A 143,852-nucleotide genomic window follows, 5' to 3' on the forward strand; every position below is an offset into this window, starting at 1 on the left:
AGCCTGCCTTGATCTCAGGCTTGAAATGCAGACCAACCCCTATGGGGCTGGGTATCATCATCCCCCACACAGTGTAGCTTAGGTGCCCTGGCTGCCCAAGGCACCGAGGAAAGTTAAAAACACTAGTGAGAGTTGACACCCTTTTTTCCCCTCAATTTCTTTCTTTTAAAAATAATTTTATGTATTTTTATTTTTGGCTGTGCTGGGTCTTTGTTGCTGCATGGACTTTTCTCTAGTTGTGGTGAGTGGGGGCTTCTTTCTAGTTGCAGTGCATGGGCTACTCATTGTGGTGGCTTCTCTTGTTTCAGAGCACAGCTCTAAGGCATGCTGACTTCAGTAGTTACAGCTGCATGAGCTCAGTAGTTGCAGACCCTGGGCTCTAGAGCACAGGCTTAACAGTTATGGTGCACAGGCTTAGTTGCTCTTTTGCATGTGGGATCTTCCTGGCCCAGGGTTTGAACCTGTGTCTCCTGCATTGGCAGGCAGATTCTTTACTACTGAGCCACCAGGGAAGCGCCTGTTTCTATTTATTTATTTTTGGCTGCGCTGGCTATTGCTTTGTGCGTGGACTTTTTCTAATTGCGGTGAGCAGGGGCTGGCTACTCTTCATTGCGGTGCACAGGCTTCTCGTTGCAGTGTCTTCTCTTGTTGCGAAGCACAGGCTCTAGGCATATGGGCTTCAGTAGTTGCAACACACGGGCTCAGTAGTTGTGGTATTCAGGCTTAGTTGCTCGACAGCATGTGGAATGTTCCCGGACCAGGGATCAAACCCGTATCCCCTGCATTAATTGGGAGATTCTTAACCAGTGTACCACCAGGGAGGTCCAAGAGTTGGCACTCTGTGAGCACTTCCTACCCCTGACACTTAGCATCAAGTCATCAAGTACCCATCCCAGGCCAAAGAAATAGGAAGGCCCTCTGATTATCTCCATTTTTAAGATGAAGCAAAAGAAGCACAAAACGGTGATGTGATTGCCCAAGGTCACACACTGGTGGGTAGAAGACCCCTGTAACCACGTCTGGGGTTAGTGAGTTAGGTGAAGACAGCATGGCTTGGGGAAGGAGGGGGTCCCTGCAGCCCTGGACTCTATCACGGTGACCTGCAGACTACACTCTGCCCAGTGCTCTGGGCTCAGGCCTGGGGTGTGTGTGTTGGGGCCAGGGGATGACACTGGAGAAACGATGCTGAGGGGCAGGGCAAAGAGTCTGAGGCTTCCCCACAGGCAAAGGGAACCCCTCAAGGAGTGTGGGAATCTGGCCCATGTTGCAGAAAGGTAAAGGGATGGCATTGTGGGGGCCCAACTGAAGAAGCAGAAGATAGGAGGCCAGAGGCTCGGTGCAGACAGGAGGTGAGGGATGGACTGGGGCAGAGAGTGGGGCTGAGCAGACAGACCACATCTGAAAGAAAGAGCAGAGGTGCACTTAATAGAACGTGGCTACTGGTCCAGTGTTTGAAATGGTTCCTCTTCTGGGCTGGGCTTCTAGCCCAGAATGGGCAGTTCTCTGTCTGTCTCGTCTCTCTGTGAACGTGGGAGTCAGTATGACAGGGCTGAATTAGGTCGGGTTTGTGTTTAGGTTCCTGGAGTGTGCCCAGGGGTCTCCACCCCAGCCAGGGTGGCACAGCTTTTCCCAAAAGCCTACTGCGGTGGTGAGTGACTGATGGCTCCCATTGGCTTTGGTGACCTTTTCACCCCCACCTTCCCACTCCTCCCAGCTCTCCCCTCCCCACTACCATGTGGCTGAGCCACCACCCCTTCATGGACTGACACAGACATGCACCGGGGCTGCTGAATGGGCTGCTGCCCGGGAGGGCGTCAGGAGGCTGTGGCTGGCGGAGGTGACTTCACCTCTCAGGACTCTCTCAAGAGCCCCAGGGGAAGGATGGAAGGTTTGGATATGGGAGAGTTGGCAAACAAATGCACTTGTAGGAAAAAGCAAATTTCTTGAATTACTAATCCATCCGTTCTGTGCTAATACCTCCTGAAAGGAAACTCTCAACTTGGATAACACTGCCTTTTCTTGCTTGGAATCAATCATACCTGTAATTAGGAAACTGTGCCCCAGTGAAGCCATGGCCCTGGGTTACAGAGCTGACTTGACCAGGGTGTAGCTTTGCGCCCTTTTCCTTGGGCAGTCCCGTTTCCCTGGGCTGCATGACTCCTTCTTTGTACCTCCTGGCATTTACTTGGTTCTCATAGATGCCTGTCAAGGTTTATTCTTTAATTCCTAGCACTGTTAACTGTGCCAGTCTCCCAGAGTCTGTTCTTCAAGGCTTTGTGGTAGACATAGCTTGGGCCCCTTGTCACCAGGTGGCATGTTTCTACTTTGAAACACAACTCTCAGCGCTGAGAAGACATTTTGACCACATCATCCTCCTTTCCTCAAGATAGAGGCTGTTTCCTCCAGGGAAAAGTCACCTTCAGCCTTCCCTAGCCCCCTACTCCAGGACATCCCTCAGGATCCTCCTCAGGGAGAGAAGCAGGACTGAGCACATTCACTGAGAAAACTCGGGGAGAGCTGCTCAAGCCCCCACCATGCACATGGTTGGTGCATTGACATAGCTGAGGTTTTGACGAGCACCTTTATATGGGCCTGCGAGTAGGTGGTGGTCTGGGTTTCAAAGAAAGTGAGCTTATTGCTGACCTAAGCACCCACCAGAATCTCCTGAGCAGCCGCAGAAAAGGGAAACTGTTCAGTCATGTCTGACCCTTTGCTACCCAATGGACTGTAGCCCGCCAGGCTCCTCTGTCCATGGGCTTCTCCAGGAAAAAATACTGGAGTGGATAGCCATTCACTTCTCCAGTGGATCTTCCCGATCCCGGGATTCAACCCAGGTCTTTCGCATTGCACACAGAGTCTTTACCATCTGAGCCACCAGGTTAAGATGAAATTCCCCACAGGGACCCCGCTCTGATCTCATTGGTTATCATGTCTTTACACCCTAGTGTGAATGAGTCTGCTGCTTTCTGAGGAGTAGAGTGTAAACCTCTCTTACGGTACGTACTGTATCACTTCAGTCGTGTTCAACTCTTTGTGACCCTATGGACCGTAACCCTCCAGGTTCCTCTATCCATCAGATTTTCCAGGCAAGAATACTGAAGTGGGTTGCCATACCCTCCTCCAGGGGATCTTCCTGACCCAGGGATTGAACCCATATCTCTCGTGTCTCCTGCATTGGCAGGCAGGTTCTTTATCATTAGCGCCACCTGGGAAGATGGTTGGCTTTGCTTTCTCTTCAAGAGGTTTCAGGCATCTGTGAGAGGATCCTTGTCTAGCTGTCTTTCCTGATGTTGTGATAAAAAGGCAGTCCCTGAATTTAAGTACATAAAAGGTTAGTAAGGGATAGACCCAGGGTTGAGTCTATCCCTTAGGGTCTAGCCTGGGATTTCTTTGGAAGGATTGATACTAAAGCTGAAGTTCCAGTACTTTGGCCACCTCATGCAAAGAGTTGACTCATTGGAAAAGACTCTGATGCTGGGAGGGATTGGGGGCAGGAGGAGAAGGGGACGACTGAGGATGAGATGGCTGGATGGCATCACTGACTTGATGGACGTGAGTCTGAGTGAACTCCGGGAGACGGTGATGGACAGGGAGACCTGGCGTGCTGCGATTCATGGGGTAACAAAGAGTCAGACACGACTGAGTGACTGAACTGAACTGAACTGAAAGGATAGACCCATGGGTCTGAAACCTTAAGTTACAAGTGTGGGATCTGGGTTGTGGGAAACTCCAGACTAGGGGGAGTGGCCCTTGTGACCATTTACCCCAAGCTCCTGCCAGCATAACAGCCCCTCAGTAGCAGTGTTGCCCAGCCTATTTAGCTATTCTCCCCAACTGCCTCCTATGAAATTTGAGTATCACAGATACATCATAAATCTGTTTGTGTACTATGACCTTTTGGAGGGCCACAGCCATTACAATAGCTAAGACTTCTTGTTCCCCAAGAACCAACTTTGTTCTGTTGGTGAGTATCCCTCTCACTGAGAAAGCTTGTTCTCTATCCTGTCCCTGAGCAGTAAACATGCAAATTCTGCTTGGATGTCACAAGCATCAGGCAGCTCACTACCTGCCTCCTGCTCAGGGTAGCCTTGGAATACTACTTGGTAAGAGAGAACTCTTGATACACACAAGTTGAATGACTCTCTGGAGAATTATGCCAGGTGAAAAAAGCCAGTCCCAAAAGGTTACATACTGTATGATATCATTTACATTATGTTTTGGAAATGATAAAATGTTAAAAATGGAAACCAGACTAGTAGCTGCTAAGGGTGAGGTGTGATTATAAAAGTGCAAAGAGAGGGATGCTGTGGCTTTGGGACTGTACAGAACCTACATATATAATAAAACTGTATTGAGCTGAACACACACACACAAAAGTACAAGTTAAACTAGGGAAAATCTGATGACAATCAGTAGATTGTATGATTGTTGGTATCCTGGTTGTGATTCTTTTAAATTTTTATTGGAGTATAGTTGTTTCACAATGTTGTGTTAGTTTCTGCTACTTAGCAAAGTGAATCAGCCACACATATACACATGTCCCCTCTTTTCTGGTTCTGATATTGTGCTATAGTTTATGAGATGTTAGCACTGAGGGAAATAGGATGAAGGCACAGAGAATCCCTCTGTATTTCTTAAAAATTGCATGTAAATTTACAATCGTTTCAAAATACAATGTTTGATTTAAAAAATAATTAACTTGGAAAATAGAAATGAAACAAATTAAAGAGCCTATGTTTTCATTTTATAATTCTAGGATTTATTTTTCTCCTTGGAATTTTCTCAGAGCCCACATCAACTGTCAAAGTCAGTCTGATGGACTTAAAAGACGTGTAAATGAGCCCACATGTAAGTGAGCCACTCATGTCCCAGAGGCAGCAGAAGTGTGCATCCCAGTGCTCTGGGGGTGGGGGTGTTCGCTGGTGGATTGCGGGAGCTATTCAGGCATGTAGGAGAAGCAGGGAGAATGAAAACCTGGCTTCCCTCCCTGCCCATGAAGCCCCAAGGGGAGAGATGCAGAGAGGTGATGGGGGACAGGAAAGGGTGCTCCCATGTCCCCCAGGAATTGACCTTCAAAGGAGCAACAGGAGAAGGAGGGGAAGGCGTTCAAGCTGCTACACGTAGGATGAGCCAGGCAGAAGTTGGGAGCCCTCAGAACTTTCAGTCCGGGAACTGCCTGGACCTGCTCAGGAATGTGGGAGGGGGTTGGGCAGCCTGGAACTATTTCTGTGGCTTGCACCCACCCTTCCCCTCCCCCCCTCACAAAGCCAGGACTTGCACCATTTCTGCAGCAACTTGGAGCTCAGGGGTGAAGAGGCTCTGTCTAGCCCAAAGCAGAGGGGGCTGCGGCCCATCCAGAAAGGAACCAAATTCTAAAGGGGCTCATAGATCTGTTGGATCAACAGTCCCCTCCTCCCCAAATCATTTGTTTTGAAAACTGCATGTAATCCATTTCATTCTTAAAGCTGGCTGAGCTTGCAAAATGCAGTAGCCCAAAGTCACTGCAGCCCCTGTTTATTTTAGCAGCTGAGCTCCTTGATATGAGGTGGGGTCTTTCCCCAGGATCCCCACCCCAGGTGGATCCAGGTGACTCAGACTCATTTCTCAGGGCCAGAATGGACTGAAGTGGACAGCTGCCTGGACCCATGCACGGAAGGGGTTAGCATTGCCCACGTGCCCTTCTGTTGCCAGGACACAGCCGAGTTGCTTTTTAAGCATCTGAAAGCCTTGGTTGATGTGGAATCACTGCCCAGGCCCTCTGTGGAAGGAGGATATGGATTTGGTGATGGGGTCCAGGCCCTGTGCTGAGTACCTCACAGACACACACACACACACACACACACACACACACACACACACACACAGCCCCACTCAGATGTGGGTCCTCTGCTCCCCTTCAGATGAGGCTCACAGAGATGAAAGAGCTTGCCCGGGGTCCCAGCACTGGCCGTGCTCACCCTGAAACCCAGGTGTGCCCAATTACAGAGCCAAGCTTTACACCACCTGGCTGTCTAATTTCTGTCTACAGGTCACACTCTCCACAGCCTCTTCATGTCCCACTCTGTACCCCAGTGAGGCAAGGAAGGTGGGGATTATATCCCCTTAGTAGAGAGGAGCCCAGATCCCAGAGGGGTGGCATGTGCTAAGAACCCCAGAGTTGGCTGCAGAACTGTCCCTGATGCCGACTTCACTGTCCTTCCATCTAAACCATGAGGCTCCTCCTGTGACCCGAGAGACTTATGTGACTGTCACTTATACACATTTACAAAACAGGAAGGCGGCTCTAATGGGAATCAATGTTCTGTGACTCCAGTATTTCCTGTTGCTGGTACTTAGTGATAGTAGGTTCCTCAGATGGTTTGATGCCCAGAGAAAGTTTCATAACACCTTTGGTACAGGTGTCCATCTGCCCTTGCACAGCCCAGCTTCGGCACTACCTTGGTGGATCCAGCTCACCTGATTGCCCCACAATTCATTGCACAGAGATGCCAGGGTGGGGCAAGAAGGGAAACGAGGAAAACAGCCCTAGGAATCATTAGACTCATGCCAACAAAAGTGGGGGGTGGAAGGAATTCCCTGGTGGTCCAGTGCTTAGCAATCTGCATGCCAATGCAGGGGACATGGGTTTGATCCCTGGTCTGGAAAGATTCCACATGCCTCAGAGCAACTCAGCTGGTGAGGTGCAGCTTCTGAAGCCCATGTGCCCAGAGCCTGTGCTCCGCAGCGAGAGAAGCCACCGCAATGCAGAGCCTGCACACCACAATGAAGAGTGGCCTCCACTTGCTGCAACGAGAGAAAGCCTGCAAAAAAGCAACAAAGACAGCACAGCCAAAAACAAATTAATTAATAAATAAAGTTGTTGTTTTTTTAAATGGGGAGTGGAGCAGGGGGTGTAGTTATGGAAAAGGCTGCTTTGTTCTCCTGGAGGTGGGAGAAGTGGACGCCTCCAGCTGGAGTCAGGAGGCCTGGGTTCTGGCTCCACCTCTGACCCTGACCCACATCCTCTTCACATTCTTGAGCATATTGGGGTGCAAGTGCCACCCTGATGAAGGGGTGCTCTTAGGAGCAGGTAGCAGAGGGGGACCTGGCCAGAGGGCTCTGAGCTCCAGTTCCCATTTCAGCCAGCTCTGTCTGATTCAATCCACCTCTGTCTGATTATACAAGGGGCCCCACCTGAGATTATTCTCCAGAGGATTCCACAACTAAAGCTGGTTGAAAGTTCCTGGCTAGATGGTCTGAGCACTGCACAATAGGAGCAGACCTCTGCTCTCCAAAATCAAGTGTAAGAGCCAGGAGAAATAAGAAGTAGGGACAGTTCCTGCAGGAGGAGGAAAGTCGTCAAGGGAGTGTGGGTCAGAGAAAGGGAGAGGAGGTGGAAAAGAACTGTGTGTCCACAGAGGCTGCTGACAGCTTTGCTCACTGACTGGACTGATGCCAAAGCTCTGGGATGATTACTTGGACTCAACCCAAACAAGATGTAGTTGTGATGCCCTGGAATTCCTCTCCGATTATCATGATAAGATGTGCTCTGGTGATGGCATGTTGCTGAAAACCAGAAAGGACCAGCAGGGAGGGCCTGCAGCCCAGGTGTGTGGGGCTTCTCCCAGCCTGGGCAGAGTTCAGTCTTCATCCTACAGGTTCCAGGTACCATGCTGGAGGGAAGTGGTTCTGTGTGGTTTTGCCTTGGTTGTGAACAAGTTCAGAAGACCTAGAGCGGAGCAAAAGTTGAAAATCAATTCTCCTCTCTTCTGAATCTCTGTGTGAGCATGTTAATTGAGCAGGCAGGGGTCAGGAGTCTGTATTTCTCTTTTAAATTTCTAACATTTTTCACTCATGTTTGCTCGACTTGAAGACAGCACTGTGTTGGGCTGTCTGGGTCTGTCCGTTGGCCCAGCCACCTGAAGTTCCATGCTGCCTGTCCCCAAGCTTCTCACGCTGTGAGTAGCAGTTGGTACCTTCTGGACAGTTTGACCTTGTAAACCAGCTGTCTGAGGGATCCATCAGTGGTGTGTGAGCCCCAAGGGAATTTTATTTCCTTCCTCTTTCCGGGCACTGGGTTGCTCCTCCACATCATTCATTACAGCAGGCAATCAGGAACATGGCGTGGATTTGCATCACCGTGTTATTTACAAGGACGTGGCCTTGGACCTCGGGCGAGTTACTTGTTTCTTCAGAGACTCAGTTCTGTCCCCTGGAGAGATACATTGCAGTTTATGGACTCTGCCTGGGAGAGGCCACAGGAGCCCAGAGCCTGAGCCCCATCATGGCTCAGCTGAGGGCAAGGCTGGCATTCCAGGGCACCTTGCAAGATCCCCGACTGTCAGGACAATGATGGGGGCTCACTGCTGTTGTCCAAGTGTGAGTGATTTTTACAGGTCCTGCGTCTCTCCACCCTGGCTGCCCACTCCACAGGGGTCACCCCAGACAGGGCCTGATGTCTTAAGTGCCCCCTTTGCTCACTACACAACATCTGCTTTTCTTCCAAGAAGCCTGCATGGCTGGGTATCTTCTGGCTGATGAAGCAGCCAGCCCTTGTGGGCTCTACCTGAGGGTTCAGAGTTTCTTGATTCACAGGCTCCTTGAAGACATCTGTTGTCATGGTCTGGCTTCCCCCAAACTTTCCCTTTGCCCTATGTTTCTTTACCCATTGTGCCAAAAGGTTTGATGACAAAGCCCAGCAATGCTTTTTCACTGGCCAGTCAATTGGCTATGCTTTCAGCTACTGTAAGTTTGCAAAAATCCCTCTTCAATAGGTCCTGTTGGGTCTGGAGCCATTTCGACTGGTAGCAAAAGGGAAAGACGTAGTATCAGAGAAAGAAGAGAATGGATGAGGGGGACAGCTCTAGGGAGTGCCAGGGGCCCTTGAGCAACACCCATTCCCTTATGATCCTCCCCTCTGCTTTTTTTACTTAAAAAATGGCACAAACCACAATATAACAACCATAACAAAAATGTTGCTTTAATCACTCCTAATCCCATCAGTCAAGCAAATCAACTGTTTTTAATTTTCGCTTCCAGAGTTTATCTGTAAGCAGACGTTCTTCTAAACAGATGTAATTGGAACACAGTTTTGCATTCTGTGCTCCCCCTTCTCTGCTAAGCCTGGCCTCACATTGCTACAGTCTTCCTAGGTATCATTTTTAATGGTGCACTTCATTGTGGCCTCTGGAATTCACTTACTAGCTATCACATCATTACTTATAAGAGCTAAAATTAGCTGGGAAACAAGTATCTGGGTTATTCTATAATTTCTCAGTGTTACTGACTTCTAGAAGTATCTGGCCTTAACATGCTTCTTTGGGAAGGCACGTCACTGTTCCAAGCCTGGAGCTGTTCTCCATACCTCCTGTGTAAATAAATACACTTTATATTTTCAAAGGAGGCTCCAGCCCGACCCCTTTGTCTGTCAAGAGCACAACCAGAGGTTGTGACTTTTTTGAGTATGAATTTACCTTCTTCACCATCTCCTCCTCCATCATCAGCAGCAGCACCACCATACTAAGAGCTGCCATTTGTTGAGAATAACCCTGTGCCAGGCACTGTATTTGTCACAGATGAGCACAATGAAGCTCAGGACGCTGAAGTGGCTTGTCTGAAGTCTAGTAGCTCTCGAGAGTGAGAGGCCTCGTCCAGCTCCCAAAACCCCACCCTGGGAGGCATCCCTCTAAGGTGCCTGAACCTTTGCACCATCTAGCTCCTCACACAAGGGCCTCTGGTCCAGGGCAGAGTTTGTTAAGGGCTCCCAAGGTGGGCTTCTGGGCACAGGGAGCCTACTGTCTTAGTCCTTCTGGCTACTGTAACAGAATACCACAGACTTGTAGCTTCTAAACAACAGAAACTTATTTCTCACAGTTATGGAGGCTGGGAGGTCCATGATCACAGCACTGGCAGATTCAGGGTCTGGGGAGGGCCTACTTTGCTGTAAACCTCACATAGCAGGAAGGCAAGGGAACTGTCTGGGTCCCATTATAAGGGCACTAACTCCATCCTGAGAGCTCCACCCTCATGACCTCATCACCTCCCCACCTCCTAGTATTGCTTTGGGCATTAAGTTTTGACATATGAATTTTAGGGCCACAGACATTCAATCCATAGAGTGCACTTACTACAGTGAACCTTTTCTCTTGAGGGAAAAGCAGAACTTTTCCCACCCCACAGGAACCCTGGGCAGAACAGAGAGCCTATTGAAGATGGGAGTCCAGCAGCCATGTTTCCTTTATAGAAATCAAGGCCCAGAGATGCCAAGAGATGGGAAGTGCCTGGCCCAAAGTTGTGGGGTGGGTCTTTGGCACAACAGCCACCCCACAGGAGCTGGGTCTCCTGACCCTGTTCTCCTCACTGGGAAGTGATTTCAACGCACCCCATCTAAACCTGAAGAAGAGGCCTTGGAATACTGTAACATCTCTGTTCTTAGAGCATGCCGACGCTATCACATAGACCATGCAGGACAGGAACAGGAGAGAAGGCAGTCACCGAACCCAGCCTGCTGGCAAACAGCATCGACTCAGAGACTTCAGAAAAGCAGCCCTGACTTGGCTTGTCAGACCCTGACAAAACTTCCTACCAAAGGGATTGCCGAAAAGATGGGGCTCTTTGCTCTTTTGAGTTTCCTGTAGGCAGCCAAACCCCTGAGAGGAGCCTTTACTGTGACCACAGCTTTTCCTGGGTAGAATTAAAGCTGCTCTAGGAAGACACAGCTTCAATCACTGATTCTTTCACCAAGTCTTTATGGAGACTTTCTGTGCCAGGTAATGGAATAATGGGGGAATAAGACCAGCTTCCTGTTCTTATGGAGCATCCTCTTTGGTGGGGATAACAAACTAGTACACAAGATACTTCCTGAAGATCAGTGCTTAGAGGGAGGAGGGAGGCGTGATGAGGGCAGGGGGTGGAGGTGGGGCAGGAAACCAACTTGGAGGGCGCGGTCTGGGATGGACGGCCCTTCTGGGGAAGAGTGTGCTGAGACCCAGGAGAAGCGGCTCAGAACTGGGGGCAGAGCACTCAAGCCTTAAGGTGGGAACAGAAAGAAGAGCAACACAACAGGATGAGATGCTATCTTAGGTTCAGCGTTAGTGCTGTTTTGAGCAAAGAGAGAGAGCCTCTGGGGTTGCTGGCCCGCCTCACCTTCTTTGCTCACCCACCGGGGCTGTACTCCTCCTTGGCCTCTGTGCATCACTCGTGTCGTCACCTGTGTGCACGCTCCAGGGAGCAGCGTGTGCCAGATGCTAGTGCCTGCAGACAGCAGCCCTTCAAGATACAGTGCTCCCTTCAGATTCTCCGTTCCCTCAGTCTGATGGCTCGTGTGCATCTCAAGTCATGTTATGTTTACCTTTTGGTTCCTAAGTGGAGTGCTAGGGTTTGCAGAAAGACCGCCTGTGGTTATTTAATTGCAGAAAGCTGCTCTTATTAAGGACTTGTAGCTCAACAGCCATTAGTTCTGAGACAGCCCTGACCAGGCCCTGCCTACCCATTTGTTGGTTCCTGATGGATGTCAACTGACTCCTAGATCTCAGTGCCTGTGGGCAGGGCCCATCCAGGTGTGCACTGCACTGAGGCTGTGCTGCCGAGGTCTGGGCCTGGCTCAGCACTGACTGAGGAGAGGCCCTGCCAGCCCATCTCCTCCCGTCCTGAGAATGCAGACAGGGCAGGGGGTTGATAGGGGATCCTCCTCCTTCCCATGGCCCTGACTCTGGCTGCCACTTCGACAAGGAGGCACTCCTGGGTATAGACAACACACTCGATCTGTGTCCCCTGCAGGATGCAAGGCCTTTAATGAAGACCACAGTACACGGGCCCATGTCTGCCGATTTTCTGGGAACAGCCTCATCTACTTCTTATTCTAATTAAACCTTTTATTTCAGGATCATTGTAGATGTACATGCAGTTGTGAGCAATAGTATAGAGAGATCCTGCATACTGTTTATTCAGCTTCCTCCTTTGTAATGTCTTGCAAATAACGGTGTTAAACACCTTTCATGTGTGTTTTGGCCATCTGCATATCCTTTTTGGTGAAATATCTTTCCTTGTCTTTTGTCCATTTTCTGATTGGATTGTTTGGGGTTTTTTTACTGGTCCATTTTGTAATTTGTTTACCTGCAGGGATAATAGTCCTTTGTCAGATAGGCAGTTTGCAAATATTTTCTCCCACTCTATAGCTTTTCCTCCATTCTCTTAGCAAGGTGTTTTTCAGAGCAAGAGTTCTTCATTTTGATGAAGTCCAATGTATCAATTTATGGGACAATTTTTATCATTACACCTATGAAATCTTACTTGGCCTTGAAGACTTGTTTTGTTCTAAAAGTTTTATAGTTTTAAATTCATGTTTGTGATACACTTTGAGTTAGTTTTCAAAATAAAATGTGAGACTTAGGTTGAAGTTAGTTCATTTTTGTAACCTGCAGATGTCCAATTGTTCCATCATCATTTGTTGAAAAGGCTGTCCCCTCTAATGATTTGCTTTTGCACTTTTGTCAGAAATCAGCTGGGCATGTATGTGCTGTGCTTAGTCGCTCAGTCTTGTATGACTCTGGAACCCCATGGGCATAGACATGTGGGCCTATTTCTGGGTTCTTTTCTGCTTCATTGATCTATGTGTGTCTCCACCAATACCACACTATCTTAGTTGTTGTAGTATTCAGTTCAGTCACTCAGTCGTGTCCGACTCTTTGCGACCCCATGAATCGCAGCACGCCAGGCCTCCTTGTCCATCACCAACTCCTGGAGTTCACTCAAACTCACGTGCATCGAGTCCGTGATGCCATCCAGCCATCTCATCCTCTGTCGTCCCCTTCTCTTCCTGCCCCCAATCCCTCCCAGCATCAGAGTGTTTTCCAATGAGTCAACTCTTCGCATGAGGTGGCCAAAGTCCTGGAGTTTCAGCTTTAGCATCATTCCTTCCAAAGAACACCCAGGGCTGATCTCCTTCAGAATGGACTGGTTGGATCTCCTTGCAGTCCAAGGGACTCTCAAGAGCCTTCTCCAACACCACAGTTCAAAAGCATCAATTCTTTGGCACTCAGCTTTCTTCACAGTCCAACTCTCACATCCATATGTGACTACTGGGAAAACCATAGCCTTGACTAGACGGAACTTTGTTGGCAAAGTAATGTCTCTGCTTTTGAATATGCTATCTAGGTTGGTCATAACTTTCCTTCCAAGGAGTAAGCGTCTTTTAATTTCATGGCTGCAATCACCATCTGCAGTGATTTTGGAGCTCCAGAAAATAAAGTCTGACACTGCTTCCACTGTTTCCCCCATCTATTTCCCATGAAGTGATGGGACCAGATGCCATGATCTTCGTTTTCTGAATGTTGAGCTTTAAGCCAACTTTTTCACTCTCCTCTTTCACTTTCATCAAGAGGCTTTTTAGTTCCTCTTCACTTTCTGCCATAAAGGGGGTGTCATCTGCATATCTGAGGTTATTGATATTTCTCCCAGCAATCTTGATTCCAGCTTGTGCTTCTCCCAGCCCAGCGTTTCTCATGATGTACTCTGCATAAAAGTTAAATAAGCAGGGTGACAATATACAGCCTTGATGTACTCCTTTTCCTATTTGGAACCAGTCTGTTGTTCCATGTCCAGGTCTAACTGTTGCTTCCTGACCTGCATATAGGTTTCTCAAGAGGCAGGTCAGGTGGTCTGGTATTCTCATCTCTTTCAGAATTTTCCACAGTTTATTGTGATCCACACAGTCAAAGGCTTTGGCATAGTCAATAAAGCAGAAATAGATGTTTTTCTGGAACTCTCTTGCTTTTTCGAGATCCAACAGATGTTGGCAATTTGATCTCTGGTTCCCCTGCCTTTTCTAAAACCAGCTTGAACATCTGGAAGTTCTAAATCTTAAAATCAGGTAGAGTGATTCTTCTCATTTTATTCTTTTTCAAAAATTATTTTAGCTATTCTAGTTCCTTTGTCTTTCCATATAAATTTTTGAATAATCTTGCCTGTATCTTTAAATAATCTTGCTGGAGTTTTGATAGACATTTTGAGTTGTCTTTTTATAAATAACTTTTGTGTAGCTAGCACATATTTTGTATATTATTTTTAGTAGGACTAAAATTTTTAAATTAGCAAAAAAGAGAAATGATAACATATACAAGTACACCAAAACATACGCATTCTGCATAATCTATTTCATAACCAAGCTGTCTTTCAGTTAATATATTATGACTCTTTTTCCATAGCAATGAACACATTTCTATGTTATAATTTTAAACTAATTTATAATATTTACATGTGTGGATATAATATCCTTTATCTGACCAATCTCCCACTGTTTAGGTAAAATATTTGGTCAAATTTTTAGGGACTTTCTTTTTTAATTTTATTTTTCATAGAACTTATTCTGTTATAAACAACACTGTGATAAGTACCTTAAAGCCATATCTCGGAAAATATCGTCCAATTATTTTCTTAGGGAAAACTTTTTTGAGTAAATAGCTGTTATCTTCTAGACTCATGTTTTCCTGAACTTAGATGGAGATCCAGTTCCCAGAACTGAAGATAATGTTTGTTTATTTGCTTGAAAGAGGGTTGAGCATCAACCATTTTTACCTCTGGCTTCCCTTCCATCCCCGTTTATCCTCTTGGAATGCCCTCCCACCCTCCACCCCCCCCACCTCAGGCTTGAATTGGAGGGGGGAACAGATGAGAGATCCAAGTTCTCCACAACTCTCTGCTCTTAGTATCTTCTCCGAGGCTCTTGCTATAGTTCAGAGCTCTGTGTCCTATTTCTAATCCCAGATGTAAACCAGATGGGAAACAGATCCTATGCCTTCCTCTTAGATTTCCCCCACACCCCTGCATTTGCCCAGTGAGTCTCTAAAGGTGGTTCTGCCTTTCTGGAAAAAGGTGCCCAGGGACTCATGGGCCCCCCTTCCACCTCTATTGTCACTTATAAGCCTCTCCCGCCAGCCCAGAGTAGCCTGTGACTGTTTTCTTTATGGGCTTCAAAGAGTAATAGGATAGTTTTCTGGGATGCTTGTTAAAATTCTTGAATGTATTTAAGGGATTTACATTTTCAAAGAGAGAATGTTTTCTGTTTGATGTTGAGAAGTTTCTTTCTTTTTTTTTTTTCCTTTCCTGTGAATTTAAATAATTTGTTTGACTTTCTAGTGAAAAGACCACAGAGTTCTTACATTCTGGATGTGGCATTTGTTAGACTCTAATGATTGCGGGCAGTGTGTATGTGTGTAAATGATTTTGAAATATGTTTTCAAACCAGTGGCCATCTGTAAGTTGTCAGCTTAAAAAAAAAAAAGATGTCTTGCATGAATAGAAGTTCATTTCTTTGAAAGAAATAGTCACACACAAAAAAAATCAGAAATAATAGTTTAAAATGATCTTTAATGATGACCCAAAATGTGCCTTCCAGAAGAAATGGAATCAGTCTTCCCCCTTGTGGATAACAAGGAAAGTACCTATTTTCCCCACTGAAAGTTACATGAAAGAGTTCTGAGGGAACTGTGCGGCATATGATTTTTCTTCTTTCTCATTTAAAAGTAATAGTCAGTATATTTAAGTAAAATTTGTGTTGAAGTAATAGAATATCTCCATAATAGCTGATTGGCTTAATGACTGGTATTTTAAAATACACAAAATAAGTACAAAGGTTAATGTCAGATTATATGTATAATTTATACAATATTCCTTCCTATCTATATGTTGCAGAAGGCAATGGCACCCCACTCCAGTACTCTTGCCTGGAAAATCCCATGGATGGAGGAGCCTGGTGGACTGCAGTCCATTGGGTCACAAAGAGTCAGACACGACTGAGCGACTTCACTTTCACTTTTCAGTTTATGCATTGGAGAAGGAAATGGCAACCCACTCCAGTGTTCTTGCCTGGAGAATCCCAGGGATGGAGGAGCCTGGAGGGCTGCGGTCTATGGGGTCGCACAGATCTATCACTTTAGAGATTCCTGACCGGTGTCCTCGGAGCCCTGGCAGCCCTGTGGGAGAGGTCACTCTTCATGTCCCCATCTAGGTCTTGTGAGCTGAGAGGTTTGGGGTACTCTGAGAAGTTGTGGACAAGGAGCCTGGGGACCCGTGGGAGAGGTAACAGTAATAATTACTGTCACCTGGTAGGGAGGTCACTATGTTCCAGGCACTATCATTTACGACTGTTCTCTACATTAATTCTTATCACTAGCTTAGGCTGCTATTATCCCCACTTCACAGATGAGGACTCTGAGACTCAGAGAGGGCTAGTGGCAAAGTCCCTGCAGAGGACAGGGGAGCACAGGAGTGGCTCTGGGGATCCAGGGAGGCAGGAGGAGGCCATTCTATCTGTGCACAGTCTGAGAAAGGGGCACAGAAGAAGAATGAGCACCTGTTACGAGCCCAGTTGTATCCCCCCAAATTCCCATGTTACAGCCTAACATCTAGTACCTTCAAATGTAATTTGGAGGTAAGTTCTTTTTTTTTTCATTTAAATTTATTTATTTTTAATTGGAAGATAATTGCTTTACAATATTGTGTTGGTTTTTGCCATATATCAATATGAATCCGTCAGAGTCTTTAAAGAGACAGTGAAGGCAAAACGAGGTCATCAGGAGGGGCCCTAATCCAATACAGTTGATGTCCTTATGTGTGTGCGTGCCGTCACGTCTGACTCTTTGTGACCCCATGGACTGTAGCCCACCAGGCTCCTCTGTCCATGGAATTCTCCAGGCAAGAATACTGGAGTGGGGAGCTATTTCCTTCTCCAGGGGATCTTCCCAACCCAGGGGTCAAACCCATGTCTCTTGAACTGGCAGATTCTTTACCACTGGGAAGCCCATAGAGGCATATGACGGTGTCCTTACAAGAAGAGGAGACTAGGACATGGACATGCACATGGGACGACACCGTGAGGAGGGACCCGTCTATAAGGGAAGGAGCAAGGCCTCAAAAGAAATCAACCCTGCCTGTACCTCGACCTCAGACTTCTAGCCTCCAGGACTGTGAGAAGATAAATTCGAGTGTTTACATCACCTAGTCTGTGGGGTGGTATTATGGCAGCCCTAGCAGGTTAATACAGCCTCTGGGGTCACCTAGGAAGTTTCTTGGAGGAAGGCTGCTGGCTTGCTCAGGTGGGAGTAGAGCCGCCATGTGAGAGCGACGCAGGGGGCGGCGTGCCAGGGCTGGTAGTAGTGTATATAGTGTTAAGTCTTGACCTAAGCCCTGAGCTACACGTGAGTGGGACAGACCCAAATCAGCACCGCCAAGCTTTGGGACCAAACTCAGGTTTAAACCACGTACATAAAAGCTTTTTAAAATGAGTTTTATGCTCTCAGGGACCCATCTTTTTAGCCTATTCACTAAATAATGTAAGCACAGGACAGACCCAAACCACCACTGCAACACAACTAAGGCTTAGAAAACTGAACTAAGATTTGAACCACTGCATACAGAAGGCAAGACAGAACTTGCAGCTTGAACCTGGATTGCCTTCTAAAACAAAAGCATCAACTGTCTCCAGAGGATTCTATACAGGACCCAAATCTACAACATAATATTCATAACGTCCAGGACATTTCAAAATTACCTAGCATATAAAGAACCAGAAAAATGTGGCCAGTTCTCAAGGGAAAATAGATGCCAGTTCCAAGGTATCCCAGGTGGCACTAGTGGTAAAGAACCCGCCCGCCACTGCAGGAGACATGAGAGACTTGGGTTCAATCCCTGGGTCAGGAAGATCCCCTGGAGAAGGGCATGCCAACCCACTCCAGTATTCTTGCCTGAAGAATCCCATGGACAGAGGAGCCTGGCGGGCTTCAGTCGATAGGGTCGCAGAGTTGGACATGACTGAAGCAACTTACGAAGCAAGGTAACCCATGTGCTGGAATTATCAAAGACTTCAAAAGAAGATGTGATAACTGTGTTCCATCAGGTTAAAAAAATATTGGAAATGATTAAAAGGATAGAAGTTCTCAACAGAGAAATAAAACTATAAAAAAGAACCAGATGGAAATGTTAGAACTGAAAAATTCAAAATCTGAAACTAAAAAGTTCACTGGATGATTTCAGTAGCAGATTGGTGATAACCAGAGGAAAAACCTGTAAACTTGAAGAAATCAATAGAAATTAAACAATCTGAGGAACAGAGAAAAAAAGAAAATCAGTAAAATGAACAGAGCTCCAGGGATCTGTGGGAAAATGTATTTTTAAAAAATAACATGTGTGTTATTGGAGTCCCAGAAGGAGAGGAAAAGCAAGCTGGGAAGAAAATATTTGACAAATATTTGGCCTAGAGCTCCCCAAATTTGGTGAAAGAAAGAAATTGACATATGCAAGAGGCTCTACCAATTCCCAAAAGGATAAAATATGAAAAATAATCTATCGTGACAGAGAGCAAGTCAGTTGCCTGGGGATGGACCTGAGGGAGGGACAGAACAGAAGTGCAGGAGGAAATTTGGGGGGATGATAAAAGTATCTGTTAACCTGATTGTGGTGATGGTTCCTCAAGTGTGGATATAAGTGAAAATGTATCGAAGTGTACACTTTGAATAGATGCAGTTTACATTAATTTTTTTTTTTTTAATTGCCATGCTGAACTTGTGGGATCTTGGTTTCCTGACCAGGGATCAAATCCGGGTCCTTGGCACTGAAAGCCCATGTCCTAACCACTGGACTGCCAGGGAAGTCCCACCAGGACTTTAACAATTACAATAGAGTTGTTAAGAGTTGGCAAAAGATTTGGACAGAAATGAAGATAACATAAATTGACAACATGCACGTGTTTGTTGTTCAGTCACCAGGTCGTGTCCGACTCTGCAATCCTATGGACTGCAGCACACCAGACCTCCCTGTCCCTTGCCATCACCTGGAGTTTGCCCAAGTTTATGTCCATTGAATCAGTGATGCCATCCAACCATTTCATCCTCTCTCACCCTCTTCTCCTGCCTTCAATCTTTCCCACATTAGGAAAAGACCATGCACGTGAAAAGATGCTAAATATCATTAGTAATTTATGCAAATTAAAGCCATAAAGATATACCACTACATACTCACTGCTGCTAAGTCACTTCAGTCATGTCCAACTCTATGCAACCCCATAGACGGCAGCCCGCCAGGCTCCCCCGTCCCTGGGATTCTCCAGGCAAGAACACTGGAGTGGGTTGCCATTTCCTTCTCCAGTGCGTGAAAGTGAAAAGTGAAAGTGAAGTCGCTCCATCGTGTCCGACTCTTAGCAACCCCATGGACTGCAGCCCACCAGGCTCCTCCATCCATGGGATTTTTCAGGCAAGAGTACTGGAGTGGGGTGACATACCCACTAGAATGGCAAAATTTTTAAATGATGGTGAGAACGTGTGATGGGCTTCCCTGGTGGCTCAGGCGGTGAAGAATCTGCCTGCAGTTCAGGAGCCTTGGGTTTGATCTCTGGGTCGGGAAGATACCCTTGAGATGGGAATAGCAACCCACTCCAGTACTCTTGCCTGGAGAATTCCATGGACAGGGGAGCCTGGCAGGCTACTGTTATAGTCCATGGGTTCTCAGAGTCGAACACGACTGAACGACTAACACACACACAACACACAAGAATGTGAAGCTACTAGAACCTTCATACATTGCTGTCTGGAGTGTAAAAATGGTATAACCACTTTGGAAACAGTTTGGCAGTTTCTTATTTAAATATGCACTTACTATGTGATCAAGTTTTTTTTTTTCATTGTTTTTATTTATTTATTTTTGGCTGTCTGGGTCTTCACTGCTGTGCAGGCTTTTTTTCTGGTAGCAAGCAGGGGCTACTCTTTAGCTGTGGTGCGCAGGCTTCTTTTGTGGCGGAGCACAGGCCCTAGGGCTCAAGGGCTTCAGGTGGTTGCGGTTCCTGGGGTCTAGAGCACAGGCTGAATAGTTGTGTCACTGTTGAGCTTAGTTGCTTTGCAGCATGTGGAATCTTTCCAGACCAGGGATTGAACCTGTGTTTCCTGCATTAGCAGGCAGATTCTTTAGCACTGAGCCACCAGGGAAGCCTGTGATCAAGCTGTTTGAATTCAGAATATTTACCAAGTATTTACATGTTAAGTCCTGTATATAACTATTCAGAGCAGCTTTTTATTTATAAAGGAAACAACGGAAATGCCTCTACGCAGATGAATGGATAAACACATTGTCATGCCATACAATGTTATACTGCTCACTGATAAAAAGGAGCAAACTGTGCCACAGTAGGAATGAGTCTTAAAATGTGGAACAAAAAGTCACATATTAAAGAATATATATTGTATGGTTCCATTTATTCTAGAATGTATCTTTACCATCAAAAAGCAAATCAGTGGTTGCTTGGAGTTGGGAAGCAGAGAGAGGATTACCTAAAAAGAGGTATTTCTGTATATTAATTTTGGGGTTGTCATATGGGTGTATAGATTTGTTATTATTGTTCAGTCATGTCTGACTCTTTGCAACCCCATGGACTGCAGCATGCCAGGCTTCCCTGTCCTTCACAGTCTCCTGGAGCTTGCTCAAACTCATGTCCATTGTATTGGTGATGCCATCCCACCATCTCAACCTCTGTCTCCCCCTTCTCCTGTCCTCAATCTTTCCCAGCATCAGGGTCTTTTCCAATGAGTTGGCTTTTTGCATCAGTGGCCAAAGTGTTGGAGCTTCAGCTTCAGCATCAGCCCTTCCAATGAGTATTCAGGGTTGATTTTCTTTAGGATTGACGGGTTTGATCTCCTTGCTGTCCAAGGGACTCTCAAGAATCTTCTCCAGCATCAGAATTTGAAAGCATCAATTCTTTAGCGCTCAGCCTTCTTTATGGTCCAACTCTCACATCCATACATGACTACTCAAAAAACCATAACTCTGACTATGTGGGCCTTTGTCAGCAAAGTAATGTCTCTGCTTTTTAATACGCTGTTTAGGTTTGTCATAGCCTTTTTTCCAAAGGGACTTCCCTGGTGTCTCAGACCCAAAGAGCAAGTGTCTTTTAATTTCATGGCTGAAGTCACCATCTGCAGTGATTTTGGAGACCCCACAAATAAAGTCTTTCCATTGTTTCCCCACCTATCTGCCATGAAGTGATGGGACAAGCTGCCATGATCTTAGATTTTTGGTGGACCATGTACTTTACAGTGTATATAAATTAGACCTTGATAACACTGATTTTTTTAAAGATGATTATATAACATGAATTAAAATTATTATCAAACTAAAGAGATCAAAATAATACGGCATTGGCACCAAGCGAGTCAAAGAGAGGGACAAAACAATAATTTCAAGAAACTGACTTCAGTTTGAAACAGTAAAGAATTTAGAATGTGGGTTATGCTTTGGTATTTTAAATCAGGTTGTGAGAGAAATGATGTATCCATAAATGATGTTGAGTCAACTGACTAACCATTCAACATATAAAAATTAGAGCCTTATCTGTTACCACTTATAAAAAATAAATTCCATATGCATTCAGGAATTGAATCTATTAAAAGAGAAAAGCTGACAGAGAGATGGGGGAGCCCTGCCTGGGCCTAGGGGTCCACTGAGTCACACTTTGCTTGGAATCTCCCACTGGGTAAACCTGTGGTCCTGGAGACGCCCAGGCCTTGTGCCCGTCACCTCCACTCCATGGTGGGCTGGGGACCTCCTGTCTTGAGCCCTTAGGCTAAAGACTAACTCTGAAGTCTGCTTCTCCTAGTACTTTGGCTCAAGTCTCCAATCTGTACAGTGGCCTCATAGTGATGCGCTTTGCAGCTTGGAAGTCTGTAGAGAGGACTGTGTGGGAATCATTCAGTGGGGTAAGACACTAGGCAAGTGGTGACAAATGCTTGTCTCTTCACTCTGAGCAGGAGCACCAGGCCTGGGAGAGAAGCTGGGGCTGCTGGCTCCCTGGGAGAAGGTAGACGTTTGGCACAATCAGTCCTTGTGTGGCCGTCTCACTTCGTGCTCACTGGTGACCAGGGAAGAACAACAGAGGAGGGGCCGCAGAGATGGAGACCAGAGATCCGGGCTTCGGCTGCATTCCCAAGGAGCCTGAGGCGTCCAGGTATGGAGAGGTCCAGATGGTCCCAGGCAGCAGAATAGATGCTTGAGACCCCTCCTCACCTTCTGCTGGAGGCCCTGGGGGACTCTGTCAGTCTCCAGGCACAAGTCTCCCAGTGAGTTCACTGGCCCCGTCGTGGAGAACTGATCTGATTTCCGGAAGATGCCTGCCTGCCCTTTGTCCCCCTGAGCCTCTGGGAAGGTTCTAGATTCAGCTGAATTAAGAGGCAGGTGATGATCACAGGTGTTGGGTGCTTGGGCAGGAGTCTCCATGGTAACGGAGCCATCTGGCTTTTTTGCCTGGCACCAGGCCTTGTGACTTCATGATGGAATCTTCTCTGCCAGGCGCAGAGGTTTCCCAGGGGGAGGAGGAGGCCAGGAGGAAGGGACCTGCTGAGGAGGCTTTGTCTTTTCACCCAGAGTTTGAAGATGAAGCTTGATCTTGTCATGACTCAGGGCTGCTGCTGACTCCCCAACGGCCGCTGGAGGTAGCATCTGGGGGGAGATAGTGTAAACAGCATTGTGCACTGGCCACCTTTGGCTGAGCCCCTTGGAGAGTTAATGAAGGCAACTCTGACTTCCTTCAGTCCAGACTGGCTGGTGGAGTGGAGCCAGGACCCAGGTGGGAAAGCCTGAGGTCTGGGAGAGCTGTTGGCCCACCACTGGGAGGCCCACACTGGGCCAGCACCACCGCATGACAGGAAGGGTAAGGCCTAGGTGAGCCCAGCCCACAGAGGGGCCCGTGGTCATGACGATGGGCCTCTCCCCACAAGCTGCTCTCCAGAAGAGCCCTGCCAGTCTTCATCCTTGTGTCAGAACCCTTCATCCACACAACCAGCCATCCAACCAACCACACTACCCATGTGAGGTGGAGTCCTAGGGCCACTGAAATAAGTCACTGCAAACTGGGTGGTTCACACAGTGCAAACGGATTCTGTCCCAGTTCGGAAGGTCAGGAGCCAAAATCAAGGTGTGGGCTGGGTCCTTCTTCAGGGCTCAGAGAGAATCTGTTCCCTGCGCCTCTCCGAGCTTCCGGTGGTTGCTGGCGGTCCTTGGCATTTCTTGGCTCATCTCAGCATTGCTCTAATCTCTGCCTCCATTGTCACATGGCATTCTCCCCGTGTCTGTGTCCAAATGCTCTTCATCTTATAAGGACACCAATCATTGGATCTGGAGTCCACTCTAATCTAGGATGACATCTTAACTGGATTCCATTTGCAAAGAGCCCGTTTCTAAGTAAGGTCTCATTCACAACTTCCAGGGGTTAGGACCTCCTATCTTACAGGGGACACGTTTCAACTCTCGATACCATGTAAGTCACAGTGAAAAGGCTTCAGAGCAGGGCAGACTCAGGCTCAAACCCCGGCACCACTGCTAGTCTGTCCTGTTCTCTTGACCCAGCAAAGCTGGAAAGGCTTTGTCCTCATGTGCCTCTAAGGACTCCCAGAGAAAGAGGACACTCTGGGAGTGCCCATGGGGTGTCTGGTGAGTGGCAGAAACTCAGCAAAAGTGGCTTGAGTGGAGCATGTGGGGCTCAGAGGAGGGCCTGGTCCCCTGTCTCCAGGAGCTCACAGTCAGCAGGGTAGCAGGCACTGACCAAAGGTTAAGACTTGGGATGGGGACCTTGTGCTCAAACTTTACACAGGAGTTGGGGCAAGCATGGACCATGTGGCCTGTGGCAGAAGGTGGCACTCCAGGCCCAGCGGCCCCATCAAGGATCAAGAAGGCAAGGGTCAGAAAAGAGTAGGCCCCTCCTGTGTGACCCAGAAGCCATGTGTGCAACCCACAGACCCCACGATATACCCATGGTCCTGACAAACAAAGGTGGAACATGGGCTGGCTTTTCACTGACAGGTGCTCTGGGTACCTCTGTCCCCTCAGGTCCGTAATTCCTCATTCTCCACCCCACCCTACCCTAAGACATGGCTTCTCCCTCCTGGTGACATTGAGTCTGGTAAGGACTTTTTTCCTGGCCAAGCCCAGTTCAGCATTCTTTTTCTTCCTCTTTCTTTCACTTCAACCTTCCTTTTGTTCTTTCATTATTTGGTATCTACTGCCTGTCAGGGCTCCACTCCAGTACTCTTGCCTGGAAAATCCCAAGGACGGAGGAGCCTGATAGGCTGCAGTCCATGGGGTCGCTAAGAGTTGGACACGACTGAGCGACTTCCCTTTCACTTCTCACTTTCATGCATTGGAGAAGGAAATGGCAACCCACTCCAGTGCTCTTCCCTGGAGAATCCCAGGGACGGGGGAGCCTGGTGGGCTGCCGTCTGTGGGGTCGCACAGAGTCGGACATGACTGAGCAACTTCCCTTTCGCTTCTCACTTTCATGCATTGGAGAAGGAAATGGCAACCCACTCCAGTGCTCTTCCCTGGAGAATCCCAGGGACGGGGGAGCCTGGTGGGCTGCCGTCTATGGGGTCGCACAGAGTCGGACACGACTGAGCGACTTCCCTTTCGCTTCTCACTTTCATGCATTGGAGAAGGAAATGGCAACCCACTCCAGTGCTCTTCCCTGGAGAAGCCCAGGGACGGGGGAGCCTGGTGGGCTGCCGTCTATGGGGTCACGCAGAGTCGGACACGACGAAGCGACTTAGCAGCAGCAGTGTGTCAGGGCTGTTGTAGACTCCAAGGATATAGAGGACAGATGGGCCTTGCCTGCTGCTGCCTCTGCCTAGGGGGAATTTATAAACAGTGAGATGAAAGGCATTAATCAAGTAATCATGCAGATGAATGTTTCACCGCAGAGGAATGGATGCTCTGAATGAGAAGTCCCAGGGTGGTGGGAGTCAATGGTAGAGTGAAACAACCAAGCCAGGAGTTAGGGAAGAGACCCTAAGCCAGGAGCTGGAGAAGTCGTCAACTAGGAGAAAGGAGAGGGGAGAGAGTCCAGACGGGAGCGTTAGCACATGCAGAGGCCCTGTGGCAAGAGGATAGCTGGCAAGTAAGAAGGACCTAGAGGAGGTCTGCGTGGCTGGGGTGGACAGCACGTAGGGCGTGTGCATGTGCGCTAAGTCTCTTCAGTCAAGTCCAGCCCTTTGCGACCCCACGGACAGTAGCCTGCCAGGCCCCTCTGTCCATGGAGCTTCTCCAGGCAAGAATACTGGAGTGGGTTGCCATGCCCTCCTTCAGGGGATCTTCCCAACTCAGGGATCAACCCCACTCGTGTCTCCTGTGGCTCCTGCATTGCAGGCAGATTTTTTTTTTTTTTTTTTTTTGTTTTACCACTGAGCCATTGGGAAGCCGGTAGGGCATTCTAGATGCACTGAAAGTCAGCAAGTTAGACCCATCACTTGTTGGAAAAGTATCAGTTGAGTGAGAAAAGACTGCTCACACATGGAGCAGGCAGACTTCTGATCAAAAAAACTGTTTCAGTGTAGAAGTGAAGCGCAAGGTGATCCAGAGTCAGCTGAGGGAGGTGGGGGTTGGAAATGCTCCTCTTAGCTGAGAGGCTAAAAGCAGGTTTGGGCACAGGCTCTAAAGCAGGACCTACTTGCTATGACTGTAGGAAGGACAGAAGGCTGACTGGCATCTCCAGGAGGGAGAAGGAAGGCACTGTGAAACTGCAGGTGCCAGCAGGCTGGGTGCCCTGGGGCTTGTGGGCAACCTGACCCTGGCTGGGGAGCCACCCTGGGTTTAACCAAGCAGAGCCGCATTTGGAAAACCCCTCTAGCCTCCAGTGTTGGCAGGAGCAGGGGAGGGAAAGCTGGAGGGGCTGAGGGAGTTGGGTGCCATGACAGATGGAACACCCTTCTCTTCCCAGATGTTCCAGGAGAACTGCAAGGCTGAGCCCAGAGTCTTGTCCTCTCTGAGGCTCCTGGAGGAGGACAACCCAGAGCCCCCATCCCAGCAACTACAGGGCACCGGTTCAGGGGGCAGTGAGTCCCTCAGCAACCTTGACCTCTCCCATGGGCCCCTGGTGGCCCTGGAGTGCCTGCCCTTCTTCCGCACCTACGGGCAGCTCCTGGCTGAGGAGGAGTTGGCCCCACGGCCTGAGGTCTTCAGGGACCAAGGAGGAGACCAGAGTGTCAGAGAGGAGGACTCAGAGCTGCCCACCAGCTTCTTCCCTTACTATCGCTCCAAGGAGGAGAGTTTCCCCAGCCTGGCCCTCCCTGGCAGGTCATATGCAGGCTCCCGTGGCCCCCCTACCAGGAGGGAGATGCAGGCCTGCTGCCGCTGCACAAGGACAATAAGCGGCGACTGCTCTGTGAGTCAGGGAGACTACGGAGGGTGTGCGGAGCAGCACTGGGTGCCCTGGGGCCCTTCAGACCTCTCCCAGGTCCCTGACCCCAGTAGGCTTGGCCAGGGCCCCCCAGGGTCAGCTGGAGCAGTGTGTCATTGGTTAAGAGCACAGACGCTGGAGGCAGACTTCCTCACTCAATCCTAGCTTGGCCACTTACTCGGAAAGTAGCCTGGGAAATGTGTTTTAAGCTTCATAATTCTCAGTTTCCTTATAAAGACAGATAATAGTAGTAGCTACTATTTGTTTAGTTCGTAGGCTCCCAGACAAATGATTCATGTGTGCCATTTCATTTTTCCTAGTAAGACTCCTATGAGGTAGGTATTAGTATTCCCATTTTATGGAATGAGACTTGAAGAAGTTCAGCAACTTGGCCAGAGATGCTGCTATCAAGAGCAGTCCTGGGATTTGACCCAAAGCCCAAGCCCCACAGAATCACTAACAGCCACTTCCAGCATCATGAAGCTGGCACCGATCCCTGTGCCTGCAAGATGGAGGCAGTGGGATGAGTGGGTTCTAATCCCAGCTGGGAGCCCTAGGCGGGGGGTGGAGGGGTGCTCTCCCTGCACCACTGAGAGCTTCCCTTCTGTAGGGCAGGCACGCCTCTCCCTTCTGCTCCTAGTGCTACTGTCGAGTGGAGGCCCAGGCCAGCCCTGGGTGTCAGGCCGAACCTGGAAGCCTGGCTGACCTTCTTGTCTCCCCCTGACCCAGGCTGGCCCAGCAGACCTCACCTCTCGGCGCTCTCACTCAGCTGCCTGCTGCCCTATCCTGCTGGTCTCAGCCGGGCATTCCCATGACAGCGGCCTGGACGCCCCTCTCTCCAGTGACGTTGCCTTTGGGTCCCAGTCCCTTCATGCTTCAGGATTTGTGCCTTACTACAGAAGCCCCGAGGAGGGGCTGCACATAAGCCCTGGGCCCCCCGCCTCTCCACTGTGGGGCCAGAAGTCCGCAGGAAAGCTGCCCAGGCCCAGGGCAGCCACACTGTGAGGGAGCAGGAGCTGGTGGTGGCAGGAACCACCAGCGGACAGCCCCCAGTACCTGATGATCAGCACGCAAGAGGGGAAGTGACTGAGGGCAAGGCTCCAGGGCTCAGCTTGTCAAGGGACTGGAGCTGGCCTGGGACTACACCCCCCAGGCCTTCATTTTCCCCTCTGGAGGGAGGCACCCAAGCCCAGGCTCTCCTGTTGGTCTCGAAAGAAGACCCTGCACCCTACTAGTGGGTGGCTTGACCCTGGGGTCTGAGTCAGCAGAGGAGAGCTCAGCCTGCATCCCATGCTCAGCCACACCCCCAGGAAGTGACCCCACCACCCTGGCTGCTCCCACTCCTCTCTCCTAGCTGGAAAACCTGCCCAATGGAGAGCAGCTGTCCCAGGAGTGCCTCCACGAAGGGGAGGGAGCAGGGTTTGCCTGAACACTTGAGAGGTGCAGAGATCAGAGACTGGTTTGTGAATAAATCATTCCACTCCCAGGGCTGGACTTGGTACACTAATTTGATGCTTTGCAGTAATACTTGTGGCTTCCATTTATGGAGCACGTACTGTATGCTAGGCACCTCACAGAGATCATCTCCATAGTCCTGAGGTACAGACACTGGTGTCATCTGCACTCTACAGCTGAAGAAACAAGCTCAGGGAGGTCAAGTAACGTGCCTGAGCTCACACAGCTCATGGAGAGCAGAGCTGGGATTCACACCCAGGTCCGTCTGACCTGGGGCGCTGAGCGCTTGAGCACTTGCCCTCATGCCCCTCCTCGGGGAGTCTTGACACAGCCAGGGGAGAGCCCGCTGCTCCCTGACAGGCTGCCCTGGACCTGCCCCAGCCTCCCTCCTCCTCACTGCCCCTCTGCCTTTCCTCCTCCAGCTCTCTGCTCTTTGGAGCAATGTAGTCTGCCGAGCCCCTGCCTACTTGGACCGCGTGGACGTGTTGTCTGGTGCCCCAACTCCAGGTTCACCCCGTGTACCGCAGCAGAGGGCCCTGAGGCTGAAGCAGGTGGATGCGGGCCGTGTGCTGCACCTGGGGCTGTGCACGTGCTCACTGGCCACTGTTTGAAACCGTCCCTAGTGCCCGGTCACGCCCGCCATGCCCCATGCTCACAGCCACTCTGTCCCGCCGTGCTGGCTCCCTGTCCACACACCCCGGTGGCTGATTTGTTCCTGACCAGGGGGATGCCTGCCCCTGCTCCCCACTCTTCATGAGGATGGGGAAGTTGAGGAGGACGGGAAAGAAAGCAGTCACTCACACTTCAGGTACATGCAAGAATTTCTTCTAAAAAGTTTCGCTTTTGTTGTTTGCTATGATTTCCCTTTGGGCTGGGAAACTTGGGGTTAGGAGTGTGATGGATGAAATCTAGTGGCCTTGCTGGAAGACTCCTTGGCTTGGCCTGAGGGGACTGGCCTGACCCCTTGTGTGTTCCTCAGAGCCGGGTGTGGGTGGATCTGTGCTGGCTGGCATCCTTGAGCCCTCACTGCCCTCAGACAGTTAGGAGGTGTGTCTGGGTATGTGAGAAACCAGGGCTACCACTTCCTGTGCTTTCTGAGCCGGGCCCCAGGGATGACTCCCTGTGTGTGGGGCTTGTAGAGTGTACGTCAGGCTGGGAGCCCTGCCGCCAAGCACCATCATCTCCTGAGCAAGCGGGTGGGACCTCACTTGCTCATGGGGCTGAAGAGACACTGGAGCTTTTCAAGACTGGGAGCTCTCTTGAGGGAGTGGTTTGAAGGAAGGATCTGGGGCAGAGAGGTCCTGGGTGGGAGGGTGGGAGGGTTTATCTTCAAGAGCAGGTTGCTTCTCATCCATCCAGCTAGCACCAGCCGGAAGCTGCTCTGGGTCGACACAGACGTGAACACAACATGAGAACAGAGGCTGGAACAAGGTTGAGAAGTAACTTCCGTTGAGTGTTCATTGTGCGCCAACCACAGTGCTGAGCACTGTATGTCACGCAACATGTTGATTTTGAGTTCGGTACCACTTCAGCTAGGTACTGTTAGCAGCTCCATTTTACCGAGAAGGAGGTCCAGGCACAGGGGGATTAAATGGCCAACCAAAGAATACAGAGATGGAAAGCTACAGTCCACAGGGTCGCAAATAATTGGACACGACCGGCGTCTGAGCACAGCACATGGCACAGACAATACTAGCACACTAGTTAGGAGCAGGGACTCCAGAGCTGGGTAGTGTTTTGATCCTGGCTCTAGTGCTTTCCAGCTCTGCATTCTTTGGCTGGCCATTTAATCCCCCTGTACCTGGACAGCCGCCTCTGTCAAATGGGGCTGCTAACAGTACCTAACTGAAGTTCTATCGAACTCAAAATCAGCATCTATTTCCATGTAATATATTGGGCCTCCCTGGTGGCTCAGATGGTAAAGAATCCACTTGCAATGCGGGAGACCTGGGCTCAATCTCTGGGTTGGGAAGATCCGCTGGAGGAAGGCATGGCAACCCATTCCAGTAATCTTGCCTGGAGAATCCCCATGGAGAGAGGAGCCTGGCAGGCTACAGTCCATGGGGTTGCAAAGACTCGGACATGGCTGAGTGACTAAGCATAGCACATATAACATATTATCTCAACGCTTAGTGGGCTTCCCTGGTGGATCAGATGGTACAGAATCTGCCTGCAACGCCAGAGACCCAGGTTTGATCCCTGGGTTGGGAAGATCTCCTGGAGAAGGAAATGGCTACCCATTCCAGTATTCTTGCCTGGAGAATTCCATGACAGAGGAGCCCGGCTGGCTCCATGGGGTAGCAAAGAGTCAAACACCACTGAGCAACTAACACTTTCAGTAGCTTAACATAACAATAAACATGGATTTTCTCCCAGCCTCAAGGTTAAGGAGTCTGGGAGCAGCTTGGCTGGGTGGTTATAGCTTGGGATCTCTCATGAAGCTGCAGGTAAGATGTTGACCAGGGCTGCAATCGCTTGAAGGCTTGACTGTGGACTGGAGGATCTGCTTCCTGCCTCACATGGTTGGCAAATCTGTGCTGGTTGTTGGCAGGAGGCCTCCGCTCCTCACCTTGTGAGGAGGCTTTTCCACAAGGCTACCTGAGCAGCCTCACAACATGGTGACTGGCTTCCCCAGAGTGATCAATCCCAGAGACAGAAGCTGGGATGCCGAATACAGCTGAGCCTTCGAAGTCACATAGCGTCACCTCTACCATACTCTGTTGGCCACACAGGTGAGTTCTAATTCAGTGTGTAAAGAGACCTCACAAGGGTGTGAGTGGTCAGAAGACCATCATCTTGGAGACCGGCTGCCATGAGATATAGTGCCAAATTCTGGGGGTTCATGGGGAGAAAGGGCTCATTCACCGGATCAGGCTCTGGAGTTAGGGTAGGAGAGTCAGAGGGAAGTAGTCTTAACTCTACACTTGGGAGGAATGTGCTAAGACAATGACTATATCCCCAGTCCCCAGATTATACCTAGTTTCTGGTAGGTTCTGTTCAGTTCAGCCGCTCAGTCATGTCCGACTCTTTGCAACCCCATGGACTGCAGCACGCCAGGCTTCCCTGTCCATCACCAACTCCTGGAGCTTGCTCAAACTCATGTCCATTGAATCAGTGGTGCCATCCAACCATCTCATGCTCCATTGTCCCCTCTCCTCCTGCCTTCAGTCTTTCCCAGCATCAGGGTTCCTGGTAGATACTCAGGTCAATTGTTGGATAAAGCATCAATAAGGCAGAAAAGGGGCCCAACATGGTTTTATGTGTCTAAAGTTAGGGGAGGAGTGGTCATTATGAGGCGCCTGGGTGGCAGGCAGGAGGGAGAAGGTGGGGGTCCCCTTAGGCAGTGTTCCTGCAGTGGAGAGAGGACTGGAGCTTGCCTGCTTTGCCAGGAGACCTGGCTTCAGCAGAACCACGTAACCATGTGGCAGCAGGCAACTTCCCTTCTGCCCACTCCCCTGCAAATGAACTTGAACCTCATTTAAGGCTGGTTCTCTTCAGCCTCTCCCTTGGCAAATCATTTGTCGCTTAGGAAGTCTCTATTTTGGAGAAAATCGAATCCATATGGTTTTGAGATTTTATTCTTTGAAGTCTTTTTCTTTGTAGTCGCATCAAAAATGAGATGTCCTGGGAGTCCTTCACATCTCCCCTCTCTTAAAAACAGGAAACTGCTCTTTGCCATGTTCACGCTCACCCTGGAGCAGAGAGCCATGGGTTTGGGTGGGTTCAGAGCTGAGTTTGTTACCCAGATTCTTTCTTCAAGGTGTGGGGTCTTAAGTCTGGTCTCAAATTTCTTTTTTTACTTTTAAATATTTATTTATTTACTTAGCTGTGCCAGGTCATAGTTGCGACACACAGGATCTTTGATCTTGGTTGCAACATGCAGGACCTTTAGTTGCAGCCTGTGGGATCTAGTTCCCTGACCAGGGATCAAACCTGGACCCCCTGAATTGGGAGAGTGGAGTCTTAGTCCCTGACTACCAGGCAAGTCCTCATCAGGCCCCTGAGAGGTTCACCCTGGCACCCTCAGACTCCTCCTGAGCCTCCGTGTCAGCAGCTCTTTCAGTGCCCACGTGTATACTGGCTCTGCCTGCCAGCCTAGCGCCAGGGAAAGTAGGCCAGCAACCCCTCCCCCTTGCCACAGGTAAGCCTGTCTTCGCTTCTTGAGAGCCCCAAATGCTGTGCAGCAGCGCCCTCTGGTGGCATGTCTTAAGAAGACATCCACCTCTGTCATCTTCATGGTCCACAATTTCAGACTTCTACTTTGCTACAAAAGGCAGAGGGGAAATTGAGGCCTGGACCTGCCCAAGGTGCCCCCAGTGAACAGCAGCACCATAAGCAGAGCCCAGGCAGCCCAGAATCCTGGCAGCTGCTTGGCCCCCCTCACTTCACAGCCAGTCACCTCTATTTTTTGACTTGGAGCATCAAACTGAATGGACCTAGACCCAAATACAGTCAGAACATGGCTCTGAATAGACTTTCTCAGAGAGAAAGTAAAGTAAGGGATCCTGCCCCAAATGAAGAACTCCAGTAGCACCTTGAAAATCAGAACCAGACTCAGGGATGGGACCCCAGAATTCCCATTATCCGAGGCTGGCACAGAGTGAGGCAGGAGGTACAAGCACCCAAAGAAGAAAGACAGCCATGCCCATGGCTATGGGGAGTTGCTAACGGCCCCTCAACAGAGGGGAGCAGAGCCATCTGAGCAGAGGTGCTGAGGAAAGACAGGCAGGAGACAAGGTGTGGGGGTCGTGAGCTGAGAGATGACGGATGCAGCTGGGAGGGGGCCAGGTGAGGGCTCTGAGGGTCCCCAAATGGAAAGAGGAGCAGGGGATGAACTCTGAGGATAGAGAGAGAGCAGGGTCTTTGCCACGGGGGTGGGGGTGGGGGGGTGGGGGTCAGGCAGGAGCAGCAGCTGGCCCAGGTATAGTAGGTGGGCACAGGCAGGGGACCTGGGCTTGGCCTAGAGTGTTGAGGATGTAGAGACCCGAGGCCGGAGAGACTCAGGGTGCAACCAGGAGGCTCCCAGCCTGGGGGCCTTCGCTGACTTCTACCTGGCACACAGCTCACCCAGTGTTCTCACAGTCGCCCCCTGTGGCGTCTCGGGCGAACAGTCCCCTCTCTGACAGAGACCTTCCTGAGAGCAGAGACTGATGCCGACTAGAAAGGACAAGTGAGAAGTGGGATGTGCACCGCTGATTGTCAGAGCACCGCCCATCTGCACATCCTCACTGCCACTGTGGTGGGAGCTGCTCTGGGGGTTACCTTTGGGGAAGGAGCTGAGGAAGAAAGGAGCTGGGGGATCTTTCTGGCCCTAGCACCCCAGGGAGTTGACATCTCTTTGCCTCAGTTGCTTCACCTGCTCTCTCCCAAGGCATACAGTGTGCACAGCAGCACCACAAACACTGCTCCAACGTGGGGATGCCAGGACCAAGCAGCAGCCCAGAGCCCTCCCCACACTCAGCGTCCTCCCGGGTCTAGGGTTCTCTAGCCCGCCCCCAGCTGCCATGAGAACCGGTCCTCCCCACCCCCCTCAGTGGGGAGCCTCATGGGCAGATCTGTGGCCCACATTTGGGGATGGAGCACAGAGCTTCCTTCTGGAAAGGAGCTCACACCCTTGGCACTGCTGCAGCTCATTAGCAGTTCAAGCAGCTGCTTTCTGGGCTCAGGAGGCTGTCCCAGGGCTCCGGGGCCTCTGCCTGCCAACTTGGGACCTTCCCGTTTGGTGCCAAACTGAGGGCCTGAGGGAATGACAGCACCCCCTCCCCTGGCACCTGCTGGGTGGTCCCCCAAAAGAGTGGACCTGGGGGAACTGGCAGGCTTGCCACTGTGGATGGGCTCCAAGGTGAGTTCACAAAATGACCACTCTTTGGAGACCTTTGATTTCTCATCACTGCCCTGGCATGTGTCCCAAGCATGGCAGGGCACAGTTTGGTTGTTGCTACTGGTAGCCCTCACTTGTCTCGGCCCTTTTAAGATCAAGCCTCAGTGGCAGACTCTGTCTTGCTTTGGAGGAGGGAGGCCTGGGCAGCGGTCATGCCATGCTGCCCTGGATGATGTGACATCGCTGTGTGGGGTGGGGGAGAAGGGCGGGCCCAGCAGAGGCCCCTCCCCCAGACCTTACCCCCTGCCATTTCCTGCAACCTCAGGTGCTAAGGCCAGGTGCCCTGCTGGGAAGTAGCAGGACACTGGGGGTGCCAGGGAGCCCTCACTCCACATAGATAGATCATGTTTCTAGTAAGCATGTACCTCCAGCTGGGGCCTGGCTGGGTGCAGGACCTGCCTCCAGAGTGGGATTGAGAGAGAGATGACTGCCCCGCCCCCTGCCTTTCAGGCTGGACAGTGCAGGCTGAGCCTGAGCCTGGAGGGAGCTGGGTCCCTGAAGAGTTTGACGTGACCTTGGACCTCCATGTCCTGCTGTCTCTGGGCCCAGGGCAGCTAGTGGGACACAGCTGGGATGACAGTAAGCATCCCTGCCTGGGGATGGACAGGGAAGAGAGAATCCATGGCTGATGGGGCTCAGCACAGGCCCAGGGAGACATGAGCACCCCACTGCCATTTTGAGGTAAGGAGCTGGACAGGAAGGTGGGAGGGATGAGAAATGTGTGGGGGAAGGTCAAGGGCAATCTGTTAGGTTGTTCCTAGAATGCCTCCCCAGCTCGCAGCTCTGGGGTCATGAGAACCCCTGACCAGATGGGGTCTCATTAAACCTCCCTACGCCCGCTATGAGCCACCTTGTCTGTTTCACAGGTGTACACAGTAAAACCAGCAGGAGATTCTTTGTGACCTAACAGTAGGGTCTGGCTGGGCAACGTGAAATCTGGAGGGCAGTCTGGGAGGCTGGAACCACTCATATCCCATGTGGAATTTCTTCCTCAGGGAAACCTCCATGTTGGATGAAGTTTGCTCATTATCAAGGATAAACTCCCTGGCTTAAAATCAGTTGGCTGCCACATCCACAGATTCGCTTCACAGCCACACCTAGATCCATGTTTGATTAAATCACTGGGCACTGTCACCAGCCAAGTTGACACCTAAGAGTGGCTGTCGCTGGGGTGACACCAGTGCCTCCTCACAGCTACTGTGAGGAGGAAGTGAGACTGTGCCTAAACTCTGGCTTGAGCACGTCTTCAGGGCAAGGCAGCACGGGCTCCATGGGCTTGTCTGCAGCACGTGGGCAGAGACAGAGGGGTATACATTTGGGGGTGGCAGGAAGTGTCTCAGTCAAGGTGGCTGAGCTGGGTTTGGGCCTGCTTGCCTGCTGGGGATGGGGGCTGGTCCAGACAGCCTTGGGGGCGAGGCATCAGTAGCTTCTGGGACCTGCAAGGTTCACACTTCCAGAGGCACTGTGTGCTTGCTACCTGGCCACCCAGACATCATGTCTAGGCAGCAGTCAGAGGAAACTTCCAGGCTCGCCTCACCCCTCCTGAAGGCCTGGCCAGGGACAGGCTGAGAGTTTCCAGGGCCTTAGAAATTCCTACCTGGCCCGGGTGCTCTCAGCAGGGGACTCTGTGCCCTCAGCCAGGGGTGCTGCCGGACCTTCAAATCTGGTGGAGTCTCCCCTGGGTGGTCCACTGTGGTAGCCAGGTCTTTGGGAATAAGCTCAAATCTGTCCATTCCCCCCTAAACCTACAGCTCAGATGTGACAACTTTCATCTCCTAATTTGACCAGTTTTCTAAAAGATTAAAATCTATGTAAAATTTATGTGACATACCATCATGTTCCTAGGAATGGGGGTAGTGGTAACACCTATTTCAAGGGCTGCTGTAGGAGTAAGCCCAGGTACAGTGACGATGCCTGATTCCAGTGCTCAGGGCATGTTGGACATTATTAAGATAGTATTTAGAGACGATTTGGAGCCCACCTGGGCTAGCTATTTTCCACACATTATTTCAGTGATTCAGGAACAGACCGCATTTTGAAACCTGGGGGCTTGCGAAAGATGTGGAAGGTGGGGCGGAGAAGAGCCCCTGACTGCTAAAGTTGTAATGGAAAATTGTCTGTCCTTTGTATTTTATTGCGAAGCAGTCCATGGCTTTCAATCAGCTCAAAGAATTGAGAACTTCTGATTTAGATGATAGTTGGATGCGTGTGCATGCTAAGTCGCTTCAGTCGTGTCCGACTCTGTGACCCCATGGACTGTAGCCCACCAGGCTCCTCTGTCCATGGGATTCTCCAGGCAAGAATACTGGAGTGGGTTGCCATTCCCTTCTGCAGGGGATCTTCCCAAGCCAGGGACCAAACCTGTCTCTCCTGTAACTCCTGCGTTGCAGGCAGATTATTGACAAATAGTTGGGCATTCAATTACAATTATTCCAGCTCTGTTTTAGCTGAGAAGAAGATGTGTCCATCCAGCTAAATAATTCAGTCACAGAGTGACCTTGGTGTTTGTAATCAAATACTTCCCAACCTCAGACAGAGCCTTCCTCTTTACCTCTTGTCATTTGAAAAATGTCCCTGAAATCATTTCCAGTGTCTCAGAGACGTGAATAACTGCAGGTGGATACTCCCTCGCCGGCCCGCGCTCTGTGCCTTTAAGGTCCAATGGGGGCGTGATGTCAGCCGCCTGCGGGCACCCCGAGCGGGGAGTGGGGCAGCCCGGTGTGGAGGAGGACCTGCCTGCAGGGAATCCGTGTCCCTGACTTCACCCGTCTGGCGCGCTTGCCCGCAGGCCCTGTCCAGAAGACACTGAATGGGCACTGACCCAGCTACGGGAAAGCGAGGCGCCGCGGCCGGGGCCATGGGCAACTTCCAACTGGAAGACTTTGTCGCGGGCTGGATCGGAGGTGAGCGCACCCCCGGGCGGGAGGGATGGAGGGACCCCCAGATGTGAGTGTGGACGGGGACAGCCCTGCCCGACAGGAAGAGAGCGAGGCGACGGGCGCTGCCCGGGCGGGGTTTCCACGCGGTGCCTGATTCGGGAGCTCCGCGCCAGCCACGTACTGCCCACACACTACCCAGGAGCACGCCGCCCGCCGCCCGGCTAGTCTTGCGGCTTCTCGACTGCTGCCGCCAGCCCCACTCAGATTCTTCCGGAGCCTGCGATTGCCTCAAAGTTCGGGTTTGCAAAACTGGATCCTGATCCGTAATGATTAAACCGCCCATCAAAGTGGACAGCCAATGGAGCATGCCGGCGCGTACACGCCCTTCGGCGCCCCGGTGCGCACCTGAATTTGGGCACTCCTGGGGACTTGTAGGTGAGGGTGGCGCTTGACCACAGCACGCCAGGCGCGCAGGATGCGAGCCGGGCACCACAGTCAGGCTGGCTCTTCGGGCGTACGGCTGTTGGGGGAGCTGGAGCGCAGGGCTGGGGACCCAACGTCGGCAGCAGACGCCCCCCGCCAGCCAGGGGAAACCCTTATGGTTTTCAGCTGCTGCCAACTGTCACACCTCTCCTCTGGCACTGTTGGGCCGGCTGATCCCTACCTACCGCTCCTGGAGCCTCTGTCTGCTGGGTGTGTTTGCTTGGGCAAGAGTCACATCCACTGCCTCCCTTCTTCATTCTTCTCTGTCCAGCAGGGGGTCAGTCTGTCCCTCCTTTGTTCAGCTATTGGAGGTTTGAGAGACTTTGCTTATTGTAAAATACAGTCTTTCTTTTGGCTCCATCTAAGAGGATCATTGGGCCTCCCTGGCGGCTCAGCGGTAAAGAATCCACCTGCAATGCAGGAGTCACAGGTTGGGAAGATCCTCCAGAGGAGGGCATGGCAACCCACTCCAGTATCCTTGCCTGGAGAATCCCACAGACAGAGGAGCCTGGCGGGCTATAGTTCATGGGGTCGCAAAGAGTCAGACAGGCCTGAAGCGACTTAGCATGCATGTTCACAAGAGGATCATCAGAAAAGAGATGTTGATGAATGCAGCCGCTTCCCAAAGACAAAGCAAAATACTGACATGCTCAGGTAGAGGCTGTGGCCATCATGTTTGTGCCCCATCAAGTGTCCTAGGTGTGGAGACCAGGAGACTTGTAGGAAAGGAAAAAACAGAAACAGCATCTGGAATCGGTGGTTCCTCTTCTGGTGGCCCCTCCCACCTAGTAGGAGTCCATGTCTGTCCCCCACAGGTAGGGGGGACAGAAGCTGTAGGGCTCCTGTCTCTCACCCTCCCAAGCAGAGATGATCTCTTTCACTGGGGCCAGTTTGGTTGCACAGGCTCCCTTGGGTAGGGCTAAATTTACCAGTCAGGGGGCTGTGCCCAGAGACCCCGTGGGCACATCCAGGCCCTCTTCAGACAACTTTTCAGCTGTTGAGAGGGAGAAACTTTCCTTGACTGCTCCTTCAGTAGTCTGACCAACTTCAATATGGCTGCCCGGGACATGATTTGAGAAATGTCCTGAGGGTGAGGCTACCAGAGTGTCTCAAAATCTCTGATGACACAAAGACTCTGCGCCTCACACGGCAAGTACTGGGTCACCCTTTATTCTGAGATTGGCCTTATTTTGTTTACATCAACAGGGTTTTGCTTCCATGAAATGAAGATGAGTGTACCAGCAGGGAATACTTGAAAAGTATCAGGTGCTGTTTAAATGCTATCTGTGTGCTCAGTTGCTCAGTTGTGGCCTACTCTTTGCAACCCCATGGACTGCAGCCCGCCAGGCTCCTCTGTCCATGGCATTCTCCAGGCAAGAATACTGGAGTGGGTTGCCATTCCCTCCTCCAGAGGATGTTCCCGACACAGGGGTTGAACCCACATCTCTGTGTCTCCTGCATTGGCAGGTGGATTCTTTACCACTGTGACACTTGGGAAGCCCCTAAATGCTATATGGTTACATTTAAAGCAACTTTATTGCGGTTATTTTACATATCATAAAATCCACTCATTTCAAGTATACAATTTAGTGATTATTAGTAATTTTACTAAGTGGCGCAACCATTACTGTAAGTTAGCTTTAGAACATTTCATCCCCCAGTAAGATCCCTCACACCTATTTATTGTGAAACCCCATTCCATTCCTCTCCCTTTGGGCAACCACTAATCTACTTTCAGAATCTGTTATAAATCTATAGTCATAGAGATTTCCCTCTGGGTTTTAGTATATGATTTCCGTAGTTTTAGTGCTTCCGGATAGATCTTTGGTTTCTTTTGAGTTAACTTTGTATATGGTGTGAAAGTGAAAGTCACTCAGTCATGTCCAGCTCTTTGTGACTCCCTTGGACTATAGAGTCCATAGAAGTCTCCAGGCCAGAATACTGGAATGGGTAGCCATTCCCCTTCTCCAGGAGATCTTCCCAACCCAGAGATCGAACCCAGGTCTCCCACATTGCAAGTGGATTCTTTACCAGCTGAGCCACAGGGGAAAGCCCAAGAATACTGGAGTGGGTAGCCTATCCCTTCTCCAGCAGATCTTCCTGACCCAGGAATCAACCAGGGTCTCTTGCATTGCAGGCAGATTCTTTACCAACTAAGCTCTCAGGGAAGCCCCTATATGGTATGAGGGAGGGTCTAACTTTATTCTTCTGCACTGATACCCAGTTATCCCAGCACCTTTACCTCCCTTTCTATAGTGTACTTGTCCTGGAGGCAAGGCCCAGGTTTTACTCCATTCTCTTTGCCTTGCTCTGTGTGTGAACCCATGCCTGAGGGTCCCTTCTGGTGACTGGGCATGGACCAAGTAAGTGAATGTAAGTGCCGGGGTCCTCTGTTCTGTCCTGAGAGCCAGCTGGTGCAAGCTCGAAGTCCAGGGGCTGAGTAACCAGCAAGTCTTCTTGATCCCCAGGTGCAGCCAGTGTCATCGTCGGCCACCCTCTGGATACAGTCAAGGTACGGTAGCCATGTCACCATTACCTTCTGGAAAGAGGCCTGGAGCGAGTCTGCCTCCAGTAGTGTGCCTGCTGTTTCTGACCCCCAGAAGGTCGCCAGCCCAGGGCCAGCTCTCTGTGCCAGTCCATGGGGGTGGAGAGCTAGGAGGCCCGGCCTGGAATGCTCTACCCTCATTGCTTGGCAGTGATTTTGTTTTCATGAATGCTCCGTTTCTGCCTCTAGATTCTCAGGAGCCTCAGGGGAGGGGACGAGGGCACTGGGAGTGTTCTCCTGCAAGCCTCTGTGAAACTAAGGAACCAGAAAAGGCTTCCAGTGTGAGGTGGCATCTGAACCAGCATCTAAGGTCAGGCGATTGGAAAAGATATCCCAGGCACAGAGAACAGAATGGGCAAAGGCACTGAAGTAGGGACACTGCCTGGGGGTCACGCTTAGGAAAGGCCAACATGGCCAGTTTTGCTGATGCCTCAGGTTTCTGAAAGCAGCTACGGATCAGAGTCCAGGAAGGGTAGGTGGGCAGTCAATCCTTGTAGGCCTTGAATATCAGCTTAGGACTCTGGACCTAGGTTGGGAACGGGAAGCCACGGTAACTTGATGGAGCCAGCAAAGCCCCTTGGCATTGGAATCATCCATGCCCCTTGTTCTACAGGTGTGGAAACTGGCCCAGAAAGGGGAAGGGCTTAGCCCAGGTCACGATAAGCTGAAGCACTGGGAAGTGAGGTGCTGCAAAGGGACGTCTGACTGCACCCCGACCCCTGCCTCCCGTCCCGGTGCTGAGCAGCACCCACAGCTATACCCTGAGAAGGCGGCCACTAACAGTGCCTCCTCACCCTGACTTTCACATTCGTATCTAATGCTCCGCCAGGATTGTGCACAAAGAGGAACCTCTCAGGCCCTCCTCCAGGGACTGCTGTGGCCCCTTTTCTCCCCACCTTCCTCCCCATGTGACTGTGGGCCCCTCCTCCATCAGAGCCCAGGCCTGCTCTCTTCTGATGGGGAGGTCAGCCTACATGTCTAGATAGTTGAAGGTATTTCCTGCCTCACACAAGTCCAGCCTTTTGCTCATATATCAAACACATCCTGGATGCTTTCTCCATGCAGGTGCTGTGGGGCTGGCAGGGCAGAGGTGGTGGACAAAGCAAGTCCTGTCCCTGCCCCTGCAGATCTAACAGCCTGCAGTTACAGTTTTTTACCCAGGCAACCAGTGTGTTTCCCCGATAGAGTATCCTTCCCTCACCCACAGCCTAGTCAGGGGCTGGTAGAGCCTGTTTGGAAGCCCCATCCTCATCTGCCCCTGGCGTGGCAAGCCTGGCCACCCTGTGCCACATGTCAGCTGTAAAGGATAAGACTCTCCTCCTTTTCTCCACTCCTCCCCCTGAACCTCTACAGGGAAGCTTTCCCAACACATAAAATCTAGTCTTTGTTCCACCTGAGAACCTCTCTGTTGAGAGTACTAGCCTGATGATGCCAGCTTCCATGGCTGGCCTCTGGGTCCAGCCCGGGGCTGGCCTGGGGCCCTTGTTTCTCTCCAGAACATTTTCCTTCCTTCTGGCTGGCATTTACTCTAGAGTTCCTATTCCCTGAGAAAGGTCTGGGCCAGACTCCTAGAGTCAGAAGAGCCTGGAGTCCAGTTCCCACTTCCTGTATTTTCTCCCTTAACCTCTCTGAGCCTCAGTTTCCTCATCTATAAAGTGGACAGTGAGCCCCTTACCACCAGTGGGGCTGTCAGGAGGACTGTCACGTTGGCAGCAAGGGTAGAGCAGTGAGCGAGCCTTTCCGTCCTGAAGAGCACATGTGCTGGAGTGTGGTGATGCAGACAAGCGACTTGTCCCAGGTCCCCAGGCTCCCCTCTGAAAGAGCCAAGCTGGAAGGATCCAGGCTGCTGACCTGGGGCAGAGACTCCCACCCTACAGGCGGGAGAGCCAGGCTGGCTGCTTGGGGCAGCAGAGCTGGGGTAAGGATTCACTGCGGGCTCCTGGCACACCTGGTATGCTTAAAGTTTATGTCTGGTGCAGTGTGACCAGGGTTCTCTAATCAGGGCTCAGTTCTCTATAGACCATTGAGAACACTGTAAGAAAATAAAGTTGCATTGTTTTAAGCCACTAAATTTATCATATGTTGTTACAGCAGCAATCAGAAACCTATACAGGGAATCAGCTTTTTTTATCAGTGAGGTGGGGATAGTATCCACACCTCGTAGCATTTGTGGGATTCTGTGAGATACGTTCCATAAGATGCCCAGTATTTCCCATGTATGCAGTAGGTGCATATTATGTGCTAGCTCCTATTGCAGTTGGAGACCCTAGAGGCTTGAGCTGTGCTGCTGGCCTGGGTGTCACCTTTCTCCAGGGCCGACAGACCTTTGCTCTGGTCTAGGCCCAGGGTGAAATATGCCCTGGGCTTCTCTGTGGCCTTACTCAGACCCTCTGCCTGTCTACAGATACCCCAGGCAGTGGAGTCAGCCTCCATTAGAGTATGCCACCAACTCATCTTCCAGCCCTGTGGTCAGTCTGTGCAAAGGGCCAAGTGCCAGGGCCACGCTCTGCTCCAGGGATGAGAGGAAAATACAAGATGGCCCTGTTCCACATGGGAAACCCAAATACCCTACAAAGCCAATGGAGGTGACAGAATATCCTAACAGATGATGCTGTTAAAGTGCTGCACTCAATATGTCAGCAAATTTGAAAAATTCAGCACTGGCCACAGGACTGGAAAAGACCAGTTTTGTTCCAATTTCAAAGAAGAGCAATGCCAAAGAATGTTCAAACTCCTGTACAATTGCATTCGTTTCACTTGCTAGCAAGGTTATGCTCAAAATCCTTCAAGCTAGGCTTCAGTAGTTATGTGAACCAAGAACTTTCCACTGTGTAAGCTGGGCTTCAGAGAGGCAGAAGAACCAGAAATCAAATTGCCAACATTCATTGGACCATGGAGAAAGCAAAGGAGCTCCAGAAAAAAACATCTACTTCTGCTTTATTGACTATGCTAAAACCTTTGACTATGTGGATCACCACAAACTGTGGAAAATTCTTAAAGAGATGGGAATAACAGACCACCTTACCTGTCTCTTAAGAAACTTGTATTAGGGTCAAGAAGCAACGGTTAGGACATGGAACAACTGACTGGCTCAGGATTGGGAAAGGACTATGTCAAGGCTGTGTATTGTCACCTTGCTTATGTAACTTCTGTGCAGAGTACATCATGCAAAATGCCAGGCTGGATAAAGCACAAGCTGGAATCAAGATTGCTGGGAGAAATATCAACAACCTCAGAAATGCAGATAATACCACTCTAATGGCAGAAACTTAGAGGAAGTAAAGAGCGTCTTGATGAGGGTGAAAGAGGAGAGTGAAAAGCTGGCTTGAAACTGAACATTCAAAAAACCAAGATCATGGCATCCGGTCATGTCACTTCATGGCAAATAGAAGGGGAAAAAGTGGAAACAGCGACTGATTTTATTTTCTTGGGTTCCAGAATCACTGTGGACAATGACTGCAGCCATGAAATGAAAAAAAAAAAAAAAAAAGTTTGCTCCTTGGAAGGAAAACTATGACAAATCTAGACAGTGTATTAAAAAGCAGAGACATTACTTTACCATAAAAGATCCATATAGTCAAAGCTATGGTTTTTCCAGTAGTCATGTATGGATGTGAGAGTTGGACCATAAAGAAGGCTGAGTGCTGAAGAACTGATGCTTTTGGACTGTGGTGTTGGAGAAGACTCTTGAGAGTCCCTTGGACTGCAAGATCAAACCAGTCAATCCTAAAGGAAATCAGCCCTGAATATTCATTGGAAAAACTGATGCTGAAGCTGAAGCTCCAATAGTTTGGCCACCTGATATGAAGAGCCAACTCATTGGAAAAGACCCTGATGCTGGGAAAGATGAAGACAAAATGAGAAGGGGGCAGCAGAGGATGAGATGGTCAGATAATATCACTGACTCAATGGACATGAATTTGAGCAAACTCTGGGAGATGGTGAAGGATAGAGGAGCCTGGCATGCTGCAGTCCACGGGGATACAAAGAGTAGGACATGACTTAGCGACGGAATAGCAACAACAGCAAAACAGATAAGCAGATCACATCATTGGAGCACTGAAGTTCAGACCCAAAAGATGAGCTGAAGAAGCTGAGTAAAGAGCCTTCCAGGGGAGAAATGTAGGTGGAATGTTCTGGAAGCAGGAAGAAACTGATGGTCCAGGGTCCAGGAATGTGTAATGTGGCAGGCACAGCAGGTGTGGAGGAAATTGCCTGGAGGTGGTGAGAGGCACCACAGAGGCACCACCCAGGACCTCTGTGGTGCTGGTTAAGGGTGGGATTTTTCTGATTTTGGAGGGAGGCCTCTGCAGAGCTTGATACAGCAGTGACAAGCATTCATCGTTGTTTGGAAAAGATTAGGCTGACTGTTGTGTCGACACAGAAAAAGGAATGGGCAGGGGAGCAGGAGGCCATTGAGGAGCCCAGTGCATCACTGAGGGGACAGATACGGGGGTTCTGTATCTGTCGGGAGGTGAGGTGAGCAGGCCACTCCCAGGAGTATTTGGGAGGGCAGGGTGCTGGACAGCAGACAGGCCGGAGCCACAGGTTAGCTCTTGTGTTCAAGATGCAGCAACACCATATGTATCCAAACCAGTGTTGTTCTTGTGCAACAAACTGGCCTGTCTTCTTCTCGAAGCTCGAGGGGCCTCCTGCTGCATTTAGCAAGGGGCGAATGGGATGTGTAGGGAGGCGGTGCGGGTAGAAGACGGAAGGCCAGCCAGGCTGGGACGGGGTCACAGGGGCAGGGCCTTCCCCGCTCTGGGGCCGCGTGCTGGGAGCCCAGTATCATGGGAGTGGTGGGGACGTGACTTGTCTCCGCCTGGCCCTCAGGCCCTTGCCTTTGCCTCTCTCCACAGGCTCGCCTGCAGGCCGGCTCTGGCTACGGGAGCACCCTCAGCTGCATTCGCACGGTGTACAGGAGGGAGAGTGTAAGTGCTCCTGGCGGGAAGGTTCTCCTGGGGACCAAGGTCACCGTCCTCACCCCCTGTTCATGACGCTCATCACCTTTGGCTCAGTGTTCCCTCTTTATCTCACACCACTCCTCAAATATTATGTATTATGTAAACTTAACCCTGTCCCCGGGTGCAATATTATTGAGGAAAAAAACTGTGTCATCTCTCTGGAGAAATTTTGAGGCACTTAGGAACATGGAGTGGAAAATTCCTGCAAAAACAGGGTGACCTGTCAGGTTTTCAAAACCAGATGAGTGGCAGGTAAGCCACTTTAACCCACGAGCTCCCTTTATCCCAGAGTGGGGCGAGGGGTGGGAGTGGGGTGATTCTTCTGGTCCCAGACACCCAGAGCAGGCTTGTATCACATGCCTCCAGACCAAGGGACCCAGGGGTTTTCTCTGCAGAGGGGAAAATCTGAGTAACAGATTTTGTAGAAGCATCAGGTGCCATTCTTGAGAATGAGTATGTGCTTTTTGAAGACTTTCCAAGACTCCTCCTTGGGGAATTTTAAATAAATTTTAAAATGTAGGATAAAATGAACTATTAAAGAAATAGGCATAAGCAGACAGAGAACAAATATACAGATACTAGGAGATAAAGTGGGGGTGGGATGAATTGGGAGATTGGGATTGATATATATACATATATATATATATATATGCACATTACCATGTGTAAAACAGATAACTAGTGAGAACCTCCAGCATAGAACAGGACACTCTACTCAGTGCTCTGTAGTGACCTAAATGGGAAGGAAATCCAAAAAATTGTAGCTATATGTGTACGTATAGTTGATTCACTTCGCTGGAGAGCAGAAACTAACACAACATTGTAAACCAGTTACACTCCAATAAAAATTAATTTTAAAAAAAGAAATAGGTGTAAGCCTGTGGCAGCACTGGGCTTTTCCTTGAGTCACTGGGAACATGACCCCCTTATTGGCCTCTGTCCCCGCCAGGCTCCCTCCTGGGAAGTGGCCTGGAGCTCAGGAGGCTCCTGCTCGCACCTGGAGTTTCTTCTCCTTGGTTGAAGTGTGTCTTGTGTCTGCGTGTTGTTCTGATTCTCTGGATGGTCTGCTCAGGGTGAGCCCTGCAAACCCAGCACTAGCTGTTCTGGTGTAATGTTGTCCTACGCCTCCATCCTCTGAATGGCAGCTGTTGATTCTCCTTTTTGGGACATGTGCCCTGGGGTTTCTATGGGGACTGCTGGTGTTCCTCTAAGACACGGTGGTTCAAAGCTAAGCGATGTCCCAAGTTATCGGAGAGGCGGAGTCTGGAGTATGGTGAGTGCACGCATGTGTGTTTGCATGCACATGCGTGTGTGGACGCTTGTGTGAGGTGGTGTCCAGGCTCTTGTAAACAGGGTGCAGGCATGCAGGTCAGGCTGAACCGGCTTGAGTACAGCCTGGAGTTTGTACAATGGCTTCCCAGTGCTTTTTCACCTTTGGTGCCCTGGATGTGCCCCGACTCCTCCAAGGGCCTCTGGGATTTTCCAGGCTCAGTGGCACATCTGTGGTGTCTGCTGAGAATGCAGTATGTGTGTACAGAAGCCTTTCATGCTGTTCATTTGGGGATTCTCCCTCTGGCTCTGTCCCAACAGAAGCACATGCTCAGGGGCACCCAGCTACCTGCTGGCCCAGGTGCCCCTGGGGGAGCTGTGGGACCCTTCACACCCCACCACTACAGACTTAGCGCACTATATTTTACTTGCCTGTCAGTCTGTCTGCCTGGGCCCCTCCCTGCCCCGCCTCCAGATTGTGAGCTCAGTGCCCGCGGAAAGTGCTTCTTTCTTCTTGTCCTGCAGGGCCTGGCACATGCCCAGAGAATGCTTTTGTTGGAGTGGCGCATGAGCAGGGAGCATGTGGTGCTTGGCAAGCTCACTGGGCCTCCCTGGGCTGCCTTCGGCCACAGCCCAGGAACACTGCCACTCTGGTGACAAATGCAGGTCCCAGGCCCAGCACACCATGGCTCAAGAAACAGCTTCATGCAGAAGTCAGTTCCTCCTCAGGGCAAGGATGCTCTCTTGCTCCCCTGTTTCTCCTTTCACATCAGCGCCCACTTATTCTTTCCACCGACATACTGGCTTGCTTTTCCTGTGATGTCTCCCCCACCAGGCTGTGGGCTCCAGGAAGGCAAAGTCTGTGCCAGGGGTGGCACAGGCCCTCATGCGTCCTCCTCCTGGGTCTCCTCACAGGTGTTTGGCTTCTTCAAGGGCATGTCCTTCCCCCTTGCCAGCATCGCCGTCTACAACTCAGTGGTGTTTGGGGTCTTCAGCAACACACAGAGGTTCCTCAGCCACCACCGGTGCCGAGAGCCTGAGGCTGGCCCACCCCACGTGCTGTCTGACCTGCTTCTGGCCAGCATGGTGGCCGGTGTGGTCTCTGTCGGGCTGGGTGCGCCCGTGGACCTCATCAAGATCCGGCTGCAGATGCAAACAGAGCCATTTCAGGAAGGTAAGAGGCCTGGGAGGCGGCCTGGTATCTGGGCACCTGTGACCCTCTCCTAGCTCTGGGATTTGGTTAATATCCTTTTTATGGAGCAGGGCAACTATGTCAAATCATTTTTATTGATAACAGTAACTCTCATTAGTCAAGGGTTTACTATGTACCAGACGTTTGTGAAGAGCCCCACATGTGTTCTCTTAATTCATCTTCAGAACAATTTCCTGAGGCAGGCGCTATGATTGTTTCCATTTTGCAGATGGGAAAACTGAGGCTCCCAGAGGTTGAGATACTTATTCAAGGACACACAGTTCATGACTGGCCAGTCAGCACCAGCTTTATAGTTTGTAGCCCCTGGCGTGAAACGAAAATAATCTCTTAATTACAAATTAGTAAGAATTTTAAAAGGGCAAGAGTAGAGCATTGAGTCAAGTGAGGGGCCCTGTGTGACTGTCCGGGTCTCAGAACCACACCTGCCCCTCACACCAAGGAGTGCAGCCAGGAGGCCTTGAGCTGGATTGGCTGCTGGTTCATGAAGTGGGTGCCCCTCACCTTGCCATCTATGTTCCATTAGAGTTTCATTTCTTATCTGCTGTGTAGCTAGCTACTCTGCCCCGTGGTGAGCTGGAGCTGACATCTCCTCCCTGCTGGAAAGAGGTGCCTGCCTCTTCTCCTGGGACCAGTTTTGATAAAGGAGGTTGGAAAGAACGAGAAGGCACTTGCTGTGTGGACAGAGAGGGCCGGCTGTAGAGAAAGGATGAGCTGGGGGCTCTTAGACAAATTCCAATACCTTGGAGTCTGGTCCTTGGCTCTCATTTTAGTCTACCTCCTCAGGGAAGATACCATCCCTTTCTAGGCCTCAGTCTCCTTATCTGTATGATGGAAGGATTGCATCTTGGTCCTTCCTGTGACCTCAGCTATATACCTGATAGATGTGGATAAGACCCCTCTGCTTGGCCACCTTCTAAGTGGCCTCCATGTGAGCCCTCTGCCCACAGAGGCTGGGTGGGGAGTCAGCTGTGCTGACACATGGCTGAAGCCCCAAAAGGTCACTCAGGAGCATCCTGGGCCAGTGCCTCTCCTCCCCCGACTGTTACCCAGGCTCCTTGATTCACCTGCCCTCCCTGCTCAGCTGGGCAGGTGTCCAGGGCAGGTCTGCACAGACTCCAAGCATGGTGCTGATGCTCCTCACAAGGGCCCCTCCTACCCCAAGAATAGGAGTCACAGCTGCTAGGTGCTCAGTGCCCCAGGGCCCATGGTCACTGTGAGCATGCAGGGAGATGCAGGGCAACACTAGGATGGTTCACCCAGAGAGTCACAGAGCACGCCCTGCTGGGGGCCGCTGAGGAGGTGCAGGGCAGGGGCACCCTCACCCCCACCTACCTATGCTGAGTCATGTCTTGGTACCGTTCAGTTTGACGAAAGGGTTGCACCTCTGAAAAGAGTTCGAAGCTCACTGATCTGGTCCTGTGTCAGAGGCAGAAGCAAAGATGTAGAGAAATGAAGGGGCATTGTGAACAGGCCTAGAGCGCAGGAGTCTTGGCCCCCAGGCTGGTTTTTTGTGCTCTCCTGTCTACTTTCGCAAAGTTGTGTTGGTCTAGGGTGCAGAGTAGGTCCCTCTCCATAAGCCTTGGAGGTCTTCGGGGTCCACATGTCGGACGAGTGTCAGTGCTGGGGCTCCTCAGTTCATGGGGGCAGCCCCGCCCGCTTCACAACCAAAGCGCCTCATCCCGGGAAGGGGAGGAGAGCGGGGCAGGTGTGCATGCGTATCTGTGAGGGCCCCCAGCCAGCCTGGACACCCAGGGAGAGTGCTGGGACACAGGATGCTGGGACATTCGCAGACAAGTTCATTGGTGAACTTTGACAGTGTTGGGTTCCATCCTTTGTTCTTCCCTCGCCCACCTACACTTTCCCTGAAGAGGGTTCTAGATTGGGGGCTGACTTAGCAGGCTAAGGCCTGAGCTACAGGAATCCTGAGGCCGGACTAGAAGCCTCCAAAACTAGAGGAAGGACGGGAGCAGCTCCAGAATAGCCAGACCCAAGAAAGGCCCCACCCCTGGGTGTGCAGGAGCCTGACTTTTAGGGAGCGGAGCAGCCTCCATTAGCAGCTGCCAAAGCTGCTAAGTGCTCATCGTGTCCTGACACTGTGTTAAGTGCTGTTTATGCATGGCCCCATTTAACATCCACCCGACAGTGTGAGGTTCATTTACCCAATACACAATAGTTATGCACCTGCTGTGTGCCAGGCCTATGGCTAAGTGCTGAGGCCATAGTGGTGGACAGAAGACTCTGTCTTGTTCCTCTTGCAGCTCTCCGTCCAGCAAATGGGCAGACAGGCATTGGGCCACTCCAGATAGGGTGGGGGAGAGTGGGAGGGGCTCTCAGTCAGGCTGGGGGTCAGGAAGGGCTTTGGCGAAGGTGGTGGGAGGAGTAGAAAGAGGGCCTGGAGGTCAGGACTGGGCACCTGGTCAAGGCCACACTGAGGGCCACCTGTGCCTGCTCACCTGGGCCCTGGGGGCCTGGGGCAGAACTCCCTAGAACTGCCATCTGGGACGTCAGGACTCTTGTGGAGTCCTTGTTAGCTGGATAAGTCCTCTGAGCAGGGAGGACGTGGGGGTGTGCGCTCTCCGTATTCCTCCCCAGCATCTCATCCTACTCCTGCATGGATGGGACCATGGCCCAGGTTGTAAGTTTATCTGCGGTACCAGAAGGAAACCGGTTCTTAAGCAAACCCCTTGAGGCAGCAACAGAAAATGAAAATGCACTTGTTCTGTCCTCTCCAGGGTGCCAGGAAGCTAGCCATTAGGGAACTCAGGGAAGGCTCTTAGACCAGGGGAGGCCCTGTACACAGAAAAACTTTTCTCAGCCCTTCTAAGCTTGAAGTCATTGGCACCTGGTCCCAGGGGCTTATCTGACAGTGCAAACGCAAAGGAATTGACCTAAGTGTGTGGAGAGAAGGTAGAAACCAAGGCTGGAGGGTCCCCCTCAGCTGTGCCCTAAAACCTCCAATCTGGACTAAGCCAGAACACTCCTGGTTGTGGGGGCAAGGAGCCAGTGTTTACTCGGGCTTACCATGTGGCAGGCACTGTGTGAAGAGCTCAGTGTGTTTAATATTCACAAAAACCCGGTTCCTGGACATTTACAAAGGGGAGACAGAGGCACGGGGAGATTCCACTGCCTGCCCGAGGTCCCTGCCCAAGTTGGGGGTGGAGCTGAGATGAGGGCCCAGGCAGCTGACTCAGGACCACTGATGCTGTTTCTGCTTCTGCCCCCAGGGTTTTGTAGAAGCTGAGGCTGCAACGACTTTGGTAACATCTGGGCCTTTGCACAGAATCATCATGTACAAACCAGTTGCAAACTTTGAGGGAGGGAAGGGAAGTGGGAACTTGACTCTAAAATGACATTGTTCAGGTAGTGGGCACAGCCTGTGGGCTCCAAGGGATGGGTCTGAATTCTCTGGCTTTGGGCTGCTCTTCTCTTCCTTACCTCCCTCATCCCCTCAGATGCTCGAGAGAGGGGGCTTTGGTGACTATGGGTGCCATGCAGGATCAACTACTGGGGATAAAGATGGGGAGGCAGGGGATGGGTCACCAGGCAGTTCTTTCTGCCCGGAATCCCTCCAGAAGTAGAGGAAGGATGTGGTTTTTCTTTCTCTTGTTCCTCAGAAACCCTCTAGGCCAAAGGTAGGGGGTAGACTCGCTGGGCCCAGGCAGGAAGCATCAGTGAGCACTGGTGCCTGGAGGGTGCACCCTTTTCCATCGTTTAAACACCTGCAGCCCTCCGAGCCTGTGCTTCATTTCCCCCCTTCTTATAGAAAAACAAAACATACTTACTTTCCATGTCACTCTCATATTAGAAATGCAGTCATTCAGCCTTGGTGCCTGGGAGGCAATGGGGAGTGATGGGAATAGTTGCAAGTTGCCCAAATCGTCTCTAAGGGGGTGGCTTCGACTCTGCTCCAGCCGACTATTGCCACACAGCCTGGATCTTTTGCTTTTTAAAAGAAAACAGAAAGCTAGATTTTCCCAGGATCTTTTAATTGGAAATCGTCAGATAGTTCAATCAAAACCAAAGTCAAATGCAAACCAACATAACACCATGCATCCCAGACCATTGTGTGGACTAGACAGTGTGGGCTGTGGTTAGCCTCCAGCTTGTGGTCTCTGCTCTGAGTCAGGCCCACTCTCCCTGACAACTGTGCTGAGATGCATAAATTTAGGCTGCCTTGTGCGGGGCTTGTGGGATTGCTCATGGCTTTCGGCTTTACCCCAGAATTGCCAGTCCACTTCCTGGGCGGTGACAATGGGGGTCTGTGAGACACCACGCTCCATACTGAAGGCAGGGGCCAGAGGCCTCTGGCTTCCCTGTTTGGGGGCAGATGTCAGGTGGAATGCAGGCCATGCTGAGGTGAGAACCCCGCTCATCTGGTTGGAGACATGCAGATATAAAGCCATTGAGTTCATCCTGATTGTCTGAATGTGGAGGGAAAGAGTAGCCATCCAACCAAGTACAGTCACCATTAATGCATTGGTGTATTTCTTCTTCCTTTTCAGTGTGCATACATGAAATGTTTTAAGAGGTTTTACTCATGTTATCTAGACAGTTTCATATCCTGTTGTTAACAGTGTAACGAACATTTTCCATGTTACTAAAATAACATTATAAAATGAAAATAGATGGATAATATTCAAAACAGATGTACAATAGTCCATAAAACACACACGTATTTTGAGAGGGATGGTATAGCATGGGAAGAATTCAGTTTCTGGGGTTAGATGCCTGCTTCTATTACCTTCACCGATCGTCAAGAAGCCTCAGTTTGTGTGCTGTGCTAAGTCGCTTCAGTAGTGTCAAACTCTTTGCAATCCTATGGACTGTAGCCCGCCAGGCTCCTCTGTCCATGGGATTCTCTAGGCATGAATATTGCGTGGGTTGCCATTTCCTACTCCAGGAGATCTTCCCTATCCAGGGATCAAACCAGCATCTTTAAGTCTCCTGCTTTGGCAGGTGGGTTTTTTATTTGTTTGTTTTTTACTACTAGTGCCACCTGGGAAGTGCAAGCCTCAGTTTACTCATCTGCAATACAGGAATAACAAGAGTAGCTCATTCATAACTGGGATGGGATAGAATCATGCATAACACATGAAGATCTGAGCACAACGTCTGATACACTGAAAACATGAGATAAATGTTAGCAATACAGTTAAACTTATTATTTAGAAGTCTTCCTACTAATGTAAGTTTAGGTTGTTTACAGTTTTTCCTCTTTTAAAAATAGTGATGTGATCAGCAAATTTGTCCATAAAGAGTTGCCTTCATTTACAGTCATTTCCCTAAATGTGTGGGCTCTTTGATTCATGAGTAGGTCAAAGAGTATGGTCATTTTTAGGATTCTTGGTACATGTTGTGAAATTTGTTATATAGAGGGGTTTTACCAAATGCTATCAGCATTTGCTGAAGTTTAAAGGGAATGTCCATTGGCACTGCCTACCAGCACATGCTGGATGGCAGTTATCCTCATGAAAACTCCCAGCTTCGTGGAGGTTTTCTCCCCGGGGTCTCTGTCACTTGGCCTGAACTCTTTCAGATCTGGCCTTGACAGTAAGGTGCCTGTGAAGGTGCCGTTTTCAAGCTGCCATTCCCACAGGCATGAGCTGCACTAGGCGCCCTGCTGGGCCCGTGCTGGAATTCGGGGCTGAGGTCCAGGGCCAGCAGTTCTTCTACCTGGGCCAAGTCACATCCTAGAGCCCAGTGGCCAGTGACACTCACTCCTCCCCTATCTGGGAGCTTTCAGGTCTGTGTTTTCATTAAGAACCTAATTAATGTGCAGATCACAAAGCCCTTAACACCACAGGAGGCCAGGGTTTGGGGGACTGGAGGAAGACTCAGCATTAACTCTGTGCTGACCTTTGCAGTGATTTCACTAGGCCCAGCTGGAGGCAAAGGGCTGAGTGTTATGCCTGCTTAATCCACCCTTCCATTCATTCATTCACTAGCATTTTCCCAGCCTCTGCAATGAGCCAAGCTGAGTGGGTACACCAGGCATCAGACGCACACAGCCCCTGTGTTCATGGAGCCCTCAGTCTGGTGGGGAATCAAATGTGCACTGGAGTGAGAAAGGCCCGTGGAAGACTCTGGAACCTCAGAATCTGGCTCTGCATACCAGGAAGGCTCCAGAGAGGAAGTGGCTGTCAATTGGGTGCTTGAATACTGGCTAGGAATTGGAGGTGTGGAGGGGGAGGTGTTTCAGACTGAGGACCCGATGGAGGGAAGGAGTCAGGGGCAGGAAGGGCAGGTCTGTGTGGGGATGAGTGGGGAGGGGTGGAAGATGCAGGGTCAGGTATGAAGAGCTTGGATTATTAGCTGAGTATGGGTTTCTGTGCTGTTCTGCAGGCAATGGGGTGTCTTGGACACCAGCATGACCTGAGCAAAGCTGTGTGGCAGGAAGTGATGAACCTGACCTTCAGAGGAATGGAAGGGGTGGGAATGGTAGAGGTAAGGAAGCTGCTGCCACAGACCAGGCGAGAGGCTGGGAACACCTGTCTCAGGGCCATGGACTTTGGGAACGCCCGGGGAGCAGTAACTCAGAGAGGCATCAATAATGCAGAACCAACAGGCCAATAAGGAGAGAAGAGAGTGCCGAAAATGACCCAGGATTTCAAAGCTGGGTAGCGATGAGGGAGGTGGTACCACCTACACAGGGAATGAAACAGCAGATGAAGCCTGCGAGACAGAGCTTGGTGGGAGTGGGTCAGCACGCACGCTCGTCCTTGCGCGTGACGGTTTGGATCCCGGCTGGAGAGGCAGTCTCAAGTGAGAATATGGAGACCTGCCTTGGTTCCTGTTGCTCGGGAGGGGGGAACTCCAGCTGAAATGCTAGGGCAGGAGGTCTAGACAGGAATGTGACAGACGTCACAGTGACAGCTGCAGTCGTGACATTAGATGCGAATGCCACGGCGAGCTGCAAAAACAGAGGGGACTGGCAATGAGAAAACGCGCCAAGGGGCTTGAGAAGGAGCTGTACTGACGCTCACAGCTGTAGCTGACAAGTGCCGTGCCTGAGCGTGTGCTCTGTGCTGACACACACCCTGAGATTCAGTCACCACAGCAACTCTGTGAGATATGCACTGTCAGTCTCTATCTGGTGGGTGGGGAAATGGACGCTGGGTTTAAGTGACTTTTCCGTGCAGTTCCACACCCTGGAAGCACAGTCCTGAGAGACTACTGTCACCGTCGTGGGGAGGAGAGGGAAGAGGGGGGAGCTGCTGAAGTCAGGGTGACAGTGAATGCAGACCAAAGAAAAAGACTTTCTCTTCCAAATCGGGAGAGAAGAAGGACAGAGATAATCGAGAGAGAGTTTTGAGGCAAGAGGAAGGAAGTTGAGGGAGCCTGACCCTACCATATTTAATATAATCTGATGGGATGAAGGGTAGACAGAGAGTGTAGCCAGGATTCGAGGAGGAGAGGGTCCTCCTCGAGGAGAGGACACGCTGACAAGGGCTGGGTTGGATGGCAGCAGTGGGGAGTGCCAGCCGAGGGGTGATCATCAGCCACTCACCTGAACACAAAGCCCCTTTGAGTCTGGAAGGCTGTCTGATGACAAAATGGGGTGAAACCATTTCTGCGATTTCCCTGGACCTTCAGAAATGTCTGACTGGGAAAAGGGCAGTAACTGTGCCTCAGAGGCCCTGACTACATCAGTTTGTCTCTTTGGCAACATAGTTTTATTGCTCTCATAAAGATGTGTGGCTGCTCAGAAGCATATTTATCTCTGGGCAGGTTAGCCATCTGATACTTGCTAAGAATTTCCCAGTTCAGGGCAGGAATGATTGATGCTAAGCTCTGTAAAGAGATATATGTTGCTCCATCAGTTTCTAAAGAAGGAAGCCTATGGGAAGGCAGGAATTCTTGGAATGTGACAAGTGGCACAGAAACCACAGTTGGGGCCTTCTTCTCAAGTAGGCTGTATGCCAACAGGAAGTGAGGGCTGGAGCAATGGCAGCCCGAAAGTGGAGGGAGGCGTTTTGTCAAGAGGCCAGGCATATAGCCATGCAGTTCAAGAGGCACCCTTGAGTTCTGGACAGTTTGAATCTTTTTCAAGCTGTGGTCTCACATAGCTTTCCACAATTAATGATGACGTACACAACATGACACACCATTGTACAAGTTGCATACAGTAAATAGGGACACACCCATCTGTTCTTTCAGTCAACTGACAAGAGCAAATACTGTCTTGGTCTCTATACTTGACACTAGCGTTGGTAGCTCTCAGTGGTGTGTGAGTTTCCACAGTCTTCCACAGGAGGCTTGGCAGGTCATGGCAGGTCACGGCAGGGCACAGCTGCCTGAGACTGCCAGGTCTGGATCTTCTGGAATCTGAAATTACATCAGGACAAGTTAATAAAGACAAGAGTGAGAACTATTTGCCTCAAGTAAAATACATTTGTACAACACACGTTTTGGTAAACTGGGCTTGCCAGAGTGCATTCTCAGTTAATTTTCACAAAAGCCCAGTGAGGATATGGAGAGGCCTCTTATTCTTCCCCTATTGTATATGACAAGGAGACTGAAGGCTAGTGTTGGGGGAGTCTTTTGCACTAGGTTGTACAGAAAATAGCAACTGAGCACCAGAGCAAACTCCAGCTGCTCCTAACACAGAGCTCTTTCTAGTAAACCATCTGCCTATCGTGGACTCTCTAGAGCATGAGAAAACTGCCATACCCTCTACGAATAGGAACCAGGCCAGAGCTTCCCATCGGTAATATCCTGGGGAGGTGAACCCAGGGTCCCCCAGCCTGTTCAAATGCAAACCACAGAGGTTATACCCAGCCTGTCTATTGGAGGATGTCCATCCATAGTACTGGCTGCTTCCACAGCATCTTAGACCAGTGTGGAAGCTTATACCATGATTTGGAAGTGTCTTTTAGTCTCTGGCACAAGGATCAGACAGGGCTGGGCTTGGAGGAACGTCCAACATGGGGGGTGAGGCTCTGGGAGGCCCCGCTGCTAGAGCTGCCGATCAGATGCTCAAGTGTTCTCTGAATGGTGCTGAGGCACATACAGCCCACAGTGTCAGGCACAGGGTCACAGGGCCTGGGACACATCACAGTGTGTGGTTCCAATACCAGAAAACTCACTGAGCCAGTTAGGGGGAAACCGCGTGCTCCAAGAAGAGAAGCCACCAAAACAGACCATGACAGGGTGCAGCCTTGGCAGGCTCTAGGGGTCCTGGTTTTTCTATGAGTACCTTTTAAAAAATTATCTATCCTATTTGGCCATGTTGGGCCTTAGTTTCAGCCCTCTGGCTTGGTTGTTGTGGAACTCAGGCTTAGCTGCCCATAGGCATGTTGTGTCTTGTTTTCCCAGACCAGGGATCGAACTGAGTCCTGGAAGGTGGATTCTTAACCACTGGACCACCAGGAAAGTCCCTACGAGTACTTTTTAAATATACGAAATGGAGTCCAGTCCATAGAACAGTGGCTTTACCTTTTGTCCATGATTAAGAAAACACATATGATAAGAAACTACTGTGGATTATCAGTGTATTTAAGTAATTTTTATTGAGTTCCCACAATAGCACCTACACATGTGAGAAAAATGGTCAGACATATATATGAGATATTTGAGGAATTCTATCAGTCTTCAAGGCTTGTGGATTTGTGGGTCCCTTGAAGTAAACCTGTGCTCCCCCCTTGCACTTGAGAGCCTGCTGGCCCGGGGTATTTGAGCACAGAACACTTGGTGAGCCTGCTCATTGTTGACTGGGGACCAGCAGGGCCTCATCTGTGGGTGGCTGACTTGCTAAGGATTTTCTAGAGAAACTGATGTTTTCAGAAATGATGTTGTGTCCACCTCGAACCCCCACTGACAAACAGAGGAGGTCTGGTGGTGCTCTCCCTTCCAGGGAGTGGTCAGTCCTTTGTGTCCCTGAGGCCTGGGCTCTCCTTACTTCAAGTGGATCTGTGATTAGTTACTGTGCTTCACCTGACTTTCCTGTCTCCAAGGCCGTGACCCACTGAAGACACTGAACAGCATTGCCTGAGGAAGGAAAGAGTTAAAAGTGTTTGTGTTTGTGTCTGGGAAGGGTACCGTGGGATGCTGCAGCAGGTCCCTGGGTTCTCAGAAGAGGGGCACCAGAGGCAGATCTGCAGGGACCTCAGCCTGTAGTTGGGCCAGTGCAGCCTCTCTGAGGTAGGAGGATCCCCCAAGGAGTGACTGTGTGGGTACCTGTGAGGACTGGCTAAACCTGGATGCCCCCATCTCCTACAAAGCTCTCTGAAGAGGCGCCTGCCATCAGAGGGGCCTCCTGGCCCAGGCAGGAGCCAGCAAGCCAGGTGCCAGATGCTGCTGCTGAGCAGTGGGGCCAGATGGCCACAGCGTGTGGTCCAAGGAGCGATGCTACTGCTGAGCAGTGAGCCACGTGGCCCAGCATGTGGTCCAAGGAGCGAGGAGGGGACTGGGCCGAACAACGCAGGGGAGCCCAGAGGAGGGGTCTTTTTAGAACTGTGGAGGCTTCCTGTGCTCTTAGGTGAAGGTGAGGAGCAGAGTAGCGGCTGATATTACTGACTTTGAACATCCTGCCTGTCTTGTGGGCTTGAGTTGATCCTAAATGAATTTAGGAAAATAAAGAAACCCACAGACATCTTGAGTGTTACTGCACCTATTTTAGTAAAAGGCTCTTAGTTTAAAGAGGACAGTAAAAAATGGCCTCAATAGCAAAGCAAATAGCAAAGCATTCAGGGTAGGAAATAATAAAAATTTGATTCATCATCTTATCCTTACTTCAGAACAAAAAGTTCTCATGAGGGAAACTAAATACATTTCACCCTAGAAGGAAGTATACCTAATGTGAATCCCTTCACGGGCATGTGTGCACCCCCAAGCCCAGGCCCTGGAGGTTCCTGAACAACAGGCTGAGGGGAGGTTTAGTGTGAGCAAAGTACCCACCTCCTTCCTTGGTTCCTTGCACAAAGACATACAAATTCACGTGTATCAGTTGTGTATATTTCTGAGAGCTGCTTGCCAGCAACCTCCCAAGTCAGTTTTTAAGGGTCACCAAAATTTGTTTTACCCAGACTAAAATTGGTCCAGAGTTAGAGTTACCAGAGGCTCCGATTCAGAGCTTTTCTAAGTCTGGCTTCCAGGACTCCCTGGCAACACCTTCCCCAGCTGAGCCATGGAGCATCTTGTGGTTTGAGCAACTGATCAGAATGCCTGCTGTCTTCTGCCTGGTGGTCCTGTGTGAATTGTCCATACCACTACCACTAAAGTAGGTGGGCCAGTAACAACTGTCACCTGGAAGAGATGTGCTTTTCATCGGGTGACACGTTGACATCACAGAATCCTTTTACCTTGAAAAGCAGGAGAGGCTAGGGAGCCTTCAGAGTTTTGCTCTGCCTGAGTGACCAAAATGGCTTCCTTCAAGCATAAGATGTCATTTTCTCAGTAGGATGTGGCATCTGGTGCATGTCATGGTCAAAACTCACCAACTGTGCACTTACAAGCTGCACCTTTTATGGGATGTAAATTACACCTCGGTTGAAAAAACAAACTAATGAAAACAAGTAGAGGAGGCCAGAGAAGACGAGGGGATCTTGAGGTTGATTGGTCTCCATGGGAAAAGAGGTGAGACTGGAGAATGGGGAAGAAGTCCAGCCAAGCATGCGTCATCTCAGTGTAATAACAAGGACACATCAAACAAACCTCAGATAAGGAAAGTTCTGTTAACAAGAAGAGGGGTGGTGTACTCTTAAAAAATGTCATTGTCATCATAAAGAAAAAACAAAGCAAGGCTGTGGAGATGCTCCAGATGAAAGGAAGCTACACAGACATGATAACGAAATATAATACCTGATGGACTGGATTCTGTCGTGGGGGTGGGGGAGAAACACGCTAAAGGCCAACGTGAGACCTCCGAGAGCATGAGCACAGGCAGTACGTTAGACAAGGCTTGTCCGTGTGGATTATGAACCTGGCTCCTTTCCCACCGTGTGTAGGATGGCGTCCTGATTCTTAGGAATCACAGACTGAAGAATTTAAGGGTAAAGGGCTATTTTGTATGTAACTCACCCTGAAATGGCTCAGAGAATAAAATTGTATATCGTATGTATGGGCCAAAAAATTTCCTTATTGCTTATTTTGGGAGAAAAAGAAAGAAAGTGCAGATTTGGTGCTGGGTTGGGTCTTGATGACAAGGTTGGCTCTCTTTGGCCATATGTTTTTCCAATTTTATCAGACTCTCTCATTCTATCAGTAACTCCTGAAAGTCACATCGTACCCACAACTGACTGATGAAAACCTTGACTCCAGGTCAGGTCACTGTTACCTGGAGCTGAACCAGGCAAGGTTTAGGAATTGGGACAAAGGCATCTGTTCAGTTTAATTGCACACCCATGTTTGAGTGAGGAGTGGAGGAGGGGTATGGACAGGGAGGGAAGGAGAGGACACACAAACCATAAAACAAATAAGGTAAAATGTTAAAAATAGGTGCAGGGGTAAACGTGTTCTGGGTAAAATTTTCTCTCTTTTTTTTTTTTTTTGTACTATTTTTTTTCAAATTTGAAATTATTTCCAAGTAAAAAATTTATTTGCAAATGTCAGGGATGAGCTGCAAGGAGTTGAGGGCTTCACAGTATTACCTTGTGTCCAGAAGGCCCTGACAACCAGCTTAGACTCGTATTGATGTTCCAGGTCAGCATTATAATTATATTGATGTAATAGTTGTAAATGAATCATTTTCAAGCAATTAAAGCTAGATTGCTTATGTTATAATCCTAGAAGAATATGAGAGAATTTCCTTATTGCTTATCCTGAAAAGAAAAGGAGAAAAAGGGCAGATTTTTTGTTGACAAAGCCAGTTGGTGGTTGGACAGGTGTTTTTTTTTTTTCTAACATCTATACCTCCAAACAAGCAGAATGTTAACAGGAGCTCTCCTTCAGTAAGTAACTTTTGAGCTCTACATTGTACTCATAGTTGATTCATGGAAACTTTGATTTTAGGGACAAATCACTGGTACTTCCATGTAAGCATGGCCCAGGCAAAGTTTATATGTTGGGACAATTACATCTATGTGGTTTAATGCCAAATTTTTCCAGGATGACCCTGGTGGTATCCTAGTGGCTTTGGGAGAGAAAGGAGTGTTCAGTGATCTCTCAGAGTGCTCTCAAAGACTGCAGTGTCTGACCTTGCCCTGAGCTCAGAGTGCTCTGTGCCCCTAAATGTGGCCGCCACACCTGCTCACTCCCTGCGGGATCCCTTGTAAAAGAGAATGGGACTCGGCCTCCTGCAGTTGGCCTAACGCACATGGCCATTATCCCTCTCTTCCCCCAACACGGAAAGAAAATACGGGACTAGTTTGTTAAAGGAAAATTTCCAGGCAAATAGAAACCTCCCCTTGACCTTGTCTACATCCAGGATAAGTGAAAAGGACAAGTTGTACTTAACTCCTAAATGTCCCCTTTGGACTGTGGCATCATGAAGCTGAATATTCTTTCCTGACCTTCATCTGATAAAGATGGGGCTATTTAGGGGGCTTGGAAGTTCACCTGTGTAATGAAAATGATCTGTCTCTTAGCCAGCATGCTGTAAAAACCCAGAGCTGGTGCTTCTGGGGAATTGAACCCAAGTGACAAAATGGGTGTGTGGTCACAAGCAAGCTCCATTCTGTTTCTGTCCTGGTCACGTCACCTTAGTTCTCCAAGAAGGGAAAGTTGAGAACATGATCTGCTTTATCTGCACTGGGACTGGGAGGTCTCTCTGGCCATGAGTCAAAGCTACGCAAAGGGTCTGTAGCAGAGTAGATGAGCATCAGACAGGGAGATGAAAGGAGCCAGGTGGAAGGATTAGAGCCACTACTTGCTGTCTACATATGTCCTGAGAAGACACTGCTGACGTAACAACCAGACCAAGACCAGTGATCTGCCAGCAGAGACCCCAGTGGTCAGAGAAGGAGACAGCACTCTGTGTCCTGGACTCTGAGGGGCCAATGGCACAGTTCTGCCCACAGTTGTTTCAGGGCACTGCCTGGCCAGGGCTGGAGTGAGTCAGTGAGACCATGTCCAGGCTTCCAGCCTGTCTTCTGGTCTCAGTAATGCTCTGGTGAGACCACTGCACCCCTACAATGTTCCTAGCACCATTCTGAGTTCTTTATAGGTATTACCTTGTTTATACTCTCAACAGCCTATTTCATTTTTATTAAAAAAATACAGGTTCCCAACTTTATTGAGATATGGTTGACATATAGCCTTGCAAGTTTAGGATTCACAGTGTGATGATTTGGTGCACATATGCGTCGTGAAATGATATCAAGATAAGGTCAGTCTGTACATCCACCACCTCACATAGTTAGCATTTTGTGTGGGTATGTGGCGAGAGTGTTTACAATCTACTGTCTTAGCAACTTTCAGTATGAGCTTGTCCTCTTTTCAAAGGTAAAGAAACAAAGACTTGGAAGGTGCCTACCAAGGTCAGAAAGTTGGTAAGCAGGGCCAGGCTTTGGAGCCAGGACAGTTTAGTTTTAAATCTCATATGATTTTTAGCATGCTATGCACAAGTAGACACACACACACACATACCCACACAGTGTGTTGGATTTTACAGCCTGTGCTTTAAGACAGAGCTTGGTCTGGCTCAGCACATTTGTTCTGAGACATCGTGCAGTCACATCTGCGCAGAATGCCATAGTGATGGTTGACAGAGAAGCCCTGGGCATTCTAAGGCAACTGGTATTTTGTCACCTGGTGGGACTGCCTCCAGTCTGGCTGCACGTGCTGGCAAGGGCTCCACACTGGGACTTCAGAAGCCCCATGTGAGCTGCCAAGACAGGCAGAAGGTTTGGTAAAAATCAATTGGTGACGTGAGTGGGAACTCTCAATGGGCTGGGCTGGGCTGCCTCAGTGCCAGAGATGGCCAGTCTCCTGCCTTGGGCCACTTGCCACCTTTTTGCTCTGTCTTTGCAGCCAACCTCGGTTTGAAGCCCAGAGTGGCAGCTCTTGGGGAACAGCCAGCCTACCAGGGGCCTGTGCACTGCTTTGCAACCATCGTGCGGACAGAAGGCCTGGCGGGGCTGTACCGGGGAGCCAGCGCCATGCTGCTGAGGGACGTTCCAGGCTACTGCCTCTACTTCATCCCCTACGTGTTCCTGAGTGACTGGATCACGCCCGAGGCCTGCGCAGGCCCCAGCCCCTGTGCTGTGTGGCTGGCAGGCGGAGTGGCGGGTAAGGGCAGCATGGGTGACCCCTGACCCTGTGCTGACCACCGTGGCGGGACCATGGGGCAAGGGTGGGGCTATCCAGCCACTCTTCCAACAGGTCTTCGTTAAGCACCTGCAATGGTCAGACCTGGGGCCTCCTTGGTACCTGCAGTGTAGGAGATGTAGGGGACTTGGGCTCAGTCCCTGGCTTGGGAAGATCCCCCGGAGCAGAGCATGGCAACCCGCTCCACTGTTCTTGCCTGAAGAATCCTCATGGACAGAGGAGCCTGGCAGGCTACAGTCCCTGGGGTCGCAAAGAGTCGGACATGACCACAGCGACTTAACACACACATGTACTCACACACACACACACACACACACTCACACACACACTCACACACTTGCATGCACATACACATGGTCAAACCTAGCCAGGCGGAGGAAGGGCTAGGGATGGGGAATGGCCCCCCTCTTTCTCCCCGCACCTTCTCTCTGAGTCCCTACTTGGGCTCTTTCTGCTTTCAGTTGGAAGGTGTATTTTGAGCACTCACTCTGTGTCAGGTAGCGCTGAGCTTTGGAAAGAAATTCTGTTATCATGGTCCACCTTTCAAAAATATTGGCACCCTCCAAGTCTTTCTAACATGAGGATTTCATTCTCCCCAGAAGGTAGGAATCACTCTCCCCATTTTTCAGATAAGAAAACTCAAGTTCAGAGTGACCAACCCAAAGACACACAGCTAATGCAGACAGTATAGCGGGGACACTGCCGTCAGAAAGAGCCAAGTTCAAGTCCACACTTAGTCACTTTGTGACCATGGACTGGTTATTTAACCTCCCTCCTCAGAACCCATGCTGCATCTCCATGTCACTTCAGCTGGAAGTCAGTGAGCTTGCAGTGGTTTCAAGGCCATCAGCAATCTGCTTGTTACCTTTCTGCACTCCTTTTCTGCTCACGTCCCCTTGCTTAGTTCAGTGTCAGTCACACTGGTCCATTTCCTGCAACTTGACCGTGCCTGGCTCCCTCTCCACCACAAAGTCTTTGCACTTGCTATTCCCAGGGCTTGGATTTAGCAACACATAGGCCACCAGTGACTTTGACAAGATTTGGATGAAGAGAAGGGTGTGAGAACCTGATTGAAGTGGGATCAAGAGAGAATGGGATGAAAGAAATTGGAGAACCCAAGTACGCACAACACTTCTGAGGGATTTGACTGCACTGTACTGGGGAAGAGAGAAACTCAGCTATAGTCAGAGAGGGGAATGGAAGTCAAGAGAGGATTGCTTCTTAAGAAGGCTGATAGCCTGGTATGTTTGATGTTGACAGGAAAGATCCACTGGAAAGAAGAAAGTTGTCATGACGTCCCTGGTGGTCCAGTGGCTAAGACTCTGAACTCCCAGTGCAGGGGACCCAGGGTTCAAGCCCTAGTCAGGGAACCAGATGCTGCAACTAAAGATCCCGTGTGCTGCAAATAAGATCCAGTGCAGTGAAATAAATATTTTTTAAAAAAAAAAAGAAAGAAAGAAAATTGTCATTCTTTCTCCTCCTCATCATAACCAGCTGTGCTTGAAACAGGAAATACATAAAAGAGCCTACATCTTAGCCATCAGACCCCAGTGTTCCCCATGCCCCTGCATGTCTGAGGCCTGGCCTGTGCCAGCTCCCAGTAAGTGCTCAGTAAGTGCCTGTTGGCTGAGAGGGCAGGCAGGCCCCTACTGCTCTCATTTCTGGTGAGAACAGGTGCATGTAGCCTGGCAGGCAAACCTGTTTTTGTAATACCCAAGCCCACGGGCTGAGAACAGAGGGATATGCCAGGGAAGCACCTGGACTGACTCCAGGGAAAGCAGCCCCATTTTTCCTGGCAGGAGGTGGGAGATGCCCAGAGGGTTCCCAGAGGACCAAGGCTAGGAGGCCAGGACGGGCAGGGAGCTGGGGACAGGCTAAGGCCTCATTTGGGAGCTGCTGGGCACCAGTTACAAAACTTTGCAAACCAGCTGCCTTGGACTTTGGCATCAGTTTGTTTTTGTCTCCCCATCAAAGAATGTTCCAATGTCTGTGTTTACACAATAACCTGGGGCTGTTTTCTTGGAGTCCTTTAAAGTCACAAAAGTGCTCAAACCAGGACACCTGAGCTTTATCCGATGAAGAAGACTCAGTGGCACATGGTCTTAAGGCTTCTTCGATTCCACATCACTGCAAAAGATAAGCGCTCTTTAAAGACCTGCCCCTCCCCTCTTCTCTACAATCCCTCGGCTGGCCAGCAGCCTATCTGCAAGTGTTTGTTTAGCGTCTCTGTGGACCACCTGACCTGCCTCTTGAGAAATCTGTATGCAGGTCAGGAAGCAACAGTTAGAACTGGACATGAACAACAGACTGGTTCCAAATAGGAAAAGGAGTACGTCAAGGCTGTATATTGTCACCCTGCTTATTTAATATATATGCAGAGTACATCTTGAGAAACACTGGACTGGAAGAAACACAAGCTGGAATCAAGATTGCTGGCAGAAATATCAATAACCTCAGATAAGCAGATGACACCACCCTTATGGCAGAAAGTGAAGAGGAACTAAAAAGCCTCTTGATGAACGTGAAAGTGGAGAGTGAAAAAGTTGGCTTAAAGCTCAACATTCAGAAAACGAAGATCATGGCATCTGGTCCCATCACTTCATGGGAAATAGGTGGGGAAACAGTGGAAACAGTGTCAGACTTTCTTTTTTGGGGCTCCAAAATCACTGCAAATGGTGATTGCAGCCATGAAATTAAAAGACGCTTACTCCTTGGAAGAAAAGTTATGACCAACCTAGATAGTATATTCAAAAGCAGAGACATTACTTTGCCGACCAAGGTCCATCTAGTCAAGGCTATGGTTTTTCCAGTGGTTATGTATGGATGTGAGAGTTGGACTGTGAAGAAGGCTGAGCGCCGAAGAACTAATGCTTTTGAACTGTGGTGTTGGAGAAGACTCTTGAGAGTCCCTTGGACTGCAAGGAGATCCAATCAGTCTATTCTGAAGGAGATCAGCCCTGGGATTTCTTTGGAAGGAATGATGCTAAAACTGAAACTCCAGTACTTTGGCCACCTCCTGCGGAGAATTGACTCATTGGAAAAGACTCTGATGCTGGGAGGGATTGGGGGCAGGAGGAGAAGGGGACGACAGAGGATGAGATGGCTGGATGACATCACTGACTCGATGGATGTGAGTCTAGGAGAACTCTGGGAGTTGGTAATGGACAGGGAGGCCTGGCGTGCTGCGATTCATGGGGTCACAGAGAGTCGGACACAACTGAGCGACTGAACTGAACTGTGTTCAGAATAAATTGTGCCTCTGGGGAGCTACCAGCCTTCAGCCTCAGGTCTCACCCTGAACTCCCTCCCCTGTGTGTGCTTGGAAGGTACTGGGCCTTTTCTTGCAATAAAAGCTGTCAATACAGGCTTCTGCTTAGGAAGCACTAACTACTCACCTGTCTCTGTGCTAAATGCTTCATACGTGTTAGTTCATTTGTCCTCACAGCAGTCCCATGAAGAGAGGTGCTGCTGGCACATTTTACAGAAGACAAACCCAAGGCCTAGAGGAGGCAGAAAACTTCTGCAGAGTCCCACAGCATGTGGTGAGGGAGGATCAGGGACCCCTTTCCTAGGTCCTGACCCTGAGCTCCTTCCAGAAATCTACAGGGAGCCAGCGCCCCTCCAGACCCTGACCAGCTAGCCCCTCCAGACCCTGACCAGCTAGCCCCTCATAGCTATTTGTCTCTCTCTTTACAGGAGCAATTTCTTGGGGAACGGCAACTCCTATGGACGTCATGAAGAGCCGACTGCAAGCTGATGGGGTTTATGTAAACAAATACAGAGGTGTCCTGGACTGCATCTCCCAGAGTTATCAGAAAGAAGGTCTTAAAGTAAGCCCTGCAGCAGTCACATGTCAGTGACGTCTGGGGTCAATGTCAGTCCCAGGAGGGCTGCTGCTGCCACTGCTAAGTCGCTTCAGTTGTGTCTGACTCTGTGCGACCCCGTAGATGGCAGCCCACCAGGCTCCCCCCATCCCTGGGATTCTCCAGGCAAGAATACTGGAGTGGGTTGCCATTTCCTTCTCCAATGCATGAAAGTGAAAAGTGAAAGTGAAGTCACTCAGTCGTGCCTGACTCTTAGCAACCCCATGGACTGCAGCCTACCAGGCTCCTCCACCCATGGGATTTTCCAGGCAAGAGTACTGGAGTGGGTTGCCATTGCCTTCTAGAATTACACTATTATAATCATTGATCATATATCGAACTAGACATTTGATCAAACTGCTTCAAGGGCTGCTGCTGCTGCTGCTGCTAAGTCGCTTCACTCGTGTCCGAGGCAGGGTCAGACAAATGCAGGGATATCAGGCTTTAATAGGGAAACCAGAGTGCTGGGGGTTGCCATTACCGAGCACTGCTAGCACTGCCTCTGGGGAGCTGCCAGCCTTCCTCAGTGGCCTCACCCTGGACTCCCTCCCCTGGGCATGCTCAAAAAATACAGGCTGAGATGTTCAGAGAGGACTGGTAACCAATCTGAGGTCACACAGCGGGCGCGTGATAGAGCCGGGGCCTGGACCCACCTCCAAGTCTCCAAGCTTGCCTCCTTATCCAGTCCTGTGGAAGCTCTATAGTCAAATCCCACTGGCCTTCAAAGGCAGATTCCCTGGAGATTCTCAGTTCTTTTGCCAGATCCCCAGGCTGGGAAGCCTGATGTGGGGCCTAGAGCCTTCACAACCGTGGGAGAAAATCTTTGGTATTATTGTTCTCTGGTTTGTGGGTCGCCCACCCAGTACTCTTGCCTGGAAAATCCCATGGACAGAGGAGCCTGATAGGCTGCAGTCCATGGGGTCACTAAGAGTCAGACACAACTGAGCGACTTCACTTTCACTTTTGACTTTCTTGCATTGGAGAAGGCAATGGCACCCCACTCCAGTACTCTTGCCTGGAAAATCCCACGGACGGAGGAGCCTGGCGGGCTGCAGTCCATGGGGTCGCTAAGAGTCGGACACGACTGAGTGACTTCACTTTCACTTTTCACTTTCTTGCATTGGAGAAGGAAATGGCAACCCACTCCAGTGTTCTTGCCTGGAGAATCCCAAGGACAGGGGAGCCTGGTGGGCTGCCATCTATGGGGTTGCACAGAGTCAGACACGACTGAAGCGACTTAGCAGCAGCAGCAGCAGCAGCACCAGGTGGGTATGGGATTTGGTTTTATTGTGATTGCACCCCTCCTGCCGTCTGGTCGCAGCTTCTCCTTTGTCCTTAGATGTGGAGTATCTTTTTTTGGTGGGTTCCAAAGTCCTCCTGTTGATAGTTGTTCAACAACTAGCTGCAATGTTGGTGTTCTCACAGGAGAAGATAAGCACGCATCCTTCTACTCCACCAACTTGAGCCAATCCCCTGCCTCCTCAGCCAAATAGGCTGGGAACTTCTTCCTCACTCCCTGCTCAGCACCTCGCCCTCACCCCTTTGCCAAGTAAGAACTCCCAGACCTGCCACAGTCATCATATCTCACAAGGTCCAAATCCCCAATCTATCTGCTGCTTTCCACCCAACGCCAGCCAGACTCCATCACCTCTGGTCTCGGCTATTGAAGTAGCATCCAGCCTGGCCTTGTCTCTCTTCTCCTGAACCCAGAGGGCTTGTCCTAAATCCTAGCCTCTTCTTGCCTCTAAACTATCTCAGAATGAAGATCAGGTTTCCACATCTAGTGTCTCAGGTTATAAACTAATTCATCCCTATCTATCTTCCCTCCCATGATACCTCCTAGACCCCTCATACTTGCTCTTCCTCGAATGGGCCCCTGGCTTTCTTGTAGTGCTTCTTAGAGGCTTTTCTGGTGGCTCTGTGGTTAAAAAAAAAAAAAAAAAAAAAAAACCAGCCTGCCAACGCAGGAGACATGGGTTCCATCCTTGGATCCCCTGGAGGAGGAAATGGCAACCCATTCCAGTACTCTTGCCTGGGAAATCCCACAGACGGAGAAGCCTGGCAGGCTACAGTCCATGGAGTTGCGAAGAGTCAGACATGACTTAGCGACTAAACAACAACTTGACTAAACAACAGCAAAACTTTTATCAGCAGACTTGAGTTCCAAACCAGGTCTGGCTACTTGTAAGCTAGGGGAATCCAGGCAAACTTTATCTGTCTAGTCCTCAGTTTCTCCTATGATAACCATCCCTACCATAAACAGAAGAGACATTTGAAAGTTACATTAAATGAGGCATGTAAAAAGTGCTCAGCTTAATGCATAATACATAAAGAACATTTAGAAAGAGTTAACTTATTAGTATTAGCATTGGTATTTGTATGTATTAGTACTAATTTACTACTGACCTCTAGGCCTTCTCTCATATGGCTGCCTCATCCCAAACCCTCCATTTTTTACTAACTGCCATCCAAGTGTGTTCAAACTTCTATTTTTTTTGCTCCAGTGAAGGGCCAGAACTTCTCCTCCAGAAACCTGGACTTCCACAAAGGTTCTGTGTGAGACTGCCCAAGTCAGTGTTCTCCAGGTCCTATAGCCAAGAGTGGCTGGAACCTTTTCACAGGCCACTGCAGATTTCCCTGCCAGGACTGAGGTCTATCTGCCTATTAGCTGATGCACAGGTGGGCAGCATCCTGTTGGGTCCCTTGGTGTAAGGTGCTGGATCCCATAGCTCCCACAGAGGCACCTTTGTTCATGGATGGTTGTTTAATCTTTGTTGTTGAAGTAAGGGCAAAACGAAGGATGTGCTGTGCTGCCACGATGCTGGTGTTACTCTCCCTGTGTGTCTACCTATTGTGATATTTTTATTTCTTCATACACCTTCAAATCACTGTCTAGTGATATTTTATTTCAGCCTGCAGGACTCTCTTGAGCTTCACTTACAGGGTAGTGTTAGTCACTCAGTCATGTCTGACTCTTTGTGATCCCATGGACAGTAGCCTGCCAGACTCCTCCATCCATGGGATTCTCCAGGCAAGAATACTGGAGTGGGTTGCCATTGCCTTCTCCAGGGGATCTTCCCGACCCAGGGATTGAACCCAGGTCTCTCGCATTGCAGGCAGACTCTTTACCGTCTGAGCCACAGGAAAGCTCTTACAGGGTAGGTCTAGTGGTAATGTACTTCTTCAGCTTTTATTTATCTCTCACTCTTGAAGGATAGTTTTTCTGGATACAGAATCCTTTATCAACGGTTTTTATTTTATTTTGGATCTTGGCTTATATTGGCCCATTGCTTTCTGGTCGTGGAAGTCTCTGATGACTAATCTGCTGAAAGTCTTATAGAGGATCCTTTGTATATAATGAGTCACTTCTCGCTGCTTGCAAGATTCTCTCTTTGTCTTTCAAAAATTTATTATAACGGGTCTTAGTGTGGATCTCTTTGAGTCCATATTACTTGGAGTTCATTGAGCTTCTTCAATATTTACATTCATGTTTTTCATCAAGTTTGGGAAGTTTTGGGCCATATTACTTCAAATACTCTCTGCCCACCCCCATTCTTCTTGGACTCCCACAATATACTGCTCTGCTTGAGAGTTTCCCTCAAGTCCCTTAGGCGCTGTTCATTTTCCTTCACTGTTTTTTCTTTCTGTGTCGAAGACTCAATGATTTCTCTTGTCCTGTCTTTAAGTTTGCTCATTCTTTCCTCTACCTGCTCAAATAAACCTTTGAATCCTTCTGGTAAATTTTTTTCATTTCAGTTATTCATTCAGTACATTTCAGCTCCAGAATATGTCTGGCTTCTTTCCGGGCTTTCTATTTTTTTAATTGATATTTCTGTTTTGTTCACATATGATTTTCTTGACGCTCTCCACATCTTTAGTTTTTCAAGCACCTTTAAGAAGGGTGTTTTAAAGTCTTTGTCAAGCAGATATACTATCAGGTCTCTTTGGGGGACATTTTTTGTTGATTTTTTTTTTCTTTGAGTGGACCATACTTTCCTATTTCTTATATGCCTTGTAATTTTTTTAATTGAAAACTAGACATTTGAGTCTAATAATGTAGTAACTCTAGAAATCAGATTCTGTCTCTTCCCCAGGGTGTGGTAGGTTTCGTTTTTGATTGTTGTAGGCTATCTCTGTGCCAAAGATCAACCTGAGGTGTAAACTTAAGGTTTTCTCAGTTTTTTTCTGAGCCTGTGCCTTTCCCTGGGCATGAACAGTCACTTTTAATTTTCCCCATACATGCAGTTGCTTTTGAATTTCCTAGCCTTTAATGTCTGGCTCTCAAAAGAGGAAAAAGAGAAAAATGAAGGGAAAGGGGTCACCATTCCTTTAAATTCCCTGGATATCACTTCAGCCAGAGGAGGAGGGGCTTTCAAAATGGAGGGGGACATTAAACAAGAATGACTGTCTTCCTCTTTGCACCTCATGATCAGAAACAGCAATCAGTGGCCAGGAGCAGATGACCAATATATTCAGAGGATGAGGTTTTCGTTGCCCACCCTGGTTCCTGCAAGCTATGTGCAGGTTGCTCCAGGAACATGTGCACAGCTGCCTGCCAAAGGGCTTGGAGTGGGGGATAGGTAGCTGCTACTGTGCTAAAAGCTAACCACTTCCCAAATGCTCCCCTGGAACTTGGAAGCCTTCAGTAAACTCCAGAGTTCTACACTAGTTACATCAGACAAATTCTGTCAGTGTAATAGTTGTCTAGGTGGGGAGACAGAGTCCTGACATCTTCTACTCTGACATCTTCTTAGAATTCTCACTTCAGTTTTTTCCCTCCAGTTTTACTGAGATATAATTGATGTACAGCATTGTGGATGTTTAAGGTATACAACATAATGATTTGTATATCATGAAATGATTAACACAATAAGTTTAGTGAGCATCCATCATCTCATACAGATATAAAACTAAAACATAGAAAAACATTTTTTTTCCTTATAATAAGAACTCAGGGTTTCCTCTCAATCACTTTCATATATGATGTATAGCAGTGTTAATTATATTTATCTTATTGTATATTACATCCCTAGTACATATTTATCTTATAACTCAAAGTTTGTGCCTTTTGACCACCTTCATCTAATTTCCCCTCCCATCACCCTTCATTTCTGGTAACCACAAATCTAATGTTTTTTTCTGTTTGTTTGTTTTAGCAGTATAATTGACCTACAACACAATGTTAGTTCCTGGTACACAGCATAGTGATTTGATTTTCCTGTACATTTCAAAATGATCACCATGATAAGTCTAGTTACCATCTGTCACCATACAAAGATATCACATAGTCATTGACTATATTCCTCATGCAGTACATTTTATACCCATGACTCATTTATTTTGTAACTGAAAGTTTGTGCTTGTTAATCTACCTCACCTATTTCTCTCCCCCTCAACACTCTTCCCCTCTGGCAACCACCTGTTTTCTCTCTGTATCTATGGCTGTGTTTCTGGTTAGTTATGTTTGCTCATTTGTTGTGTTTTTTAGACTCCACACATAAGTGAAATCATACGTTTTTATCTTTGTCTTATTTCGCTTAGTATAATACCTTCTAGGTTCATCCATGTTTTCACAAATGTCAAGATTTAATTCTTTTTATGGCTTGGTAATATTCCATTGCATATATATATGTATCTTCTTTACCCATGCATCAATTGATACACAGATTTCTTCCATATCTTGGCTACTGTAAATAATGCTGCAATGAACATAGAAGTGCATATATCTTTTCTAATTAATGTTTTCATTCTCTTTATGTAAATACCCAGGAGTGGAATTAGTAGATTGTGTGGTTGTTCTATTTTTTAATTTATTTGAGGAACTTCCATACTATTTTCCATAATGGCTGCACCAACTTACCATTATGAACACTTTTCTCCACATCCTTGACAACATTTGTTATTTCTTGTCTTTTTGACGATAGTCATTCTGCCTGGTGTGAGGTGCTATCCCACTATGGTTTTAATTTGCATTTCCCTGATGATTAGTGATGTTGAGTACTTTCCATGTGTATGTTGGGCATCTATATGTCTTCTTTAGATAAATGTCTATGCAGGTCCTCCGTTCATTTTTAAATCAGGTTGTTTGGTTTTTTGATATTGAGTTGTATACATTCTTTGTATATTTTGAATATTAACCTCATCGGATATATCATTTGCAAATATCTTCTCTCACTCATTAAGCAGACTTTTCCTTTTGCTGGTAGTTTCCTTCACTGTGAAAAAGCTTTTTAGTTTGATGTAGTCCCATTTGTTTATTTTTGTTTTTGTTTTCCTTACCTGAGGAGACTGCTCATAAAATACTGCTAAGACTGATGCCAAAGAATGTACTGCCTTTTATCTCTTCTAGAAGTTTTATAGTTTCAGGTCTTACGTTTAAGTCTTTAATGTATTTTGCATTTATATAGAGTGTGAGAAAGTAGTCCAGTTTTTCCAAAACCATTAATGAAGAGGCTGTCTTCTCCCTATTTTACACTTCTAGGTCTTTTGTTGTAGATCAATTGCCCATATAAGTGTGGGGTCATCTCTGGGCCCTCTATTCTGTTCCATTAATCTATTTGTTTGTTTTTGTACCAGTACCATACTATTTTGATTATTGTAGATTTGTAGTATAGTTTGAAAGCAGGGCACATGATACTTCCAGCTTTGTTCTTTCTTATGAAAGTGAAAAAGGAGAGCGAAAAAGTTGGCTTAAAGCTCAACATTCAGAAAACGAACATCATGGCATCTGGTCCCATCACTTCATGGGAAATAGGTGGGGAAACAGTGGAAACAGTGTCAGACTTTCTTTTTTGGGGCTCCAAAATCACTGCAGATGGTGACTGCAGCCATGAAATTAAAAGACGCTTACTCCTTGGAAGAAAAGTTATGACCAACCTAGATAGTATATTCAAAAGCAGAGACATTACTTTGCCAACTAAGGTCCATCTAGTCAAAGCTATGGTATTTCCTGTGTTCATGTATGGATGTGAGAGCTGGACTGTGAAGAAGGCTGAGCGCCGAAGAACTAATGCTTTTGAACTGTGGTGTTGGAGAAGACTCTTGAGAGTCCCTTGGACTGCAAGGAGATCCAACCAGTCCATTCTGAAGGAGATCAGCCCTGGGATTTCTTTGGAAGGAATGATGCTAAAGCTGAAACTCCAGTACTTTGGCTACCTCATGCGAAGAGTTGACTCATTGGAAAAGACTCTGATGCTGGGAGGGATTGGGGGCAGGAGGAGAAGGGGACGACCAAGGATGAGACGACTGGATGGCATCACGGACTCGATGGACGTGAATCTGAGTGAACTCCGGGAGTTGGTGATGGACAGGGAGGCCTGGTGTGCTGCGATTCACGGGGTCACAAAGAGTCGGACATGACTGAGTGACTGAACTGAACTGAAAGATACCACCAAAAAAATATTAGAATTCTTCAATGAATTTAGTAAAGTTGTAGGATACAAAATTAATATACAGAAATTTGTTGCTAACAATGAACTAACAGAGAAACTAAGAAAACAGTCTTTTTTTACAGTTGCATAAAAATACACAGAAATAAGTTTAACTGAGGTAAAAGACTTGTACTTGGAAAACTGTAAGACATCAGTGATGACACAAAGAGATAGAAAGATACACTATGCTCATGCTCGTTAAAATAATTAATATTATTTAAAAGACCATGCTCCTTAAGATAATCTACAAATTAAGTGTGATTCCTATCAAAATATCAATGACATTTTTTCACAGAACTAGAACAAATCGTTCTAAAATTTGGATGGAAATACAAAAGACCCAGAATAGCCAAAACAATCTTCAGTTCAGTTCAGTTCAGTCGCTCAGTCGTGTCCGACTCTTTGCGACCCCATGAATCACAGCACGCCAGGCCTCCCTGTCCATCACCATCTCCCGGAGTTCACTCAGACTCACGTCCATAGAGTCCATGATGCCATCCAGCCATCTCGTCCTCGGTCGTCCCCTTCTCCTCCTGCCCCCAATCCCTCCCAGCATCACAGTCTTTTCCAATGAGTCAACTCTTCTCATGAGGTGGCCATGCAGACTACTGGAAAATCTCATACATCACTACTGGTGGCATCTTTAGGATTCCCTTTGTGTGTAGTATTATGTCATCTGCAAACAGTGACAGTTTTACTACTTTTCAAATTTAAATTCCTTTTATTTCCTTTTCTTCTCTGACTGCTGTGGCTAGGACTCCCAAAACTATGCCGGATAAACGTGGTAAGAGTGGATTTCCTTGTCTTGTTCCTAGTCTTAGAGGAAATGCTTTCAGCTTTCACCGTTGAAAATGAAGTTAGCTGTGGGCTTGTTATATCTGACTTTATTATGTTGAGGTATATTCCCTCTATACCCACTTTACTGAGAATTGTTATCACAATTGGATGCTGAATCGTCTTTTGTATTTTTTTTTTAGCAGAAGCACAGTTTGTGATTCAACCAACAAGTACAGAGGGAAACATAAGAGAGATTCAAAAGAGATGCTCAATTTTTGAGATATTCTGTTTTCCCAAGTATTAATGTGTCATATTTCCAAAAAGTCTGCAGAAGCAAAATATGTTGCTGATATCGTTTCCTATGAAATGTTACTGTGTTGTTAAATGCAAAGTCCTAGAAAACAACTGAGGTCAGATGATTGATTTCTTAATCTCAAAAGCATCTGACCCACAGTGTATATTCAGACAGGTTTTAAGTCATAATAGCAATATTAAAGTTGATTACATTATTGATGGAGACTAATTATTTTTATTAGTTGGTTAAAAATGTTATAGTATTTATAATATAAAAATGAGAAGCTTGAAAAGGTATAAGAGGGACACAAGAGTGACCCTCTTGTGACCCCCAGTCTTTTCTCAAAGGCAATCAGTTATGAGTTTCTCGTGATATATTTTCAAATATTCACAAACTGTGCACGCATATATGCATGTATATATATTTATGTGTGTTTGTATAAGTGTTTGCATATAAACATACATAGTACCATGAAAAAAATCCTATACATCCTGGAAAGTTGGGTAGTCTCACCATCAGATCCCCAGCAGCAGCAGGAAGAGCACCTTTTCCTAAGCCTGGAGCTGGCTCCAGTCCCAGTGGGCTTAGTGCTGGCTTTATGGAGTCCCCATTCCCACAGAGTTCTGCTGCAGCTCACTGAGGCTGCAACCTGTTCTCACTTCCCTATGGAAGAAGAACTCGATGTAGTAAAGAACTGGAAAGGAGTGAAATAAAGATGATGATGCCCAGTTTTAGTAGCCCCTTATAACTCAGTGATTACCAGGAAAGCAGTCTTGATGATGGGGGAACTAGCAGTCCATGGACTTCGGGGGCAGCCCCAAGTCAGAATGGTAGAAAGGTGGGGTAGTTTGGGGTCCATTCTCTGCCTGCTTTGAGGACCATCCTGAACCACATGGGCCATAGCTCACACTTGGAGAGTTGTCATCTGCAATAAGGAGGCTGGAGGAGCGACTTGATGTCCTCTGGCTCCACAGAGGTGACTGCTTCGAGTGGGGTCAGGACAGTGAGGTGAAGCTGGATGACTCTAAGGAGAGATGGAGAGGACCGTTTGTAAGCAGCAGGCTTCCTGAGGCGTCAGGGCTGGTTGCTCTTTGGTTCTGCCGCTTGGGGGATCTGGAGCCTTTCTTCTGCTCTTTGGTTCTGCCGCTTGGGGGATCTGGAGCCTTTCCTCTGCTCTTTGGTTCTGCCGCTTGGGGGATCTGGAGCCTTTCCTCTGCTCTTTGGTTCTGCCGCTTGGGGGATCTGGAGCCTTTCTTCTGCTCCAGGAATCCCCCTTCGCCACTGCCACAACCACCACCAGGACTCTTTGGGCTCAGAGATTGTTGTTTTTTCTCACTGAGGAGTTTGTTCATTTGTTTATTCACTCATTCCTTCACTCATCTGCGCATCCAACTAACCATTGATTCATTTAATCAGACTTATAGAGGATCTTCTAGACCAAGCACAGGGCAGGTGCTGGGGATCCAAATGGGAGCCATACACATAGCCCAGCTCTCACTACTCCGATTAGGACTATTAATGAGTGGATAGACAAGTCATAGGTGATTGGAGGATGGTGTGAGAAGGCCTGTGATGGCAGAGATACCAAGGGCACAGAAGCAATGGGTCATAATCCTACTTGGTGTGGCCGTGGCAGGGCTACCAGAGGGTAGAACCGAGTCTGGAGGGCATTCCAGCGCCAGGGACCAAAAGAGGGTCAGTGGTGGGAGACAGCTGGCCCAGTAGGAGGAATGGCAGGCCAATATACTGCCCACAGTGTCAAGTGTAAGAGGCAACTCAGAGAAATGCAAGGGGCATGTGGGTCCTGGAAGGTCAGGGAAGGGTATGGACTTGATCTTGGGAAGTGGGGAGCCATAGAGGATTCGTGAGGAAAGATTGTCTAGTGATTTTGTGTTCCAAAAGCCAGGGTAAAAGCCAGCAGGTCTGCACTCTGCTTGCCATCTTTGGGCCTCACAGCAGAGCAGGCCACAGCTGGGGGAGGTCCTCTCTGGCTGTCTGAAGTGGCCCACAGCTCGTACATGACCCAGTGCTGTGGGGGAGGAGGATCACACTCCAAACTGGGTCCTGCCTGGCCTGCCTTGCCTTGTGGAGGTGCACACGGGAGCCTCTGTGTACACCCAGCATGGAATTTTCCTCTTGGAGCCTGACCCAATTCCTTGTTGTTATTCAGCCACCCTGGGTGAATTCCATCTCTGTGGAATTCCAGAAAGGTTAGGCATTAGAGAGGAGTGCTAATGTTACAAGGAGCCTGCTTGCCCCCTGCCTGAACGCTTCACTGTTTGTCTTGGCCACTTGCTCATCTCTGTGGCTCTTGGCCCATCGGCTCCCTTCCCTGGGGCCAAGGCTTCCCCCCAACCCCGGGTGTACTGAGGCCCTTCTCTCTCCTTCCTGGCAAAGCTGCATGTCCTAGGTTTCCACGAGTGTCACGCTGCAGACACCTCTCCTGAAGGGATGTCACCTGGTGTCCTGGCCCGTGACAGTGGTCTGCACCTACCCTGACACTAGAGTTCAACAACTAAGGAAACTGGGGGCATGCAAAGGGCTGGGCTTCTATCTTCTGGAAATTACAAGTACCGAGTTGTAGTCTGTGACTAGTAAATCATACAGGCTTACCTCTTACACCCGACAGTTCTCAGGTCATTCATGTGTGGGCAGCGATTTGCCTTCAGACGTGTCGTCTCTCCCCAAAGAAGACATTTAATGACAGCTCCTCCCCGCCCTGGGGCCTCCCAGGTGGCGCTAGTGGTAAAGAACCCTCCTGCCAATGCAGGAGACACAGGAGATGCAGGTTCAATCCCTGGGTTGGGAAGATCCCCTGGAGGAGGGAATGTCAACCCATTCCAGTATTCTTGCCTGGAAAATTCCATGGACAGAGGAGCCTGGAGGGCTACAACCTATGGGGTCACAAAGAGTCGCCCATGGCTGAAGCAGCTCAGCACACCTCCCCACCCCACCCCTCACCAAGGCCTTTATTTGTTTTCATCATGTTATAGGTTACACTGCAATTATTCCTGAATGGGGCTTATGTCCCCTAGTAGGTCATGCACTTCCCAGGGGCTGGGACCACATCACATAGACCAGTGTCTACCCAGCACCAGGCGGGAAGATTCACAGCGGAGGGGAAGCACCGCACCATGTTCCTTAGGGGTGACAGATGAGCCCAGTCTTCTTGTATTAAAGGCGGAGTTTAGCAGCTCAGTACAGGCACTCCTCAGCATTCATATTTATGATGGAAGTGGAGTGCCACTCTGTATGAAGTAGGGATTTCATACACTATTGTTAATAAGGATGGTGTGATTTGTCAACAGTTAAGGAGTGTTTACTGCAGGACATGCACTGTGAAAATGCCTTTAAAAGCAACATGTCATGTATTCCCTCAACAACTGTAGGAGGTCAGCAGTATTATTACCCCCATTAGACAGGTGGGAAAATCGAGTTCTAGAGCCTTGGCCAGTTTCCCAGGTAACATAGCTGCTAACTGGCCATGCTGTGCCTGGACTCCACATCTGCCATCTGGAGCACGGTCTGAGTTAGTTCCCCCAGCCTACCCCTTCTGGGACACCCTGTGAAGCACCTGTCACAGTGCTTGGTCAGGGCCTGGCGCTGTCTACCACTGCAGAGCGTATGGAGCTGTAACTTGCAGTCCCAGAACCAAGCATGTGTTCGCGTGCTCATGAGAGAGCACAGTTTTAAGCAAGCGTTCGCGGTGTTCACGGGACTCACCTGTGAGCTGGTAGTATCTAGCGTGTGCATACTGGGCCTGCGAAGAAATGTGCCTTCAGAAGTGATGTGGGTGAGGGCGGAGGTGTGGATGCCTGAGGAGGGTGCCGGTCCGTGTCCTGTGATAACCCCGCCTCCCTCCAAAGGTGTTTTTCAGAGGCATCACAGTCAACGCCGTGCGGGGCTTCCCCATGAGCGCAGCCATGTTCCTTGGGTACGAGCTCTCGCTGCAGGCGATCCGTGGGGACCGCGTGGTGACCAGCCCCTGAGCGCCAGGTCAGTGCACCTCCTTCCCTGCCACTTGTGTCCTCCCGGAGCTTAAAACCCCTTCTTTTCGGTGAAAGTGGTGTGGCCTTCGGAAATTTCCCTCTGTTGTTTGTTTCCTGTTGAATCTGTGTTCGTTCAGGACTAGAATTGCCACCCTTCTTGTCATCAAAAAGCTCTTCTGAAATGCCCACCTGTGGCTGATCATGAGCTAGGCGGTCAGTAACTGAGGCTGGCCCAGAACTTACCTGTCTATAGCGAGCTCACCTGTATGTTTCCCATTCAGCCCTTGGGGAGAAGTCCATTAGCTTCACCGTACAAATTCAGTAACCCAAGACAGAGGTCTGGAACCAGGGTGCCCACCCTATGGTACACTGTCCCTCCACCTCACTACTGAATAGGCTCCTAAAGAACAGCCTTTGCCACCACCCCTGCCTCCCATACCCTCTCCTTTTCCTGTTCTCATCGTAGAAAAGTCACTGCAACGAAAGGGATCTGAAAACTGAAGTCTGAGTAAGTGACTCCCTCGCCCCACTGCCCTCGATGGCTCCCGATTGCCCTCTAGGTTGTGTCAGTCCTTAAAGCCCTCGTCCTCAGCAGCATCCTGAACATACCATCCTCACTCTTGCCTCTGGGCCTTTGTGCATGCTCTTCCAGCCTGACACCCTCTCCTCAGACGTTCCTCTTGTCCTTGGGCTCACCAACTCCTCTTTGTGATCCAGGGCCTGGTGTAGAAGCCTCCTCCTGCAGGAAGCCTGCCCTGATGCCTCAGCCAGGAGGAGGTACACCTACTATAGGCTCTGCTCCCCAGTCAGCTGAAAGTTCCAGGGGAGCTATAACTATTTCTTCACCCTTGTATCACTAGTGCTTCCCACGAAATCTGGCACACAAGTGGTTGCACAGAAACATCATCGAGTGGATGATCAGCTTCCAATATCCCCTCACTTCCTCCTCCTCTTCTTCTCCTTTGTTTCCCTTTCTCTTGTTTCAGAGCTCAGAAGACAAAGTGGGATGAGTCACTGAATTTTCTGGAAAACAAGAGACCATTTTGCTTCAGTCATGGCGACTGCAGAGTCTCTTAGAAAGGGTGGTTGGTTCTCACTAGGAATGTCTAGCCAACCTGTCTGCTGCCTGTCCTGTACAAGAGCACAGCTAGGATGTATGGATGGGGCCAGATCCTAGAGCCAGCGGAAGGGCAGGATGGATGAGGCTGACGAGAGTGAGCCGAGGCCCTGCCCCAGATGCTTGCTTTAGTCACATGCTGTAGCTTTTTATTAAAGCACCTACATCCACAGCCTTCCTGGCTTTTTGCCCTCTCTTACAAAAGGGAAAGGGTAGCAACACATTTTGCATAATTAAATACACTGGGTAAAGAGTCACTGTACTTGGGTCATGTTCAGGACAAGGAGGATAAATCTGGTTCTTAAAACTGTGTTCAGCTACTGGCCACATCCTCCTTTTAACAGATGAAAGTGATTAAAAAAAAATCCTATCATAAAATCAATGCATTTTAATGTAGGAAAACAGAAAATGCAAATAAAAAGAATAAAATAAAAATACCTTTAATCCCATGGCCTTGTTAATATTCTTCCAACTTTTTTTTTATCCCCCAAATGGGATCCAATGTTATGCAATGTTGTATAGCTCACTCCTCCCATTTAATAGTTCAGGACCATTTTTCCATGTCATTAAACTTCAGCTGCAAAGGGTTTTAATCCCAAGGCTTCACAGATCCCAGAGTTGCTGGACACTTGCCTGAGCCATGGCCCCCTGCCACTTGCGGCCACCCTGATTTGGCTACTTCAGGAGGAAGGAAGACGTTTCCAGCAAGCCCAATTCTGATTGTCTTGGATTTGGCCTTTCAAAGCAGTGACTGGAAGTTTTTCCTTCTGAAAATGCTGATAGGACAAAGGGCACAAATGTCTGTGTGTCTTTCCTGCGCAGGGGTGGGTGGGGCTAGTGCCTCTCAGGTGGAGGAGGGGTTCCCAGGAACTCTTCTGGAGCCTCGCCTTGAACAGGCCTCACCCAGAGAGTTCAGCTTCCTGCTCTAACCCGAGAACACCAAGGCCCTTCAGCAAGTCCTGGATCTGAATTTACCAAGTAGCGCTGAGATCTCTGGCAGTAGCAGCAGCCATGCTTTGAAGACAAGGCAGTCAATTCCCTCCTTGTAGGCTAGACTGAGGACAGAGTGGGGTGAGGCAATCAGAGAATGAGGAGCCCTGCAGCTCCTAACAAGTGGTGGGATGCTGTATATCTCGATTTCTGGAATGGTGCTGGCCCACCCTCTTCCGTGACATTCAAACCTCACTGGCCCTCTCTCAATTTCAAGAAAATTTCATTTTCAAGGCAAAAAGATACATTTTTTCCCCCCAGCAACGTCTTTCATTGAACTTTCACAAAACAACCCTGGGCAACCTCATAGCCCCTCCCCAGTCTGTTCTCACGGTAATACTTTGCCCAGTGTTGCTTCACAAAAGCAGTTTGACTCCTAGATCTTGCTGACTGATAACCCCAGTGAGATGGCAATCTTAACCTTTCCTCCTTTTTCCCCAGGTCCAGCATCACCTGACCAGGACCTCATTCCGCGATAGCCGATGCTGATGGTGGCGGCGTCTCCAGAGCCTGCGGCAGTGAATTGACCGAAGAGAGAAAAGGCCTCCGCGCTGACCCTAAGCCAGCCGGGCTCACCTCGAAATCCCTTCTTGCCCAGCATTGAGTGCAGGTGGGGCGGGCATTCTCTGGGCCTTCTTTACACGTGGAGAGCAAAACAGAACAAAGTGAACTCCTGATCCACAGTCTGATTTCCATTATGATGACATTAATCTAAATTTGACTTCTCACTGGAACCACGTGGGGAGACCGCTGCTCTTTTGCTGTTGTGTCCATGAGGTCACTCCCGCTTCTGTGCCCACCAGAGACTTCCCTCATCCGTCCTGCAGCCCCTTCCTCCTGAGATGAATGCAGTTTCTGAATCCTTCTCAACACGGTGCCCTGGGGAGCTACCATCAGCCAGCCTGATGCATCTGTTCCCAGCTAAACCCCAGTGGGGAAGGTATCTTTAGATTCCAAACCCCCCACCCTTTTTCCCCCCTTGAAAGGGTCTTCCTTGATTCCTCCACAGCCCCCCATCCCCCTTGAGTGATTAAGAGCATGTCTCTGAAAATCCCCTCTCCTAACAGACCCAGTGCCAGGACAGAGCATGGCTCTGGTGCAAAGTCGAAACGTTCAGTCTAGTCAGTTTATCCTGCTGCTGTAGCAAAGGGTTCCCTGCTTGAAATAAAACCCTTAGTATGGCCTCCCTGATTTTCCTCCTTTACTAGCCCTGGCCTTGCAGCATCCCAAGGCAGCTCTACGGGCTGTGGTCTAAACTCTCCATCCCGTCAACACCAGGGTGTTGCTCATTCCTTCAGTCATCAAACATCTTCGAACGTTTACTCTATTTCGACACTGTTCTTGATGCTGGGGACAGCCTTGAGGGTTCCCCGTGGTTCTTCCACTCTGGAGCATGACAGGCAGTTCTGTTTACACGAGAGCTGGGTCTGCATGCATCCCTGGGCTGGGCAGGCACTGTGGATGCTGGTGAAGAGAGGACTGGCATCTGGTCCATTACCAGGGGAACCTGAGATGCTTTCTGCCACACAGCCCAGAGCATGCTAACTAAGTCCTCCTCAGGTGGATCATTGCCTAGTGCTGCTGCTGGTTGCCAGTTTGTTTGGAAGTAGTGTTGTATTCACTGGGCCAACTGGGGTGTTCTCTTGGGTGCTCCTGATGAGCTGAGATCCATGATACCCTTCTTCAGGTAGAACCTGTCCCAGGGTCTCTTGATCATCTTGGCTCTTCTCCATGATTGAAGGAGGTAAGTTAAAATGGAAATATGATGTTGGCAGTATATTAAGTGCAAAAATAAAGTAGCAGGATAAAACATGTGATATTATTCATTTTTTGAAATATGTTATATAATATTCACATATGGATAATTACATAGATATTGAAAAGAATCCAGAAGGAGACACATCAAACCTAATAGTGGCTATTTTGGAAATATGGAACTGGGGGAAGACTTTCAATTTCTACTTTGATGATAATGGTGATTTCTCTGTGCACCATTATAGTATTTACATTTTTTTATGAATGTATATTGATTTTGTACTTTAAAAATATAAAGGTACATTTATTTTCAGAGTCATGTTCTGTACTAGGCACTTGCTTCTCAGGCTCCTGCTGGCTCGGCTGCACTGGCCAAGCTCACCCAGGCTCTGAGCAACAGCTCTTCCTCTGCCTACCTTGTCCAGTTGTAGACAGCCTGCAGCACACTTTCTGTGTACACACACACACACACACACACACACAGAGGAACCCCTGGGCTGGGAAAGGATGCAACTCTACCTTAATGAAGGCATTTGACCCCAACCCAGAAAAATCTGGTATGTAGCCAGTCCTGGGAGGAGTCACCAGACAATAGCCTTCGCTTCCTCTTAGATTCTCCTGGAGGAGATAATATTGGGGAATAATTGGGGCCAACAGTTTGGGGGTTTTCCTTAGTCCACACATAGTAGCCTTTCTTTCACTCAACCCCAAAAAGCATGTGTTGAATCTGACTCTGCTTATTGCTTGTGCTAAGTGGTGAGTGACCCAGGCAGGGACCCTGCCCTCAGGAAACTTAGTACAGGCTGATCCTGTGTCATCATCAGCAATATGTTTACCTATGAAATTCCCGTTTTAAGGGAGGCTGAAGACAGAATTTCATGTCGAGTACCAGGTCTGGTGTCTGCATCCTGAGCTTGAAGAACTTCAGACTTGCCCTTTTACCTTCCTGGGGACAGCGAAAATAATACCAGGGACTGTTACTCTACAACAGAGGTTCTCCACCATGGTCCTTCCACCCTGCAAAACTACAGAGGGCTGCAAGGGATTTTTATTTAGGTAGATTATAACATTTACAGAAACTAAAGCTGATAATTTAGAAAGAAACTTCTATTGGAGTATAGTTGATTTAGAGTGTTGTTAGAGGTATATAGCAAAATGAATCAGTTCTATGTATACGTTATCCACTCTTTTGTTTTTAAGATTATTTTCCCATATAGGTCATTACAGAGTATTAAGTAGAGGTCCCTGTGAGATGCAATAGGTCCTTATTAGTTGTCTATTCTATTTGTAGCTATATGGAGTATTGGGTGTAGGTCAGTTTCAATCTCCCAATTTATCCCTCTCTCCTCTCCCCCTGCTAATCAGAAGTTTGATTTCAAGATCTCTGAGTCTGTTTCTGTTATGTAAATAAGTTCATTTGTGCCATTTTTATCAGAGTCTACATGTAAGCGCTGGCGTATGATGTTTGTCTGAGTTTCTGCGTTTAGTGCGCTGGTCTCTAGATTCATTCACGCTGCTGCAAGCGTCCTTAGTTTAGTGTTTATGGCTGAGTAATAGTCTGTTGTGTATGTATATACGTATATATATACAACATCTTCCTTACCTACTCCACTGTTGATGGACATTCAGGTTGCTCCCGTGTCTTCACTCTTGTCGATAGTGCTGCAGGGAACATCGGGGTGCATGTGTCTTTTAGAATTACGTTTTTCTCCAGAGATATGCCCAGGATTGGAATTGCTGGATCTTGTAGTTCTATATTTAGTTTTTAAAGGAACCTCTGTACTGTTCTTCATAGTGATTGTACCAATTTATATGCCCACCAGCAGTGTAGGAAGGTGCCTTTTTCTCCACACCCTCTTCAGCACTTACTGTTTGTAGATTTTTTGGTGATCAGCATCCTGACTGGTGTGAGGTGATACCTCACACTAGTTTTGATTTGCCTCTCTTTAATAATGAGTGATTTTGAGCATCTTTTCCTGTGCTTTTTGGCCATCAGTAAAAACAGATTTTTTTAAGTATTTGCTTAAAGTATAGTGAGAATGTTAGCATCACATATTTAAATGAAACAGTTACTTTTTCCAAACAAAAACAAATAATGAAAAGAGTTGCACTGTTTTACATTTTTGCAAATCTTCTAATGTCTGGCTTAAACAGAAGACAGTTGGATTCCATATTTGCTTCCGCTTTCAGTCAGTTGTGATAAACTCTTGGCGTGAAGTTTTCTGAAAACTCCACTGTACACTTGCGATGAGAGTAAAAAGGCAGACGATATCTTGGTGTCATATGAAAATAGTTTTGAGTACGAGTCTCTGAGAACACCTGATATGCATACACACACTCACACACACGTCACCCCCCCGCCACACACACACGTCACCTGAAAGTGCTCTTGGCTGATAAACTGTGAAACCGCCACTAGATGGCAGCAGAGATCAACTAAATTCACCACAGGTCGGCGCTTCTGGTACCTTGTGGCATTGGTGTCACTGGTGAGAGCAACTGGGCCCCCTGACACTTCTCTTCCTATTTTCGGGGTCTCATCATCTCCATTATTGTCACTGTTCTTTTACTTCTCTGTGGTGGAACTAACTTCACGCCAGGGAAACCTTGTCTTAGGTTCTAACTCCAGGTCTGTGATCAGCTACCTTCTTCATAAATCTTGGCAAGATTTGGCCCTCTTGGACCTCAGTTTCCTCATCTGCAAAATGGCCGCACTGGGTGGCTCTCCCTTACTTACCTTCCAGGGCTTCAGTAAGACTCTAGTGCTAAAGTGGTTTTGTAAAGTGCGAAACATATGGAGGTGGTGGTGGACGTTGGGCGCTCTGTGATGTTTCTTGTTGCTGGTTTCAGCCTGCCTTCCTCTCTCTGAGTCTGGGCTGTTGTCATTTTCCAGGGGGTGATATGGAGTGGCTACAACAGTGATCCCTGGGCCTTGTCTCTGCCTGTAAAGCTCTGACTTTTGCAATGCTTGGCTCCTAGGCCTTTGGGACCCCCAAGTAGACATCTGGTTTGTGTGCTTGAATGGGTAGATGCCAATGCCAGTGTGACCTTTCTGATGCCCAGGATATCTGTGGAGTCATTGATTCACGTCCTCTGGTGTTCTGACTACCAGTGCCTCTCTCTGATGGGTTGATAATCAAAGAAGTTTCCAGCAAACATTTGGCCAAGCAGCAGAGTCGCACCTGGGAACCAGAAGACCCACGCAGAGGCTGTCTGCTTCCCACCCTTGGCTGGGCGTGGGGAGGGGCCAGCTTGCTGAGGGCTCAGTCACCCTTACCCATCCCAGCACCCACCCCTTAGTGCCTTGTGCTCCTGCTCCCTGTAGTTTAGGATGATATCCCTGCGTCTTCGTCTCCTTTGTGCTGAGCCCAGCACTGGCACCCGTTCCATGCTTTACTGGTGTTTACTGATTGATTTAACCACATCCTCAGGTGTACAAAAGATTTTTTAAAAAGAAACTTGCTTTTTTTTAAAAAAAAAATTTAGTGAAGTTTAGTTTTCTCCAAGCTTTCATTCTACCTGGTGGCAGAAAAAGTGATTTTGCCATTTCAGATGTAAAATTCAGAAATTCCAAGTAAAATTCAGGCAGTTCAGTACTTCCTCCTCCTCCTCCCTCTCCCGGGGTGACTTTCAGTTCTTGGGGTTTGGGATATGAGGGAGAGGCTTCTGGCTCTTGGGAGATGCTCCACCCTGTGCTAGCACTCTTCCTGTCCGGTCCTGGGGCATGGCCTCCCCCGCATGGTGGCTTCTGTGCAGACATCTTCATTCCCGTCTGGTCCTGGCCTCATGGCCTCTGCACACCCCGAGGCCCCTCTGGCGTTACTGTGCTCCGTGTCACATCTACGCCCTTCGTGGTTCTGTGGGAAAAGCCTTGCTGTCAACGGTGAAGCTACTCAAGGGCCGGCATCAGCTCCACCTTCCTGGGCTCCGTATGCCACACCACTTGGTGGGTAGCAGGAGGCAATTCGGATTGTGATCTCCCAGGGTGCACAAGACGTGCAGCTCAGGAGCCCTTCCTTCTCAGGTCCTCAAGCCTCTCTGGATTTCTGCCACCACCACTCCAGGGTCATCTGGGGGCCGGGCACTCCCCAGTGTCTGCTATCATCCTCTGTTCTCCAATTTCTCTTCCACGGGTCATATTGTTGTTACTTCCTCCCCTAGAACTAGAATCTCTACCTTTGGAAATTCAAAAGCCACGAATTAACATCTATATTAATCAGTAAAGAACAGTCACTTCAACTGATGCAAAAAACACGTTGGGCAAACTCCAATACTTGTTCATGATAAAAAACGCTCAGTGAAAGAAAACAGAGAGGGTTTCCTCAACCTGATAAAGTGCATCTTCAAATAGTCCACAGCCAACATCAAACTTACGGTGAAAGGCTAGATTCTTTCCTGCTAAGATCAGGAGCAAGACTCTGGCCATTTCTATCCAGCATTGCCCTGGATGTTGTAGACAGGGTAATTAGGGAAGAAAATGAAATATAAGCATCCACACAGGAAAGGAAAACTACATTATTTCTCCTTGCAGATGATGATATGATCTTGTCCATGGAAAATCCTAGAGAATTCACTAAAACCTGCTATTCAATAGACCCAATAAGCAAATTCAGCAAAGTTTTCAGATGTAAGATCAACCTACAAAAATCAACTCTATTTTTATAACTTAGCAATGAAAATTCCAGAAATGAATCCAGAAATTCAACAAACAATTCTATTTACAATAGCATTTGAAAAATGAAATACTTAGGCACACTTTAATAAAAAGAAGTACAGAACTTCTACACTGGAAACTATAAACCTTATTGGAAGAAATTTTTAAAGCTCTCAGTAAACAGAAAGATAGTCTAAGTCAGGGATCAGAAAACTAAATATTGTTACAATAGCAGTACTTCCCAAATTGACTTACAGATTTAATTCAGTCTCTCTAAAACTCCAAGCTACTTTTTTTTCTTTCAAAAACTGAAAAGCTAATCTTAAAATTCATATGGAAACACCAAGGACCCAGAGCAACCAAAACAATTTTGATAAAGAAGAGTAAAGTTGGAAGACTCACACTTCCCTACTTTGAGGCTATAGTGATCCACGCAGTGTGATGCTGGCACAGGATAGACTTGTAAAGCAACAGGATAAAACTGAGAGTCCAGAAATAAACCCTTACATTCATGGCCAATTGGTTTTTGATGTGGGTGTCAAGACAATTCAATGGAGAAAGAATAGTCTTTTCGACAAATGGTGTTGGGACAACTGGGTATCCATCCACATACCAGAAGTTGGAACTTTATCTCATACCATATACAAACATGAACCCAAGACAGATCATAGACCTAGATGTAAGAGGTAAAACTGTGAAACCAGTAGAAGAAGACACAGAACTATATCTTTGTGACCTTGGGTTAGGCAAAGAGTTCTTAGAACAATGAAAGTACAGGTAACAAAACAGACACATTGGATGATAACTTTCAAACTTTTGTACTATCAGTACCTTGAAGAAAAGAGACAACTCACAAAATGGGAGAAAATATTTGCAAAAACCTGTGTCAGATAAGGTACTTTTATCCAGAAGATACAAAGAACTCTTACAACTCAACTACAAAAAGACAACTCAGCTTAAAAGTAAACAAAAGATTTGAATAGGTATTTCTCTACAGGTGGCCAGTGAGCACATGGAAAGGTGTATCACTAGTTATCAGGGAAATGCAAATCAAAGCTACCACGAGGTACCGCGCCTGTCCACCAGGATGGGTGCCGTCAGAAAGATAGTTACAAGTGGTGACAATTAAGTGGAGAAATTGGAACCCTCATACATTGCTGGGTGGAAATGGAAAATGGTGCAACCACCTTGGTAAACAGGTTGACAATTTCCTCAAAAGTTAAATGCAGCATTACCTTATGACTCAGCAGTTCCACTCGTAGGTATATACCTGAGAGAAATGAAGACGTATCCACACAAAAAACCTTTATGTGAATGTTTGCATGCATGCGTGCTCAACGGTTCAGTCGCGTCCAACTCTTTGTGACCCCACGGACTGTTGCCCACCAGGCTGTTCTGTCCATGGGATTTCCCAGACGAGAATACCAGGGCAGGTTCCATTTCCTCCTCCAGGGGAATCTTCCCAGCCTAAGGATCAAACCCATGTCTCCTGTGGCCCCTGCTTTGGCAGGCAGAGTTTTAACCACTGAGCCACCTGGGAAGCCCTATGAATATTTACAGCAGCATTATTCATAACAGCCAAAGAACAGAATCAATGCAATGTCTATCAGCTGATTGGATAAACAAAACAGAGTATATCCATGCAATGGAATATTATTTGGCTATGAAAAGAAATGAAACGGGACTTCCCTGGTGGTCCAGTGGTTAAGACTCCAGGCTTCCATTGCAGGGAGCGTGGGTTCAATCCCTGGTCAAAGCACTAAGATCCCACATGCTGTGTAGCATGGCCAAATTAAAAAAATAATAATAAAGAGATAAAAAGAAATGAGCTACTGATGCATACTACAACATAATGAACCTTGAAAGCATCATTATAAGTCAAAGAAGCCAGTCCCAGAAAAACACATGTCATATTTCATTTATGGGGGAATTCAGAAGGGGCAAATTTATAGAGACAGAAAGATTATTAGTTGGTTAGGTTGGGGGAAGGGAGAAGAGGAAACGGCTGCTAACGTGTTTCTTTTGTGGGTGATGAAAATGTTCTGAAATTAGACTGTGCTGATGGCTGCCCAGCCCTGTCAATATACTCAAAACCACTGAGTTTGTACACTGTCAATAGGTGAATGGTCTTTGCAGTTCTGCCGAGCACTCCCTTCCCAGAGGATGAAAGGTGTTGGTCTGGGATGAATAAGGAGGGGAGCAAGGTAGGAAAGGAATTGCAGGGCTGAGACTGTACAGTATCTTCCTGCCTCACATCGGACGGATGGGCAGAGAGGGACAGACCGACAGGTGCATGTAGGCTGGTAACTCTCAGGCCAGCAGTGTCTGAGCTTGGCTTTGGCCCTCTGCAGCGTGCCCTGGTCTGGAATCTCCTGAAAACCAGCCCCGCCAGGGACCGGGCAACATGAACAAAGCAGCTGGCCCACCCTCCTGTGGGTCAGATTTAAGAATGTAGCTGTAGAGTCAGTTACCTGAGTTGGAATCTTGGCTTCTCCACTTGTGAGCAGTGTGCCCAGGCAAGCTATATTACCATTCTGGGCCTCGGTTTCCTCTTTTGTGAGCTGATCATAATAACCTACCTACACCTACCTTGGAGAAGGGAAAGGCTGCCCACTCCAGTGTTCTGGCCTAGAGAAATCCATGGACTATATAGTCCATGGGGTCACAAAGAGTCAGGCATGACTGAGCGACTTTCACTTTCACTTTTCACACCTACCTCATGGGCTTCATGAAGTTTCAACTAGAGAGTGAACAAAACATCCTTCACCAAGTGCCTGATATATAGTAAACAGTAAATACTAGTCCTTCTTCTCCTGTCTACAAGGTGACTTGTAGATCAATCTCAACTGCCCTGGCACAGGAAGGAGAGTTATAACAGGGCACCTCACTGCAGACAGCCCTGAGAACCCTGCTCTGAGCTGTCTGCAGGGGTGCAAGCTGTGGGTAATACCACTTTTGCAGAAAAGCCAAGGGAAACCACAAAGCTCTGCTGGTGACTAAGCTGTGACAGTGGGCTGCAGCTTATCTCTCTGCCATCTTCTCTGGCATCTGGTCGTGTCCTTAGGTTGTGTTTTGAAATCATCCCCAACTGCCAGCATGTGTCCTTGCTGTGATCCCCATGTGAGGTGAGTGTTGCTGAGGAGGCACTTCCGAAGCTGCAGGCTGTAAACCTCATTGTGTAACACGACACAGCTCTGTGTTTGGGACCAGTCATTCAGAAAACCCAGATGGATGGAGAGGCGAGCAGAGGGGGAGGCCCTGCTGCCGTGACCTGGATGCCTCATGGTGGGCCATCCAGGGAGCTACCGAGGTCTCTGACCCTCCTGTAGGTGCCCCAGCAAAGCCCAGAGAGGAGCTGAGAGAGTGTCCCCCAGTTTCTGTAAGTGGGGTCAGAGCTGAAGAAACACCCACAAATCCCTTATCACATTTCTGAAATCCAAACAGTCCAAGATTCGTTGAGACTCATTTGGCTGCCAAGCCTGACTGCCTTGGTGATGGCTCTGTGTGTTTTGCAGAATATTAATGTGTTTAATTACAGCATCCTACCCCAGGCTCTCTTTGGATGTTGTGTAATATATGGCGTGTGAACAGCATATTCTCTTTCTAAAAGGCTTAACAGTTTGAATTCTGAAAACCCTCTGGCCCCCAGGTTTTTGGATAATAGAATGTGGACCCATATTATCATGAATCTGTTTTACTGTTGGGCTGTCATCAGAGGAAGCACAACATAGAAACTTGATCTATACAGTGTAAGAAATGAGCAGAATGCAGAGAGCAAAGCGTTTGGAATCAGAGACAACTGGGGCTGGATCACTACTCTGAATCTCAGAACCCATGGGACCTTGGGAAGGTCATTTAACCTTTTTGAGCCTTGATTTCCTCATCTGTAAAACAGAAATAATACCTGTCTCCTGCTGTTTACTAGGAGGTTAAATGCTCAGATGTAAAGAATCTGCCTGCAATGTGGGAGACCCAGGTTCGATCCCTGGGTTGGGAACATCCCCTGGAGAAGGGAATGGCAATCCACTCCATTATTCTTGCCTAGAGAATCCTAATGGATAGAGAAACCTGGCGATCTATACAGTCCATGAGGTCACACAGAGTCAGATGTGAAGGAGCGAGTAACACAAATGAGATAATGCATGCTTAGTACATACAGGAAGAAGGAAGAAAGTGTTAGTCGCTCCATCGTGTCCGACTCGGCTGTCACCCTCCAGGCGCCTCTGTCCATGGGGATTCTCTAAGGCAAGAATACTGGAGTGGGTTGCCATTCCCTTCTCCAGAGGACCTTATCAACCCAGGGATCAAATCCAGGTCTCCCATATTCCTTGGGCTTCTTTACCTTCTGAGCCACAAGGAGTCCAGTCCATACAGTTCAGTTCAGTTCAGTTGCTCAGTCATGTCAGACTCGTTGCAAGTCCATGGACTACAGCATGCTAGACTTCCCTGTCCATCACTAACTCCCAGAGCTTGCTCAAACACACGTCCCTCAAGTTAACGATATCCAACCATCTCATCTCTGTTGTTCCCTTCTCCTGCCTTCAGTCTCTCCCAGCATCAAGGTCTTTTCCAATAAATCAGTTCTTCACATCAGGTGGCCAAAGAACTGAAGCTTCAGCTTCAGCATCAGTCCTTCCAATGAATATTCAGGACTGATTTCTTTAGGATGGACTGGTTGGATCTCCTTGCCATCCAAGTGACGCTCAAGAGTCTCCTCCAACACCGCAGTTCAAAAGCATCAGTTCTTTGGTTCTCAGCATTCTCAGTCTCATCCATACACGACTACCGGAAAAACCACAGCTTTGACTCTATGGACCTTTTGGAGTAAAGTAATGTCTCTGCTTTTTAACATGCTGTCTAGGTTTGTCATAGATTTTCTTCAAAGAAGCAAGCATCTTTTAATTTCATGGCTCCCGTCATCATCCACAGTGATTTTGGAGCATAAGAAAACAAAGTCCATCACTGTTTCCCTTTTCCCCTCATCTGTTTGCCATGAGGTGATGGGATCAAATGCCATGATCTCAGTTCTTTGAATACTGAGTTTTAAGCCAGCTTTTTCTCTCTCCTCTTTCACCCTCATCATGAGGCTCTTTAGTTTCTCTTTGCTTTCTGCCATAAGAGTGGTATCATCTGCATATCTAAAGTTATTGATATCTCTCCTAGCAATCTTGATTCCAGCTTGTGATTCATCCAGCCTGGCATTTCACATGATGTACTCTGCATATAAATTAAATAAGCAGGATTACAACATACAGCCTTGAAGTACTCCTTTCCCAATTTTGAACCAGTCCATTGTTCCATGTCCAGTTCTAACTGTTGCTTCTTGACCTGTGTACAGATTTCTCAGGAGGGAGGTAAGCTGGTCTGGTATTCCCATCTCTAAGAATTTTCCACAGTTTGTTGTGATCCACACAGTCAAAGGCTTTGACGTAGTCAATAAAACAAAAGTAGATGTTTTTCTTGAACTCTCTCGCTTTTTTCTGTGATCCAGCGGATGTTGGAAATTTGATCTCTGGTTCCTCTGCTTTTCTAAATCCAACTTGAACATCTGGAAGTTCTTGGTTCACATACTGTTAAAGCCTGGCTTGGAGAATTTTGAGCATTGCTTTGCTAGCGTATGAGATGAGTGCAATTGTGAGGTAGTTTGAACATTCTGTGACATTGCCTTTTTTTAGGATTGGAATGAAAACTGACCTTTTCCAGTCATGTGGCCACTGCTGAGTTTTCCAAATTTGCTGGCATACTGAGTGCAGCACTTTCACAGCAACATCTTTCAGGATTTGAAATAGCTCAACTAGAATTCCATCGCCTCTACTAGGTTTGTTCATAGTGATGCTTCCTAAGGCCCACTTGACTTCACCTTCCAGGATGTCTGGCTCTATGTGAGTGATTACACCATTGTGGTTATCTGGGTCATGAAGATCTTTTTTGTACAGTTCTTCTGTGTATTCTTGCCACCTCTTCTTAATATCTTCTGCTTCTGTTAGGTCCATACCATTTCTGTCCTTTATTGTGCCCATCTTTGCATGAAATGTTCCCTTGGTATCTCTAGTTTTCCTGAAGAGATCTCTAGTCTTTCCCATTCTGTTTTCCTCTATTACTTTGCATTGATCACTTAGGAAGGCTTTCTTGTCTCTCCTTGCAATTCTTTGGAGCTCTGCATCCAGATGGGTGTGTGTGTGTGTGTTAGTTGCTTAGTTGTGTTGGACTCTTTGCAACCCCATAGACTGTAGCCCACCAGGCCCCTCTGCCCATGGGATTCTCCAGGCAAGAACATTGGAGTGGGTTGCCATCTCCTTCTTCAAAAGGAACTATAGAAAGAAAGAAAGTGAAGTCGCTCAGGAATGTCCAACTCTTTGCGACCCCATGAACTATAGCCTACCAGGCTCCTCCATTCATGGAATTTTCCAGGCAGGAATACTGGAGTGGGTTGCCATTTCCTTCTCCCATTCAGATGGATATATCTTCCCTTTTCTCCTTTGCCTTTTGCTTCTCTTCTTTTCTCAGCTATTTATAAGGCCTCCTCAGACAACCATTTTGCCTTTTTGCATTTCTTCTTCTTGGGGATGGTTTTGTTCACCGCCTTCTGTACAGTGTTACGAACCTTCATCCATAGTTCTTCAGGCACTCTATCAGATCTAATCCCTTGAATCTATTTGTCACTTCCACTGTATAATTGTAAGGGATTTGAGTTAGGTCATACCTGAGTGGTCTAATGGTTTTCCCTACTTTCTTCAATTTAAGTCTGAATTTTGCAATAAGGACCATAGAGAGTAAGGGCTTAATATTACATGAGTAATATTAAGACATAATAGTAAGTCTATTATTTGATAGGCCTTTTCCACGGTGCCTTTTCTGTGGGATTCCACGGGCCAGCTGGGGAGCCCACACAGCAGCCAGAGCTGAGCTGTGCCCTCAGCACAGCCGGCAGGGCAGCCTCCAGTCCTGGGAGCTGGGCGCCAAGAGGCAGAGCCCTGGGGACACATAGGGGTCAGCCTTTGAATCTCCCGGAGGAAATCATATAGGAGCTGCTGGGAGATGCGCCTAAAAACAGTCATAGCTGGAGCCCGAATTCTAAGGTTGTGGAAGATCCCGAGGAAGCCTGTGCCCCACCCCTGCTGCATGTTTTCCGTTTTCTCAGGGTCGACAGATTGTGACTGTCATCTGTATGGAGGTACGTGTCCCCTGCAACATGCCTGATGGCATTTGGTGCTGAGGGAGGACCAGGTTTAAAGCACTGAACTGAAAGCCTCTGGACTTTCAACTTGTTGCCCTTTGACAAACACAGCACTGTGAATTCATCACTGAGAAGCTTGTCTGTGTCAAAACCAAGACTAACATAGTCGTGATTGGATGTTCCCATGGACTCACTAATAATAAAAAGCTCCCTTGACTTTGCCCCCCTGTGCCAAAACTCCTCCACTTTCCCTGTGCTGGAGGGGCTTGGATGCAGGTGGAGGGTGAAATTCATGCCAACCCCATTGCTAACCATGCTGGATGGCTACGGAGACCACGCTGCCCACATCATTAGGGAACCTCATCTCTGGCCAAGGCCTATTTGTTGTGCAGGTCATGTTGGATATTGCTTGACATTGTAACTGATGGAAATCTCTTTGAGGAAATCCCTTTGAGGAATCCTGGCTCTTGCTGCTCTGAGCTTTACGTATTATTGACATCAGAAGTACTGAAGGATGGTCTAGACTCATAGGAAAAAGAAACCATTTTAATTTTGCCAGTACCTAGAAAAATACTGCCCTGATTAGATTCCTCTAAGATCTTCCCAAGCCTCTGAGCCTTCAGGCAGTGCGGAAAAAGCCATCCTGATTGCCACACCACCCCAACCCCAAGACCCTTCACCCTGCCTCCTTCCTGCCTATCACACAGAGCCAGGGAGGCCAAGCAGGAGGGATGCTGGCAGGCTGCCCCCTCCACCGCCACCCGCAAGGGGCTAGGCCATGTGAATCCCATGCTGTGGGCCCTCCTGGGGGTGTTTGAATGGAATTCACCTTTCTGAGCTTGTATAGTATGCTCTGGGTACCATTCCTTCTACAGGTGGGCACATTCCCTGTCCACATACAACTTTGTCCTTTGCTTTTCACCTTAAAGGCATTTCATCCATTCAGTCAATATTTATAGAGCACCTCCTCCAGGGCACGAGCAGGACAGGCCCAAGATAGGCATTCAGGACACAAACGTGAGCAACACCAAGTTCTGTGTCCTCAGGACAGTAAACAGTGACCATGATGAAGTAGTACACGAGAAAGCATCCTAGAAGATGGTGAGCACTGTGGCATAGAAACAGAATCAGAAGTACTGATTTGGGGGGGGGGGTAGGTTGAGTATTAAGGTGTGTGCATGCTAAGTCGCTTCAGTCGTGCCTGACTCTTTGCAACCCTATGGACCATAGCCCACCAGGCTCCTCTGTTCATGGGATTCTCCAGGCAAGAATACTGGAATGGGTTGCCAGGCCCAACTCCAAGGGATCTTCCTGACCCAGGGATGGAACCCTCACTTTTTTAACATCTCCTGCATTGGCAGGCAGGAGATGGATGGTTTAATAGTCAGAGTTCTCTAGAGAAACAGAACCAGTAAGATTGATGGATAGGTGGATGGATGGATAGACAGGCAGATAGACAGATAGCTTTATTATAAGGGATTGGCTAATGCAATTATGGAGGCTGAGGAGTTCCCCTCTCTGCCATCTCCAGGCTGGAGGACCAGGAAGCTGGTGGTGTAGTTCTAATCCAAGTCAAAGGCCTGAGAAGCTGGGGAGCTGGTGGTGTGTCCTGGTCCGAGTGTTAGGAGACCAGTGTCCCAGCTCAAGCTGTCGGGCGGAGTGTGAATTCTCCTTACCTTTCCTTTTGTGTTCTCTTCAGGCCCTCAGTGGATTGGATGGGGCCCACCCACACTAGGAGAGCATCCGCTTAATCCGATCTACCAATTCAGGTGCTCACCTCTTCCAGAAACACCCTCATAAACTCAGAATAGCGTTTAGTCAAATATCTGGGCACCAGGCCTGGTCAAGTTGACACATAAAGTTGACAGATAGCTACAGTCACACCATGGCAGCCAGACAACCTAGTTCAACCATTGCTGCAGTACACCCCAATGAAGCTCTGCACCCCAGCTTGGCACTGCATCTGGCAGAAGGTGGGTGCTAACTGAGGCTCCTTCAGGGGAGTGGGTGACTATGTTGACCCCAGGGTTTCTCTGCTTTCTGCTCTGACCCAGATCATCTGCTTCTTCAGCTTGGTCAAGGGCTTTCCTCTCTTACAAACACACATGCCCACGTTCTTGTGTGTCCTTCATCTCCTGGCCTGACCAAACTGCTGCCTTCTCCCATTTCAGATACATAGTTGGCTTTTCAGGACCCCGAATGCCTTGGCAGTGCCCTGAACATCCCTCCAACAAAACCCATAGATAGGGTACCTCAGTTCTGCCTCTGGCCTCCCCTACAACACCCTCAGACTGTCTGCCCACTCCCATGTACCCTTTCTAACAACCCCAGACACAGTTCGTGAGGCTTCAAGTTTTTGTTCAGGGAATAAGCCTTACAGTTATTACGGGAGTATTTGATCCATCAGGAGCTTCCCTGGTGGCTCAGACAGTAAAGAATCTGCCTGCAATGCAGGAGACCTGGGTTCGATCCCTGAGTCAGGAAGATCCCTTGGAGAAGGGAATGGCTACCCACTCCAATGTTCTTGCCGGAAGAGTTCCATGGACAGAGGAGCCTGATGGGCTGCAGTCCATGGGGTCACAAAGAGTCAGACACAACTGAGCAATCAACGCTTTTCACTTTCACTTGACCCGTCAGCTCATTGACAGAGCTCGTAGCTTTCTTTGTTCTGAGCATCAAGGAACAAATAAGCACTTGCAGACCAGGTTGAGCTTTTCTCCCATATCTATTTATTCCAAAATAAACACATAAAATTTTGAACAAATTATTACAGCTGATTTTGATTTAACATGGCTTATTTGATTTTTTAAATTATAACAACTTAAGGAGGAGGCTTTCTAAATTCAATAAATAGAATAAATAACATTTCAGCTTCACACTTTGCCTCTCATATTTTCATTCTGGAAACTTTCCAGCAGAGTCTTCAGAAATGTCAGCATGTTGCCTGTTGTGGTTTGGTTGCACGGCTGTTCACAGGCAAAAGACTGTGGGGATAAAAGTTGAAAAAGGCAGAGTGACTAGGACAGTATGGAGCCCAGCAACCCCAGAAACTGCCCTGCCTAGAACCTGGTGAGCATGAGAGGGGTGGTCATTGGGATGAAGGGTGTGCAGGCAGTAAGGGGCTTGAGGTAAGGAGCCAATGAGTGAGGCTCCAGGGCTAACATTTGTGTAGGTGGCACAGATGCTTGACTTTGTGGTAGGATTTCAGGTGCCTGCTTGCCACACACACACACCCTTATCAAGGGGTCCTCAATCTTATTAGAGGATGTCTTCTTGAGATACTTTGAGGCTTAAAATTTTGTTGTTGTCCTGTTTGGTTGTCCTTCCAAGGTTGTTTTATAGCACAATGACTAAGAACAGGATTTGGCCGTTTTATAGACCAGAGTTCAAATCTCAACACTGCCGTTTGTTAAACATGTAGCCTTGGGCAAATCAGTTAACCTCACTGAGCGTCAGTTTCCTCCTTCACAGCATAGGGTGTAAGTCTGACAGTTGTCATTAAGGCAGGTATTCAGGGAAACAGTATAAATGAAGCACTTAGAACTGCATGCTATTGATGGCAGAAACCTCTGCAATCCAGTAACTGAGTGAGGAGGGGCCCTTGTAGCAATAGTAATGAAATAGTTTACCCCCTGCCCTTTCCTCCAGGGTCTAGGGTATATATATATATATATATATATATATATATATATATATATACAGGCATTTAGGGCATGTGACAAGCTTCCACCTGGATGTGGATGTGTCTTCCTTTAAACACCTCCCTGTTCAGTGGAAAGAAAACCTGTAACTTACAGGTCACATCGTCTACACAGCTAACTGAATCTCTAGGATAATTTAGAATGGTATGGGGCTATAGCCCTGATTCTCAAGATTTAGCTTCTAATTACAATGTGGCTAGATTCTTTCATTATTCAAGAGGTGGAGAGAAGTAAAAGCCAACAGGGAGGTGAGTGTTTTTTTAAAATGAGATGGAACGACGAGCCATCCGGGCAGTTTAGTTCAGTTCAGTTGCTCAGCTGTGTCTGACTCTGGGATCCCATGGCCTCCAGGCAGAGCTCATATTAATTCTCTTGTTCTGAATAGGTTTCTTAGATGTCTCTAATCAACCCTGAACTACCAGTGCCAACCTTATCACCCTTTCTCATTCAGGTGGAGTTGGCATCGACATTCACACAGAAATAACTAACCAGAGCACATCACAGATAAAAACACACTTACTCCACACTTGTTGCTCTTGAGGGTTATGACTATTCTCTTCACCTGGTTGACAGTCAGGCGGAATCTCGTGCTCACTGTGGAGTTGCTCAGCTGTGACAGGCCCTCTTGGAAGCATGCTGTGGAGCAGTTGCCCTGGTGAATAACAGGGAGTTAGGAAAAGAAACACCTAGAGGCAGCTTTGAGTAGGAATCACAGAGAATGCTTTTAGAGGCGATTTTAATTTAACCAGTGTAATCTAAACTTGGGCTTCCCAGGTGGCTCAGTGGTAAAGAATCCGCCTGCCCATCCAAGAGATGCGAGTTCGATCCCTGGGTTGGGAAGATCCCCTGGAGAGGGCAATAGCAACCCATTCTAGTATTCTTGCCTGGAGAATCCCATGGACAGAGCAGCCTTGCATCCACGGGATCGCAAGTGTTGGACGTGACATAGCAACTAAACCACCACCACCATTGTTTCAGCAGCAGCTAAAAGTGTGGATTATAAACCCAGGGGATGGGCTAGGCCATAAATGTGTGGTTCCTCCTCAGAAGCTTTCCTCCCCGGAAACCCTTTTTACTTCCCCTCCACCCGCAATCTCAGACACCCTATCCTCCCGGAGGTCAGCCTTCAAACCTTGCAATAACCACTATAAATCAGCTGAAGAGAAGTACAGGGAGGGAAGGAGAGAAGCAGGGAGGGACAGACAGAGGGAGAAGACAGAGCATATGAACAGTTGAGGCCAGAGGAAGGACAAAGGGCTGTCATCTTATCTACATTGTTTTGCAGCCCTGGAGTTACCAGTAAATGGATTAGAAAACAATGCGCTACAAACGACATCACTTATTCTATTCTCAGTCCCAGACTGATTTAATTGTGTACATGGCCACTAATCTCAAAACACATTCAAGATTCTTTTTATTGAAAAGTGTTCAGACTTCTCAAGGAGACTAAATGCAAAGAAATGTGTACAGTATAGAATTTCAAGATTTTGAAAGGTTTTCAAAATTGTTACTAATCTGTAATGATTGTAATGAAGTCACACTTTCTTACTTAAAATACATCAAATAGAACAATTTTGACTTAACAGCTTAAGAAAAAACAAGATCAAGATAATTCACTTTTACTATACTTACAGAGGAAATGGGCAGACACAAACAATCAGCCGCCTGCAAAAGAGGAATTTCAGATGTGAAGATCCCAGATGAGAATATTAAAATCAGTTTGGAAAGTTCTTAAGAGCATCTACTTACATCGGTGCTGCAGCTGCAGTTTGAAGATGTGTCTTTCTAAAAAGTAGAGAAACAAGAACCCATGAAGAGTGGTATGTCGTTCATCCTCTTATATTTCACTTCAATTTTCAATAGCTGCCTTTCCCACTGGCGCCCCGCCTTTGCATCTTACCTGCAGGTTGTCGATGAGGTACACAATGTTCTTGATTCCTGTATAGGTGAGACACCCCTGGCTGGCTGAAGAGCAGAGGAACAGGGCAGAGGCAAGGACCACAGCCAGGAGCATCTTGACACAGAGCTGGAGCTTAGTCTTCAAATGATTTCAAATGCCTTCACATGCTTTCAGATCACGTTGTATTTAAAGCCACTAACATGGGAAAACCCTGACATCAAACTGATAACAATGCCCACTTTTTCTCTGTAAGTTTGGGCCACCTGACATTGAAAAAAAATTGTGTATGTATACATATATCTCAAACTGAGTCACTTGGCGAAGACTATGTTACGTTGTCCCAGAAAGTATCATTCCTCAGAAATGATGCTTTTCAAAAAGTTAGGTGCCACAATGCTGTAGGGAAAGCTAAAGATCTTAAAACGATAATTTTTTTAGGGTTCTGGTTGTGAGAGTGAAAATACTTTCCATGAAGCCTGTCTGTATTTCCCCCTTTTTACTTTATTGGAAATGCTGATATAATAGCCAGTCATTGGTATTCTAACGAAGGAGTGGGGGCGGGGAAGATGAGAAATAGCGCAGGAGAGTTGTCCTGTCATCAGGGTTTTGCAAGCTCAGACACATCATTGCATCATTACTACTTCAGTCTAACTATATTCTGCTCCCCAATCTTAACCTTGGCTTCCATGCCTGGGGCCAGATTCTCTACCTCACACAGATGAAATGCATCTTTGAACAAGTGACTGAAGGAAGAAGTCTTCAACTAAGGCACAGGAATGCGGCAACAATGCCTGTTAAAACGGGCCTGGAGGATTCCTTGGCATCTTTAAGGAACTTCCATTGCACTGTGCAACATCCAGTTAAAAACTCTGTGCTCAAAATAAGACAATAGTTAACATTTATCGAGTACTTAGTACGTACTAGCCACAATTCTAAGCGCTTTATGGAAATTAAGCCATGTAATGCATACAGCCATCAAATGAGGTTCGTACTAACGTGTCATCTCCTTTTTAAATCTTTTAAAACACTGACTGCAGCTTACCTTCTTGATTTTTTGGCAAAGCTATTCTTATTGCTATGAGCCGAAAAGCAGTCTTACTGTGTCCTTAAGAAGTATGTAGTATAATTATCCTCATTATTTTATTTTATAGATGGGGAAACTAGTCACAGAGAGGCAATTTGCCCAAAACCAAATTTGCCCAAAAGCACACAGCCAGAAAGCAACAAATTTTGTCTTCAAACCCAGAAGTCTGACTTCCAGGTCCAGACCTTCATATTTTGACTCTCCTGCTTCCCTGTGTGTGTGTGTGTGTGTGTGTGTGTGTGTGTGTGTGTGTGTGTGTATGTGTGTATTTGTCTGCCTTTTCCATCAGGATATGTGCCGCTTGGGGATATAGCTCACCCCTGTGTCCTCAGCACTTGGGAAAGTGCCTGGGGAACAATGGGCCATTACTAGATGTTTCTGGGTCAAATCACTAATATGAAAATTTTTCGAAATAGTAAGGTAGGTGAACATAAACTGAGATTTTAGAAGATTTTAAGATCTAGGGTACATATTTGGAGGTGTGTGCACTTAAGAAAGAGAAGGCAATGGCACCCCGCTCCAGTACTCTTGCCTGGAAAATCCCATGGATGGAGGAGCCTGGTGGGCTGCAGTCCATGGGGTCACTAAGAGTTGGGCACGACTGAGCGACTTCACTTTCCCTTTTCACTTTCATGTATTGGAGAAGGCAATGGCAACCCACTCCAGTGTTCTTGCTGGAGAATCCCAGGGGCGGCGAAGCCTGGTGGGCTGCCATCTATAGGGCCGCACAGAGTCGGACATGACGGAAGTGCATATTCTATGCAACAGAGACTGAAAAGGCACTCTGCTGGGCACTCCGTGCCATAGTGGCCACAGGAGCAAGTCCATAAGATTTCTCACCACTCCTCCTCCTTCTGTAAGACTCTGTGACGTTTTTGCTTTTCTCAGTGCCTGTTGTTTCTTAGGAGTGACGATGGATCATTGGTGTGTGGCTGCACTAGAGAAAAGGAGTATCTTGGTGGCAAACAAGATAAAAAGAAATTGGCTTTCTGCTTAATTCCTCAAATCCTCCCACCTCTCTGACTTCCAAGCCTATGCTCTACAGGCATGAAGAAGAAGGTTCAAAGGCCCCCTAGCCTATGGTAAACACTTATTACCAAGCCTGGTGTCTATCCCCTTTCCCTGAAGGTAGGACCCTGATTAGTTCCGGGTGGCAAGTGCCCAGCCAAACATTCACTTTTTAAGGCTCTCTTGCTGCTGCAGGCCACCATGTGACATGTTCTGTTCAATGTGATGTCTGTATAATTCTTTTGCTTTCTTGGTAGAAGGAGAAAAGAGTAGCTGAAACCTGCCCTTACCAGTTTGGGCATGGATGTGATGGCAGGAGCTTCAGCAGCAATCTTATAACCATAAAGGAAAGAATAAGAGAATTGCAACAATAGCAACACTAACACTTTACATAAACAGTAAATAATCATAAAACAATAACAATGAAACTGTGAAGCAACAAGAGAAAGTAATGATAAGAACAGAAGAGTGGTCCTAAATTCTAGCTAGGTTTCACTGCCTACTGAAGACCCTGAACCTTGAAACTCAGTAAAAATGGGAAGCTCTTCATATAATCGGAAACCAGCACATGCTGGAGAGATGTTAAAGACATGTGAGGGTCAGACTGAACCTTTTTCCCTGACATCACTGGAAGTTTTAAGAGACTTGAAAGGCCAGTCATCTCCCTGTTTGAATCAACATTATTTAATGCTGTGTGTATGAACCACGGGAACCACTTGCCATGACATCATGTATACCTCTCACGCGAGGAAGTCTCCACTCACTGCAGATGGGGGTGTGCCCAGAAAGAAATATGGACTCGTCCAAAGTCAGCTCCTGAGGGGATTGTATGGTGTCATGATTAAGACCAGGAACCCTGAGAACAGGCTGCCTGGATTCAGATCGTACTGCTACCATTTGTTAAACACATGGCCTTGGGTAGGTGTCTTGACCTCTCCAAGCTTCCATCTCTTGACCATAAAACAGGATGAACTGGGGATGGGGTTGTCATATATAAAGCCTATCTCAGAGGATTCTTATAAAAATTAAGAGAAATATTTATACAGCAGGTAATGTAGATTAAGTAGCCGTAGGTTGAATTTGGCAGGACAATGCAGTCTAGGTTAGGAGTCAACAAGCTATAACGTTTTTTGCCAGATTCAGTGTAAGCTCTGCAAGCTAACAATAGTTTTTAATCCTTTCAAAGGTTTGTTAAAATGTACAGATGAAACTATTGGCAGGGCAGGAATAGAGATGCAGATGTAGGGAATGGACGTGTGGCCACAGGTTGGGCCGGGAATAAACTGGAAGATTGGGAATAAGGTATGCCCACTGCCATGTGTAGAATAGATAGCTGTGGGAAGCTGCTGTGTAGAGCAGGGAACTCAACTCAGTGCTCTGTCATGACCTAGAGGGGTGGGGTGGTGGTTGCAGGATGGGAGGCTGGGAGGGAGGGCCAAAGGGAAGGGATATATTAATATATATACAGACAGCTGACTCGCTTCGTGGTACAGCAGAAACTAACACAAAATTGTAAAGCAACTATACCCCAGTAAAAATTATAATTAATAGATAAAAGAAAAGAAGAATTCATGACAGAGAACGTATGTAGCCTGTGATGTCTAAAATATTGAGCCTCTGACCCTTTATAGAAAAAAGTTGCCTGCCCCCGGCCTAGTTGACATACGGCATTCCTTATTTTCAGAAGATACGGCCGGCTGTCTCCCTCTCCTGAGAAGGGCACAGCTAGAAGCTGGTGGCCCTGCGTCTCTTCTCCCATTGTCCTTCTGCTTATTCAGGTCAGCCCTCCATACAGATGGAAAGGGACTGGGGGCCTTGGAATCTTTGGCGGCCAGATTCTCTGAAATGCAGAAGGCCCAAGTGTAGTACTTCCTGCGGCTGTCTATGGCGTGAGCTCGGTGGTCCCACAAGCAAAGCGTCTTCTCTTGGTGTAGCCGTGACCCACCAAGGAATCTCAGGTAGGGCCTGGTTTACGGGAAAGAGCTTTACATAATGAAGTCAAAAGAAGTGGGTGAACTTACCTTCTTTTCTCCCCCTGGGCCTAATCCTGGCCTGACCAGCGAGTGAGCCTTGGGTCACCCACTCTCCCCCTGCCCTCTAAGAGCTGGTGCCAGGGAAAGGGGATCCATGGACACTGGTGCTTCTTGGGCAGGTCATCTAGTCTTTCCAAGCATCAGTACCGCCCACGCTCACCTGCATAGGAGTCTGGGTAGGTCACCTAGGCCCACCTCGTGGAAGGATAGCAGTGTTCCATCTGGAATGCTTCTTCAGGAACGAGCCGTGTTTACATTTGGAGGTTTGGTCTGATCTGATACAGACTCTGCTCATGCTCTGCTACTCCCACCTACCACCCTCCAGTCACGCTGGCTTCTTTCCATATCCAGTCTCCAGGCTGTTGCTCTTGCTGACCTCTGCCCAGAATATTCTTCTTAAGCTCTTCCATGTATGGCCCATTCTCATTCTTCAGGTTTCAGCTCAAAAGCCACCTCCTCCCAGAAGCCCTCCCTGACTGCAGTAACCCTTGCAATCTGTACGATTCTGTCTTAGGGTCTGTTCCTCCTGGAGGACTGTAAGTTCCATGAGAGCCGATATGATGACTGAGTTTTGTTCATCTTTGTATCTCCAGGGTGCAGTCTATGTTAAGTGCTCAGGAATTACTGGTTAAATGAATGAATGATGAATATTTTCCATCTTGTTAAAACTTAACATTTATATTATTTATGAAATGACCAATGCATATTCTCCATGGATCAGTAACAAGAAAGAGTGAATATAACATTTTAAAAACCTGAGCCAGGAAAGACTTTGAAGAGTGATTTCATCAATGAACAAAACAAACCCTCCTGTTAGGTAGTCTCTTGAGAAATTGGAAGTACTTTTAAATCTTCTCCCTTTCAATTCTCATTGAACTACACAAGGAAGGCATGTCAGGTGTGGAAACTTCAGCTCTGTAGAGGATGAAACAAAGAGAGAGAGAGAGGTGACTGTTCTTTACAATTCTTTCCCATATCCCCACCCACTCAGTTATAAAGAAGAAAAGAATTAATAATATTTAAGTGGTAGCTTTGCGATTCAAAACACCATTAAACAGCAGATGTTTATCTACGCAAAGTCTACAACTTTTGTAGTTTAGCTTCTAGGATTTCTTTCAGTATGAAAATGTAAATATGCAAATGATCTCTTACAGAGGAAATGCACCAAGCTCAGAAATTCATTACTCACCTATTTTATCAAGAAGGTTGGAGAGTAAGATGCTTACCAAGATGTAGCATAGATAACATATTTTACAATAAATGACAAAAGACTATACTCAAACATTTATTTTGTTCTAAAGATAAAGTTTGACATTTTTATTCTGTGATTAAAAACCCATGTGTCATGGATTATTTCTCTGGGAATAAAACAAAATGGTTATTTGTTCTAGGAAGCCACAGTGCAAACTGATACACCCCTCCCAAAAGGCACTCAGTTTCTAAGTAAAACCCATTCTACCTTTTTCTCTAAACAACCAAGAGATAACTAGGTATGAGACTCCGCAAGCACTAATTTCTTAATCAAATAGTTATTTCTAGGTTGGTATTTCCCAGTCGAGTGTGATGGGGCAAATCCCGCTGGACGTGCTGTCACCCCTCTAGAGGCTTCTCCCACAAGGAGGTGGTTTCAGGCTGGGTGCCCAGCACCCCTTTCTTCCCACCCACCCCTCCTAAGGAGATTCTGGGTCCCCTGGGCATAGAAGCTGCTGCTCCCAGGCTGGCTCCCATGTGGCTTCCAGGGCTCCAAAACCAGCATCCTCGCTTCCTTCCCCTCCCTGCTTCTCCTCCGCCTCACTGATGGTGAATAACAGTGCAGGCTGCCTTCTGTTTTTATTTATTTACTTATTTGGCTGCTCCAGGTCTTAGTTACGGCACGCAGGATCTTTGGTTGCAGTATGTGGGGTCTCTTAGTTGTGGCATGCAGGGGTTGAATTCAGGCCCCCTGCATTAGGGGTGTGGAGTCTTAGCCACTGAACCATCAGGGAAATCTCCCAAGCTATCTTTATCAATGAAGTTTTTACATCCGCCCATCCACCTAGCCCATCATTACCTGAAACCTGCCCCTACATTAATTAGAGACTGTGGGACCCCTTTGCTCTGGCCAGTTTATTAGTGTCCATCTAATTAAGAAAGGATAAGAGCTCCTGTTCTGGATCCTACTGCGGAAGGCACTAGAATTTGTTGAATTTGCTTACTGTGTACAAGTGGCATGCTAAGCACTTCATGCATGTTATCTGACAGGCCTCGCGACAGTCCTTATTAGCCCCATTTTATAGATGTGGAATGTGAAGTTCAGAGAGGCTGAGGGTCACTTTAGTCACGCAGATGTCAGCTTGAACTGCACTGATCTGCTTAGCTGTGCTTCTGCACTCTCTGGTTTGCCCTAGTGACTGGTCCGCTTATACTGGTGCTATGGTACCATGACCTTCAGTCTCTGTGGCTCCTCTATATATCGAAATATATGGTTGAGGGTGCCTGCCTGCTTCTTATTACTTGCCATTTTCAAAAGTGCCTTTGTTGTTGTTCAGTCGCTTAGTCATGTCCAACTCTTTGCAACCCCATGAACTGCAGCACCCCAGGCTTCCCCGTCCTTCACTGTCTCCCAGAGTTTGCTCAGACACATGTCCATTGAGCTGATGATGCCATCCAGCCATCTCATCCACTGTCTCATCTCCTTCTTCTCCTGCCCTCAATCATTGCCAGCATCAGGGTCTTTTCCCATGAGTCAGCTATTCACATCAGGTAGCCAAAGTATTGGAGCTTCAGCATCAGTCCTTCCAATGAATATTCGGGACTAATTTCCTTTAAGATTGGCTGGTTTGATCTCCTTGCTACCCACGGTACTCTCAAGAGTCTTCTCCAGCACCACAACTCGAAGGCATCAGTTCTTCGGTACTCAGTCTTCTTTATGGTCCAACTCTCACATCGGTACATGACTACTGGAAAAACCATAGCTTTGACTATATTGACCTTTAAGAGAAAAGTGATCTCTGCTTTTTAACACACTGTCTAGGTTTGTCATAGCTTTTCTTCCAAGGAGCAAGCATCTTTTAAATTTCACGGCTGATGTCACCATCCTAAGTAATCTTAGAACCTGAGAAAATAAAGTCTGTCACTCTTTGCCTTTTTTCCCCATTGATTTCCCATGAAGCTATGGGACCAGATGCCACGATCTTAGCTTTATGAATGTTGAGTTTTAAGCCAGCTTTTTCGCTCCCTTCTTTCATCCTCATCAAGAGGCTCTTTAGTTCCTCTTCCCTTTCTGCCATAAGGGTGGTGTCATCTGCATAACTGAAGTTTCTGATATTTCTCCCGGCAGTCCTGATTCCAGCTTGTGATTCATCCAGCCTGGCATTTCGCATGACAGACTCTTATTATAAGTTAAATAAGCAGGGTGACAATATGCAGGCTTGATGTACTCTTTTCCCAATTTTGAACCAGTCTGTTGTTCCATGTCCTGTTCTAACTTTTGCTTCTTGACCTGTGTACAGGTTTCTCAGGAGGCAGGTAAGTGAGTCTGGTATCCCCATCTCTTTAAGAATTTTCTACAGTTTCTTGTGATCCACACAGTCAAAGGCTTTATTCAGACATTTATAGCTCTAGAAGGTTTTAGAATCCTTTTGGTAAGTTTCCTCCAAAAAATCATATTAGAATTTTAATTGAGATTGTGTTCAATATAAATTGAATTTGGGAAAAATTGCTATCTTTAAACTATTGACTTTCTCCACCCAGGATGAAGATATGTCTCTCTATATGGTCAAACCTTTTTTATTTCCCTCAATTCAATTTTAAAGTTATTTTTTTCATACAGGTCTTTCTTGCAGAGTTTTGTGAAGTTTATTCCTAGGTTTACCTATTTATGGGCTTCTCATGTGGCTTAGTGGTAAAGATCATTTATTGAAAACATATTATATCCTGGACATTGTTGTAGGCCTTAGGGATAAAGCAGTGAGCAAAACAAAGTGCATGATTTTGGGAAGCCCACATTCTAGAAAGCAGAGAAAGACAACAAACAAATGAATAGCTTGGTAATAGTCAGCTGGTCTTGACTACCTTGAACATCAAAAGCAGGTGAGGAAACAATGAGTGGTAGGGAGTTGGAGCTATGTTTTTAAATTTAAAATTGGAATATAATTGATTTACTATGTTGTGTTAGTTTCTGCTATACAACAGCACGAATCAGTATGTATGCACACATCGCCTCCCTCTTGAGCCTCGCTCCCACCGCCTCCCAGCCCAGCCCTCTCGGTCGTCACGGGGCAGCGAGCTGAGCCCTCTGTGCTCTGCAGCTGCGTCCCGCTGGCTATGAGTTTTACACATGGTAGTGTACATACATACGTCAGCGCTGCGCTCTCAATTCACCCCATCCTCTCCTTCCTGCCCTGTGCCCACAAGTCCATTCTCTATGTCTGTGTAGGGAGCTGTGTTCTTTAAGGTGGAGAATGATTTCGTATCATATCTCTGATACAGTGATTAGAGTAGAGGCCCAAAGAAAGTGGGTGAGCGAGAATAGAAAGTTCGCAGGTCCTGAGGATAGCGTGTGTCTACCATGCAGGAGAGACAGCATAGAGGATAGTGTTTCTATAGCAGAACGATTGAGGAAAAAAACGGAAATGGGGTCAGAGAGAGGGCCAGAAGGCAAATCACAAACAGCTTGATTGGCAGCAAGGAGGACTTAAGAGTTTACTAGAAATAAAGTTGGCACTATTGGAGAGCTTTGAGCAGAGGAATAACGTGATTTACCTATATTTTAGACCGTGAAGAATAACTGCTGCCTGGAGAATAGCTGGGACCAAGAGTGGAAGACTCGATTGCCCTTTAGAGTTAGGTCTGCAAGGCTGCTATTGACCAAAGTGATATTAATAGTGGTAGATATATCAGAATTTGGATGTATTTTTTAAATAGAGGGAGTAGATTGTGCTGGTCACTGGCTATATGATGAGAGAGAAGGAGAAAAGTCATTCAGTTCAGTGCAGTTCAGTCGCTCAGTCGTGGCTGACTCTTTGTGATCCTGTGAATCACAGCATGCCAGGCCTCCCTGTCCATCACCAACTCCCGGAGTTCGCTCAGGCTCACGTCCATCGAGTCAGTGATGCCATCCAGCCATCTCATCCTCTGTCGTCCCCTTCTCCTCCTGCCCCCAATCCCTCCCAGCATACCACCTTAGTGGCATGCAAAAATAATCATTAATTTCATCTACATTTACGGGGTTCATGTGAGCTTGCCTGAACAGCTCTGCTGATCTTTGGGCTCACTTATACATCTGCAGGTTTGCAGTAGTAGGTTAATCTAGATTGGGCCCAGCTTCCACATACCTGAGACGATTGGGATAGCCCCATAGGAATGGTCTCCTCATAGTAGTGGAAGATGTGCAGGAATAAGCCCAATGTTTACTTTCTTCTAAGCCTCTGTTTGCATCACTTCTGCCTACATGCCATTGCCAGAGCAAGTCATATGGCTGATCAATGAGCAAAGCAGGACCCCTTGTCCATAGTGAGAGGACACGTTGCAGTTACTGGCAAAGAGGGTGGATATGGGGAGCAGGGAAGACCTAGGCCAAATGATGCAATCCAACACAAGAGAAAAACAATCAACGTTTGTATTTTTATCTTGCACCCACCAACTACCAAATCCTCTTGTTAGTTTGAATGATTTTCAATGTATTCTCTTGGTTTTTTTCCCCTTAATCGATGTTTTCATTTGAAAATAATAATCCTTTTGTCCAGGGATGGCAAATTTTTCTTAAATATCCAGTTAGTAAATATTTCAAACTTTGCAAGCCATCTGGTCTCTATCCCAGCTCTTCAACTCTGTTGCCTATAGCAGGAAAATAGAGACATTACATATTTATATTAACAGTTGTGGCTTTGTCCTAATAAAAATTTATTTAAAAATAAACAAGTGATGAGCTCATTTGCTGACCCCTGCTGCTCTAGTCAATTTCTTTAGAATACTATGTCTGATTTCTTTTTGTTGTTATTTTATAGCTAGGATTAAGGAAATGCCATTATGATCATAGCAAGTCTTGCAGGCATTCACTTTACTGGTAATGCTTTCAGTGTTTTTTATTTAAATATCATATTAGCTATTGATTTCTTCATAAAGAATTTGAATTTCTAGTTTATAAGTTTTTATTAGAAATGATCACTCAGGAATGCATTTGAGTAAGTGCTAATGAGACGGATGAACCTAGAGCCCATTTTACAGGGTAAGGTAAGTCAGAAAGAGAAAAGCAAATATCATATTTTAACACAGAAATATGGAATCTAGAAAGATGGTACTGATGAACCTATTTGTAGGGTAGCAATGGAGATACAAACATAGAGAAAAAACTTGTGGACATGGGGTGGAAAGGAGAGGGTGGGACGAATGGAGAGAGGAGCATGGAAGCATATACACTACCATATGTAAAATAGAGAGCCAGCGGGATTTGCTGTATGACTCAGGGAACGCAGACCAGGGCTCTGTGACAACCTAGAGGGGCGGGATAAGGTGGAAGGTGGGAGGGAGGTTCAAGAAGGAAGGGATATATGTATAGCTGTGGCTGATTCATGTTGATATCTGGCAGAAACCAACAATATTGTAAAGCAATTATTTTTTCAATTAAAAATAAATAAATTTTTAAAAATGAAATCATAGAAAAAGAAAAAAAAGAAATGATCACTCAGTGTTATCCAGTGTGTTTTTTAAGTTCCTGTCCAGATCACAAATTTTATTTCTTATCTTTTGTTCATGTGCTAAATTATTTTAATAGATTACCAAATGTTGAATCATTCTTACAGTCCTTGAGTGAATTCTATTTGGTCATACTACATTACCTTTTAATACATTGCTGGCCAATTTGCTATTCCTTTCTTTGAATTTTTAATTTGTAATGCACACTGGGAGGTTTTCCTAGGCTCAAATATCCAGCTAAATGTAGGCTCAACTAAACATTCAGACTCACAAGCCTATCCTAGCTCACACTTAGTACCTAACTTCTCTGAAGGGTAGAAGGACATAATTTGCAGGAGGGCAGTGTTAGTCACTGTTCTCAGTGGGAGCTGTCATCCAGGAGTTGTTCCTTTAGCCTTCCATATGAGATAGTTCAGATGTGAAGAAGCAAGATTCTCAAGGGGAGGGGATAGGATAAGAGTGGCTTAAAGGCTTTGTACCCCCATAGAAGCCAATATCTCTTGGAAGAGATCCCTGGGGGAGTTTCCAAGCCCCCTGCATTCAGGGGACCCCAAGGCTGTGATGTCCCAGGAGGAATTTATAGTTCGTTGGTAGTCCTCCCCATCCATACACCCAGTTGATATTTTACCTTCATCTAGGGTTCAGGGAAATAGAACTACAAAGTGGATGGAAAGGCCAAATTCTCTTTCCATAGGGGAAAATGGTTGTGTTAATACGTTACCTACATTACCACATCCATCAGCAAATTCTTAATGTTTCCTTTTTTTGTGCTTTCTTTTTCAGGTTTTGGTCAGGGTTATGCTATCCTCTGGTGGCTCAGACAGTAAAGCGTCTGTCTACAATGCGGGAGACGTGGGATCGATCCCTGGGTCGGGAAGATCTGCTGGAGAAGGAAATGGCAATCCACTCCAGTACTATTGCCTGGAAAATCCCATGGACAGAGGAGCCTGATAGGTTACGGTTCATGGGGTCGCAAAGAGTGGGACACGACTGAGTGACTTCACTTTCACTTTCATGCTATCCTCAGCTTCCCAGGGGGTGCAGTGGCAAAGAATCCACCTGCCAGTGCAGGAGATCCAAGAAATGCGGGTTCATTCCCCGGGCTGGAGAGATCCCCGGGAGAAGGAAATGGCAACCCACTCCAGTATTCTTGCCTGGGAAATTCCACGGCCAGAGGAGCCTGGTGGGCTACAATCCATGTGGGTCGCAAAGAGTCGGTCACGGCCAAGCGACTAACACACGCATACTATCCTCATAAAGTGCATTGGGAAGCTTTCCATCTTTCTCTATACTTTCAAAGAGTTTAACTAGTATGAGAATTTTGAGTGTTCCATCATGCCTCATGGAAAGCAGGGGATTTTTCTTGTTCATTTCCAAAAACCTAGTGACAACAGTGCCTGCCTGCATGCATGCTAAGTCGCTTCAGCCCTGTCTGACTCTTTGAGACCCTATGGACTGTAGCCTACCAGGCTCCTCTGTCCATGAAATTCTCCAGGTAAGAATACTGGAGTGGGTTGCTATGTCCTTCTCCAGGGGATCTTCCAGACCCAGGAATCAAACCTGATTCTCCTGCATTTCCTGCATTGGCAGGCAGGTTCTTTACCACTAACTCTACCTGGGAAGCCCAACAACATTGCGTAGGACACAGCAATTAGACTATTTGCTGTCCTTTCCATACTACTCAGAGAGGGGTCCACAGCATTTTTCTAGGTTGCTGTCCTAACTTAATCGGAAACTTTCACAGTGTCCAGAGCCCTTCATGTCCTACAAATGAAGAAGGAGAATGTCTTCAAATTTCTTGCAGGAGGAGCCCACTTAGGTGGCACCAACCTTGACTTCCAATTTGAGGAGAACCTGGGAGAAGCTTCTGCTGGCAGCTCGTGCCATTGCTGCCTTTGAAAGTCCTGCTGAGGTCATGCCATATCCTCCAGGATGACTGGGCAGCAGGCTGTGCTGAAGTTTGTTGCAGCCACGGGGAACCACTCCTATTGCTGGCTGCTTCTCTCCTGGATCTTCACTAACCAGATCCAGACAGCCTTCTGCAAGTTGCAGATTCTGGTGATTACTGATCCCAGGGCCGTCTGATTTAACCTGCCCAACGTTGCTGTGGATAGAGCAGACTCTGTGCCCTGTGGATGTGGCCGTGCAGCACGTGGGCAAGGGCATTCACTCCATGGCTCTGCTATAGTGGATGCCGGCTTAGGAAGGTCTGCGCCTGCGCGGCCTCATCTCTCGTCAGCACCCGCCAAAGGTCACACCTGCTCTACTTCTACGGAGACCCTGAAGAGATGGCACAGGAGGAGTAAGCTACAGTTGCAAAAGCTGTGACCAAGGAGAAACTTCGGGGTGAGCCGACTGTTTCGGCTCCTGAATTTATGGCCCCTGAACCAGAAGCAGCAAGCTGTGCTGCAGCCTCAGGCGTCCTCTGCTGTATTTCGCGACTCCCTGCTGAGGAGGAGCCAGCCCACCTCCCAGGACCACACTGCAGCCAGTCGGTAGGGACATCTTAAGCTCTTCTTCCATAGATTCTCAAACAGAAAATCCAAGTAAGTTTGATGGAAAACAAACCATTTCTTTTTTAAAAAACTGCTGAATGAATTAAATTGTCACAAGAACTTGTCCATAAAATCTGGTTCTGATGACTTTTGGAGGTTTACACTTTGGCATTTTCTGTTTTTTAGCTTCTTAGTGCTCTATTAGGTTTTTCACAGCTTGATTTTTTTTTTTTAATGGTGCATTTTCCTGGAAGATGATCCAAGGTTTGCGCTAACAAAGTAGTGATACTGTGCATTTTGCCCACATTTTCTCTCTGAGGAAACGTGTAGGAAATTTGTATAGTTGCTTATTTTCAAAGAATCAAGTTATGCTTTTATTTATCAATACTGTGTATGATTTTTCTTATGGTTCTAATTTCACTTTTTTGCTTCTTTGTAAGTTATTACTGCCTTGACTAATTCCTTCTCCTCACATGATTTAGGTTTATTTTATCGTTCCTCTTCAAGCTCCTTGAGTCACACGTTTGCTTCATTTCTTAAACAATGAATAGCTCTGATTATTGAATACACCCGTATGGAAGACACAGGTCCCATGTTTTACTTCATTATCTCGCTGAATCCTCATAACACCTGTAAGGCCTCCTAAGTCTTCACAAGGCCTCCTAAGTCTTTAGCATAGTGGTTATGAGTGTGGACTTGAGCTACAGTTGCTGCCGTATATAACTTGTGACATGACTTCTCTATGCTCCTATTTCTTCATCTGTGAAATGGAAAAATTACATAGTCTACAATTTAGGCCTGTTATGGGAGAGAAATAAATGTGTACACATAAAGCCCCTAGGACAATGCCTGACACGTCATTTTCATTGTGGAAGTAGCTGATCTTATTATCTTCAAATAATAAGGAATTGAAGCTTTAGGAAGTTAACTTGCCAGGATCCCATAACTGTCACTAGATAAGAAGCCACTCTTTTGAACACAGTCTGAGCAGCCTTTGTAGACTTGGGGGTATAGGTTGCTCATTCTCATTAATTTCTTAATAGTTTACAATTGCAGTTTTGGTTTCTTCCTTGATGAAGTTTCTACTGGTTTTTCCTCTGTATGAAACCTTTTTGTTTCTTCTTATCTACGTGATCTTCATCCTTGGAACTCATAAATTTCACCAGAATTTGTCTAGTTCTGGCTATTTTTTATTCCTGACTAGTACATACTCCATTTGACCTTTAGATCATAATCTTTCTTCCAGTTAATATCTTTTCTATTTTTCTTGATCCCCAATCTTTTTCTCCTCCTATAATTCCTATTGTACATGTTTTGAAATGTCTTAAACTTACTTTTCATGCCTTTGTTTTCCCCTTAACTTTCTCATCATTGCTTTTACTCCTGGTTTCTGGGGGGAACTTTTGGATTGATACTTTAATTCTCAATTCAAATATCTGCAGAATCCAATCTGTTGTTTAGCTGCCTTTATTGAGGGCTTTTTTCCTTACCAGTGAGTATCTTAATTTAAAATTTTCAATGTGCATTTCAAAAAGTATATAATAAGCTCATGAAGCTCCTTATGCACCATTTTTATAAAAATGCTTAATTAAAAATTCCAGCCAAATGTTCATTTCCTTTAAAATTCTTCTGCCCTGGATACAGCCATCCAACTTCTCTTCCTCCAAAATCTGACACACATTGCCAAACCCTAAAACAGATTTTTGGTTCAGGTTCCCCCATACCTTACTTCAGCATCTTTCCATCTTCTTTGTTAATCTTTAGTAAAGTTTTTAATCTTAGACAGTGTAACATTTACAACACAATTATGAATATAGTACAGAAAGTTTTCATATACCCTGTAACAGGTTTCCCTAGCTATTAACACCTTACATATGGATATGGTACATTTGTTATGATTGATGAACCAATACTGATACATTATTATTAACTGAAGTCCTCACCTTATTCACATTTTCTTAGTTTTTCCTTTATGTCCTTGTTCTGATCCTACCCAGGACATCACATTACATTTAGTCATTAATGTCTCTTTAGGCTCTCTTTGGCTGTGACAGTTTCTCAGACTTTCCTTGTTTTCGACGACTTTGACAGTTTTTTTGTATCATTCTTTTTTTTTTCTTAATTGGGGTATAATTGATTTACAATGTTGTATTAGTTTCAGATGTACATCAAAGTGAATTTGTTAAACATATAAACATATCCACTCTTTTTAAGATTGTTTCCCCATACAGGCCATTACAGAGTATTGAGTAGAATTCCCTGTGCTATACAGTAGGTCCGTATTAGTTACCTGTTTTATATCTGTTTATAGCAGTGTGTGTGTCGGAGAAGGCAGTGGCACCCCACTCCAGTACTCTTGCCTGGAGAACCCCATGGACAGAGGAGCCTGTTGGGCTGCAGTCCATGGGGTCGCTAAGAGTCGGACACGACTGAGTGACTTCACTTTCACTTTTCACTTTCATGCATTGGAGAAGGAAATGGCGACCTACTCCAGTGTTCTTGCCTGGAGAATCCCAGGGACGGGGGAGCCTGGTGGGCTGCTGTCTACGGGGTCGCACAGAGTCGGACACGACTGCAGTGACTTAGCAGCAGCAGCATGTAGTGTGTATGTGTCAGAGAACTGATCAGGTATTTTGTAGAATGTCCATTAGGTAAGATTAGCCTGATGTTTTTCTCATGATTAAACTGAAGCTGTGTTTGGGAGGAAGACCACAGAAGTGTTATTTCTGTCGCATCACATGAAAGTACATGCATCAGTATGGCTTGTCCCTGTGATGTTGACCTGATTATCTGGTTGAGGTAGCATTTTTCAGGTTCCTAGTATTGATTATTCTTTTCTCCTTTCCCCATACTGTACTCTTGGGAAGGAAGTCACCATACATAGTCTACACATAAGGAACAGGGAGCTATGTGCCATTTCCTTGAGGGCTGAGTATTTACATGAGTTATTTGGGGTTCTCCTGCTTGGGAGATTATCTACTTTTGCTTTATGATTATCCCAAAGCCTTTGACTGTGTGGATCACAACAAACTGGGGAAAATTCTTCAAGAGATGAGAATACCAGACCACCTTACCTGCCTCCTGAGAAATCTGTATGCAAGTCAAGAAGCAACAGAACTGAACGTGGAACAACAGAGTGGTTCCAAACTGGGAAAGGGGTACATCAAGGCTGTATATTGTCACCCTGCTTATTTAACTTACATGCAGAGTACATCATGAGAAATGCTGGGCTGGATGAAGCACAAGCTGGAATCAAGATTGCCAGGAGAAATACCGATAACCTCAGAGATGCACCACCCTTACGGCAGAAAGTGAAGAAGAGCTGAAGAGCCTCTTAATGAAAGTGAAAGAGGAGTGAAAAACCTGGCTTAAAATTCAACATTCAAAAAATGAAGGTCATAACATCTAGTCCCATCACTTCATGGAAAATAGATGGGAAAACAATGGAAACAGTGAGAGACTATTTTCTTGGGCTCCAAAATCATTGCAGATGGTGACTGTAGCCATGAAATGAAAAGATGCTTGCTCCTTGGAAGAAAATCTATGAACAACCTAGACAGCATATAAAAAAGCAGAGACATTACTTTGCCAACAAGGGTCCATCTAGTCAAAGCTATGGTTTTTCCAGTAGTCATGTATGGATGTGAGAGTTGGACTGTGAAGAAAGCTGAGCATCGAAAAATTGATGCTTTTGACCTGTGGCATTGGAGAAGACTTGAGAGTCTGCTGGACTGCAAGGAGATCAAACCAGTCCATCCTAAAGGAAATCAGTCCTGAGTATTCATTGGAAGGATTATGCTGAAGCTGAAGCTCTAATACTTTGGCCACTTGATGCAAAGAACTGATTCATTGGAAAAGACCCTGATGCTTGGAAAGAGTGAAGGCAGGAGGAGAAGGGGACGATAGAAGATGAGGTGGTTGGATGGCATCACTGACTCAATGGACATGAGTTTGAGCAAGCTCTGGGAGTTGGTGATTGTCAGGGAAGCCTGGTGTGCTGCAGTCCATGGTGTCACAGAGTCAGACACAACTGAGCAACTGAACTGAACTGCATGGGAGATTTGTCTCCTCATTTATTTATATTAGTACAAACTCATGAAATTAATTTTACCCTTTGGGTTACAATCCAATATGACTTTATTTTGTTGCTCAGATTATTTCAGCTTGAGCCACTTGGGAGCTGTTTCTTTTCTTAGTCATACCACATGGCATGCAGGATCTTCCCTGACCGGGGAATCAAACCCATTGCCCCTGTACTGGAAGTGTGAAGTCTTAACCACTGGACCACCAGGGAAGTCCCGGGAGCTGTTTAAATTGTCCTCTGTGTCCCTTTGGATGGCATCATTGTGTTTTTGTTTTGGTTTGTATTTTTGATTACTGTATTACTTTCTGGCACTATAAGATATTCCAAGCTTATATTATCTATTTGTTTCCTCAATCCTAGAGTCAGCCATTTCTCCAAAGAGAGTTGATACCTTTCATTGGGGGATGGCATTAGAAAGCAAGATTGAAGCAAACTAGCTGTGTTCATTGCTGCTGGTTTATTTTTTTTTCTTTTCCATCATGCAGTTATATTTTTATCTATAAGAATTGTTATATATTGTTTCCTTCCCCTAAGAGCCTGGTCTTACTTTATCGATAAGAATTATTAAAAATGCATACACAGGAAACAGAGGAGGGAAAAGTTCTCTTATGAAGTGCTTTTCATTCAGGGTTATTTGCTCTGATTGTTTCATTTAAACCACTGAGTGTTTTAATATATCTGGTAATTTTTTGCTCTGCTGATGCATATGTTGTATGCATCAGTTGTTCAGAAAGATAATCAGGATGGGTAGCTGAGATGGGTCCCAACAGGCACTATGTAAGCCAATGTCATTTCTTTCTGTCCTTAACAAAAATAGAAGACAGCTGTAGATGTATACTTTTTCTTTAGTGGCTTAGCGACTGAATGGTTTGTTCAGGACAGGAATGGTGCTGTGAGCTGAGCTGCTTGGGTGAAATTTCATCTTAGCTCAAGAGCAAAGTCTCCTTCTTGTCTTGGAAGTTGGACATTACCTGACACAGAGCCTCCCTCTAGGTGACATCTCTGCCATCAGTGACCTCAGAGAGTCTCCCTCCACCCAGAGGACAAGCCCTTGTCCTCAGCAGCCTCAAGGATGCAGATTTCAAGTGAGGTTACTAGATTCTACTCCCCTTGGTCTCTAGCACCTGCTCTGGGTACCTTAGGTAAAAATACTCAAAAAAAAAAAAAAAGAACTTTATCCCTTCTCACTCCTTTTCAGTAACCTGCTCTACCTCAAGCTCCCTGAGAGGGTATGATGGCAATCCTTTCACTTACCCCAGGTGAGCATCCTTTCATGGCAGGATGCCTGACCAGCTTTCCCTTACTCCGATCCTACCTGGACCATTCCAACTGAAAACTGATAAAACGACAAGGTTGGTATATTAGTTACTAACTGCTTGTTGTTCAGTCGCTCAGTCATGTCCTACTCTTTGTGACACCATGGACTGCAGCATGTCCATGGGGCTTCCCTGTCCTTCACCATCTCCCACAGTTTGCTCAGACTCATGTCCATTGAGTCAGTGATGCCATCCAACCATCTCATCCTCTTTCATCTCCTTCTCCTCCTGCCTTCAATCCTTCCAAGCATCAGGGTCTTTTCCAATGAATCAGTTCTTCGCATCAAATGGCCAAAGTATTGGAGCTTCAGCTTCAGCATCAGTCCTTCCAATGAATATTCAGGACTGATTTCCTTTAGGATGGAATGTTTTGATCTCCTTGCAGTCCAGCAGACTCTCAAGAGTCTTCTCCAACGCCACAGGTCAAAAGCATCAGTTCTTCGATGCTTAGCCTTCTTTATGGTCCTACTCTCACACCCAAAACCAGACTGACTGCTGTATAACAAATTACTCCAAAACTTACCAGCTTAAAAATACACATGTTTATTATCTCATAGTTTCTGCCAGGAATCAGGAATGGCTTAGCCGGGTCCCCTACTTCAAGATCTCTCACAAGATTGCAGTCAAGTGTCAACAAAGTCTGTGTGGCCTCATCCAAAAGCTCAGTTTTGGCGGGGAAGGACCTGCTTTCAAGCCCAGGTGGTTTGGGCAGGAATCAATTCCTCAGGGGTGGCTGGACTGAGTACTTTGATTCCTCTCTTGGTGAAGGCTGTCAGTTCCTTGTCACAAGGGTCTCCCAAATATAAGACCCATTATCACCAAAGTGGCCTATAGAGAGCATCTGCTATCAGGAGTCACAATCTGTTATAACCTAATCACAGAAATGATACCCTCACTAGGTCCAGCCCTTACTCAAGGGGAAGGGGTTACACAAGAACATGAATACCAGGAGATGGGGATCCTTCAGGCTATCTTAGAAGCTGGCCTATCACATGTAAGGATGGGGCCCTCCTCCAGTCTCCAGTTGGGTTACATAATTTTTTCTCTGGTATAGTCGGGTTGATTCTGTGGGATGCTAGGAAAGAACACACATAAGACAAGCGGGCATAAAACATTGTCTTCATCCTGGACTCCATGAGCTCTCTTTTTTATGTGCTGAGTTTGAGATTATGGAAAGAGCTTCTGGTGAAAATGGTCATCCTGTTGTTTGCTTAATAGTAATTCTTTTAACATTTCCTATAAGCCAGCTGTTAAGTTAGATATTCTGTATATACTCTCTTAAAACGTCACACCAGTTGTTTGAGGAAGGCATTGCTAAGTGGAATGTGGGCTTCAGAAAGTTGAGAAATAGGGAATGGTGGTAAGTTCCCAATGTCTGAGCATCCTGACACCCTAAGCAGCTCCCTGCTAGCCCCAGGGCTGGCTGACTCTTCTCAAAGGGAACAGGGCTCTGTGTAGTAACACTTTCGGATTGCAGTCGAGTCCACTTCCTGTGCACCCCTCCCATCTGTTAACTCTGTCTAATTGGCCTCATATGTCAACGATTGCCTCCGTTTCAGCTTCCACCTCTCTATCTGGCTCCCTGATGATGGAATGCATCAAGATGACAGTCTCAGTTCCCGACTCAGCCCCCTTATGGTCACGGCAAGCCCTGCTCCTCCTCCATGACTCCTGACAGGTTCAGAAGCTCGGCTCACTCAGAGGGCTGGTTTCTCACTATCTACTCCATAACCCGCCAGGTTACTTAGACCTCCTGGGTCACTCAGCTAGTGAGAGGCAGAGCCAGGCTTCAGCCCACACTGTTTGTACCATCTCATTCCGTTTCTCAGGTTGACCATTAAAGTAAACGGATAGTTCAAACTCCAGCACTGTTTGTATTGTTCTCTCCATAGTCTGTGTGCACGCTCAGTCACTGCAGTCATGTCCAACTCTTTGCAACCCCACGGACTGCAGCCTGCCAGGCTCCTCTGTCCTTGGGATTCTCCAGGCAAGAATACTGGAGTGGGTTGCCGTGCCCTCCTCAGGGAAATCTTCTGGACCCAAAGCAAAGAAACAAAGAGTTGCCTTGCTGCTCATGATGCTGCCTGAGAGGTAGACTGGAGATCCAGTGAAGGACCTTTAAAAGTTCTCAGTGACAGTGTGGATCTCTAATAGCCAGTGATCATCAGTTCAGTCATTCCCACGGGGTTTCACTTTGGCTCAAAGACTGCAGAAATTGCTGAATAGAGTATCATCTTAGTTAAAAAGGGTTACACGATATTATGAAGTTTTGCTACTAACTAATGGTCCTTTTAGATAAGGTATTGTTTTATGCATTCCAACTCATTCTTATTATCCTTCTAAGGAAGAAGTTGGGGTCTGAGATAGGGTCGGGATCAGAGTGTGGAGAGGGTCCTTTCTTAGGCTTGCTCCCCTGGGAATGTTTGATTCAGTTGAACACTCCCTTTTTCTGAAGGCTTGCTCCTCTTGCGGGCCCAGTGACAGCACATGCTCGTAACTGTCTCCTATTTCCTGCATGAGTCCTCAGTGTCCTTCACTGGCTCCTGCGGCCTGTCCAGCCTCTCAGTTCTGGGCTCTCAGCTCTTTTCTACGTGACTCAGCTGCTCTCCCTCAGGCCTAGCTTTATCCCATCCACATTGCTGGTTACTCTCAATTGTATCTCCAGCACTGACAGCTTCAGTGAGCCATACACTTGTGTTTTAAGTGTAATATATTTAAAGATGTCTAGATTGTGTTTCCCTCTGAATAATTATATCACCATTTCCCACAATCCCTTGGCCATACCAATGTGACTGGAAAGAATTTTTATATCCTTCAACATGTTAGAATTCTGCATATAGGAAGAAGATTTCATTTCCCCTACCCCATCTCTGCTATCTGGGCTGCGATGCTTGTTTCCAAGGGCAAGGAAAGAGTGGACCAGGATGAGTGAAACTTGGAATCCCATTTCTTCTGGGATGAAGGGCTTGTTGGGGAAAGAAGGTGGGGCAGAAGAGGCAGATAATGAAAGGTTTTATTCAGCCTACTTTGGAGGCTAAGAGAGGAGATTATCACCCATCTGGTCCTTATGCCAAACTGGCTGATGGGAAGCAGGTGGTGGACAAGCATATCAGAGTAAAATCAGTGCTGTGGCATAGCCAGGCAGAGACAGGGGTGGGAGGTAGCTCTCTATAGCTACCCTCAGTTCCCATGTGATGAGAATGGGACTCAGAAATGCCCACATGGTACCAAAGTGTCCATGGATTATGGCTGGGTAGAGAGCTAGTGAACACGGTCCATCTAGTCGAAGCTACGGTTTTTCCAGTAGTCATGTATGGATGTGAGAGTTAGACCATAAAGAAAGCGGAATGCCGAAGAATTGATGCTTTCAAATTGTGGTGCTAGAGAAGACTCTTGAGAGTCCCTTGGACTTCAAGGAGATCAAACCAGTCAATCCTAAAAGGAAATAAATCCTGAATATTCATTGGAAAAACTGATGCTGAAGCTGAAGCTCCAATACTTTGGCTATCTGATGTGAAGAGATGACTCGCTGGAAAAGTCCCTGCTGCTGGGAAAGATTGGGGACAAGAGGAGAAGGAGGCAACACAGGGTGAAATGGTTAGATAGCATCACTGACTCAATGGACAAGAGTTTGAGCAAACTCTGGGAGGCAGTGGAGGACAGAGGAGCCTGGCATGCTGCAGTTCATGGAGTCTCAGAGTTGGACATGACTTAGCGACTGAACACCATCCATCCATAGGGCCACAGTGTGCGTTTGGGTCAGGAGCTAGGCAGGTACCCAGAGGGCCTTACAGAGCCAGCTGACCAGAGGCTGAATCAGCCAGGGAGTCCCAGAGCCTTTACTGAGCTCTCACCAGCCCCTGGCCAACCAGTGTCAGCAGTGAACGCCAGCAGGGCAAGCAGTGACCAGGGCGATACAAACAAGGTCCCCTGTTGTTGAGTCCAGAGGTGGCAGAAGACACCACAAGGTGCAAAGACTCCTCCTAGGCACAGCTGAATGTGCACCGTGGGTACCCACCACCTTGGGGGAGAGAGCAGTGTTGGGGTAGCAAGATGAGAGATTGAATCTGTTTAAATTCTTCCCTCAGTGGAAGAAGACCAGAACCAGGCTGACCCTAGTTCTGTTCCTCAGCCTGCCCCCATCCCACAGTGAGTGAGGAATCTCGAGGAAGATCTAAGAGGCTATGATTTCTTTGCACTTGTGAGTTATATTTAATGGAATGAAAAATGTCCTCAACTCTTAAGTCTGACTGTTAGACATCTAACACGTATCTTAGGCTAACGTTGCCTAAATTTAATTCTTGACCCCTGTCTAAAAATAACCTGGCCCACTCCCCAGTGTCCCTAGCTCCATCAGTGACAGTAACATACCCCCATGAGTTTAAGGATCACCATTGATTTCTCCTTTCCCCTGGCCCCTCACATCTAATCCATCAGTAAGTCCTGCCATCTCTTCATCCAGGCATATCCTAAACCCATTTTTTTTCTTTTCCACCATAATTATTATCTCTGCAAAGGTTATTTCAATGTCTTCCCCTCTGTTCTCATTCCTGAAGGTGCCTCCTGCCCATATGATGCATTGTGTGTGATAGAAAAAGATACCCCTTTCTCCAAGTGAATGTAGCCCCAAGCTGGACACAAGGCTTAGTGAATGGTGCAAAAGCTGGATTTCAACCCCACCCAGCTACTCTGCCTGCCTTCCTTGCATAGGATCCAACCTACATGAACAGTACCAGCAGCTCTTCTCACTCCTGAACTTCTCCCCATCATCCATACCCACCAGCAGCCAGAGTGATCTTTAAAAAACATGAATCAGATATCACTGCTCTGGAATACCCTCCATGTCTTACCCAAGCCCTTAGCACAGAACTTCAGCTTCCCACCCCTGTCACCTCTTGACCTACAGTGTCCTGTGTGCTGGGACCCCTGCTTCCCTCTCCAGCTTCATCATACTCCCTCGGAGTCACTCTCTCTTTTCCGTCCAGCACGATGCCAGAGCGTTCTCTGTGCTCCTGCTGTTCCCTCACCCTGGAAAATGCAGCCTGGCTCCTGTTTGTCAGCCAGGTTCAAATTCAAATGTCACCTCCTCAGTAAGAATTTCTCTAAATGCCCCTATTTACACCACCCTCCTCCCACACCCTCTATCATATTACCTGTTTTGTTTTCTTGAGAGGATTTACCAACATCTGGTCCCATCACTTTATGGGAAACAGGTGGGGAAACAGTGGAAACAGTGTCAGACTTAATCTTTTTGGGCTCCAAAATTACTGCAGATGGTGACTGCAGCCATGAAATTAAAAGATGCCTACGCCTTTGAAGGAAAGTTATGACCAACCTAGATAGCATATTCAAAAGCAGAGACATTACTTTGCCAACAAAGGTCCGTCTAGTCAAGGCTATGGTTTTTCCAGTAGTCATGAATGGATGTGAGAGTTGGACTGTGAAGAAAGCTGAGCACCGAAGAATTAATGCTTTTGAACTGTGGTGTTGGAGAAGACTCTTGAGAGTCCCTTGGACTGCAAGGAGATCCAATCAGTCCATTCTGAAGGAGATCAGCCCTGGGATTTCTTTGGAAGGAATGATGCTAAAGCTGAAACTCCAGTACTTTGGCCACCTCATGCGAAGAGTTGACTCATTGGAAAAGACTCTGATGCTGGGAGGGATTGGGGGCAGGAGGAGAAGGGGACGACCGAGGACGAGATGGCTGGATGGCATCACGGACTCGATGGACATGAGTCTGAGTGAACTCCGGGAGATGGTGATGGACAGGGAGGCCTGGCGTGCTGCGATTCATGGGGTCGCAAAGAGACATGACTGAGCGACTGAACTGAACTGAACTGAAAAATCATCTTTTTAATGTTTTCATTTGTGTCCCCTCTCTCTGTCTCTCAGGAATAAAGGTTCCGAAAGCAGGAACCATTTTTGTCTGGTCTCCCCTCATTTTCAGTCTTGAACAATGAATTGCACGTATTTGTTGAATGAACACTTAAAGAATGAATGGTGAAGATGCATGTGGTGCTATTGTAGATGTTTCATAAAAAGACTGCACTTTCGATCGGCAAAGCCAAGTCTTTAGTGTTTCTCTGGGAGACAGTGATGTGGCCCTACGCACATACAGATGGAAGAATAAGACAAGAAATCAGTGAGTGGTTTGCTGGACAGTGAACCATGCACTCATGTTATAAATTTCCCAGTAATATGGCAAATTGATATCAGTGACATTGTTGAATCTTTTTTTTTTTTTAATGTATTTATTTATTGGCTGTGCTGTCTTTTGTTGCTGTGTGCAGGCTTTCTCCAGTTGCGGGGGGTAGGGGTTACTCTACACTGTGGTACATGGACTTCTCACTGTGGTGGTCTCTCTTGTTTCAGAGCGCAGGCTCTAGGGTCCTGGCTCAGTAGCTGTGGCCCCCCAGCTCTAGCGTATAAGAGTTTCAGTAGTTGTGGCTCATGGGCACAGTTGCCCCTCTGCATGTGGAATATTCCTGGAGCAGGGATCGAACCCATGTCCCCTGCATTGGCAGGCGGATTCTTAACCACTGGATTATTGGGGATGTCCCACCAATGGTGAATCTTAACAAAAGTCATACTTAAGTAAAGTTTTATCAGTGTTTTAAAAGTTATAGGAATAATTATAATAATGTACTCTGCTTGGAATATAAAACCTTTGATGAAAACTTTTGTCTAGATTACCATATGAGTTAAGGGAAAGCTTTCTTACCTAAAGAAAAATTTATTTGAACAAACAATTCACATATTATATTCTATTTTGCTAATTTGATGAGGGTGAGAATGAAATCTCTCCCCCCTTCCTTTTAAATGTCTATATAACATGGTAAAAGATGCCCTTAGTTCTGTGCTTATGATACTAAGAAATCTTGGTGGGTATTGTCTTTCATTACTGAATTTAAAACTAGAGAAAAGCAAGTTTTAAAGTATCTGGGTACTTTTACAATGTCATGCAAAACATATTCTCCTGGTGATCATCTTATTTTCTGACTCTGAAGCTTTTTTTTTTTTCGTTATTTGTCTTCATCCTGTTTGTGGTTTAAAAAGTTTGATCACAAAGAATGATATAACATATACTAAACAATAATTCAAATAGAGTAATCTTAACATCTATTCATCATCAAGTGTTCAAGTTTTCTAAAACATTATTCATTGTGTTACTAAATCCAGGAACTGACCACTTTCACACAGTTTACAGTCCTTGTAAATGAATATTACTCCTTACTACTTATGTTGTAATCAGTTCATGGAACTACTACAGTTACGGCATTTATCAAGAGTCAGCATCTTCTGTTACCTCATTTGCTCCTAAGGTTCAATTCTCCACAGATGAGCTGTGGCCTGAGTCCTGACTTGACTCACAACTTCTTCTGTTCAATGTAGGAAACACCATAGTTGCATAACAGGCTAGGTTTCATGGTGTTTATTGAGATTACGGTATGATACTAGTCATTAATACATACTCAGTTGAACAGTATGAAAAACAATTAACTTGTGCTTGAGACCCACTCTCCTTTTCTTCTTCTTTCCTCTTTCTCCTCCTTATTGCCTGCTTTCCTTCCTTCTTCCATATGTCTGCCATGCATTAAGCCCGGTGTGAGGCAACTCCACATGAACACATTCATAAAATACCCTATTCTGTGCCTGGAGCACGGAAGATATTCCATAGGCAAAAGAATAGAATCAAGTACATGGTTTTTGCTTTTGATCCTGATGTTACTGAATCTTTTATTTGGTCTTAACCTGGACAGAAATCAATCAGTCTATACTCGTGTGTCCTATCACAAAATCTTTGGTAAACGGTCCTCCATACTTCGCTTAAATAAATGGATTTTGCCATGATTTGGTATGGTTTGCATAAAGACCTGAACCATCATTTAGGAAGTGCTGAATAACTCGCAAGACAGAGCATATAAAGCACAGAGCAGTGGAAAATGTGTTGGAATGGAAATCAATGGATCCGATTTCAAGTCTAAATTTTGTCCCCAGTGTCCTCTGTAACCGTTAGGGAATCACTCCCTCTTGTGTAAACCTCACTTTCCCCATCTGAAAAATTAGAAGATTTATTACTCAGGACTCTTTTAATCAAAAGTGACAGAAATCCAGATAAAGCTAATTCAGGCGAAAAAAAGAAATTTCCAAGTCAAACATCTTCAGGCATGGCTGAGTCCAGGAACCACACAGCATCACTGGAACCCTGTCTTCCTCTCTGCTCTGCTTGTCTCTGTATTAGCCTCACCTCTCCTCCCGCAGGTGGACTTCCACTGTGGACTCAAGGGAAGGGGCCACTGTAACCTCAGGCTTGTGCCATCCCAGCTTACTCACTCTAGAGGAAAGGACACGTTTCCCAAGACCTGTATCCCAATCTGAGGAAACTGGAGACTGGGTCTGCTTTAGCCCTGTGGCTATCCTTTGGCCCTATTTCTGTTGCTGAGGGAGTAGCTATTATCATCTTCCATGTGTAGTTACCATGTCTACCATTGAAATTGGCTTGGTGTGGGATCTTCTTGGCTGCCACCCTGATGTCTGTTTTCTGGCCCCAGAAAATAACTGGAAAGACGAGGGATAGCACTAGTGTGTGCTCTGCACTCAGCCTTTCCAGGCAATCTGTTTCTCCAAGTCTTGTCTTTGCTAGATTAGGAGACACCGAACCAGAGAGCCTTTAAAGTAAAACCTTTTCACCTTTAAAGTAAAACTATTGCCCATTTACTTTGCACATCTCTCCATCCTGCCCTCGTGGACGATAGCAAGTTTGATTGCTTACTAGGAGGGTTTCTATTGCCCAAAGAGATGAGTGAAGTGAAAGTCACTCAGTCATGTCCGACTCTTTGTGACCCCATGGGCTATAGCCTGCTTGGTTCCTCTATCCATGGAATTATCCAGGCAAGAATACTGGAGTGGGTAGCCATTTCCTTCTCCAGGGGATCTTCCCAACCGAGGGATCAAACCCAGGTGTCCTGCTTTGCAGGCAGATTTCTTACCATATGAGCCACCAGCCCAAAGTGAAATGACTAGACTGCGATGAAATCTAGGCTAAAACTCATACCCGCCTTCTCCCATCCAGTGCCCACTTCATACCACCATGCTTCTTTGCTCATATTGATTTACCACGTGGTGGCTGGGGTCCTGGGCTTCTCTAGTTTGGAGGCAGATGACAAATAGTTCCTTCTAGGCCCAACTTGAAAATTGTATTAGCTTTTATGACTTGTATTCCTAGAAAACAGGCATTTTTGGAGCATCCTGGCTGTCAAGCTCAATCAAGTAGCATTGCTTTTGACTAAGAAGATGTCCAGAATGACTGTGTTGAATTATGGGAGGTTTTGCAAGTCATATACAAGCACACATAAATCGAGGCATGAAATGTGCACTGAGAGGCCCACATGACTTCTAAGGTCCTCCAGAAATCTGTGCATATATGATTTAAAGCTGCAGGAGTTTCTTTCAGACTTCAGACCCATGCGGCAGAGTTTTTTTAAAGTTTAGAGCAGCTACCTGCTGGAGATGCTTGGGGTGTAGGGGTTGTGGGTGTCCAGCCTACTAGACTCTATCTCCAGGGCACTGTCAGTCAAAGCCCTGACCCCCCAACACAGAGATCTGGCTCGTTGATTCCTGAAACTTCACCACTGGCACTTTATTCATTTGGTTTCTGGCTTTGATCTCTCCAAAAGGACGTATAATAACTTCGGAAGAGGCAACTTGTTTAAGCTGTAATCGGAGGCTTTCCTGTGTGCTAGTTTGAAAGCAAGAAGAGTGAGTGTTCTGGGTATCAGAAGAGGGCATTTAAGGTGCTAGAAGCATGCTCTTAGGAAACCAGGGTGCCAAAGCCACATTCTAAACATTCGGCAGCTTTGTAGGGGCTCAGTCTCATAAAGAACACTTGTCTTTACGTTGTAAGTGTGGTCGACACACAGCATATGTGTCACTCACACTTTGACCTCAGAAAAGCACTTTTGGTTAAGAAAAAAGTGCCAAGAGTGAACCCCACTTCCTTTTCAGAGCCTTCTCTCAGCAATCTGCTCAACTGTGCTGTGCTGAGTAGACAGGAAGAACCAAGGAAAATCAACTGAGGTCACTGGCTGGCCCAAGGTTAGCACGACACTCTATTGATAGTCTAAACGTCAGTTCGCTTTTTTCTTATGCTAATAAGCAAGGCAACAATAGACTTTCTAAGGCTTAAATGACATATTGTAAATGTCAGACTGCTGCTGGGGCTTTTCTTGCACTTTTTGTTCCATTACAAAGGTGTCAAAAGCAGTGAGATCTTGAATCCATTAAGCCTTCCTCTGCTGCCTGATTTTCAAAGTGATGTATAAGTGCATGGAATTAGGTGCTCTTTTTAAAAAAAACACGTTTTAAGCTGTTACAATGAAAGGTATTACTTAACACTTAATTTCTAAGAGATATAAAATGTATAATGATTATATGCTATCCTAAGGCTAGAATGAGAAGTTCTGTCTGTAATTCTGTAGTGGTATTCGTCCTGCTTTTCCTGGAGCAGGAGCGGGGGAGTGGTAGTGCCAAGTTGTACCAGCCTATCTCTATATAGGCTTTCTCTGTCCATCCATCCATTCACCCATCCATTTTCTATCTATTGGAATGATTTTGTGAGATGACAAGACATTCATTTACTCACCCCCTTTACAATTGCTCATTGAGTACTTGCTACCTGCCAGGCGCTATCCTGAGTAGTGAGGATACAGCAGTGAATGAAACAGACAGAAATCCTGCCTGCCTGGAGCTTACATTCTAGTGGGAACAATGGATAAGAAAAACGTATTTGTGGTTGTTGTTGTTGTTCAGTGGCTAAGTTGTGTCCAGCTCTTTGCAACCACATGGACTGCAGCACACCAGGCTTCCCTGTCCTTCTGTTAGGGGAAACACACTGACTGAAACCGCCCACCCTGGCCAGGCACCCTAGTAACCATTTGTGTGAGTTATTTTATGACAGGAGGTCCTAGGAAGGAATGCTGAACTAACAAGCCATCACCAACCAAAAGAGTTCAAGAAAGCTCAAAAGGACACACCGCATGTCCGACCAGCTCCCAGAATCCTTCTCACTGGCATCCATCTTGGCTGAGCAATGCGTGCACCGCCAGAAAGGACTCTGAGTCAGAATGATTGGCTAAAGACAACCCAGAAACTAATCCCATCACCATAAAACCTGAGACCCCGAGCCATGTGGTAGAGCAGTCCTCCTGGTTCCTTTACCCTATGGCTCTCTTCCCGGGCACCTTTCCCAATAAAGTCTCTTGTTTCATCAGCACATGTGTCTCCTCAGACAATTCATTTCCCAGTGCTAGACAAAAGCCCACTCTTGAGCCCTGGGAGGTGGCCCTCTTCCTGCAATACTACACTATCTCCTAGAGTTTGCTCAAATTCATGTCCATTGAGTCAGTGATGATATCTAACTATCTCATCCTCTGCCACACTCTGTAGTATATGATATAGTGGTTAGTACTAAGGAGAAAATGAAGCAAATGACATTTGAGTAAAGCCCTGGGCTTTCCTAGTAGCTCAAATGGTAAAGAATCTGCCTGCAACGTGGGAGTTCAGTTCAGTTCAGTCACTCAGTCGTGTCCGACTCTTTGTGACCCCATGAACCGCAGCACGCCAGGCCTCCCTGTCCATCACCAACTCCTGGAGTTCACCCAAACCTATGTCCATTGAGTCGGTGATGCCATCCAGTCATCTCATCCTCTGTGGTCCCCTTCTCTTCCTGCCCTCAATCTCTCCCAGCATGAGGGTCGTTTCAAAAGAGTCAGCTCTTCACATCAGGTGCCCAAAGTATTCAACATCAGTCCTTCCAATGAACACCTGGGACTGATCTCCTTTAGGATGGACTGGTTGGATCTCCTTGCAGTCCAAGGGACTCTCAAGAGTCTTCTCCAACACCACAGTTCAAAAGCATCAATTCTTTGGTGCTCAGTTTTCTTTATAGTCCAACTCTCACATCCATACATGATCACAGGAAAAACCATAGCCTTAACTAGACGGACCTTTGTTGACAAAGTAATGTCTCTGCTTTTGGGAGACCTGGGTTCAATCCCTGGATCGGGGAGATCCCCTGGAGAAGGGCATGGCAACCCTCTCCAGTATTCTTGCCTGGAGAGTTCCATGGACAGATGAGCCGGGCAGGCTACAAACCATGGGGTCACAAAGAGTTTGACATGACTGAGCAACTAACATTTTCATTTTCTGAAGGAGAAGAGGGAGTAAGCCTTGTAGATATCTATGGAAAGAGCATTCCAGGTAGAGGGGAAAGTGAATAGTGAAGGCTTGAGGCAAGAGTATTCTTACAAGATTTGAGGAACAGAGACTAGAGTGAAGCATGGAGGGAGGAGGAAGTAGAAGATGAAGTCAAGGGGATGGGGTAGCAGAGGACAGATTGCAGGGAGGGTTCTTAGGTCCTTATAAGGACTCTGTTTTACTCTGAGGGGAAGGACACCATTGGTGTTTCAAGCAGAGGACTGACATGAGTTGACATCCTTACAGGAGTCCTCTGGCCCTCCACGTTTAGAATACATTGTAGGACCAGGAGTGGAGGCAGGGAGGCAAATGGGAGGCCACCAAACACTCCAGGTGAGATGGTAGCGGCTTGGACCAGAGTTGTGACAGTCAGGGTGGGGAGAGGTATTCAGATTCTGGACATGTTTTGAAGTTAGAGCTGAAATTTGCTGACATATTTTACATAAAAGGTGAAAGACTGGGGCCTGTGAAACTAAAAGCATGGTATTGCTATTTAATGAGATAGGAAAACAGCAAGAGAAACATGTTTTTAAGAAGAGAATCTAGAAGTCACCTTGGACGCAAGTTTGAGATGACTATTGTAAATCCAGCAGAAGCCAAAGGGAGAACTGGATATAAAAGTCTGGAGTTCAAGAGAGAGGGGAGGACTCAAGGTCTAGATTTGGGAATCAATAACATACAGACTGAGCTTAAAACCAGGAGGAGTGATGTCACCAAGAGAATGAGCATAAATAGAGAAAGAAGTGCTCCTAGAGCTGAGCCGAGCCAGGGCACCCCTGCTGTCAAGAGGTTGAGATAATGGGAGAGTGTGCAGCCAAGGAGAGGGGTTGTCAGAGCAATCAGGTTTAGAAAGCCAGAGACTGCATCCAGACTCTCTGTTGTGGAATAGGAGATAATTGAACAGTGTATTCAAACGGGTGCGTTCAATGCAGCACTATTTACAATAGCTAGGACATGGAAGCAACCTAGATGTCCATCAACAGAGGGATAGATAAAGAAGTTGTGGTACATATATACAGTGGAATATTACTCAGCCATAGAAAGGAACACATCTGAGTCAGTTCTCATGAAGTGGCTGAGCAAAGAGCTTGTTATACAGAATGAAGAAAGTCAGAAAGAGAAAAACAAATACGTTGTATTAATGCATATATATATGGAATCTAGAAAAATGGTACTGATGAACTTTTTGCAGGGCAGAAATTGAGATGCAGACATAGAGAAGAGACTTTGGACCCAGCAGGGGAAGGAGAGGGTGCGATGAACTGAGAGAGAAGAATTGAAACATACACACTGTGCTCAGTTGCTCAGTCGTGTCCGACTTTTTGCGACCCCATGATCTGTAGCCCACCAGGCTCCTCTGTCCATGGGATTCTTCAAGCAAGAATACTGGAGTGGGTTGCCATTTCCTTCTCCAACATATGCATTACCGTATGTAAAATAGATAGCTAATGAAAAGTTCCTGTATAACACAGGAGTTCAACGTGATACATGGAGAGCCTGGAGGAGTGAGATGGGGTTGGGGGCAGGGGGATTCAAGAGGGAGAGGCCGTATGTATACTTATGACCTGATGCACATTGTACAGAAGAAGCCAACACAACACTATAAAGCATTTACCCTCCAAGTAAAAATAAATGTGTATAAATGTGTAAAAATAAATGTGTAAAAATAAAATAGTGTACTCAAAAAAAAATCTTTATATGTTACTGTCCTATATCTAGAAAAGTGTCTGTGACTTGGGTTGAGGGTAGAAGAAACCAAAGCTAAAAGAACAGGCTAATGTGATGATTTCTGGTCAGAGAAAACCGATGCCTTCCCATCATTATTCCTACTTTGCAAGAGGCTGTACATCAAAGTTTAAAATTTGAAGCATTTGGTATAAAAACTATTTGGGGATATTTTTTTCCCTGATATAACTCAGAAGTAAAATTATTATAATTCTCAATGTATTTCTATGGAATATTAGCAAAAAGAATCTAAATTAAATTTAGGCTTCTTGAAAATAGATTTTATACAGCTTCCAGAATATAGGGGAATCTGAGTTTGTGAAAAGGAACTTTTACTCAAATCCATGATCTTTTATGAATAATGTTCTAGCTCTATATTGAGAATGGCTAGGAAAAGTGCTAGGGATGGCATGAATATCATAGGAGAAATGCTGTGGTTCATTAATGTTTTTAGCGTAATTCTCTAGGTAGTTAATTCAAGGAAATGTAGCTAAATTTTATGTGAGTCAGTGACATAATTGCACATCCTGACTGTCACTTGTCAAAGGGAACCTATGTATGGCATGCTACAAGCTTGATGTTAGTTTTTTTTTTTCTGGATTCAAAATGAAACCTCTTCTCCAAAGGGAATACATCAATATATTGACTTGGTTTGACTTGAGTTTGACTTGGTCCCTGTCTGAAGCACCCATGGAAGTTTTCTGCTAAAAAGAATGAGTCACTTTCAGGATATGACTCAACAGTAATTTGCTCTTAATGAAACACCCTTCATTCAATAGTAGATGGTGTAGAGATTTTCCTTTCAAAGGTTTGAAAAGTTCCCTAAAGGCAAGAAGTTGTGATTGATGTTGATAAAGGAAAGTGAGTAACCATATTTTCTCTGAAGAGAAATCTTCTTTTATTAAACGTAAGGGCAAAAATACTCAGTAAGGATTTGGGGATCTAAAATATACTTTTTTACTATGATTCAGCCCAAACTGAATACATGCTCTGTGAATCATCATTAAAGGAAGAAAATAGCTCCAGCTCACACATGTGATCTGCTTCCCCCTTCTGGAGGAAAATCATTGCCCCTAAGCCCAAAGCTTTGTGCATTCTCAAAAGCTTCATGCATTCTCAAGACTCTTCCTCAAAGCCCAACTGAGAGCCCACACCATGCCATGTGCTGGGTATGTATGGGGTCCGGAAAGAGGTGTCACTTGGATTTTTTTTCACTTTGATTCTTATTCAACATGTTTTGCATACCTCATCCTATGTTTATAAAGCTCAAATAAGACTACTCATATGAAAGAGTCAAAGCTGTAACACTCTCTCTAAATGTTGAGCTTTGCAATCTTACTCAACACAGGGAGTTCACACAGGGAAATATAAAAGCCAGACATGCTGTGCTTGGTTTTAATTTCTGCTGAGGTAATACTTTCATTAACACCACCGTCTAGGAGACGCAGTGGTAGGTGTGTGACGTGAGCACTAGTGGACATTATGGTTGACACTGGCCCGTGTTGCACAGGTGACTGTGTGGCTCAGTTTTTTTTTAAATTTTACCTATTCATTTATTAACTCCAGTACTTTGGCCACCTCATGCGAAGAGTTGACTCATTGGAAAAGACTCTGATGCTGGGAGGGATTGGGGGCAGGAGGAGAAGGGGACGACAGAGGATGAGATGGCTGGATGGCATCACCGACTCGATGAGTTTGAGTGAACTGCGGGAGTTGGTGATGGACAGGGAGGCCTGGCGTGCTGCAATTCATGGGGTCACCAAGAGTCAGACATGACTGAGCGAATGAACTGAACTGATTCCTTTATTTATGGCTGTAATAGATCTGTGTTGCTGCGTGCAGGCTGTCTCCAGCTGTGGCGAGTGGGGACACTCTTTGTTGTGGTGTGTGGGTTTCTTATTCTTGCGGCTTCTTTGTTGCTGAGCGCGGGCTTGAGGTGCAGTTGTGGGGCACACAGGTTTAGTTGCCCCACGTCATGTGGAATCTTCCTAGACCAGGCATCGAACCCGTGTCCCCAGCATTGGCAGGCAGATTCTGAGCCACTGGACCACCAGGGAGGCCCCCCTCACTTTGTTCTTGCTCTGTTGCCATTGGTGTTGATTGGCAAACTCTGTTGATGTCTCTGAGCCTGTGTTTACAGTGTCTCCTCAATACCTTGTAACAAAGATCTATCCTATTTCTGTTTGCTTACTTGTTGGTGTGTTTGCTGCCAGTCTACTGCTATCCTGTAATATTTAAAATATTATTTCCCTTAAATATTATAGTATCTTTTCCATTTCGTCTGACAGTTGTAATGTAATCAACTGGCAATACAGTGCATCGTTTATGATAATGAATAATAATTATTAAAAGCAAAACCTACTTTGGAGCATTTACTTTATAAAGCCAGTACATCAAATTAAACTATTGTGTATTTAATTTCCAATCTTAAGACTTGGCATTTTTCAAAGATTTTAAATTGCCATAGTAAAACATAATAAAGAGGAAATTTTAACACATTGAAAGCACTTGCTGTTTTTTACAAGGAAAATATTTTAATATTAAATTTTTCCTCTAATTAAAAAGCTAATAAATTTTCATTCTTGCTAATGACTACTTTTTGAAATGTCTTTAAAGATAACTGATCACCAGGACAGCTATAAAACATGACCTACTAACCTACTTTTATCACATGATTTGAAATGACTGACCTGTTTCTCTCTATAATCCCAGATTTGTGTGGACAGTCAAATTAATAATACACATTTTGCCTTTCATGGATGACTACAGAAAATTATCTATAAATTAACTATTTCTATGAAATGTTTAGTTAAACATAGCAATAAATCAGTGTCCTTTTAAAAGAAAGTGTATTTGCAGAATCATTTACAAATTTATGTTACAGCTTTTAAAACTAGCTAATCTATGTTACAGCTTTTAAAATCAGTTGGAACAGGTAATTCAATGTTACAGAAAATTATCTTTAAAAATTACAAATTTATGTTAAGCTTTTAAAACCAGATAATTTATGTTACAGCTTTTCAAACCACTTGGAACACACACTTCAATGTTACATTTTATTTTAAAGACTTTGCACTATAAAAACTTGACTTAGAAAAGCATTAGTGAAAAGGAAAAGGTTAAAATCATTTTTCTTCTCTGTTTTAAGAAATGATAAGTTCAGATCCACAAGATGGTACAAAACAAGGCTACCTTACATGAGACAGAACACAGTGTTTATGGAATCTTGAGCTCCACACAATCCCCTTGATTTTATTCACTTTTCAAAACAGGATAGTGGCTTTGAATCAGTATTGTCAGGGATGACTAGCCCTGACCCACTTAGAAATGGTCATTTCATAATTCCCTCTCTTTTCAGGGGCTTCATACTGTGTCTGAAAACAGCAGCAAGTTCTTTCACATTCAGAGACACACTAGCTGGCATTTCTGACTTTAAAATGAAAACCTTTAATTTTTGCTTTACTGATTTTATATTTACTAATTTCCTTTGGGGAAAGCTAAATTTAAAGGAATATGAAGCAAAAGCAAAATGTCTTAACTTATTTACAATATAGATTATAGATATTTTTAAATATTAAATACCAAACTCTTTTTAAAATTAATTAATTTATTTTAATTGGAGGCTAATTACTTTACAATATTGCAGTGGTTTTTGCCATATGTTGACATGAATCAGCCATGGGTGTACATGTGTTCCTCATCCTGAAACCCTCTCCCACCTCCCTTCCCATCTCATCCCTCAGGGTGATCCCAATGCTCCAGCTCTGAGCACCCTGTCTCATGCATCAAACCTGGACTGAAACACCAAATTCTTAAAAGAAAGGCAGAATAGATCTTCAGAGCATAATTACATTGGTTTAGCGTTCAATTGGGACGAACAATAATGGCCTTTATGACATGATTGTCTATGTAGAAAATCCAGTGGGATGTACTAGATGCCAATGGAGGCTTCTAGAACTAAAAGTGATTTGAGCCAGTTTGCTCCCTGGTGGCTCAGACAGTAAAGAATCGGCCTGCATTGCAGGAGACCTGGGTACGATCCCTGGGTTGCGAAGATCCCCTGGAGAAGGGAATGTCTACCCACTCCAGCATTCTGGCCTGGAGAATTCCATGGACAGAGGAGCCTGGTGGGCTACAGTCCATGGAGTCGCAATGAGTCTGCCATGATTAAGCGACAAAGGGCAGCACAGCAAGATACAAGATCAATGTACAAAAGTCACTTATATTTCTATATATTTGCAACAAATGATTAGCAATTAAAACATAAAAAGAAATACTGTTTACAGCAGCATTGTAAAAACTATAAATACCTAGCGTGTATGTCGCTCACTCAGTCATGTCTGATTCTTTGTGACCCCATGGACTGTAGATGCTAGGCTCCTCTGCCTGTGGAATTTTCCAGGAAAGAATATTGGAGTGGGTTGCCATTTACTCCTCCAGGAGATCTTGCTGACCCAGGGATCAAACTCACGTCTCTTGCATCTCCTGCACTGGCAGTTGGATTCTTTACCACTGTATCACCTGGGAAGCCGAAAGATTAGAAGGCTAAGGATTTGTGCATGCTCAGTTGCCTAGTCATATCCAACTCTTTGCCACGCCATGGACTGTAGCCCCTAGACTCCTCCAAAATACCTAGAGTATCTCTGGGGGAAAAAAAAGTGTGCATCACCTGTACAAAAACTCAAACATTGCTGAGAGAAATTAAAGAGGACCTAAATAAATGAAAGCTATATTATGTTCATCAGTTTGAAGACTTGATATTTTAAAGTTATCAATTCTCCCTACACTGATTTCTAGATTCAAGGCAATCTCTAGCAAGATCCCATCAAGACCTGTATTTTTTTTTTTGTAGATACTGACAAACTGAATCTAAAATGCAAATAGAAATGCAAAGAATATCAAATAGTCATAATAAAGCCTGGATGGAAGGGAAGTTTGGGGGAGAATGGATACCTGTATATGTATGGCTGAGTCCCTTCACTGTTTACCTGAAACTATCACAACATTGTTAACTGACTATACCCCAATACAAAATAAAATGTTAAACAAACAAACAAACCAATAAAACAAAATAGCCAATATGGCCTTGAAAGAACAAGTTGGAGGGCTAAAATTACCTGATTTTAATAATTATTACAAAGTTACAGAAACAAGGCAGTGTGATATTGGCATAAAGATGGGAAAATATATCAATTAAACAAAATAGAGACTCTTAGACCACATATACATGAACAACTGATCTTCTGGAAAGACGCAGAGGCAATTCAGTGGAGAAAAGCAATAATCTCTTCAAAAGCTAGACATGAAGTAACTGGATATGCATACACAAAAAAGTGAACTTGGATTCATACACAAAAGTTAACTCAAATGAATCATAAACCTACATGTAAAATCTAAAATTATAAACCATATAGGAGAAAATCTTTGTGAACTTGGCTTAGGCAAAAATTTCTTACATGGACATCATGATCCACAAAAGGTCAAACTGATAAACCAGACTTCATCGAAATGAAAGCTTCTGCTCTTCAAAAGGAGAGTAGAAAGACAACTTACATACAGACTAGAAAACAAAAAGGTTGTAAGTCATATGTCTGATAGGGGGATTTGTATGCAGAATGTATAAAGAATTCTCAAAATTCAGTGAGAAAACAGACAACCCAATTAAAATTAGGCAAGATTTTAACAGACACATAACCAAAAAAGTTGTACAGATGGCAAATAAACACATGAAGAAATGTTCAACAGCATTATTCACTAGGGAAATGTAAATTAAAACTGTATTGTGATATCTCTAGATACCTATTAGATTAAAAAGTGAGGGTGAGGATGTGGAGGAAATGGAGCTGTAACACACTTCTGGTGGGAATATAAAATAGCCTTGTTGGAAAAGACTGGCAATCTTCTTCAGAAGTTAGTTCAGTTCAGTCACCCAACTCAGTCGCTTAGTTCAGTCGTGTCCAACTCTTTGCGACCCCATGGACTGCAGCACACCAGGCTTCCCTGTCCATCACCAACTCCTGGAACTTGCTCAAACTCATGTCCATTGAGTTGGTGATGCCATCCAACCATCTCATTCTCTGTCTTCCCCTTTTCCTCCCACCTTCAATCTTTCCCAGCATCAGGGTCTTTTCCAATGAGTTGGCTCTTTGAATCAGGTGGCCACAATATTAGAGCTTCAGCTTCAGCATCAGTCCTTCCAATGAATATTCAGAACTGATTTCCTTTAGGATTGACTGGTTTGATCTCCTTGCTGTCCAAGGGACTCTCAAGAGTCTTCTCTAACACCACAGGTCAAAAGCATCAGTTCTTTGATGCTCAGCTTTCTTTACAGCCCAACTCTCACATCCATACATGACTACTGGAAAAACCATAGCTTTGACTAGACAGACCTTTGTTGGCAAAGTAATGTCTCTGCTTTTTAATATGCTGTCTAGGTTGGTCATAGCTTTTCTTCCAAGGAGCAAGCATCTTTTAATTTCATGGCTGCAGTCACCACCTGCAGTGATTTTGGAGCCCAAGAAAATAAAGTTTGTCACTGTTTCCTTTGTTTCCTCATCTATTTGCCATAAAGTGATGGGACCAGACACCATGATCTTAGTTTTTTGAATGTTAAGTTTTAAGTCAGCTTTTTTACACTCCTCTTTCACTTTCATCAAGAGGCTCTTCAGTTCTTCTTGGCTTTCTTCCAGAAGGGTGGTGTCATCTATTATACCGTCCAGCTCTTCCATACTGGGTGTTCACCGAAGAGAAATGAAGCATATGTCCAAAGATGTGTACAGTAACGTTCATAGCAGCTTTATTTGTAATAGCCAAATGTCCATCTTCAGGTGAATGTATATATAAACTGTGTTATATCTGTAAAATGGAATACTACGCAGCAATAAAAACAAATGAGCTATGATACTCATTTCCCTGGTGGTTTCCCTGGTGGTTCAGACGGTAAAGAATCCACCTGCAGTACAGAAGCCCTGGTTTCAATCCCTGGTCAGGGAAGATCCCCTGGAGAAAGGAATGGTTACCCACTCAAGTATTCTTGCCTGGAGAATTGCACGGACAGAGGAGCCTGGCGGGCTACAGTCCCCGGGGTAGCAAAGAGTCAGACACGACTGAGCGACTAGCACTATGACACTCAAAATATTTATGCTAAGTGCAAATAACCAGATAAAGTACATACTCTATGATTCAATTTATGTAAAATTCTAGAAAATGTGAACTAATCTGTATTGTCAGAAAGCAGATGGGGAAAGTGTTGGCAGAGGGATTATAGACAGGCATAAGAAAACTTTTGGAGGCAATGTGTACGTTCAGCCTTATCGAATTGTATGTTTTAAGTATGTGCAGTTTGTTTTGTCAATTAGGCCTTAATAGAGTTGTTTGCAAAGAAAAAAAAAAAGTATGAGGGGGATCTGTGTTGACCGAGAAGTTTATAGAGAAATATATCTGTGGTGTAGTAAGGAAAAGAAGTTCCAGAACATTATATATAATTTGACCCCACAGTTTCTTTCAAACTTAACATATGAGAGTAACAAAATCTTTGCTTCTCACTGGATACTTCTGTGTATGTACAGAAGGTCTAGTAATTTACACAGAAACAGTGGTTATCCCCAGGGAGTGAGACGCGGCACAGGACAGGGGGTTGACATACACATATTTAACACTGAACTGTTAACACTTTCAGTATTTTAAGTTTCGTGTATCTCTGTGTTAATAAAGGGTTTACTTCCCAGGGAAGTTACGTTCTAGAAGCTGGAACTGTGAATTCACTCCCATTCGGACGGGCTGGTCGTTAAGATTTCACCGCGCAGGTGTCACATCAATTTAGCTGAAGGCCACCAGGCAGAAAAACCTTCCAGTCACCCCTTAAGGAGATGGCCCTGAGCAGGTGCGAGCCGGCACGCACAGGTGCCCGGAGACATTGGGAGCTGCGCGCATGCGTTGCCGCCCGGGGGCGGGGCCGGGGGAGGGCCTGGGGGCCGCCCGCGGGCTCTGGGGTCTTCGCCCCGGGACCAGCGCATCCGGTTCCAGGGCAGCCGCGCAGAGCTCGGAGCCGGCGGACCTGTGCCGCCGCTGCAGCCCGGCCGGCGAAGGCCCGGGCGCGCGAAAAGACACGCGGTTGTGTGTCTCCAGGTATCCGTTGCTTCTGGGGAGCGCGGAGGTCTGCGGGGGGCTGCGCCTCCGCTAGCTTTGAGGAAGCCGCGGGCAGGAGCGCGGGTCCTGCCCTGGGCGGGCTGTTGTTTGGGGACCCGGCTAGCGCGCTTTCTCCCAGAACGGGGAGACGCGACCTGGCGTCCTCAGCCCGGGCTCCCTGAGACGGGAAGCGGGAGGGGGCTCCCCCGGCTAGAGACGCCCCCGACCCCAGGCCAGACTGCCGTGGCCAACCCCCACCCCCGCGTTTGCTTTTCCTTGAGGTGGGGTCTTCTGTCTGAGGTTTTACAGCCTCATGTTCGTTTCTTCCCAGGGTGGTTTTTGTGCCAGTCCCAGCCGGGGACCCAGATTTCCTGAATTTAGTCATTTTGCTCATCTTTGTAGAGTAAGCGCTGAACGGATTATATTCACTTTAACCTCTCTCTTAAACGCGTATTCGTTTTCGTTACCTGTATGATTACTGATTACGCGGTCTCTTTGGCACGACGACTTGAAGTGTTTTCCCTTACAGGAGGAGCCTGTTAAGAGTTTATGTTTACAAAGGCATGTCCTGGAGAAAAGTAGACACAAGCTTTCCCTGTGATTTGGAAGAATCTCTGCCCTTTAGGTGTTACTGGTTTTGTCTTTAGTTACCTGTGCCCAGAAATTTACCCCAAAATATGAAGTGGAAAAACTGATTATTTGCTCAGAAAAATGTTGCAAAATGCCTTCTTGAACGCTTCGTATTAATTAAGATCCATTGGTGTAACCAACACTGAGAAAAGACTCTCCTCATTTCAGAAGCCTTCCCTGTAGAGAGCCTGGCTTGCAGTCCTCATTCCCTTTTCTCTTCGGAGTTGGGAGGAGAGGTGGGGAGAGTTAAGGGAGAGGAACAGCTGAGACTCTCCCCCATCCCAGTTTCAAGGATTTAAACACATTGCCCAGTTCAAGTTTTTAAGAGTCACAGCAGTAGAAAGTTGGCCATCAGTGCTTTAAGAAAGATTTGTTAGACATAAATACATACCAGTTCTTCATGTCCTGTTGGAACTTTGATGACACTTAGTTTGACTTTCATATTTTTGAAAATTGTGGATTTTAGATTTAGAATGGAACTCAGAGGTCATGTGGGTTGCAAAGAACATAAATATTTTTGATAACATTCGTAAAAGATTATATTTTGTCCTCTGGGATATGTTCAGTGGGAAGATTTTGCCCTTTGGCACAATTTTCTCTTTTATTAGTATTCTGTCAAGCAGTCAAGTTTCAAAACTATATTTTGTTTTTTTGTTTTTAAATTTTTATTTTTACTTTATTTTACTTTACAATACTGTATTGGTTTTGCTATACCTTGACATGAATCCACCATGGGTGTACATGCGTTCCCAAACTTGAACCCCCCTCCCACCTCCCTCCCCATAACATCTCTCTGGGTCAACCCTGTGCACCAGCCCCAAGCATTGAAATAAATCTTCCGCTCCCCTGTCCAGGCCACACCTCTCTGGTCATTGCACTGATGACTACTAGGATTTCAGACCTCCTAACAGAGGTCACCTGCATGTGGGGGGAGCAATCTAATTCCTCAGTGTGCCACTGGAGAAAAGTTGTTCAAGGACATTTGCTCATTATTTTTGTTCATTTTCATCTTGTTGCTTCCAACAAATTTGTCTCATTTTTTAAAGAGTTTTAAATCTTTATTCTTTATCTGTTATTTACACAATATTTCTACTGTTGTGACTCATAAAAACTTGAAGTTTTTAGAAGTGCCTTCTGTGTATTCATTTCATCAATCTGGAAGAACCTGGTGATGGTGCAGAAGATAGTTGCTTTCATTACTGCTTCCAGGCGGGCTTTGGATGTTTGTTTAGTAACCTGTCTTTGATTATCTTTCCCTCAAGAATACTGTGGGAGAGTTCTTAGATACTTTTAGAGGCTCTGATTCACAGGGTCACCTATCTGCCAAATTAATAAATATGTTTGAAAAAGGGAAATTGGGTTAGGGTGGTTAGTGAAGCCACCAAGTGGACTTTAAATCATCATTACGTTTTTTCACCAAGTGCTGATAAACCTGTTTTGTACTTGTGATCACTGTCAAGTTTGCTCATTTCTACATGTTTTAAATTGTGGCTTACCACCTGATGGGGTCCTAAATTCTGGTTTTGTCTTCCACCAATCCTCACTGTTTGGTGACTCTTAAAACAGCAGTCAAGTTCCTATAGCCACCAGGAAAGTAATTCATCTGAGTTTAGAAACTCCAGTGAGCCGATCTGAGTTAGGTACCTTCACAATGCCTACTTCTGGGTCTTAGGTAGAGACTCCCTATTTGTATATCCTTCCAGATCTCTTCAGTGTTTTCTAGCATAAACCATGGCCTGCATACACGGAATTAGCCATATTGATAACTCAGTAGCAAAGTTTCTGCGGTAAATAAAACTCTGTGTCCTTTGGTTAGGAAAGTATAAGTCACTTGGCTCACCTCTCTCTTCTTTTGTGGTATTCCTCTGAAAGTGCCCCTGGTGGCTCCCATCTGTTTAGTCCTGGAGTAGAATATAAAGGAGAGAGAGCTGACCTTGCCATTATCTGGAAGATAGGGTTTGTATGATAGTAGAGCAACACTTGGCAGTCTGGAAATCAAATTGTGGATATTGAGCTCTAATTCATTCTCCCTGTCTGTCCTCCAGAGCTCTATTTTAGGAGTAGGATTCAGAGAGTAGAGAGCTGGCTGATGGTGGGCATTAGAGATTGAAGAGAAGTTTTTAGTGGATTATCAATAAGCTGTCTCCGCCACCTGGTATGTGTAGCTGAGTTAGGCTTACAGAAAGGAGCAGAGTGCATTGATTTAATTTTACTTTATGACACTTATTCATGATGCCCAGACAATGAGTTTTATCCTAGTATTGTGGTAGTTGTTCAGTCACTCAGTCGTGTCTGACTCTTTACGACTCCATGGACTGCAGCACCCCAGGCTTCTCTGTCCTTCACTGTCTGCCAGAGTTTGCTCAAGCTCATGTCCATTGAGTCAGTGATGCCATCCAACTGTCTCATCCTCTGCCATCTCTTTCTCCTCCTGTCTTTAATCTTTCCCAGCATCAGAGTCTTTTCCAGGGAGTTAGCTCTTCGTATCAGGTGACCAAAGGGTTGGAGCTTCAGCTTCAGCATCAGTCCTTCCAGTGAATATTCAAGGTTGATTTCCTTTAGGATTGACTGGTTTGATCTCCTTGCAGTCCAAGGGACTCTCAAGAGTCTTCTCCAGCACCGCAGTTTGAAGGCATCAATTCTTTAGTGCTCAGCCTTTTTTATAGTCCAGCTCTAACATCCATACATGACTACTGG

General features: G+C 46.7%; 2 protein-coding genes across 2 annotated transcripts; one reads left to right on the forward strand and one right to left on the reverse strand.

Annotated features, from left to right (window-relative positions):
* The first annotated feature begins 36,327 nt into the window (after nucleotides 1-36,327).
* SLC25A48 (solute carrier family 25 member 48) lies at nucleotides 36,328-78,429 on the forward strand. The gene is made up of 7 exons (XM_052644178.1): nucleotides 36,328-36,421; nucleotides 39,349-39,392; nucleotides 44,285-44,356; nucleotides 46,574-46,832; nucleotides 61,779-62,036; nucleotides 65,772-65,905; nucleotides 78,307-78,429. Exons 1-7 carry the CDS (start codon nucleotides 36,328-36,330, stop codon nucleotides 78,427-78,429), a joined length of 984 nt encoding a protein of 327 aa, XP_052500138.1.
* Nucleotides 78,430-96,995: 18,566 nt separating this feature from the next.
* IL9 (interleukin 9) lies at nucleotides 96,996-99,837 on the reverse strand. The gene is made up of 5 exons (XM_052642431.1): nucleotides 99,724-99,837; nucleotides 99,573-99,608; nucleotides 99,456-99,488; nucleotides 98,344-98,475; nucleotides 96,996-97,106 (listed from the first exon to the last, which is right to left on the reverse strand). The coding sequence occupies exons 1-5, from the start codon at nucleotides 99,835-99,837 to the stop codon at nucleotides 96,996-96,998; spliced, it is 426 nt and encodes a 141-aa protein (XP_052498391.1).
* Nucleotides 99,838-143,852: the final 44,015 nt, after the last annotated feature.

Source organism: Budorcas taxicolor, chromosome 7 (assembly GCF_023091745.1).
Source record: "Budorcas taxicolor isolate Tak-1 chromosome 7, Takin1.1, whole genome shotgun sequence".
Lineage (NCBI taxonomy): Eukaryota > Metazoa > Chordata > Mammalia > Artiodactyla > Bovidae > Budorcas > Budorcas taxicolor.

Excerpts from the sequence above, each read along its gene's own strand:
- IL9 (XM_052642431.1), bottom strand. The coding sequence starts at position 99,837 with ATGCTCCTGGCTGTGGTCCTTGCCTCTGCCCTGTTCCTCTGCTCTTCA. Across the intron at positions 99,489-99,572 it reads ACTGCAGCTGCAGCACCGAT|GCGGCTGATTGTTTGTGTCT; the intron begins GTAAGTAGATGC and ends CCTCTTTTGCAG. Across the intron at positions 98,476-99,455 it reads TGTGTCTGCCCATTTCCTCT|GGCAACTGCTCCACAGCATG; the intron begins GTAAGTATAGTA and ends GTTATTCACCAG.
- SLC25A48 (XM_052644178.1), top strand. The coding sequence starts at position 36,328 with ATGGGCACTGACCCAGCTACGGGAAAGCGAGGCGCCGCGGCCGGGGCC. Across the intron at positions 39,393-44,284 it reads ACCCTCTGGATACAGTCAAG|GCTCGCCTGCAGGCCGGCTC; the intron begins GTACGGTAGCCA and ends CTCTCTCCACAG. Across the intron at positions 44,357-46,573 it reads CGGTGTACAGGAGGGAGAGT|GTGTTTGGCTTCTTCAAGGG; the intron begins GTAAGTGCTCCT and ends GTCTCCTCACAG.